At 42.7% G+C, this 144,179-nt stretch overlaps 2 protein-coding genes and 1 pseudogene across 2 annotated transcripts; 2 read left to right on the forward strand and 1 right to left on the reverse strand.

Moving 5' to 3' along the window:
- The first annotated feature begins 37,290 nt into the window (after nucleotides 1-37,290).
- Nucleotides 37,291-87,138, forward strand: LOC147419884 (5'-AMP-activated protein kinase beta-2 subunit protein). Its single transcript, XM_086506396.1, has 3 exons — nucleotides 37,291-37,490; nucleotides 38,067-38,172; nucleotides 86,746-87,138. Exons 1-3 carry the CDS (start codon nucleotides 37,462-37,464, stop codon nucleotides 87,067-87,069), a joined length of 459 nt encoding a protein of 152 aa, XP_086362522.1. The 5' UTR covers nucleotides 37,291-37,461; the 3' UTR covers nucleotides 87,070-87,138.
- Nucleotides 77,703-80,478, forward strand: LOC147419885 (uncharacterized; annotated as a pseudogene).
- A 6,775-nt stretch (nucleotides 87,139-93,913) lies between the features above and the next one.
- On the reverse strand, nucleotides 93,914-96,119 carry LOC147419886 (transmembrane protein 161AB protein). The gene has a single exon (XM_086506113.1). It carries the CDS (start codon nucleotides 95,850-95,852, stop codon nucleotides 94,263-94,265), a length of 1,590 nt encoding a protein of 529 aa, XP_086362239.1. The 5' UTR covers nucleotides 95,853-96,119; the 3' UTR covers nucleotides 93,914-94,262.
- Nucleotides 96,120-144,179: the final 48,060 nt, after the last annotated feature.

Consider the following 144,179-nt stretch of genomic DNA (forward strand, 5'->3'; position numbering starts at 1 on the left):
GGATATTAGAGTGGGAATCAAAGCCATGCTCGTCAAAATGCAGATTGTAAGAAAGGTCTTAAATTAGAAAGTTAAGATGTTTCTGGAAAAGAATGCCAGTAGTAGCAAAGGGCCCAAAACCAGAATGAGCCTAAGGGAGCAAGAGATGGCTCTAAAAAGTTTGTTTCATCTAATTCGGATCTATAGAAAGATTCTACTCCAAGACAACCAGATAGTGATGAATTTCATAGAATTTGTTCTTGATTCTCCAATCTTGTCGTACGAATTACCTATGAAAGATCAGGAATTGCCAAAGTTTTTCTTTGCTATGTATCCAAAGTACAATGAACCAGCTAATCAACAAAGGTATCTAAAGAAAGTGGATCAGGTGAGAGAATGGTATGAGCACAGCAAAGCAAATTTGGTAGCATGGAAGAATGTTTTGAGTGACACTGATGAATAGAAAACTAATGTGTCTGAATTGAAGGAGTATTTGCATCGTTTCATAGGATGATGAATCAGTGGTGATATCAAATCCAAACATTGATTCGATGTACTAACAAGCTTCTTCGACTATCAATCAAAGCTTCCAAAATTTCAAAAAAGGAGATGGTGAACAAAGAAGCATCGGAGCCAATTTAGGGAAATTGCTCGAAGCATGCATCAAGGCAAACTAGCCATTACCAAAGGGTTGGATCCATACTACATCAGTCTGTCACAATCTGGCAAGACCTAGACTGACTAGAGAAAGGTGCACTTTGTATGATGTTGACACCAAAACCTGGAATGCTGTAACACCCTATGAAATGGAGATGACTATTGATTGCAAGGACCAGCTAGAGCATGAAGCTATTTATCGGCTTATTTTGAAAAATATGTTGAAACCAGTGCTCAAGGTGCCGGTCAACCTTTGGAAACTCAGGTTCAGCTCAAGCGATTTCAAAGGCCACAAGAAAGAAGGGTCCGGACAAGACAAAATGATAACACCTATAGAGCATGTACAAAACGCCCAATAACCAGTATTTTTGAGAAGTCTGCCATTTGTTGCAAAAGAGAGACTGGAAGTAAAGTGGGTGGATTCATACTATTTCCCCAAGGATATCAGTCATTTTCAAAAACATATCTAGAATTTTGGAATAGTCAAAAATTCAAAGAAAAGGGGGAAGAAAATGTAGATAGTGGGAACAGACTCTAGTCGAGTTCCAACATAATTGGTAGGAATTGGTAATTACTGGATACAGGTATTGTAGTAATTTTCCACTGCACAAGCAGTCAAAGGCCCAACTGGGTACCTATAAATAGATCCCATTACTCATTTTGTAGGCTTTTCATTCTATAGTTGTTCCCAGAGTCTAGTGTCATTCTTGTGTATTCTTTTGGCATTTTCTTTGACCATTACTTGGCTCTCATGGATATGCCTGATATCAATTGTACTCTCGGCTATATTTGAATATATTCCAATTCCAACCTTTGTCTCTTGTCTTCTATTTTTAGTTCAGTCATTGTCTGATCGTAAATTTGGTCTCTATCCGTCTAATCTGATCTGACTAACTCTAACAACCTAGAATAGTTGTCAAAAATGACCAGCTCATTCAATTTATATTGCATTATAGATTGGTGTTTTGTCCCACAACTAGCTAGAAATGTATTGAACTCATGAGACATGTACTTCCCCCCTTTATTTGAATGGAGGGTGCCTATAGTTCATTTAGAGACATTTTCGGACATAACCAGATATTGTTTTAATATATTCTAGTTCCAATCTCTGTCTCTTGCCTTCTTATTCCAGTTCAGCCATTGTTTGATCGTATATCTGAAGTCTCTATCTGTTTGATCTTATTTGACTAACTCTAACAACCTAGAATATCTGTCAGAAGTGACCACCTCATTCCACGTATATTGCATTGTAGATTGGTGTTTTATTTCACAACTAGCTAGAAACGCATTAAACTCATGAGACATGTAATCCCCCCTTGATTTGACTAGAGGGTGCCTATAGTTCATTTAGAGGCATTTTCCGTCATAACCATATATTGTTTTGATATATTCCAATTCCAATCTCTTTCTCTTGTCTTCTATTTCTAGTTCAGTCATTGTCTGATCGTATATCTAAAGTCTCTCTCTTCCTGATCTCACCAGACTAACTCTAATAACCTAGAATAGGTGACATAAGTGACTAGCTCATTCCACGTATCTTGCATTGTGCATTGGTGTTTTATCCCACAACTAGCCAAAAATGCATTAAACTCATGAGACATATATCCCCCCCCCCCACCATCCATTTGAATGGAGGGTGCCTATAGGTGACATTTTCAGCCATAACCAGATATTGTTTGAATATATTCAAGTTACAATATTCTATGTCTCTTGTCTTCTATTTCCAATTCAATCATTGTCTGATCATATATCTGAAGTCTCTATCTGTTTGATCTGATCTGACTAACTCTAACAACCTGGAATAGCTGTCATTAGTGACCATCTCATTCCACGTATAGTACATTGTACATTGGTGTTTTATCCCACAACTAGCCAGAAATGAATTAAACTCATGAGATATATACTCCCCCCCTTGATTTGAACGGAGGGTGTCTATAGTTCATTTCGAGACATTTTCAGCCATAACCAGATATTGTTTGAATTACATGAACACTTTGGACTTAGATTTAAGCGGACACACCCGCGCATGCCTAGAGTAATCATCAATGAAAGTCACAAAGTACAAGTAATTTGTAACATTAAATGGTCTAAATAGCTTGTAAATAGCGAAAAATAACTTAACATAGTTAGCATTTCATTAAGAGAAAGTTCCTAATGAGCATAGAAGAGTGCTTGGTTGGAGATAGCAACATTAGCATAACACCTAATTAGTTTGGCATAACTATACTTGAAAGAGGGAGAGAAATAGAACAATTGACAACTATTGAGGACCGGATTTACATGTACCAGTTCCCCCTCGATTAGGCATTTGTATTAAAGCTTCTCCCATTAAGAGAGACTTTGTACAATACAATTCTTTGTGTTCCTTGGTAAAAACTCGTTGGTGCAATGAAGATGGAAGCTTTATGCACCAAACTTACACGTGATAACACATAACATCAATTCCCTCCAGTCTCAGACCCAAGACCTCACACACCTTCGAAGATGGTGAGAGCTAGCAAGGTATGAGACTAGATGTAGAGGAAGAAGAAGTATTCTTACGAGAAAGAAGTATTTCCTCACTTAATTACTCTTGTAGCTTAGCTTAGCTTAGTAATTAGATAATAGAGGAGAGAAGCATGGAATTGAAGCTTGGCTCTTGCTTGGATGTGCATTCCATATCCAAGAGTTGTTGGTGTAGGCGTCCATTCTCAAAACTTGGAGAAGAAGATGAGATTTCCATTAAAGCTTGGAGAAGGAGATGACCTTTTTGCTCTACACATGAGTTGTGTGAGTGTGTGTGTAATTGTGGTAGGCAAAAGTGAAGCTTATCTCTCTTCTTGGGCGACCCCTTCTCCTTTACTCTTGTTGGCATCCTATTGGCCCTTGAAAAGCTTAGCCAATAGCATTTGACAAAGCTTTTTACTCATGCTGGCTCCCTATTGGCCCTTGAAAAGCTTAGCCAATAGCATTTGAGATGCCAAGTCAAGAGCCTTGTGACAAGTGTCCACCCTTTTTCCCATTTGTAAAAGCTTAGATAATTAATTTAATTATTTAAATTCTTATTGGACCTTTTAGTCTTCTGGCCAATAGGAATTAAGAAAATTTGTGGGCTGCTTATTTTGCACTGGACCTTTTGACTTTCCAATAGTCTTTTTGGGAGATTAATTCTCATTGGTTCTTTCATCAAGAATTTCTAAAATAAGAAATTGAATTTACACTACCTCAATCCTCATTGGTCCATCTCTTTGTCCATCCAATAGTATTCAGGCAAAATTGGAGGTTTTGTTGCATGCCTGACATGTGTCCTATTTGCTTTTAGGTGTAAAGGTAAGCTTTTGTGTGTGTGTGTGTGTGTGTGTGTGTGTGTGTGTGTGTGTGTGTGTGTGTGTGTGTGTGTGTGTGTGTGTGTGTGTGTGTGTGTGTGTGTGTGTGTGTTCTGTCTCATCCCAGCTCACCCACTCTCTTATCTTCTTGTTGTAGCCACTTTGTTAACTTTAGCATTCAACACTTTAGTCACTAAGAGAAATTCCCATGGCCTAGGACTTTTACAGTAAAAATTTGAAACTTTGCCCTATGGAAGTCTTAATGGAGTTAAACCTAGAGGTCTTTTAAACCCATTGATGTACTTTGCTCTTTAGCAGACCATCCCCATTTGGATCCCCAATTCCCGTCTTTTGGATCCCCTGTTGAGACCGGTCTAGCAGCCTTTCCAATATCCAACCTTTGCTCCCCCTGGTATTTTCCTATATTAAATTATTAGTTTAATATGAGAAAATCATTTGGGGAAAGTAGATATTAGGTTTTTATGACATTACCTCTCTCTTGATATCATAGTCGTCCTCGACTATGAGGTAGAGAAGATAAAGCCGAATCATTAGTCTGTTTGCTAGCGCGTAGAGGATCCTTATTTTACCCTATGACATCGTTCCAAAATGGATGACTAATCCATTTGGTGCTTGAGAGACTTAGTTGCCGCAAGCATGTCTGCTCATTAGTCCATATCAATCTTCAATAGTAGAGTGACAAGCTCTACTTGGTGTTTGGGAGACATCGTCGCCACAAAACATGATCCTAAGCATGCATACTTCTTAACATTAGTGCACAATAAAGAAAAAAGAGCATTATAAGAAAAAAACATTGATCATTTAAAACATATTTACATTTGCTTACTCTAGGGAATCATTGTAAGCATTGACAAGGTTTAGGTTATCCTTTAACTGTATGCCTTGCATCCATCTAGCATCTTCAAAAAGATAATTCTTAAACCTAATAAGATACCGTCGGATAATCTTACCGCCTCTCAATACCTTGTCTTTGTATCAGAGAATGGACTCGGGCTGCAGTACCTCTTCTTGGTCTTCAATCTCCAGTGGGTCTTCTATGGTTGCTTTTTGGGGTGGCTCTCCTTGGTAAGGTTTCAATAAGCACACATGGAAAGCATTGTGTATTAGCCAGTGGTTGGGCAACTCGAGCTGATAAGCCGTCTCATTGATTGGCTTAAGAATATGAAAGGGGCCATAGTACCTTTTTGCTAGTTTAGCATAGTACTTTTGGTGTCCCGTAGGATTCTTGCCCGTCGTGTGCCTTAATCGAGCCTTGCAAAATTTAAGCAAGAAACAATCATTTTCTTTAAAGGTCAGGGCTCTTCTGTGCTTATTAGCAGCAGCCTTTTGCCTTTGTTGTGAGATGGATATAGCATCTTTATTCTTCTGGAAAGATTCTTGTAGGTCGCGGCTATATTCATCTGCAGTGAAGATCTTTCCATGTACCTTAAGTAGCAGGGGACTTTTTTTTATCTTCCCTCGATTACCTTAAAAGGTGCTTTTCTCATGGATGTATGTATTGTGTTATTGTAAGCATACTCCACTAAAGGTAAGTACTTCTCCTATTGGGACCTTTCATCTACTTCAAAGACATAAGCTTTTAGTAGATCAAGAATTGTTAGGTTAGCTATCTCACTTTGGCCATCCATTTGTGGGTGATAGGCCGAAGAGAAATTTAGCCTTGTACCTAAATTCTCAAAGAGACCCTTCCAAAAATTGATGGTCATTCTAGGATCTCTATCTGACACTATTGACATTGGCAAGCCGTGGTACTTAAAGATTTGTGGTATAAAGAGGGTTTCCATTCTATGGGCCTTAATAGTCTTTTTGACAGGTATGGAATGTGCTTGTTTGTTGAACCTGTCTACTACTATTGTCCATATTCTCGTATTCCCATGGATAGACTTAGCCAATCCAAAGATAAAATCCATGGATATGCTCTCCCAGGGTGAATTAGGGATTGGCAAAGGTTGAAGCAAACCAAGTTGCTTCCCTCTATCAAACTTCGTCTTTTGGCAAACCACACATTTTGAAACATACTCTTGTATGTTCACTTTCATGGTAGGCCAATAGAAGTACATTTCTATCCCTCTTAGGGTAGCTTGAATACCTCTATGCCCCACATATGGAGGAGCATGAGATTCATACATTACTTTCTCACGAAGTGAGTTAGTAATGCATAGCCTATTACCATAGAGAAGATAACCATCTTGTAGGGTAAATGGTTCCTCTTTCTTCCCTAGTGCAAGGGGCGACATCACATCTTTAAAATCGGGATCGATAACGTACTCATCTATCATAGAAAACAGATCATTGTGAGTTGCTATGGAAATCGCATTTACTCTCGATCGTCTTGAGAGTCCATTGGCTACTTGATTATGCTTGCCAGCAATGTGAGCAATATGAAAATGAAATTTGCGAAAGGAAATTTGTCCACCTCATTTGTTTGTTGGAGAGCTTGGTCTGCGTCATGAAGTACTTGAGACTTTGGTGATCTGTCCGCGCAGAATGAAAGGAGTCCCCAATAAGTATTGCTTCCACGTGTCTAAGGTATGTAGAACTGCGAGGAGTTCCTTTTCATATATGCCAAGAGATTTCTCAACGGGGTCAAGCCTTCGACTTATTCTCTCACAGAACTTGAAAAATTACCTGGAGGTGCTATTCGTCTTCGTCCAAGGAGTTCCTCTCTATCCTTCACAACATCACTGTGTGCCTTCTCTTCATTTGGAGGGAAGTATCCCTCACCATACTCCAAGAACGAAGGCAAATCTTGGTAGACTCTTCTCCTAAAGTTGCAAGCTATCTGCATTGGGTTAAAACTATGCTCCATTTTTTCAATTTTGAGCATTGTTCTCAAGCTCTTGACCCATTTTATGTTAAACTTGCGCATCTGCAACCATCAAACACAAGCAAGAGCATTGTAAGCAACTAATTTTAATTTTTTGATTCGTTGTAATTGTCTACTTTGCATATCTGCAAAGACACCTTTTTCTTGCATCCACCAATGCAATGCACACCTCAGACTATGTTCCTTTTTTCACAACACCCAGCTCATAAGCAAAGGTCTTGCCCTTATGTATCAACTTAGCGTCCTCAATGAATGACTCCAGGTCCAGGCCAAACATTGATTGCAAATGTATGCTACGAGTACAACTGTATACATTTTCTGCCTCTTTAATAATGGAATACCAAAAAACTTTGATCCTTAACCACTCTCAAAAAACGACAGACTCTCCAGTGACAACAAAATTATTAAATAAATCAAACAATTTGTATGCATGACCAGAGAGCTTAACAACACTGATATAAAATGTACCCACTTGTCTAAGGTATGTCCAAACTCTTAACATCGCTCGGATCACTAGAGGCCATCACACGCACGATGAAGGTTTTTTTGTCAAAGGAAAGACCTGCACATGCCAATCCGTTCAATCTTTCTTTTGTTATCCACTTTGGGTGACTGGTCCACTCGATTGCATGTAGTGTCTTGCACACATTTTCAAAAGGGGTCAATCTCCGGGAGACATGATGTCTGAACATTTAATCTCACCTCAAAAAAGATTTTAGAGCAACCCACCTCCACCAGACATCTCCCAATGTCTTATCATTTTTTTTAGATTGTGCGTATGTCTCAAAGAATGCTTTTTTGTAACGGGCTTGAAACTTGGTCATAAGCATTCTAGTTCTACCTCAATCTTTTTTAGGACAAGCGTATATTTTTCATGTAGACATGGTGCTAATGATTAAACAAATCTTTGATCCCAACAATTTATGACAACTAACAATCAAAAAATCTGATAACACGTATTGGATGGATGTAAGGTCTCCACATTTCTAGCTGCCAAGAATAAACTCAAAGCTTTAAGAGGATTCATTGGTCATATAATCAGGTAAAAACACTATCTCAAATGCACAAAAAAAAAAGGAATCTTAAGCATAGCAAACCCCGGGCTAGGAATTTTTAAATTTAAATTCGGACAAAAACTGACTCCGCTAGTCCTTCCGAAAGATTCAATGTAAATTAAATATTTAAGAAAAATTGAATGGTTGCAATAACCATTTAAGCATAGACTTTACTAAAGGCCTCCCAGAAATTTTACAAATATTTACTAGTAGATATTTACCAATTAAGCAAAAACAATAGGTAAAAAATTAGCAGATTTGATTTTTAAAGCTGGCAGGTGGTGCTGGGAGGGGTCATCATTGACCTGCTAGGGATAGGAAAAGTAGTAGGGGGCACTAGGGGAGTTGTGGGGCTACCTTGGGATGCAAGTTACTACCATTTCCAGCCTGTGAGTGCCCAAAAACCTATAAATAAGACCCCTTGCTTCACAATTTCACACAAACTCGGAGTCCTAATCATTTCTCTCTCACATAGGGAGAAAACTCTACCCAAAAATCACTAGAGAGCAAACCTCTAGTTGATTATCCATGGATAATAAGTTATGGCACCTAAAAGGACTCGAGCAAATCCTCCATCTGATGATGAGGGGAGAGCTCCAAAAACAACTAGAGCGTTGCGTGACGACGAAGCCGGGCCTAGTAGTAGGCATACAGAGGAGAGTCTTCAGGTGCCAGCGCAGCAGCAGATGGCCGATCAGTCCCAGGTGGTTTTTCCATTATTCAATTAAGTCTCTTAGTAATTTAAGTTCTCTTATAAGTTAACATTGCATACGTAAGGAGTGAGTAAGAGTCAGAAAAGGAATAATTGATCGAAAATGGAAGGTAACTTCCAAGAAACCAACGTGCATTTTGTTTATAAAGTAAGAAAGACCTGTATGGTTAAGCCTACTTGAATTAGGAAAGGTATGATTGATCATCCTTAAAAAAACTTGTCTCAAGACACCTCCGACTCCTTGGTATATTTTGATGAATAATAATGGCTTTCCAACCCACGGATAAGTCGGTTACCCCCATGAACGATGAGTTTCTACTCCATGTCATGTCTTGATGTTTCTATATAAGTTAAGATACTGTTTTTATCCTAGGGGAGCCGCTCAGTTATATGGGCAACTGGTTTGGTGTATGGGCACCCCGAACCTTGGGTGGGGGTTTATCCACCCCGGATTGTGAACAAGGAATGGGTACCGTTTTTTTTAACCCTTAGGCGGTCTTGAGACAAGAAGAGTATTAGTCATGGGTATTAAGGACAATGTTTTTGATTGACAATACCCTGTCTTAAGTTTAAAGATGTCTGTTTGCTAAAAGAATGCTTTTCAATGCTGTCTTTAATACTTGATCGAAGGAATTACTGTGATAGAAAGTTAAAACAAACCATTGTTTTAAATGTTGAAATAATGTGATAGTAACTAGAAAACAAAAGAATCATGTGTGAGTGCGGGGTGGTAAGTGGGGATTGACTAAGGTTGTCAATCATGGACGGGTGGACCTGATTAGTCAGGTAACTATCCATCCCTATGCATTAAAAACGTTTAGAAAACTTATTCACTTGGAAGAGAAGTCCACCAGCGGCTATGCCCTCACATATGTTAGGGGGGAAAAAGCGTTGGTTGAGGATACCTTAGCCCAATTTGTGGAAGTTATAGGACCGAAATAGTTTTGGACTTTTAATATGTTGTCCCGTTTCCGATGCAAGAGAGGACTAGGCCTTCTTCTAGGGCTATAGACCCAAGCCATTGTCAATGGTAAAGGTCTATTCCTTGTATTTTTCTTATTTAGAGACTCTCATTTTTATTAGGCCTAGAGACCTGTCAAGGACCCCATCCCAATTCTGGTGTCGGCGAGTTGGGGACCTCACAAGAGGTATCAAAGCATGTGTTAATTAAAGTCTTGGACTTGGGGAAAAGTTTAAGGTGTTAGGTTGAAATAAGTGATCTTTGACAAATTCAATTGAAGAGGTATTTAAATGAAAAGAGGGAGAGAAAGAAAGGGAGAGAAGATTTCCATCATGCCTACCACAAATTCACGGAATCCCGACACTATTCAATGCAAAAAAGTGTGATAAAATGGCTAGATAAGAGATTTTCTCCTTCCACTTGGAGGATCAGCTGGTCAGGATCTAGTGGAATTTTCTTCATTAATGCGAGAGAGTTAGAAGGTTTAGCACTAAATATGAAGAGAATCAAATGGGTTGAAGATCTTCAAGTGATTGAAGTATCCTTTTTCATTGGGACGGAGAATCCAGAGGAAACCCTTGTAATAGATGATGTCTAAGTATCACAAAATCAGTGGGTAGAATTAGGCCCATAGGTGTAGAGCCTAGTTTTAGTGGGCGAAAAGATGTTGTATATTTTGATCCTATATATGATCCACCCAAAGTCCACAAGATTTTAGTATAGGACTGTCGTCACCTTTGTACATAGTAGGATCTTCATAGATTGTATTAACTCTTGTACATACTATGGTTCTCATAAGTATGCTATAAGTAGTTTTGTTTATGGTTTGGCAATTGTCTTCATCTTGTGTGCAAAAGTTGTGAGTATGAGATAATTTAAAATCATAAGTAAGAGAGATTTTCATCTAGTACTAAATTCCACTAATTCAATCCCAGGGTAATACTCAAGTAAATAGCCTTTACACTGTTACTCAAGAGAAAAAAATACTACTAAAGCAAGTCCAACTCCCTACCTTCAAAGGAGAGGGACCGAATTTAGAACGAGATGCCGAAGCATGGATTGATGCTATGGACAACTATTTTAAAGCTGCAGGAACTGCTCTAGAAAACCAAACAATGTTGGGTATGTTCCGTCTCAACGGAGATGCCAAACTTTGGTGGAAGCAGTACTGCAGAGATAATCCCACGAGTAGTCCGTCTTGAGAGAAAATAAAGTAGGCAATCAAAGAATGCTATCTCCTCCTGCACGAATTATTTGGTCTACGCCAGCTAAGACTTTCACCAGAGGAGTACTACACAAAATTTGTGTCCTTACGATGCCATGCTCCCTAGTTGACAATGGAGCAGCAGATTTCTCGCTTCTCTCAAGGCCTCAATAAACCCTTGAGTACACGTCTCAAAGCCATGAGGCCTACATCAATTCAGGACCCCCTTCTCAGGGCCAAGCCTCTTGCAGCTAAAGGAATCAACTCTACAAGGAACTATAATGGATTTAATAACTTTAGGGGAAGAGCCAAGGGAGCTTTCAACCAAGGATATCAACAATGTGGAGTAGCTGCAACAATGAACTTGGAGTAGATCTTCCCAAATGTTAGGTGCTATGGATGCAATCAAATGGGGCACTATAGAAATAACTATCCTGAAGAGCAAAACCCTCAAACTACTGCTAGAGCCATTCCTCAAAATCAAGGAGACAATCCAAGAGAAGGTAGAAATGAAGGACGAGGTAGAGGAAGAGCAAGAGGAGCCAGAGCTTATGCAATCATGGGAGAACCAACCTTAATGAATGAGGAAGATGAAAGAGCCACTCACTTGGCTACAGTTAGTAATCATAGAGCTCAGCAACAATAGGAAATTTTGTAAACCACTATAAATCGATAATGAAAAACTTTGAGTTACTTATATATTATAATGGTATACATTTTTTTTTCTCACATTACTTAAAGAATCTAAAGTTAAGTTAGCATTCAATCAAGAAATTAAGGGTAGATCTAGAAAATGAGAAAGAGGTGTTCGTCAGGAAGGTAGAATTCGAATCTTAGACAAAAGATGGTTATCTAAAAAACCAACTCACATTCCTTGCGCACAAGATAGCGTTCCTTGAAAAGTGACCTAGATATTAAAGTATTAATGTACGAAACTAATAAGAAGCTAAAAGAACTCTTGGTATGATACCTCTTAAAACACTCTACATAATGTTGGTCAACCAGGTTAGAGTACAAAGAGAATACCTCTGGTGCAATGGTGGAAGCTTGTGCCGAACGCAGATTGCTAAGAATGGCAAGAACACGCCGAGCGCATTCAGATTGGCAAAGCTGGAATACACAGTACTTGTCGAACGCTGATTGCTCTATAAGGTCAGTTAGACTGAGTTCATGTTGACAAGGTGGATATATGGATCTTTTATGGAATGGATTTAACCTGGTTTTTGAGATGATACAAAGGGTTTGTAAAGGTTTTTAAGATGGTCTCACTACTCAGAGCTTCTTGGGAAAAAATTTGAGTAGCAAGTAATTAGTAAGAAATTGTGGAAACTCCAACTAGATTGTATCCTTGCAACTAGGAAGAACTTTTAAAGTATCAGTAACACTTGGTAAAGTGGAAAGATTATCCCACTGAAGATGCCACTTGGGAAGATGAAACCTCTTTTCTCAAAGACTTTCCCAATTTCGGTTGAGATGAGGGCATCTCAAATTCTTAAGTTGGGGTGACTGTAAGGTCTCCACCTTTCTAACTGCCGAGAATGAACTCAAAGCTTTAGGAGGAAGCATGGTCATATAATCAGGTAAAAAACTATCTCAAAAGCACACAAAAAATTATTTTTGGAATCTTAAGCACAACAAATCCCGGGCTAGGAATTTTCAGATTTAAATTTGGACAAAAATTGACTCCGCTAGTCCTTCTGGTGTTGAGATGTGGAGGGAGAGAGAGAGAGAGAGAGAGAGAGAGAGAGAGAGAGAGAGAGAGAGAGAGAGAGAGACGAGACAAGAGACACACCATGTACGCTCCCAAAGACTGATTCATATTGAGGACAAGATACAAATATATAGGTGAGACCAAGTTGAGTAGAGTGAGCCATATATAGCTCCAACACTCCCACTCAAACAAAGGTCTCTAGCTTTGGATGAAAAAACCCTTGGGGAGTTCAAGGGAAAAACCCAAGCCCCTATACAATGTGAAAATATGAACCAGTGATGATGATGTGAAAGTGAATTGTGCATCTATGTACAAATATACAAGTGACTCAAAGATCACAATGTGCAGATGTGGAGTGTGCATAGTGCATGGTACCTATAGGATTACAATGTCATATGTACAAAGCTATTACAATAGCAAAGAGGCTAATCTAGAAAGAGTGAGGCCGAAGCAACTCCAAGCTCCGAGAGCAAGAGGATGAAACGTGACTCGTTGAGGCCTTTGGTCAGAATATATGCAATCATCTGGTCACTTGGACAGTGTTCAACCATAATGGTTCCTTTGCGTACTTCATACCTGACATAATGATAATGGACAGCAATGCGCTTTGACTTATTATGTTGAACATAGTCTTTTGCAAGACTAATAGCACTTTGGTTGTCACACTACAAGGGTGTGCTAGAAAGAGGAGAGTAACCAATATCAACCAGCATTTATCGAAGCCATATCAACTCACGAGCTGCAAGTGATGCCGCAACATATTCTGACTCAGTTGTAGAAACTAACACAACGTTGTTTCTTGTTGGTCCAAGAAACAAGACAACCATTTATAAAGAAGAAGTTTCCACTAGTAGATCGCATAGATAAATGTGAGCTTGCCCAGTCTGCATCAGTGTACCCCAAAAGAGAAAGAGATTGTATAGAATCCGATGTGAGTTGTCGTTGATAGTGCCTTTCAAGTATTTCAACACACGCTTTGCTGCTGCAGACCAATGCTTAAGAGAAGGACGTGCAAGATGTTGTCCAAGATAATTAGCAACAAACAGAATATCAGGACAAGTGTTCATGCCAACAAACTGAAGACATCCAATCAAGTTAGCATAAGGCTGATTTGTGACAAGTTGACCGCCATTGTCAGAAGTGTTCTTCGTAGAGCTCGCAAGACAAGGTGTGTTAGCTGAATGTGCACATTCCATACCAATTTTTTGAATAGTATCTGCAATAAACTTTGACTGTCAAAGGAATAAAATACCTTTTGTACGATTCCGTTGGATTTGAATGCCAAGACACGAGTGAATCTCTCCAAGATCCACCATATCAAATGCAGAAGACAATAACTTTTTCACTTGCTGAAGAAATCCTAAATCATTGGAAACAAGGATGGTATCATCCACATAAAGAGCAAGAATCACAAAACTGCTACCTTGGCGTTTTATGTATAAGTTGGGGTCTGAAGAGCAAGAGATGAATCCTTTAGGTGAGAAAAAGATCAAATTTTGTATACCAGGCTCGCGAAGCTTGCTTGAGACCATATAGTGCCTTATGGAGTTGAGCAATAAGGTCTTCTTTACCTGGAATAGCAAACCCTTCTGGTTGTTCCATATAAATTTCCTCTTCCAAGTCACCGTTAAGAAAAGCAGTTCGCACATCCATTTGATGAGCTTCTAGATCAAATTGAACAGCAAATGCCAATAAAACTCGAACACTTGTAATGCGAACAACTGGTGAAAAGGTCTCTTGATAATCAACACTAGCTACTTGGGAGTAACCTTTTGCAACTAAATGTGCCTTGAACTTGTCAAAAGATGCATCTGCTTTTACTTTTGTATTATACACCCACTTACACTTAATAGTTGTACAACCAGAAGGTAATTCAGTTAGTATCCATGTACTTTTAGAGATAAGAGAATCGTAATATGCTTCCATAGCCTCTTTCCATTGATTCTTTTGTGGTGAAGAGATAGCTTCATCATAAGTAACGGGATCTTCAGAAGTAGAAAAAGCCTTATCAACAATATCGTCATCATAAACATGACATGAGCCATGTTCAAAATCAATAGGCAGATCAACAAAAATATCAATATCATCATTGATAGCATTTGGAATGGATGGTTGTGAAGAGGAAATTTTCTCTATAGGAAGAGTTTCATCATCTGAAAGAAATGGAAAAGCTTGAAGCAATGATTTAGTATCATCGGAATCATCCATGGACCATGAGCCTCCCATAAGCTGTTCGTTAAAAGCAGCATCACGATTCACAATTACTTTCTTGGAGGAAGGGTCGTAGAATTTGTAGCCTTTGGAAGTATCAGAATATCCAATAAAAATAACTTTAAGACCAGGAGCATCAAGCTTTGTTCGTGTTTCTTTGCATAGTGCGATTTTTTCGTTCAACAATGCCGTTCTGTTGAAGTGAATATGGAATAGTGTGTTCATGATGAATTCCATTGTTAACACAGTAATTCACAAACTCTAGGGAAACATATTCGCCTCCATTGTCACTACGAAGCTTCTTAAGGTGACGACCAGTTTGAAGTTCCGCAGCCTTGTGGAATTGTTTGAAAACAGATAAGGCCTCATATTTTTGTCTAAGTAAAAATACAGTCGTATACCGTGAGAAATCATCAATGAAAGTAATGAAGTAGCGATATTGTGATCTCGAAGAAGGTAGAGGCCCACATATATTAGTATGAATAAGATCCAATATATCATGAGAATGAGTTGTATTTGAAAGAGGAAAGGGTTTACGATTATATTTCCCAAGAGCACAAAACTCACAAATTCCCATATGGGGATGAGCTTTAAGATCCATACCATGAACAAGATCACTATGCTAAAGATCAAGGAGTTTTGAGAAATCAGCATGAACAAAACAGTGATGCCATACTTTGCAATCATGATCACCTGAAGCAGTAACAACATTTGCTACAACATCATTGAGAGAGAGTTCAAACAAATTACCATTTCGAGGAGCAGTGGCTATAGTCTGTCCATCTTTCTCAATTCAACATTTGGTATGATCAAATCCAACAAAGAGACCAAGATCAACAAGTCTAGCAACTGAAAGAAGATTCCGTTGAAGATCTGGTACATGTAATACTCCTCGCAAAATTCGAGTCGAAGAAGATAAGGTACCAAGATATAAATCTCCAATACCCTTTACTTGACAAGTCGTATCATTAGTTAGATAAACAACACGTTGAACTGGTAGTGGATGATAGTTATGGAGCCACTTAGACTAATATGTCATATTTCCTGTAACACCAGAATCAACAATAAAAATTGAACCATCACGTACATGAAGTATTCTGTCTGGAGCAACTGAACATAGGACATAGCTTGTTTTTGGTACAATGTTGTTTCGATGTTCAGTAGCATATGCTACATTACGATATGTGTCGAATCGACGCTTATAGCACATATGAGTAGGATGATCAGATCGTCCACAATATTCACAAGAAGAAGAAGAAGAGTCTCTAGATAAACGTGGTTGTTTCGTAGTAATATTGTGTTCTTCATCATATTGACGTGCCCAACAATCGTCTTCAATATGGCCATTTATGTTGCAGTAAGAACATTGCTTACTAGGAAATTTGAGACGAGAGAAAATATTACCACGACGACCACCTCTATGGTTTCCTCGTTGAAACGGACGCCTTCGAGCATAAAAAACACGTTCCATCTATTGTGACTCAGTCTCCTCTTGTGAAATTTTAGCTGTATCATGACCAGCATTACGTCATTCTTGACGTTGAGAGTATTCAATTAAAGACATGCAAGCTTGGTCGAAATCACGACCATCTTTACTAGAGAGAATAGTAATAATGTTATCATAAGAGGAGTCCTTCACCGTATCAAGGAGAAGTGTAATCAGTTGCTTTTGTGGAACAGGATCACCGGAAACAGCAAGTTGATTAATAATAGATTTGAAAGGCTCAATATGTCCCGTCATGGCAATACCAACTTCATATTGTAGCTTGTTAAGCAACCCTCTCAAAAAAAGTTTTTCTGTAACATATTTCTTCTGAAAGTTTGCAATAAGGTACTTCCATACGTTGTGGGAAGTAGGCAGTTCATACATATCAAGCAAAAGGGAATCACTAAGAGCAGAAAGAATATATCGACGAGCTGCTTTATCACGTCGTTGCCAATCCGTATACGCAACATTCCAATCTTCAAATATAGGTCCTTCAGTAATAAGCACGTTATCATGATCCGTATCAAACAGGCTGAGGCGAATAAACACGATTTCCAAGGACAACATCAGAGAGTTCATCGCCTTCAAGAATTAACAACATCTTTGCTTTCCATCCTAGAAATCCTTGGCCTTGGAAAGGAGGAACAAAACGTTGGCCAGAAGGAAAGCCGTTGACGAGAATAGTCATAGCCATATCTAGTTGCGAGAAGACGTATAAGATAAGATCGCAGAATTTGCACACCATATATGGTGAAGGCTGCAATTGAGAACGAGAGAAATATGACGACTGTGTTCTGTCAACGATAAATGCAAGAAGGATGCCCAATACACGTCCAAAGATGTGAGAGACGTCACCCAAAAAAGCAGGGAAAAGGAGAAGTCAATAATAAAAGAGTCCTCAAAATAGAGTGACGTGAGACGCAAGATTGACGGCCACAATATGAATAGAAAAAAGCTAAATTTGCTCGAAAAAGTTAACGCCAAAAATAGAAAAACGATCGCGGATGCTTCATGAAGACGCACGACGAAGAAAGCTGCATCAAGCTCAATTGTAGTAAAAACAGTATAACTTTCTGTTGCGAACTCCGATTGACGCAAACCTAGAACTCAAATCGAAGAGCTTGAGGAGACGAACAAGTTTTGGATAAAAAGCGATACTCGCTTTTTTCGTTTCTCCAAATTTTGAGTAGAAGACCCCCAAAATTGAGACGAAGTTCAAGGTGTCAAAAAATAAATCAACGAGGAAACGTAATCAATGATTTATTATATTGATTAGCAATAAACACCACAGAAAACACTAATCGTATTCTTCTTAATACAAAACAACCACAGTTAACAAAAAAAAAAAAAATTTTGTAGCAATTTTGAATCTTACATGCGAATCGCATACACATACTGTTTTGTCACCATGAATTGAATCGGTGCGTGATCGAGAGAGAGAGAGAGAGAGAGAGAGAGAGAGAGAGAGAGAGAGACGAGAGACACACCATTACGCTCCCAAAGACTAATTCATATTGAAAACAAGATACAAATATATAGGTGAGACCAAGTTGAGTAGAGTGAGCCATATATAGCTCCAACATCTGGAAGATTCAATGTAAATTAAATTATTAATAAAAATTGAATGGTTGCAGTAATCATTTAAGCATAGACTTTACTAAAGGCCTCGCAGATATTTTACAGATATTTACCAATTAAGCAAAAAATAAGTAAAAACTTAGGAGATTTGATTTTTAAAGCTGGCAGGTGCTGGGAGGGTCATCACTGACCTGCCAAGGATAGGAAAAGTAGTAGGGGGCACTAGGGGAGTTGTGGGGCTACCTTGGGATGCAAGTTACTACCATTTCCAGCCTGTGAGTGCCCAAAAACCTATAAATAAGACCCCTTGCTTCACAATTTCACACAAACTCGGAGTCCTAATCATTTCTCTCTCACATAGGGAGAAAACTCTACCCAAAAATCACTAGAGAGCAAACCTCTAGTTGATTATCCATGGATAATAAGTTATGGCACCTAAAAGGACTCGAGCAAATCCTCCATCTGATGATGAGGGGAGAGCTCCAAAAACAACTAGAGCGTTGCGTGACGACGAAGCCGGGCCTAGTAGTAGGCATACAGAGGAGAGTCTTCAGGTGCCAGCGCAGCAGCAGATGGCCGATCAGTCCCAGGTGGTTTTTCCATTATTCAATTAAGTCTCTTAGTAATTTAAGTTCTCTTATAAGTTAACATTGCATACGTAAGGAGTGAGTAAGAGTCAGAAAAGGAATAATTGATCGAAAATGGAAGGTAACTTCCAAGAAACCAACGTGCATTTTGTTTATAAAGTAAGAAAGACCTGTATGGTTAAGCCTACTTGAATTAGGAAAGGTATGATTGATCATCCTTAAAAAAACTTGTCTCAAGACACCTCCGACTCCTTGGTATATTTTGATGAATAATAATGGCTTTCCAACCCACGGATAAGTCGGTTACCCCCATGAACGATGAGTTTCTACTCCATGTCATGTCTTGATGTTTCTATATAAGTTAAGATACTGTTTTTATCCTAGGGGAGCCGCTCAGTTATATGGGCAACTGGTTTGGTGTATGGGCACCCCGAACCTTGGGTGGGGGTTTATCCACCCCGGATTGTGAACAAGGAATGGGTACCGTTTTTTTTAACCCTTAGGCGGTCTTGAGACAAGAAGAGTATTAGTCATGGGTATTAAGGACAATGTTTTTGATTGACAATACCCTGTCTTAAGTTTAAAGATGTCTGTTTGCTAAAAGAATGCTTTTCAATGCTGTCTTTAATACTTGATCGAAGGAATTACTGTGATAGAAAGTTAAAACAAACCATTGTTTTAAATGTTGAAATAATGTGATAGTAATTAGAAAACAAAAGAATCATGTGTGAGTGCGGGGTGGTAAGTGGGGATTGACTAAGGTTGTCAATCATGGACGGGTGGACCTGATTAGTCAGGTAACTATCCATCCCTATGCACTAAAAACGTTTAGAAAACTTCTTCACTTGGAAGAGGAGTCCACCAGTGGCTGTGCCCTCACATATGTTAGGGGGGGAAAGTGTTGGTTGAGGATACCTTAGCCCAATTTGTGGAAGTTATAGGACCGAAATAGTTTTGGACTTTTAATATGTTGTGCCGTTTTCGTTGAGAGATAGGACTAGGTCTTCTTCTCGGGCTATAGACCCAAGCCATTGTCAATGGTAAAGGTCTATTCCTTGGATGTTTCTTGTCTTAAGACTCTGATTTTTATTAGGCCAGGAGACCTGTCAAGGACCCCATACCAATTCTGGTGTTGGCGGGTTGGGGACCTCACAATGGAGAAGTTGAGACTTCAGTGCGACTGGGACATTGTACCATGACTTCTTTCCCACCCTTTTGTCAATGTCTATCTGCATCCAGCTGTACACTACACATGTCAATTTCTTTAAGGTTTCTTCCTTTGAAGAAAGACCCATTGCTCATACCATCCATAGCATGTCTGTGTATGAGGTAGACACGTATCCTGTCTCATTCAATCTACATAGGATTAAAGCAATGAAACTGATAAGTCAATCTGATTCTCAATCTAGCCAAGTACACAAGAAAATATATTAGAGAGACCTTACTTGTTTATATGCATTACTATGCTCAACATGTTGGCCTCATTTGACGTATCTACTTCCACTAGCTCCACTCGAACTCGTGGGTGCAGATCAACATTTTTTTTCGTACACAATACCTAACATCGAAAGGAAGGACACACATTCATTTCATTTCAAAATTTGCTAGCAAATTAACATCACTAATGACATAGCTTACTCTCTTTTAGAACTCCCATCCAAGTAGCAAGCCTATGGTTGCCATCTCGGGTGTACAACATTCTTCCACACAGGTTGCTCTAACAAGTGCCTTGGATTTCAGCCTTGAACTCTTCGTTTATTGCAATCCATAATGGATCCCATGTCTTCTTGATGTTGTCTTCCACATCGATGGAAGGATTTCATGGTGTGTTGAGAGCATATGAAGCTTTCCTTAGGCCAATGGTTGCAGCCGCTTGGTGTCCCAACTTACTTGTCTTGCTTTCTCTAGCTTTACCAAATGGCAAAGAGGAACCCAAGGTAGTGGAGATCCATGCTCTACCTACAGTGATTAATTTAGGTCAAAGTCCTTAAACTCAAAAGTTGTCACTTCCCTTCAAATTAGATGCTGTGATAACATGTCTTGTCATACTGTCACGTCTTCATTGATGGGAAATTCTCCAACAACATTTGCCCCTGCAGTCATAAAAGCCCCCATTTCTCTATCATTGATTTCTTTGTCGGAGTTTTCTTTGTCATCCACAAATCCAGACGATGCTCCTTCATGCACTTTTGCTTTTCCTTTTGCTTTTTTATTTTATTTTTTGGATGTCATAGGAGGTAAAGATGGCATTGCACTGGATGATATGCTCTTTGATAGAGTCACATGTAAGGATTGCGGGTTTTGTAACAACTCCCATGTGTAGCCGCTCTCCATATGTCAAACTACATGTGTGTTGTGTTGCCTACTATGTGTCAATTTACATGTATAACCATGTGTTAGCATGTGTGTCAATATTGTGTGACCTATGTAGCTTTATATAAAAGCACTTTTGTACAAACTTTTATGATGAATCAAGCATCTATTTTGCATTTGGATTTGGTTATCTTTCTCGAATTATTTCTAACAATTGATTATCATCTTTTAAATTATGAACGGCTCTTTTTATTATTCCGCCCAAAGTCCCTACAAGTGGTATCATAACAGTTTGTAGAGCTTATTTAGCTTTTATTAGATACATTTTAATTAATAAAACAACCAATTTTCTTTTTAACTATCCTTTTTTTCCCTTTTAGGTGTCTTGTTGCACTCCTGATTATTGGCATAGGGAAGTTAAAAAGTTTAAGCCAAGTGTCAAGTCTCATTTAATAAATGAGCCTTGAATTTGAAAGCCTGAGAAAACTCGCAACCATTTTTCTCTATTTCCTTGATTATCCAACTCACAACTGAGTACTCCTCTTTGGCGGCACCATCTTCAACTTTACACACAACTGCTCTTGCAGCTGCTAGGTGCTCTCGTCTGCCTCTCAAAGTTCAACAAACGAGCCTCTTTTAGGCTTGCCTCGTTCATGAGCCAACGACTACTTCTAAGTACAATCCACTTTGGCTACAATTTATCTTCGAGCTCCAAGTGCTACTACAACTTTACATCACCAGCTCTCCATCAGCATACAACTCATTTTTGGGGTATGTTGTCATCATCAACACACTACAGCAAAGCAGTTAAAAGCCTTACAAGTAGAGCCCAACTTCAACTCTGGCTTCTATCAACACATCAGCAGTATTCCAGTGGCCCAAACCCTGCGTGGTGCTTTTTGTAGATCATCCTACAGCTTCCAATTGCACCAATAGTTCTTGCTTGCCATCAGAGCATGTGCGCGTCTGTCGCATGTGTCAATGCAAGGAACTTGCCGATACACTATATGCGAGCCACAAATGGCTCCAAGCACGCAACTAGCCTAAACTAGTAAGCTCAAAGATGGCGATGGTGTGTCACTCGCTACTCTACGCTTGCTGTCGTGGAAGATTCCTCGCCGCGAAGAAGAAGGAGCCGCCACCGCTGCGCTGCACTCAACCGCTTTGCCGCCGCCGTGCCGTCGTCGCAATGCTCGATCGCTCTCTCTCTCTCTCTCTCTCTCTCTCTCTCTCTCTCTCTCTCTCTCTCTCTCTCTCTCTCTCTCTCTCTCTCTCTCTCTCTCTCGCATACACACATACACAAGGAGATGAAGAAGAAGAAGATGTAGATGGAGCAAGAGCACTCTTCAATTGCACAAATGAGAGAATGAGTGAATTTTAAGTTTAGTTGACTTTTATATGAGCTTGCCCCATTCACACTTGGGCACCCATGCTTAGCCAACTAATCCCTTGAATGTTCCAGTTAGAGTGCGCCTCTCATCGGCAATCACTCTTACCCTTTTCCTATTGGACCGACAAGCCCGGTACCTGACTCTACCAAATAAATAATACAGCGTCCGTCATAGGTGATAGGAATGTGCGTGAGGGTTAACATGCCCCCCTTCCTGATGTGGATTCCGTCCTCGAAAGCTATTGAGTTGAAGCTCGTCCATTGAGGTGGAAGTGCATTTGAGATGAATGTCCTTAGCCTCCTTCAGCCACTGCAAAATCAAACAACATTGGCATAGTAATTGCATTCTCATATACAATTAAAAAGCGTATGCATTTTTAGGCAAACAATTTGATTGGTAACAGAATTTTAAACCATTTGTCAGCAATAAACATTAACTTGCAATATAATCAAATGCATAAACAGTTGTAAAGATAAAAAATTAAACAAGTCTGGGGTCGCTAATTTAAAGATCGAAAGGCACTAAAGATCAACTATTAATACCATGGGCAAGCTTCTCAATTTTCTCTGGTCAATTAAGTGGCTTAATTGCGAGAGCCAAGTATTTCATGTCCGAGGGCTGACTAGAGGCTATACCTAGAAGACCTTGTAGTTAAGCTACGATAAAAGGAATTTCTCATGAAATCATCGCCTGACTGATTACCTTTTCTTTGAACCCCCAAAAGTCTTTCACATTGTTTCAGTTTTGGTGTGTGTGCTTATTTTGTATGCCTTGGGTTTTTTGCTTTTCAAGGAAAAGCGCCCACACTGGGAACCTTTAGGGCTCTAGTACCATAGGCGATACATGTGAGTGAAGTACCAAATCAAGCTGAGATTTCTCTTCCAGCTTAAGATTTTACATTGTGGCACTTTGATTATTTTTTTTTTGGTACGTTTTCAGCATTTTAATTTTGTAACTTTGGGGCATCATATAACAATGTTACCCTCCCCAGGCTCATCACACTAGTAAACTCCCTCTATGATACTTAAGCTAAAGGTCAATAGGGACTAAGCCCACTAGAAATCCCTAGTACATTGCACACAATGCTGCCTAAATCGGATTAAGAACCTAAGTAACCATAGATTATTAGGAAGGCATTCCCAAGAGAAGATCTATAACACCTAGCTTGGTCAAACTAGTGTAGTCGGACTGCTTGATTTTTAAACCTAGACAAGTAATTATGACAAAAAAATTACATTGAATTTAATGTTTAATACTAAGCAAATGTGTTGAATATTATGCTACCAATCACAATTAAAGCGGGCAAACATAGATGCAAAAATAATAAGGGATAATGCTAATGGACAAGAAACACATGTTTGTGTTGATGATCGTGCTTGATTTGAAAAGTGGATAAGAGAAAGATTCCATGAAGGTCCAAATCCTAACCACAGCAATTGTTCCTGTACACACTATGAAACACAAACAATACCTCTAGGAGGCACATCAATGGGAAGAAGAACTTTGCTAATCACTAAACTCTAAAACAGAAACACTGCTATCGTACTAATCTTACCTACCCTCCATCACTTGATTGATGAGGATCAAAGGTGTTTTATGACATAGGTTTCTGTTTCAATGTACCGGATGTGAATGTGTAGGTCTGGGTCAATGTTTTGACTTTTATTGTGCATACTCGTTTGCTAATTGCTCTTGCTCTTTATTATTTTTGTTTTTTGTGAGTATAAGGCTTTATATATACATTCCCTAAGATTGGGAGATTTGAGAGGTCAGGGAGGAAGGTTGAGAGGGAAGCAAGTGAATGATGGATGTCAGCAAACACTCCCCCCTTCCTTGGGTAGATCATACCTTTTGGAATGATGTCGTCACCCCTTGAAACCAGTTGTTCCAAGTTGTTATAGGTGAAGGCTTTAACCAATAGTTTTCGACCGCCCGATGCATTTCATCTAGTTGCAAGGATGGTAAGGTACTCTCCCATGATTTTATTTGCAACATTGTTGTAGGTGGTGAACTTACAATGGGAGGTGCAAACTCTTTCTTGCTTGTATGGATATGTAGAATGGTAGGTGGAGGTTGTGTCGAAGCCTCTATTTCCGTATAAGAACTACACGAAGAGCAAGAAGCTTCATTTGATTTCGTTGTTCCTGAGCTAGGTGGAACAAATCGTTCTTTCTTCGGTACCCAAACTAGCTCTGGAGCAGGTGTGGAACATTCCGTGATTTTTTCCTTTCCGTGATCTTTAATTTGTTTTGGAGCCACAGGATTGAGCTCACAAATAAGAGCACAATTTACGTTTTGGCACCCAGATTTGATCATTTCCTTTATAGTAGCCTTGGGCTTCCAATAGTTTTTTAGGAATCCAATGCAACGTTTCTTTACATTTCTTGGGGCGAATGGGACGTCTCTTACCAGGCTCCTGTCTTTTACCACTGGCTATGGTTGCTAAAGAAGCTTTAGGGACCCACTTGTATGTTTTCTTTGTTATATTGGGATGAGTCTTGTCAGAAGCTATATGCATTGCTTGTAGCATATTTAAGGGTATGAGTGATGGCATTTCATCCCCCTCAGGTGTTACCCAGGTCGTTCCCCTATTTCCCTAAGTATCCACATTTTCCTACTCAGTCATCCCAGGTAGAACATCCATATAAGGAGAATTTTCCCCAACATCAGTGTCCGCTTTACACGTGTAACAATACTGCAATGGGGCCGAGTGAACTGTGTTGTCAGATCTGTTATCAATTATAAACCTGTTTCCTGGAGGATGCACTCGACCAGTTACAAGATCTACTCAAATAACAAAATCTTGGAACTGCAAGTAGACACGGTTTTTAGACCAGTCATGCACCATTTTTGCTTCCCTCATGAAAGGACGTCCTAAGATCATCTCAGATGTCATAGTGTTCTTGGAGAAATCCATAACAATGAAGGTAACTGTCCAAAGACCTTGATCTTGAGATCTTCTAGCATCCCAATAGGTTTAACAATAGACCCATTGGCCATCTTCACTACTATGGTTGTGGTCGCAAGGTGAGGTATTCCCATAGTTTCCCAGCAATTTTTTGTCACAATGCTAACCCCAACGCCACCATCAAGGATTCCCTTCACAGTTAATCCCTTAGTAGTGATTGGTATGGCCGCATTGGATTCATCACCCTCAAAGTATTGTCCCAACTTGCTAAGAGGTATTTCTATAACAAGGTTGTCATCTACGTTGGGTTGTGGATCTAAGTGTTCCTCCTCTATTGGCATCTTCCCAGCTCCATCCATCTGTGCAAATTGTGGTAGCCCAAACTTTAGTTCTCCATTGAGGAAGGCTCGAAGAGCTGAGACTAGCTCAGGGTCTTTATATAGTTTGGACATGATGGTGGTTCTAACTTCTGAAGACGTGAAATTTATCAATTTGGCAATGTTTAACAGTACCTTTTGGGCTTCATTCCCTTGACGTGGGGAAGATGGGATCTCCATTTCTTCAATAGGATCAGGTAGTCCCTCTGTAAACATTCTTTCCATCAAGAAGTGAGTACGCCCACTTTTCCATGACTTTAAGTCACTTTCTTCTTGGATGACACTAGGTATGGCTAAGGGTCTATGGACTTGGTGAGGTTGTTGTTGCGTAGGGAACATGGTGTCTGTAATCTGGATCTGCCTAGGTGCTGGTTCTAGATCCCTTTGGGTATCTTCTACCAAACTCCTTAATTGCTTGACTCGCTCAATCTCCTCTGTAGGGTTTGGATAAGTTCCTATCTTCTTCTTGGATCCTGGCCATTGTGGCTCATGAAGATATTCCTTGTTGGTTTCTATCTTAGTGGTCGTTTTGGTCTCCATGGTTTCACCTGAATCAGAATCCTCTTTAGCGTCGTTCATATATACGGGGTCGTCACCAGCCCCTATGTTGGTCTTTGAACTGGGGTCTGACTTCACTGCTTTTTGCGATCTCTTCCTTCGTGTTTTCTTCTTTTTCTGAGATTGGGTAATTGATGCCGTGTCTCTTTCCTCAAGAATATAATTTTGTTTTTGGAGCATCGATCGTGTGAGTACGTTTACTGGTACCACATGTGTACTTTGTGATAGCTCCTCGGTAACTTCAATCAAGTTTAATGGCGTGATCTTCGGTGCATTTGGATTATTTGGACATTGGAAAATCAAATGATCTATGCCACATCGATTACACATGAGTATTGGCATTGTAGACATGCTCGCTTGATTGGTTTGCATTAGTGTGGCGTTCTTTGTAGCTTAATAGGACACTCGGCTACACGATGTGGACCTCCACACTCATAGCATTGAAGAGGTGGTCTCTTAGCAGTGTAATTGATATTTTGGCCTCTTGCAGCAAGAGCAGCTACTTGATAAACAGGTTTGACTTGTCCCCAATATTCCTCCATGTAGTATTGTGGACTTTCTTCAAGGACATCAATCCCATAGGCAATATTAGGGTCTATATCTTCCTCACAGCCTTCCAAACAAGCAATAGATGACTCACAACCCACTTGATTCACATAAGTGATTCTCGGATGTGGTGGTTGTGGTCCTAGCACTGGAGGTGGTAAGGGTGTTGTTTGAACAACATTTTGGGCCCTAAGGACCATGTGTTGTGATATTTGTTCAAGAGGTGGGGCCGACATCAATGCAAGCACTCGAGGTGTGTCTGTCCATGCTAAGGTTGGTCTATTGGCCATCACACGCTTAAATACTATGCAATCCTTAGCTTGATGACCGTACCTTCCACAGGAATTGTAATTCCCATTGAATTTTACTCTAACCATAGGGCATTCATTGGTACTATGCGGTTCATAGCATACTGAGCACCTTTGTTGCTCCCTTCTTGGATACATATGATTGTTTTGCGGAGCACGATTGTCTCTATGACTCTCTTGAATAGCCTTGGTGAGATCTGCTAAAGTCATTTCAGATATCTTTGGCTCCTTAGCAATAGGCTTTAGGGTCATTGGTTGATGCCCTGATGCTTGCGAGCTAATAGATTTAGGCTCAATAGACACTCTTTCTCCTTGAATCATTAAATTATCCTCCAATTGGATCGCATTGGTGGTGACTGCTTCCCGAGTGGTGATACCTCTAATGACTAGGCCATTGTAGATATCCTCATGTCGTAATCCCCTAATGAATCTATCAAGCAATTGATTATTATTGAAGTGCTCATTTGGATTACAACAAGAATTCAAATGCTTCAAGCGACTAATAAAGTCTCTCATCGACTCTCCTTCCTCTCATTGGGCTTTCTAGAGCTAAGAGGCTACACCCCAAAGCACTCCCTCTCGTATGTATTCTTTCAAGAACAGTCTCCTAAGAGTAGGGTAAATCGTTTTTTCTTCCACCCTTAGGGTTCTATACCAATCCCCTGCCTTCCCACTTAAGGTTAGGCTTAAAGCATTACTCTTATGCAGGTCATTGTGTTCTCCTAGAGAATCGCATATTTGTTCAAGCACTTCGATATGCTTTCTCACATCCCCGTCTCCACTAAATTTTTGTGTGAGCTTGGCTATTTGTACTGCCTTACTTCTACGCTCTCTATCAGGCGTGTTACGCATATTCTCAGCAATAGATCGACCAGTAGCTTGAGCAAATGTTGCCAAGTCACCTAAGTGAGCAGGCACTGTGGGTGAAGGCGCTCCCGAGACTACATGTGGAGTAGGTATTGGCATTGGGCTTGGCGTATCATAGGAAGCCCTTGGGTTCCATGTTGGGTACGATGTTGTGCCATGTGGCGGCCCAAAGTTCATATGTGTGGCTCTAGGCATAGCAGATGTCGGATGTGACATGCTAATGCTAGCCGGTATGGTCCCATGGAAATAAGATCTTGGGTGTTGTGGTTGTGGAGCATAGGTTGTTGAAACAATGGGAGGGGTAGGGACTACATGAGTACGAGGACCCATGGGTGTATATGATTGGTACACACTTGTAGGTACTGTTGCAAGCATTGAGCTACCATCATTGGGGTAGGCATGGTAGATGTGGTGTCATCAAGGGAAAGATAAGCTAGACTTGGAAAGGTAAAACTATCACTTGTGGGCTAAACAACATATGGGGGATCCATCGGACTTACCGAGGGAGTCTCCATTTGTGATAAGGTCGGTTGTTTAGCCTTTCCTGTATCCAAGAATCTCATGAGACCCGTTGAAGGCATGTTGATCCCCTTGTTCTATCTCTCTAACTCAATGACCCTATGGATGACCTCACAAACTCTTTGTTGTTGATCCTCCACACTAGTAGCACCCATTGTGAATTGCACGACATCTAACCAACCCACATGATAGGTGTGACCTATGTATAGGTCAGTTAGAGTTTCCGTTTGTGGTTCGTACTCCCAGTTCTCATTTAAGAACGCTCCATCTAGGATTGAGGTGCTAGGGGTGTCCTTTGAGCTAGATGCAATGTTGCTTTCTAGGGGTTGGCCCTTAGCGGTTGCTAATCAGGAGCACTCAATTGCTCTCTCAGCAAGGATATTGACATAGGGCTTTTGCTTTTAACTCTCTTCGTTGCTCCGCCTTGCGTAAGCTCTCAACTTCCTTTTCCCTAGCCGCAATGATATATCGCTCAACCTCTTGCACTTCGGTAAGGCTTCTACCATCGGGTAATATGACCTCGGAGGGGAATAGCTCTGAAGAGTCAGGAGGTGCAGTGAATGAAGTATTCACATGCACATTCTCTAAGGGCATAGGGTCTACGTTTGTCGTGAATGGAGAATTTTACTTTCCCACCCCCCTCATTTACATCATTAGCTCCATGTTCGGAGCGAGTGGCTCTACTATAAAGGTTTCCTTCAAGCGGCTAAGCACGCTCGGCCCAGACCGCAGGCCCATGGCATGCATGTCTTGGCTTAAGCTATCGGGATTAGGCATTGGGAAACCCTCCATGACGTCGTAGTCAGAGGAAGAGTCACTAGCCGCTATGTTCGGGTCTTGGTTTGTACTACCTTGGGTCCCTGTCGAGGGCCCGGAACCTAAGGTAGGTGGATATTGAGAATTCGCGTAAGTCGAAATTCTCTTAGCTGCTCTGTCTCTAGCACACGACTAGAGCGCAGATGCATGTGCCTTTGGCACCCTACAAGCGTCAGCGAATAACCTCGAAGGTTAACCGCTTACTTTTTTAGGCGTCCGTTTTCACTTGTTTTTTAATGATCGGTTTTTTGATTAAAGTGTGTGATAGCTCAAAACGAGCGTATCACTCAGAGGGTCGCAGTGTGCTTTACAACACAACATTTGGTCACCTGAAGCTCCACTAGTCCTAAAAAAAAGTCAATTTTTAGTGACGTGTAAAGCTAACAAATGTAATTTTAAAGGGCGACTGAGGCTTGAGCCTGAGCGTGAGCTTGGGTTTGGGCTTGGGTCTCGGAGATATTTTCGATCCCGATCCTACCTTTCTTTTTTTTCTTTTTTTTTTGGGATAAGGTCGCCGAGGCCTACGCTCGAGCACACAGACACTCTACCTACCTACTTACAACTAATACACCTACTTTTACATACTAACACACTTCATTAGCTCTCACAGATCTACTTCCTACTTACTGTACTTTACATTACATAGAACTAACAACCTTAATACTAAGACCTTATCACAGAGAAAACACGGTAACCTTTCAAAACTTCATTAACAAAGAAATACACAGTAGCAACATAAAATCCTTCTTCTCAACACACACACCTTCCTTCCCTACCTTTCCTACAATTGAAATTGCACCACAAAAGAAGCACAGAGTGCCATTCAAGCTTAGTGTATGGCATTCCCCAGCAGCTGCGCCAAAAATGTGCGCGTCTGTCACACGTGTCAATGCAAGGAACTTGCCGATACACTGTGTGCGAGCCACAAATGGCTCCAAGCACGCAACTAGCCTAAACTAGTAAGCTCAAAGATGGCGATGGTGTGTCACTCACCGCTCTACGCTTGCTGTCGTGGAGGATTCCTCGCCGCGAAGAAGAAGGAGCCGCCGCTGCGCCGCGCTCAACCGCTTTGCCGCCATCGTGCCGTCATCGCAATGCTTGATTGGACACTCTCTCTCTCTCTCTCACGCATACACACACACACACAAGGAGATAAAGAAGAAGAAGATGGAGATGGAGCAAGAGCACTCTTCAATTGCACAAATGAGAGAATGAGTGAATTTTAGGTTTAGTTGACTTTTATATGAATTTGCCCCATTCACACTTGGGCGCCCATGCTTAGCCAACTAATCCCTTGAATTTCCAGCTAGAGTGCGCCTCTCATCGGCGATCACTCTTACACTTTTCCTATTGGACTGACAAGCCCGGTACCTGACTCTACCAAATAAATAATATAGTGTTTGTCGTAGGTGATAGGAATGTGCGTGACTGTTAACAAAGCAGGACAGGATTATCACTTTTCTCATACTACCTTGTGATTCTTGAGCTGCATCTTTTGCCTTCATCCTCTCGCTTGCTCCTGCTTGCTATAGCATCATCATTCGATTGGCATGCACGCCTTAAACTCCCCAGTAGCCTCGGTGACCTCGTGAGTTGATGATCAATCAATGCTACAAAAGAAGACATATGTTGCCATTGTTGTCCAGCCCACCACTCTACGCACATGATCAAAGCAAACCCAGCTTCTTCGCAAGTCTCCACTCCCGTCTTGTTGCATTTTATTTACCAACTCGACACCAAATCCTGGGCCATTGATCGACATCTTGAACACATGATAGTGTTTATTGAGCAGTCTATGGATTGCCTAGGAAATAGCATATCATGGAAAAACCTGTAGCCGCAACTATTTTTCAATCAAACCAATTGAGATTCTGCACTGACTCCAATCGGTGTAGTAGTCACCTCCCTCATCCAGTGCAAAAACCTCAGATTAATTTTACAAATATGCATGTGAACCAGGCTGGAGAGACGGCACGTTTGGAGACAAGTAAAGAAATTAGCACCTTTGCATATGGATCAATGGTCACGTCTCCACCAATATAGATAGGAGCTCTTTGCTATTTAGATGCTCTCCATTTTCTTGAACAACCGCTCCCATTACCATCTACTTGGCAAGACTCGATTGTAAATGCCTAGGTCTAATCGTTGTTGATTCAAACCTCACACAAGACACAAGTTCTCTCGTATGTTGAATCTTAGACCGGAAAACTCCCTTTGGGATGGGATGATTATGGTTCCTGATGTGGATAAATAGCCGGGTCCAGCTATATTTGACAAGCAGATAATAGACATCACATGAACACTCTTGAAGCAAAACTAGACTCTCACCACAGTGGAAGCATCACAGTGTTCCATTGTTGGAGCTCAACATACCAATTGACGCCATTGAAGTTAGCAACTTCCCTGTCCAAGCAGTCTCATTTGGACTTCCTCTCATGCCATTGATCGAGCATGAGCTATTTTTGCAGATAAGATTTCAAGCACATTTACTTCTCTTGATCATAGTTGGATACCTCATTCTTCAAAGTACAGGCTTAACCCAACAATGGCCATTGTACTTTTGATCCATCCCTAAAATCTTGGGTACATCATCTGTGACAATTTTGATGGTTATAGTTCTTCCACTTGGAAGATGAGTCTATTTCTATTGATGTGCCCCCTACATCTCTCACTCCCCCCCTCTCTCCTTTGCGCTCCAGAGATAACGAGTGCTAGTGTTCACCCGCTCTTGATTGCGAGGTTTAGTTAACATTGTCAATAGAAGTTTGGAAGTCCAGCATTGCAAGGTAATTTTTTCTATTAAACTCCTTTGGTCATCTTGCCTCTCTCCCCCTCTCTCACTCTTCTTCACTCTATCTCCATCCTTCCCTCTCTCTCTTGCAATCAACACAAGGGTGAGTGCTAGCACTCACCCTACATCAAGCGCAAGAGAGAGAGGGAAGGAGGGAGAAAGAGCAAAGAAGAGTGAGAGAGAGGGAGATTTTTTTTAAAAATAGTTTTGAGGTCTATAAAAAGGCAATAGTATTTGAAATTTTTTTCTACACTTAAGCTTGATTTGGTGAAGTTTTGAGGCAGACAAGGTAAACATCCTGTTGAAACTCACCAGTAAATAAATTTTCTTGCATTTTTTAATCGCTCCCTTTCTCTCTCTCACCCTAACTCTCTCCCTCCATCCCTCTCTCTCACTCACTCTCCTTTGTGCTCCAGATAAAGCAAGCACTTGCGCTAAACTACTCGTGGTAGCACTCCGGATAAAGCAAGCACTAGCGCCAAACTACTTATGGGAGAGAGAGAGAGAGAGAGAGAGAGAGAGAGAGAGAGAGAGAGAGAGAGAGAGAGAGAGAGAGAGAGAGAGAGAGAGAGAGAGAGAGAGAGAGAGAGTTAGGGTCAGTGAGAGAGGGAGGGATTAAAACAAATCAAGGAGTAAGAATTGTTATTTGCCTTTTTCAACGCAAGGGAGATAGGGTGGGAGGGAGGTAGTTGAGAGGTGGAAGGTGTGAAGAAGGTTTGCAGAGAGGAGGCCGGTTGCCTATAAATAGGTTTGGGGTGCTAGGTTTTTGGACATGTTAATTGAGTATGTGATTGAAATTCATAAAAATCAAGGTACTTGGTTCCTATTCTCTCTATTCCAACTCAATTTTTTTCATAGCAAGGGAGAGAAGGTGGGAGGGAGATAGGTGAGATGCAAAGAGGTGTGAAGGAGGCTAGCAGAGAAAGACCGGTTGCCTATAAATAGGCTTGGGGTGCTATTTTTTTAGGAAGGTTAATTGAGTATGTGATTGATATTCAAAAAATTCAAGGGATCTTCATCCTTATCTCTCGCTCATCCTATCCAAACTAAAAAAAATTACGATTCTTTTTTTGCAGCTCAAAGCTTTGTGCTCGGATTTTTGTACGGTTTAAAGATGGACAAGAAATATGATGTTGGTGCTCGTGTTGAGTTCATATACAATGGAGTGGCGATTGGTATAGAATTGAGAAGACTTCAAACTTGGCTAAGCTAAATGGTAGTAGATTGCCTTTCGATTGCTATTTCATTGCAGTGTTAGAAGTATATTGATGCAAGGATGCCCCTCTGCCTCATGTTATTTCAACGAACAATGAAATGACGGCTCTTAAGAAGGCAGAGAAAAGCCTTGTTGCATGGGCTAAAATGATCTGGTAATTTCTGAGTTCATCTCTATAGCAACTATGGAGTTTGTGTATTTGAGTATAACCTATCAAAGAGCTGTCAAAATTTTTCTTGGTGTCTGATCAATATTGCATTGTTTCTTTGTTAGCGTGTCACCAAGATTACAAGGAAGGAACTAGAAGAAATGTCTACATATGTTAGTGTGATGTAGGGACTTAGGGCGGATAATGAAAAGATTCGTTCATAATTTAAAAGATGATAATCAACTGTTAGAAATAAGTCAAGAAAGATAACTAAATACAAATGAAAAATAGACATTTGATTCATCGTGTATGTTGTACAAAAGTGCTCTTATATAGAGCTACATAGGTCACACAATATTGACACATGGTTATACATGTAGACTGACATATGGCAGGGCACTTTTATGATGGGAGACTGCCCTTAGCAAGGCCTAGCAGGAAATAGGGAGCCTATTTGGGGCAGTTGCCGACAAGTTTGTGTGGGAACATGGCCCAAAAGCGTCGAGGATTTGAAGGAGGTAGTGATGACAGGCAGACAGTGAGCAATAGGGAGCCTGGCTGAACATTGATTTGTACATGATTCACAAAATGCAAACAATTTCCATCTGCGAGATAAAGGAAGAAGACAAGAGCAAATCATGTTCTAGGAATTGATGAATTTGGTGCTATTGGAAAGCGGACACCATCTACCTGATTTTAGGGGATTCATGGCAGATGAGGTTGGAGCAAACTGGAAAGCTATTCAAACAATATTCAACACAGGACCTGACAATGTTATGGAAGGAAGGGAACGCTCGTACTTGTTTCATTGGAAGGAGAGCTTGCACATTCACACCATGCAATACGTGCATAAAAATTTCCAAGATGGACACAAGCTGTGCACGGAGTGAAGAAGAGGCAACAAGCTTGTACATGACTATATGAACTTGGTGGGCTTGTGGAAAAGTGCCCGACTGTAACTTGTCTCAAATGGGTTGTTGGCTAAGTTGGTGGCATGCGTGCTACCCTCGATGGAGAAAACACTTCATTAGGGAAAATATTGTCAATCAATTTTTAAAGAGGGTCTTCTATTTTAGAGTGTAAGTGCAATCCCTTAATACAAAATTAAATTGCAGGAAGTGGATAACATGTCATTTATTCCAACTACAAACCTTGCAGAAACAAAGCAAGCAAGCTGTATTGCCGGTGCGAAAAACAAATAAATGCTTAGCTTGTATGATGCATGCGTGTCTGATCTATCAAACGCTTTGCTGCAAAGTGTCAAGATGATTGCTTTTGTTGAGGGTAGATATCATGGAGTTGGGCCATCTACAAAAAAACTTGCTTGTCGGGCGCAACAAGGTCGAGCACCAGGACTGACTGCTATTGCTAGAGAGATTGAGGATGGGATCGACGGTATGCCACTCTATTAGCAACCTGCAATGGGGGGAAATAATATTACAGTTACCAGAAAGCAAAAACAGGTTGCAAGAGTAAGCTGTGAGGAGGAGAATGCTTCGCATAGACCCGAGTATCTCACACAGAACATCTTTCAAAATCATAGAGGTCTCTACATAGTTGTTGGAGAGGCCGGTTAGGTGGTCAAGGAACATGAGGGTGGAATGGTGGTTGTGGAGACTGAAATTCATAAGACAATGTGGCCAATCCACCAAATACCAAAGTGAAGCAGGATTCGATGTCAAGGGTGGTTAGGATCTAGAGTTGGTAAATGTAACAAAAATATAAGGAACACGGGAGCAGGTACTGTTGCGCCATCCTTTTGGGGTATTCGGACATGAGAAAGAGGAGATGACAATGGTCACAAAAACGGTTCAAAGGCACAATTCACGTGGTTTTGCAATGATAACATAGTTCACACGTGGCAAATATGTAACACTATCACTCAATGCCCTGCAAGGATCCCAAGTATTTGGCCAATGGAAAAGGGAACAAATATGAATGCTTGTGAGTTGCTATATTTGGAGACACGAGGCTTCACAGTAGACAAGATTGCTAGTCAAGGAAACCAACAATGTGCATTATCGGTAATGAGTATCGATTCAAGACTCCAAGAGATTTGAGTCGGCAGTAAACATGGAAGCTCGTATTGTGCAGCACATTGTCATGAAGGCCGATGTACATGAAACATTCATGGTGGAGATGTCTACTTCACAAGTCAGAGGCGAGAGGTATGAAGTACATATTGCAAGTAGCCCAATTTGTACATGTGGAAACTTTGCAGAACGAGTGGCACAAAGCAAACCATATATGGCATGCAAGCATATTTACTACATATTCCTTCGCTATTTTGGCTTAGATTTAAACTACAATATGCTTATCCATCAGAGTAAGCTAAGGAGTGAGGATCTGCTTCGTGTCTTCAACTGTCAGGCATCATAATACATAATTGTAATTAAATTGTGTCCCTGGTGCCAATATGCAATTGTGGCACAAATTGTAACAACTGATTTTATACTGTAATTCGTTTTGTGGGAATTTATCAATTAAGATAGTGGATTGCATCTTTTTGTTCTTGTGCTATGTGCGACACACAGTTTTTTGGTTACTGCAAGATATATGCCAAATTAATATTGTAATTTTTAATGGAGTTTCATGATCTAGAAAGGTTACTTGTATCTTCTAGCGTCTCCAATAAGTTTGAAGCATTCTATTTTTTGATGAGCATGTTGTTTTGAAGGTTCAATTAGTTTGTGAGATAAAAAAAAGCTCCCTCTAAAAAGCTCACTCCGTCGGAGGTGTCGAAGGCGTTTTCATTGAAAATATTGCTTAAGGCTTTGAAAAAGCTCTCGTTGGGTTAGAAATAGAAAATTATAATCTAAACATGGAGTTTGCACTAGATAGAGTTCTCATAGGCTAAGCTTTTATGAACCATTTTTTGATGTTCATATAAAATATGAAGGTGGTTATTGCCGAAAGTGAATGAGACCTTTTAGTCTATACCTACTCATTTGTCAATAAACATCAATAACACATTAAATCTTTATTTTCTTGCAAAATGTTTTTTGAAATGGATTAAAATAACAAAATTAGTATTTAATTTCTTCTATTTGAGGTACAACCAATTAGTTTTTAGTTCCTATTTTTGTGACACTTCATGGAGGAAGAAAGAAAGCACATGCAAAAGTTGTCAACTCAAACAACCAATCATTTACAAGGTGAGGTCCACAATGCCCTTTGGATGCTAGTGCTTATATACTTCCAAAACCATGAAGGAAAAGATATTCTAGAAGAGAAATTTCAATGAAAGATACAACATATGATTTATAATGTTATGTACTCACAAAGACCAAAACTCTCCTAACTGGCCAGAAGGAAGGACCATAACTCTATTGAGAGCTTAGTGAAAAAACTTGCTTATTTTATCATGAATCTTAAAATGTCATATTGTGCTCAAGTAGTTCCAATTGTCATTCGACTCTTTATTACGTTTCCCCAACCACTTGGTCTCTACATATGTAATTTGAACCTAACTCCTCACTAGTCAATTCCCTACCAAAAACGACTAATGTTTAATGCATCCTCAATTCTAGAGTAAGGGGGCCAATAAAGTGGCGGCCCCAACTTCAAGTAACTTTATATTCAAAGGTTGTAACATTCTAGCACTAGTATTGTGAGCGCTGTAACATTCTAGCACTAGTATTGTGAGCACCATCTCAACGTAGCGATAGACATGTTCTCTTGTCTTTTGTAGGTGAAGAGCTCGCATCGTGACTCTTCATGTCCCCGAGTGTATCAACTTTCTTTTACACTGAGTTTCCATGGCAGCATCATCGTGTGAGCACGACACTGGGTTGTGCTCGATATTGGGCAAGTCTTTTGTTGTGAGGGGAGCCGGAGGTGAAACTTCAAATACACCTCATAGAGAGAGTAGCGCCAAGCCTCAATTATGGTGTCCAAGGATTGGCCCGCGCTTTCTAGATTCTCTTCTTCTTCTCACCTTCACCGTCAAATGTTGAGCACAAGAGCATTTAGGAGAGCTTTTAGAGGGAGCCTTGGACGGATCTATTTGGGTGCCAGTCACATGCTTCCCATGTATTGGCCAGTGAATAAAGATCAAGAAAAAAGAACGAAAAAGCGAGCCCACGAGCCACGTGTCAGGCACTCATTCCCTGCTTGTGATTCTGGTCGTCACGAAATGGGAAGAAAGCCAATCACTGCTGTGGGCATTTCTCCCGTTTTCCCAAAAAAACTGCTTGCTCTCGCGACTCGCGAGTTCCAACCTCCTGTTGGAGCAGAGAACAAACACGCATATCCCCGCTCTCAACAGAAAAAGGAAACCCCCCCCCCCCCCCCCCCGGCTCCTTCTCTCTCTCTCTCTCTCTCTCTCTCCACACAAACACGCACATACACACACGTGTGGCATAGCTTTGGACCTCCCGTCTACCAACAATGGCCCTTCTGACACCCAAATGAGATTGCCCGTTCTTCCATTTGCCAGGTATGCTCCTAATTTTTTCTCGTTTTGAGCTAGGGTCTCAACTTCTCCTTTCCCCCTTGTATTTTCCTCGTCACTGCCTGCGATTTTTTGAGTGGCTGCCACTGAGATCTCGTATCAGGAATGCAGATCATGTGATACATGATGCGGGTGACCTGTGCATGGCTTTCATGAAGCAATTTTGAGTAGTTTTGCGTGGGGTGTGCATTAGCCCTGTCCCTTACACGGACATAATATTTTTCTGTGCAGCTGGTTCGACATTCCACCGGACTGCTAGAGTGTTGAAATTAGGTTTCTTGGACATAATATTGCGCAAGAGCTGTTTTGCTTAGCTATTCCTGTTGCAGATTGACGTTCAGAAGCACTCATGTTGCCTTGAAAAATTTTGTCTCCTTGGCTGTCATGAGCATTATAATTTTTTTTCTGGAAACAAGTAATGTGGTTGGGCCTTCAGTTTTTTGATCGTTTCCTTGCCTCTTAATGTACAATGGAAGAAGTTTTTGAATGTATTTTAGATATGATGATCCCCTCCTTCTGCAATGTATAGAAATTGAAGAAGAGTATCTACTTGAGTTTCAGGTCCTTCCTTTTGATGCTTTTGTTTGGCAACTGTTTTAAATGGGTTCATTTCAAAAAGCGAGGACAATGGATGGTGCACCCTACCTTTCCCCCTCGAAAAAGACAGGTATTACATCACTTAATAGATTGCAGAAAGCAAAGGATCTGTTGAGGTGGTACAGAGACATGTGATAAGCCACCCCCACTCTGGGGTTATCACCTTCTCAGAGAGATGGGAAGCTCTCCATGCGAGCAAGTGACAATCAGCATAAAGCTTTTTGCTCTCAAAATGAAGGGGTAAAAGTAGTGAAACTCCCTTGGAGAGTGGAAGCTCAAAAATCAACTAGGATACTTCGATAAGGAAAGGACTTTCCTTCCAACATGGAGCTGAATCTATCTCCTAAATACATCACTCTGAGGTGCTAGCCACAATGCTGAAAATTTAAGTGCATCTCTTCACGTTGTGCATCCAGCCTGCTTGAGCAAAGATAAGTGTTTTCTCATAGCTCCTAGCCCCTGACAATATCCAATCCATGGTCATCTTGAAACATGTTGCTGTGGTTCTGGAAAGGTGAAACGTTTCTAACCTTGTAATATTCTGCTGATCAGGTGAAACACATGCCATTTTACTAACATCAAGGCACATGGTTTTAGGTTTTAGGGCCTTTTGAAATCCTTATATGCACAATCCGGTCCCACATTTCATTGAGCTCTAGCTCGAGACTGAGATGTTTCCTGGTGAAACGTTTTGGCCTTGAAATGTTTTGTGGTGCTAAGATTCTAGTTCCAATCCTAATTGATGTGATCCAAATTTGGAGATCTTCTTATACTTATGCGTCCAATGTCCATGCACATCACAAACATCCTTGATTTTGGCAACTCATTAACTTAAATATTGCACGTTGATTAATTTGATGTACTTAAAAGGGAAATTACGATTCGCTTGGTGGATCAAACTTTTATTTGATACTTGGGGTTCATTTTTCTAGAAAGATTTGGGTGTTTTTTTCTGGAAACCAATGCACTCTCAAGAATTCTCTCTTGAGAATTGGTAATGGAGGTGAATCTTAATAATTTGTTTCTAAGACAAACCTCTCTTTCTTAAACCCCGCCGCAAAATGGGGTTGTGGAATGGAAGAACTAGACAGTGAAGGAGATGGCACACACTCTCTTGCATTATGCTCTCTTGAATTAGTAGCTACATCGGTTTATCTTCTCAATTACTCTCTTACAAAACCGTCACGCTGAGTTATTTACTCTCCACGCGGTAGATGGCATGACTCTAAGAGGTGGGTCAGCCTCTTCTAGCTCCTTCACCCCTGTTATCACGATTCACCATAGCTCCTCCTACCTCTCTTATTGGTCCCTCTTCATGCCCTCCATCATTGACATCCTCTTCCTCTACATTGGCTATTCCCACACCCTATGTGAGTTGATATTGGTAGCACTTCTACCCGTATCCTCTATTGTGTCACATATGGACGAACTAGATTCTGTAGAGAGGCTATGTCTCACTGTCATTGGAGAGAGGCTATGATAACTAAAATGTCTTCTGTTGATGACAATGATACTTGGGAGCTTATTCCTCGTCCATCTCAAAAGAAAGTAATTGGTGTGAAGTGGGTATCCAAAGTGAAGTTTCATTACGATGGCTCTTAAGACAAGAACCAAGGCTCATCTCTTTACAAAAGGGTATGCTCAAAAGGAAGGTATCAACTTTGACAAGAATTTTACTCCGCTTGCACGATTTACTATTGTATATCGTGTGGTTGCACTGCTGCACATTACGAATGACCTTTTTACTAGATGAGTTGGTACCTAGGTCTTGGCAAAAGACGGAGAGCTTTCTCACTTATTTGGGTTTTGAGTGATCTCATGGTGATATAACCTTAATGTGCTTCTTGAAGATGGTAATGTATCTTGTATGTGGATAATATCATTGTCTTAGGATCAAAGGAGGATCTTGTTGGTTGAGTGAAAACTCAACTCATGTTTACCCTTGCTATGTCTGACCTTGGTTTGTTGCATTATTTTCTTGGTTTAGAAGTAGTGGTCTCTTGATTGCATTTTCATCTCTAAGAAAAAGTATGTTGAAAAATTGTGGTCAATAGTATCATATGGAAGATTGATCTCCCATATCTTGTCCTATGGAGCCAATTTCCAAGTTACCAAGGATGATGATACTCCTTTGGTGGATGCTACGGAGTAGAGGTAGCTTATTGGTTCTCTTTTGTTCTTGGTTAACACTGAGTCCGATATTTGCTACGACGTGATCCTCTCTTCATTCCATCGAAATCTATGGTTCAGTAAAAGGAGAAGTATGCATGCAGAGAGGGCTAAAAAGGCATCCGATGAATAGTGCTGCATAAGTCTACTTGGGAAAATCTACGGCCCAAGCGATGCAATGCCGATGAACCACATCCTTTACGGACTTCCCTAGAAGGAGTATTTGATATCCAAGAACGAATCAAAAGTAGTGTAGTCCTATCGATGAATCTCATCATTTCTCATGTACTCCAAGGGGTAGGAAATCCCGTGTATAGTGCATGTGATATAACCTGAATCCAATCCATATGAACACCACAAAAAACAGGGTAGGCTGGATCCACTATCCACACCAAAAGTAGTGCAGCTACTATTGAGGTCCAAGGGGTAGGAAATCCCTTTTTACTATGCTTGTAATATAATCTGCATCCAATCCATAAGAACTCTTTGCGATACCCCAAAATAGGAAGTCGTTTGCAAGCAAAGCCATAGTGACTGTTGCTGAATTGACTATTTTCTTATTTTTTGAGTAATTTTTATTTAATAAGTTAGGATATTTAAATTTGTGCACTTGAGAATTGTTAAGTTAGGAACTCTAGATCTATAAGGACTGATAAAAGCCATTAGGACATCTTTTGTGTCATATGATAGGTGACATTAAGCATCGCAAAGGAGTTGTTTCGCAAATTCGGTGGGAGAGACTATGTAACGGGTATTCTCGATGCGTTACAGAATGGGTGACGAGAGCATTGGATAAAGATTATCTCATTGGTCAGAGGAGGAAATCCGAACTGAGTAAGAGTTATGTGTAGAGATGCAAGCACATGAATAAAGATGGGTTCAAAGAAGCTTTGAATAGAAGCAGGTTGCTTTTTAGTGCTTTCCGGCAAAGAAGACGCTTTCCCGCGAGGAAGTCTTGGTCTGCATTGCATTCGTGCATGAGGTTGCATCCGAGGACATCTGGGGAGTGTGTATGTAAGCATTGTTTTCAGCTCACAAGTTTTTACAAAGTTTCAAACATGTTCACAGCTTTCAAAAAAACTCCTCGGTTGTCCACTTAATAAGTGGGTATCCCACTTGTGAAAAAAAGCTCAAAAACCAAGGTGCCCTAGGGCCTCTCTGGCCAAAATTGGCAGCAAACTAGCGATCTCTCTCTCTCTGTCCTTGCTTGGCGTGTACCCCAAGGCCCCACTAATTCAACTCTCCCTCTAGAATAGCAAGCCCCTTGCTATAAAAAGACAATTAGGCGCGTAGGTTGTAGCAGATGTGTGCCAGCATGTGACGGGTTTTAGGGTTAGGGTTTTTGCGTTGAGGTCTTACACGCATCTGATCCATGCATTTGTATGGCACACAGACTTACTCTCCCTAGAGAGGTGGTCCATGCCAATTTCTTGGTCAAAGCAAGAATGTTTTGTGCCATGAACAATTCTCTATGTGGTATTTGCATCTGTGATCATCTGCATGGTGCTAGGACAATTAAGTGACCTTTGGGTCTCGAGATAACTTCACTATGTTTTGTAGGTTCTGGCCAAGGGGCCTAAAGTCTAGAGAAATGGAAGAAACAAAAGAGACTCCAACTTAGAAAGCTCTGTCGAGGGGCTCAATAAAGGGCACACACACACATGAAACAATGACACGTGGCAGCAGTACGGAACCCCGCGTTTCACACGGAACATAACACATGACTCCCATACAGAATTTTCACAAATTGTGTTGGTTGGTGATGTGGCAAGCTGTATGGGATTTTGGCAACGCGTCGGTTGTTTTGGACAGATTTTAGCGCTAGCTTTTTGGTGCAGAAGCTTTTAGACTCGATGCTTTTCATGTTAAATGCTTTTGGGGCTATGCTTTTGGCATCCCTTCTACTCTTTATAAGTGCCCACAGGCCACTCTTTTGAGAGCATCTGGACGCAGAATCTCGGAGAGAGTTGGACCCTTGGAAGTTGTACCTTTGCAAGTCAATAATAAAGGAATATCAAAAGAGGCGCCAGTCTTTGGGGCCAACGCTGGCTTACAACTCCGCCGTGCCGTGCCGTCTCTCTCTCTCTCTCTCTCTCTCTCTCTCTCTCTCTTTCAAGTTGTTTTGAAGTACTAAAAGTGAGCCAAATGTGTAGTTTGCAGTTATCTCTATGTTTTCGTTCGACCTTTTGTTGGAAGTTGGATATGTTACAGAAGGCAAAGTTGATCCTCTTGACAAGCTCTACGCATTGACATGAACGAATTTTGATTTGATAATTTTGTGTTCTAGAGACCTCTGAAAATCTCTTCAACAGTTGGAGAATTGGGATATGCTACAGAAGGCAAAGTTGATCCTCTTGACAAGCTTTACGCATTGACGCGAACGAATTTTGAATTAGGGTTTCTGCAGGAAATTTCAGCGTGTGTAGAATTAATGATATTGGAAGCTCTTGCTATTTGTGTACAAATTGCAAGAGTAGGTTATCACATTATGAAGAAAGAAGTGGTGTTCACTGACATTACCGCTCCTTCCAACAATAGAAACCCAAATCTTTGATCCTTCACCCAAGATTTCCCACAACCACGAAGCAACACAATTGCCGACACATCTACTTGACGGCTGACTCGTGAAGAGATGGCACAATACCTTTCAGAAAGAAGGTGTTACAAATGTGGCCTTCACGGTCATATTGCTTGGCTGTACAAATTGCAAGAGTAGGATATCACATTATGAAGAAAGAACTGGTGTTCACTGACATTACCGCTCCTTTCAACAATAGAAACCCAAATCTTTGATCCTTCGCCCAAGATTTCCCAGAACCATGAAGCAACACAATTGCCGACACATCTACTGGACGGCTGACTCGTGAAGAGATGGCACAATACCGTTCAGAAAGAAGGTGTTACAAATGTGGCCTTCACGGTCATATTGCTTGGCACTGCCCAGAAAACCCTAACAAAAGACCTTCCACGTATGAAAGCACAGGAAATAAGAAGTCCCGACCTTCATTTGGATTGATTTCTGACTTGATAGGTGTTTGTATAACCGATGCATCCAATGAACCATGTAAAGCTATGGGAAAATTCAAAGATCAAGATGCCCTTGACCTCTTTGACTCAGGCTCTATGCAAAATTTTATCTCACCACCATTAGCTGCAAGATTAGGTGTTGAAAAATATATCAAGGGGACACAAATTGAAGCACAAATGGCTAATGAAACCTACACATCATTGACAACATTGATTGGATCACTTCGACTACAACTTCAAACATTTACGGATCTAGTTGACTTCTACATTATGGAATTGGGAGGATGTGTTGTTCTACAAGTATCATGCTGTAACAAATACGTCAATACTGACGTGTCAAAGCCCTGAAGAAGGGAGCCGACTTGCATATACCGGCCGAGGGGCCTAAACCCGAAGAAGAACAAGTAACAGAAGAAGTCCTACCAACTTATGGGGACCCCGTCCGATGGGGCCCCAAGTGACATAAAGATTAAAATAAAGCAGGACCCGCACCTGATGACGTGGCAGTTTTCGAAAAATTGCGCTAACATGATGACGTGGCAAGCTGTACGGATTTCTGCGTTTTGCATTGACTGCTGTACGAAAATTTCGTGATTTACGCTGGCAGCTTTGTGGCATTGCTTTTGCACCAGATGCTTTTGAGTTAAAAGGCTTTTCATGAAAAACTGCTTTTCAGGTCAAGGGCCTTTAAGCTAAGTATCTATAAAGAAACCTAGCGCTAGCACTTTCTGGCAGGAGAGGCAGCAGAAGTTCCCACAACTTGCAGTGCACCTTCTCAACAAGACCTGCAGAAGACCCTAGCGTTTTCAGCCAACAAGACCCTCTAGCGTTTTTCATCAGCAGTTTCAACCTAGCATTTTCAGCAGCACCAGATCAGCCCTGGCGTTAGCAGACTCCAGATTCAACCTGGCGTTTTTGCAGATTGTAGATTGCTCTATCGTTTTGTAGATTCCTGGCGTCAGATCAGCCCTAGCATCAGCGTTTTCAGTTTTCAGCACTTAGACACAACAGATCCCACCCCTAGCCTCGCAGATCTCACCTACCTGCAGCAGATCCTCGCCGCACGGTCAGATCAGCCAGCGTTTTCAGATTCAGCCCGCTGTCCGCAAATTTCAGCATCTACGTTTTCAGCGCGTCGTCGTCGCCATCGCCGTCCTCGCTGACACAGTGTTAGAATTCAGCAGTTAGTTTATTTGCAGATTTCAGCCCCTAGCGTTTTCACTTTTCAGCCCGTCTGGTCGTTGTCATCACTGTCGTTGACATCGTCGGCAAGTCCACTGCATCTAGTGTCACGTGACACATCCAACCCTATGTGTCCGTGGACAAGCTACAGCATGATCAGAGTTCAGTCAGTCCAATCAGTAATAGATTAGAAGTGATCTGGCACTTTTGTGAGTCTATTCGTAGACCGTGCATGCCCAGTCACTTAGTGTAGATGCATATCCTCTGGTTGCACACAGCATGATCATTAGTATTCCCTTCAGGATCCATCAGATTCAGTCAGGGGTATTTTCCAGTGCATTTAGCCTATTTTCCCTATTTTTGGTATTTTCACTTATTATTTTTAAGTGACTTCCCAACAAAAGTAGGTAGGGAAATTTTGCTAAGTTTGTATATAAGCAAACTAGAGCTAGCACTATTTGGCAGAAGAGGCAGCAGGAGAACCTTGCTCAACATGCAACTTCTCAGCAGAACCCTGGTGGATTCCCTCCAAGCCAGATCCCAAGCCTTGGTGTTTTCTCCAAGCAGCAGATTCATATCTCTAGCGTTTTCAACAACCTTCATCGCCGGCAAGCCAAGCCCTTGGCGTTTTTGCATAAGATCGTCGCCGGAAAGACCATCACATGCCTGGCGTTTTTTGGTCAACCTCAGCTTGCTAGCGTTTTTGGTTCTCAACACACCTAGCGTTTTTGAAATTCAGCCCTAGCTTTGCAGGGTTTCCATTACCATCAGAAGGCTGCAATTTCATAGCGTTTTCAGCAATAGAAGACTTGCAAATTCTGCCCACAAGAAGTAGCAGATTCAGCCCGGTAAAGACATCAGTTTTCAGCACAACCTCAGTTTTCAGCCCTAATCCTGCAGATTTTCAGCGACAGAGACCCACCGAAAACAACCCCCAAATCAGCGTTTTTGGATCAGTCCCAGATTTTCAGCCATAGCGTTTTTATGGACAGCAGATAGAAGACCGCAAATTTCAGCCCTAAAGTCGTTGTCGTCATCACCGTCGTCGTCATCGGCATAGTCCCAGATTGCATTAGTCCATTGCATTGTCATTGTACCACTTTGTGCAATCAATAAGTAGACCACTCTCGCTGACGAGAGTGGGGCCTTCGGAGGAGGGTTTTACAACGTGTGTGGTGTCGTACTCTCTTCTCTCTCTATCTCTCAGTCTCATACACTTGCACGCACAGTGTCCATTCACTTTGTTTGTGATCATAGCATTCTCTCATTAAGAACAGAAGGCTCTCCCTTCCATAAGGATAAAAGGAACCTTGAGCATTGTTCGGAGCACTCATTTTGAGCAAAGCGCAAACAATCATTCTGCTGCACCTAACATCTAGACCATTGTACCAGATTTGTGCAATCAATAGCATAGACCTCTCTCGCCATAGAGAGGGGGGCCCTTGGAGGAGGGTTTGAGAACCGTCTTGTGTCGTATTTGTCTCTCTCTCTCTCTCTCTCTCTCTCTCTCTCTCTCTCTCTCTCTCTCAGTCTCAACACTTTCATTCATAGTGTCATTCACTTTGTTTGTGATCATTTGCACTCTCTCACTAAAGGAACAAAAGGCTCTCCCTTCCATAAGTAAAGAAACCCTTGAGCACAGTTCGGAGCACTCATCTTGAGTAAAGTTCAACGTTCACTTCCGCTGCACCTTACATTGGTATCAGAGCTTTGGCAGTGTTCTGTATCACTCAAGGAATGAACCACAATAAATTTTTTTGCATGTTGCGGTCGCACGTTACCCAAGTCCACTTGTGTATATCGATTCCTAATCGTGTTTTTGAAGAGTGACAGGTAACTCAAGAAAGAAGGGCTTGTCCGGCCTTCCCTTGTTCCTCTTTTCACTCATTAAGAGCGGACCGTGCACTTAGCAGCCGGCCAATCGACGTGAGGTGGGAAAAAGCAACCTTGGTGTGAGCGCAAGGCCACCAAGGGGTGTGCCCGCAGGGAAGAGTCGAGCTCGGGTAAGAGAAAATCCTTCTCTAACAAAGATTGCAAGCTAAAGAAAGACCTCAAGAATCTCAAGAATTCAAGGACTCAAGAACCTCAAGAACCCAAGAACCCAAGTTCCTTGTGAACTTAACTACCCAAGATCTCAGTGCACGGTCATCACCCGAAGCAGAATGGATTGCGCGGAGGTGATGAGCATGGAGGTGGCGAAGAAGAATTTTCCTCACCAAGAGGTTTTTCCGACCCTTCCCCTTCCCCATCTACGCCAAGGGTTGCACCAAATTCTATGGAGGCTTTGGTCAAGACAATGATTGACATGATGCTACAACAAGAGGTGCAACGCGCCACCTTGGATCGCGAGCGTGATCAAGCGCGCTTGGTGGCCGAGGAAAGAAAGGCAATCTTGGATCGCAAGCGCGAAGAAAGAAAGGCAATCTTGGATCGCAAGCGCGAAGAAAGAAAGGCAGATTTGGATCGCGAGCGCGAAGAACAAGAGTTGGTCCTACAGATACTCACCTCGAAGCCCGAGCCGGTCAAAGATGTTAGTAGTTCATCAAGTATCACAAGCAGAGATTCGAACTCCAACAACCCCGTCATTGAGAAGTTGACGTTCAGTAAGTATCATGGTAAGATGGTTGCATCAATTTAATGCTTACTTTGCGACAACTAATTTGATGGCAGCCATGTACCTTGCCGGTGATGCCATTAATTGGTACCACGCATGGCAAGAGGCACAGTTGACCGCGCACCTAGAGCAATCCGAAGAAGGCGCGTCCCTTTCCTTCAATTGGGCCGACTTCCAAGACAAGCTCAAGGCGCGGTTTATGCCACCTCAGTACCTAGCACGGTTGAAAGACGATTGGCGCGGCCTCAAGCATAATGGTATGCCAGTTATGTCTTTCTCTAATCGTGTTTTGTAGCTCGGCACCCAATTACGCAAATCGGGTGATGAGCGCAAAGAGGCATTTCTTTATGGATTGGACAAGTATATCAAGTATGATGTCGAACTACTCGATCCAATAGATCTCAACAAGGCGGTAGCGATGGCTCTCGCACAGGAGATGAAGCACAACAAAGGAAAACCCAAGGAGAACAAGTCTTCTCACAATATCTCTTAGACTTCTCAGATTCCACAGAACGGTAAGAATGGTAAGAACGGTAACTCTTCTAGCCAATCTTCATCTAGTCTTTCGGAAAAGAACTCTCACAATGACTCTAAGGGTAAAGCTGACACACTTGCTAAATCAAAGCTCACCCCACACGAAAAAGCCGCACAAGGAATTGTAGGAGGATACATAACGGCCGAAGAACAAGTCATTTATTCTAAGGAAGGAAGATGTTATCAATGTCACACTAACGGTCAGATATTGTCCTAAGAACGAACCTAAAGAACCCACAAAGGAACCCACAAAATTCACATCTTCTATTAATGCAATCAGAGAGCACACTAATGTGTCCCAAGTTTCTCACGATCATGCCGGTGCATCTCTCATGCATTGTTATGGTTATGTCAATGGTCAACGCATTTTGGTCTTCTTTGATTCTGGTAGTATGTATGATGTGATTAGCGACTCTCTTGTGAAGAGCGCACGTTTAGAAGCTCGACCCATTGATTCCATTGGGGCCTCTGGTTTTGCTCCTGGCATGCACTCTTTGTTTACGCATGAATGTCCATATGTGACCGTGTTCATTCAAAATGTCCGTTTTCGTCAAAAGTTTGTGATTTCTCCTCTTTCAGGATACGATGTGATTTTTGGCATAGTTTGAAGGTCATAATCCACAAGTTTGTTGGAAAAGCCAGTCTCGTAGTTGAAGGAGCACCTCTCATGTCTCGTATAGGGGCACCTTTCATGGTTTTTCATGTGACACTCAGTCCATCTATGTTAAATTCTCACTGTTTTGTTGTTGTAGTATAAAACACTCGTGTCATGTAGGGCATGATTTGTCGGACAAGAACAAGAAAAGACACATGAAACGGAATACAAAAAAGAACAAGAAAAGGAGCTCAGTCATTCCTTTTCCAAAGCACGACCCACATGTTTTGTATGATAGAGATGTGATTGTTCACAAGGATGATGGCTTAGATGATGATTTGTCTAGTGAAGCTAACCTCATTGCAGATATGATCAATCACGCCAAACTGATCTTGGCTCTCGAGTCGAGGTCCACAGATATCACTCAGGAAGTATTGTGTTCGCATGATTAGTCAACACGCATTGTTCGAGTTTTTCATTTGTGACGGTTTCTTGTATTTCATCACCATCTTTACGTGTTCCCTTTTTATAGGCATGTCGTATTGTACGATGCACATGACTTACTCACAGATGAGCACGGATGTATGCGGACCACTCATGAAAAGAAAAAAAAGTTTGCATTCAAGGAATTCACATTCCATGTCTCTTCCTTGGCATGACACAGTCTCAGAAAGAGCAGAAGAAAAATTGTCCATCAAGCATCGGCATTTCCCTTGTGATTTGCCACAGTTGATAGGTTCAGGTCGAAAAGTCAAGATTCGATCTCACTTTTTGTGTGTGTTTGGTGAATGGTTTGGCACTTTGTCATGTTGTTCATCTGCATTGCATGCACAGTCTTTTAAGAAGAAAAGTATTTTTCTAGTTACTCTACATGGAATGGGTATGTTCATGATTTTGTGGTGAAAGTGGTTTTAGGAATTTTCCTCCTCGGAGATTCTTGCAGAAGATGGACCTACGTCCATAGACGCAGTCGGAGCATTGAAGCCGCCACAGATCACTTTGTCGCTTTCGACGCAGCCCAAAGAAGCAAGCATTGCAGACCGTCATGAAGTTCAAGTATCGCACGACCCAGGTGTAGATCTGCAAGTTCCAGGCAGTGTAGAAGGCTCCTGGGTGTTCCTTGGCCACTCCCGTAGGTGCACAAGATCAGTGTTTTGTAAAAAACGCCCCAAATCACCAAAAAACGCCAGCAAAACACGGAAAAAACACAGCAAGATCTGCAAAACGTAGATCTGTCCAAAAACACTAGGTTTTGGAAAAACGCTAGCAGATTTTTGGTGCCGGTTTGGTGCGATTCTGCTGCAGGAGGGAAACGCTAGGAGAGGGATGCAGATCAAGGCCGCAAGTGCAAAAATGCCAAGCTGATATCCAAAAACGCTACTGATCACTACAGAAAACGCTAGGGCTGAAAATGCTAGGCTGCGTTTTGCAGTTTTCCCGCAATGGAGGGGCTCAAAACTGCTAGCGCTAGCTTCTAGGAGGAGGGATCGATCAAGATTTTCCGTTGTTGGTGGCTGATACCATGTGAGAGTGAGCAGCGGAAAGAGTGTGAGCCACATGTGCTGAAAATGTTGGAGAGAGAGAGAGAGAGAGAGAGAGAGAGAGAGAGAGAGAAGAGAGAGAGAGAGAGAGAGAGAGAGAGAGAGAGAGAGAGTTGATTTGATTTGGTATTAACGTCCGCGGGGGGCCAGAAATGACCCATGGGACCTCAAAGTGATACATAGTCTCCCCTCACGGGGGTGGTGTGTGGTGTGGTGTTGTTTTCTTTTGTGTTCCTATGAGTGTCTTTTGATGCTCAAGTATGCGGGTGAGGTATGTTCCGAGAGTTGTATGGGAGGGGTCTGTCTTGGATAATAGGTCCGCAAAGGTAGAGCAGCCGCTTAGAAGTGGTTGAAAATTAGCCCGGATGTGAGCGTATTCTGGGCATTCCAATGTCACATGTGCTTCATCTTCGGGAGCTTGCATTGTACATGATGTGCATATCTGTTTAGAAGCATCAATTTTCAGCCAGCCTTCTGTTTCTATTTTGAGCATATGTGACCTTGTGCGCATCAAAGAGATGGCTCTTCGTGCCATGTGGGGCATGGGTGTTTGTATGTGGGCCTGGGCTTCCATTGGGTTTGTGCTATAGCCTTCCCAATACTTTGTGTTGACATGCTTGCAATAGTATTCAAATTTCGAGCGGTGTTGCGTTGTCTTCCACTTGGTGTGGAGGCTATTTAGTAATGCAATTTCAAAATTCAGCATGTGTTCTCCCTCCTTGCCCTCCTCAATAAGCATGTCCACATATGTCTCTACATTCCATTTAGCGAACCATTTCTTAATGTCCTGTATGAGGCTCGATGACATAAATTTGCTTTTTTTTGTCTTTTGCGGCGCACATCCTGTTTCCCATGCAATGCGGGGGATTCAAGCAGTAGGCATCGCTTTGACCTTCATGATATACGTGTACATTTTTTGCAATGCTTTCATTTCTAGTGGTCTCTTGCCTGTCTCCGAGAGTAGCACGGAGTATGGTGTCGTCTTTTTGACCCCCATGTGTCGATATAGAAACTTTTTCTGAATTTTTTCAATTTCATTCTATGTGTGGGCTGAAATGCTTGCTCCCCAGATTTCCACTCCGTAGAGGATGGCTTGCACTAGCATGTCTCAAAAATGGTCGCTTTTATCTCCCATCTTTTTATGCTCCTTTGTGTGCACATGTTTTCAAATTGATAGTACTTGGCATGGCCGATGTCAATTCTATTATGTGCGGATTGTCCCCAAGCATAGTTGCACGGGATGTCAATCCCCAAGTACTTGAAACTGTCGACTTTCTCAATTTGTTTCCCTTAATACATGAGGGGGGCGTGGATATCCATCTTACGAGTCTTTACAATCATGAACTTTGTTTTGTCTACATTGATTGATAGACCCACATTGTCACAAAAAGCATGTAACGCATCGACCAATTTCTGTAGAGCTGTAATGTCATGGGCGAAAAGAGCCACATCGTCTGCATAGATGAACATGAGAAGTGTAAGCATCCCGATGGCTGGTTCATCCCCTTCTAGTTGAGGGAGGAAGCTTTCTATTTGATCAATGCACAATCCAAAAAGAGTAGGGGAGAGAGGGCATCTTTGTTTGACCCCCATGTTACTCGAGAAAGCTTTGGACAGCCCTTCGTGCGTTTTTAGTTGACATATGACTCTGTCATAGAGACGTGCTACCGCACTCCTGAGATGCATCGGTACTTTTATGCATTCCATCCTTTTCCATATACCCATTCTCGGGACCGTGTCAAAGGCTTTAGTGAAATCGACAAAGCAACAGTATAATGTTTTTCCCTTTAGCCGACTCTCTTCCATTAATACCCTGAGTGAAACAAGGTGATCAATGGTGCTATGTTTTGGTCGAAAACCTGCTTGTTCTTTTGCTCGTTTTCCATTTGTCTCTGCCATGTGCTTATGCTTTGTTCTAAGATGCTTCCCAAAAGCTTTGCCATGCAAGATCCTACCATAATGGTATGGTAGTTGGTAGGCTGATTTACATCCCCTTTTTTGTAAAGTGCTTTTTTCCAGTTCTTTTGCCAATCCTCGGGTAGCCCTTGAACAATGGCTTGGTTTAGCATTCTATGTATCCACTCTCTGGCTCTCATACCTGACCATTTAAGCATTTCTGAGTTGAAGTGTAGTATGTCCGGAGCTTTCCCATTTGCAAGTTTCTGTATGCCTTTTTTAACCGTTTCGGAATCAAAGTGGTCTTGGGCATGGAGATCGGTTTGCATGTGTGGCATTTCTTCCGCATTATTATGCACATATAGTTGTTCCACATACATGTACATGTCATCTGAGCTTATGTCCCCCATAATGTCATGTCTCCGTCTTTTTATTTTCAGCCATTCCTTTTTGGGATTTTTCTTGAAGTTGGCTATGGCTTGTGTCTCCGTGCGCAGCTCATAGTCTTCTTTTCTGCCTCTTGAGATTTGTGTAGTCTTTTGATAGAGTTTCCCATTCCGTGTTTGTCGTTGACAGTGCCCGCAATTGTTTTTTGACATACTTGCACTCTTCATCAAACCATGGGTTATGCGGTAGCCCTTTAACATGATTTCCTCGCCGATGCGTTTTTCCCATTGTTTGTTCCACGGCATCACATAGAGCTTGTTTGAAAATTGGCCATGTTTGTTCAATGTGTGATGGCATGGGTACATGAGCAAGTGCATTGTCTAGATGTTCTGCATACATTCTTTTCTTGTCCACTTGCATTTTGTATGTCCATGATCGGGCATGGGGCTGTTTTTGTGCTTTTTGAGTGGGAACTTGTAGCCATACATGGATTGGGGTGTGGTCCGAATTGGGTGACCTCTTCCCAATTGTAAAATTACTTACAATATGGGATGCCTCATATGCAATCAATACATAATCAATAACACTCATGCCTTTGTTGGCTGTGTAGCATGTGCATTCTCCCGATTTTTCAAACTTACTTGTTCCATTGACGGCGATTAGTTGTAAGGATGTCATCATACTGAGCAATGCAATACCTTGCGGGTTTGTAATGAGATCTTTCGAACATCTCTCCCATGTGGGATCTAGTATCTCATTATGTCCAAGCATTGGAGGTGTCATGAGATCCACCATTTGCATTTGCGCATGTGCTATGCGAGCATTCATGTCCCCAATAAGCATAATCATCCCTTCTTGTGCATAGGCATGGATATCGGCATACAGATCCTCGAAAGGGTAATTCTTCTCTACATTGAAGGCACCATAGAATGGTGACTCTCTATGGGGGATGTAGCACCCGACAATGAACATAGGTTTAGGTTTTGTGTCAAACTTGATCCATATGTACCGGTTATGTGAGAGAGAGAGAGAGAGAGAGAGAGAGAGAGAGAGAGAGAGAGAGAGAGAACACAAGTGCTTTGCAAATGATGCTCTCAATACACAATCTCAATGACTAAAAGACCCTAAGCATTATATTTATAGAATCTTAAGTTGAGGTAGGGTAAAAATTTGTAACTGGTGCAAAAAACATAAAAGCCCAAAAATGGCTAAAAATGTGTGCACCTAGCCAAGCTCAAAAAATGACCGTCTGGAAACGTGCTAAAAGTGTCCGTCCATGCATCTACATGATGTGCGATGGGTGGCCAACCTGGGACAATCACTAGTCGTACAAAATGGCAAAGCAACGGTGGTGTAACTCTTAACAATGCGTTTCCTTTCCATGGTGGCTTGTTGTGTCTCCTTTTCCCTTTCGACTGTGGCTCCCTGAGCCTCCTGTTGTAGCATCATATATGTCATCGCTTTACGAAAGCCTCCATAGAATTTGGTGCAATCATGGTGTAGATGGGGACGGAGGAGGATCCAAAAATGGTATGGACTTCTTCTCCAATTTTACTTTCATCACCTTCATGCAAAGTATCCATCGTGCTTCTGGTGATGACCATGCACTGAGTATTGGGGTACTTGGGTTCTTGGGTTCTTAGGATACTGGGGTTCTTCGGTACTTGGGCACTTGGGTTCTTGGGGTACTTGGGGTTCTTGGTACTGGTTCTGCTTGAAATCTACGTTGAAGAAGGCTTTTCTCTTACCCAAGCTCAACTCCTTCCTGCGGGTGCATCCCTTGGCGGCCTTGGGCTCGGCCTTGGGCTCACACCAAAGTTGCCTTTTCCCACCTCATGTCGATTGGCTTGTCGCAATGTGCAAGGTCCGCTTTGAACGAGTAGAAAGAGAAACAAGGGGAGGTTGGACAAGCGCTTCTTTCTTGGGTTAATAGTCACTTTTCAAAGACATAGATTAGAGAGATGGACACGCCCAAGTGGTCTTGGGTTACGTGCAATCTCAAGCAAACATTTTTTTTTCTCTGTGGTTCTTTTATGGCTCAGTTGCCCGTAAGACAGAGGATGAAGATGGGAGCGCATTCGATGTGCGATGGACTAATGATGAGAGTGGCTTGTAAGTCCGGGGCTCTTTTCTCGAGTGGTGATATCGAACAGTGCCAAAGAGCTCTGATACCAATGTAATGTGCATCATAAGTGATTGATGGTGAATGCTTAGGATGAGTGCTCAATGCATACTCAAGGTTCCTTTTACTAAATGAGAGAGTTCTTTTACTTCATGAGAGATGTGCAAAGACTAGAGAGAGAGAGAATGATACTGTGAATGAAGGTTCTGTGAGTGAAGAGAGAGAGAAAGGAGACTAATACCAGAAGGGGTCCCAAACCCCCCTCCAAGGGCCCCCCTCTCTATCGCTAGAGATGTGTTTGCTTTAGATTGCGCAAATGTTGAGATGTCGATGGGATCTTGTTGTAGCTGCTTGGGTCTACAAGGCTAAGGGCTGGAAATGCAAAATGCTAGAGATGTTGAATGGGATCTGCAACTGTGATGAGGCTATGGGCTAATCTGCTGTTACATGTCAGCGATGGATTGAAAACTGAAAAATGCTAGCTAATCTGAGGATTGAATCTGAAAAACACTGGCTGATCTGAGGGTAGAATCTGGAAACGCTGGGACTATGGCTGAAATCTACAATCTCTGAAAACGCTAGGGCTGAAAACTGACGGCGATGCAAATCTGCTACTATAGTCTAAAAATGCTGGTGGGCTGAGTATGTTGATGGTAAAACACCATGGATGTTGATGGTGGTATTGCTAGCAAAAACACTAGAGGTGCTGAGGTACTGTGGGTACTTGGTGCTGGTATTAAGGTTATTGACATATGCTTGAGAAGTGACCCCTATGGTCACTTATATATGGGATTAAAGCTGGGTCAGGCAATGCCAATAAAAATCCCACGATTTCTAAAAATGTCACTTATTAATGAGTTAATAAACTCACTAATAAGAGGTGCTCCACATGCAGATAAATACTTAGGTTGGGTACTAATGCAACTGTATGGGAACACTCCCCAGTGCCTACACGTAGCAGACATTGGCTATGCTCATGTGCAATCAAAGGGTATGCAACTAATCTAAAGTGCCTAGATATGCAGGTCCTGCGTATAGGCTCACAAGGGTGCTAGAACACTTCCTAGGTTGTTCTAAACCCTAGAAATAAAGAGTTACCTTGTCCACATGCATATAGGGTTAGATGTGCACGTGAAAGACCATAAGTCCATGGACATTGGAACTAATGAAGGTGATATTGTAAGGTGCATCGGAAGTGAATCTTGAACTTTGCTCAAGATGAGTGCTCCGAATTGTGCTCAAGGTTCCTTTTACTTATGGAAGAGAGAGCCTTCCGTTCCTTTAATGAGAGAGTGCAAGTGATCACAAACAAAGTAGATAAACACTATGAATGAAGGTGCTGAGACTGAGTGATAGAGAGAAAAGAATACGACACCAGACAAGTTGTCAAACCCTCCTCCGAAGGCACTTCTCTCGATGGCGAGAGAAGTCTATGCTATTGATTGCACAAAAACTAGTACAAGATGCTGATGCAAACTCGTGAGGCTATGATGCAATGTGTGTCTAGGTTGGAGACGACGGTGACGACGAGTGCGGCGACAACGACGTATCTACTGAAAACGTTGGATCTGCTGTTGCCTATGCTGCTGAAGAACGCTGAAGTTGCTGTTGTCCTATGCTGCTGAAAAAATGCTGAAGTTGCTGCTGTCTCATGCTGCTGAAAAACGCTGATGTAGACCTCTAAGATTGTTGCTAATCTGGCCTGAAAACGCTGTCCAAAGGGGGTTGAAAAGCGTTGTCCAAAGGGGCTGAAAACGCTAGGTGTTCCGGGCTGAAAACGCTAGGTAATCAAGGCTGAAAACGCTAGGGTTTCTGGGGAGGGGGGGGTTCTTGCTTGAGATGTTCTCCAGAGGGCCTGCTGTAACTTGATGCCTGTGCTCTCCTTCCTCTTCTGCCAGATTGCACTAGCACTAGGTTTTCTTTTATATTTGCTTAGTTCAATTGCCCTACCTAGTTCCCAACAAAAGTCAATTAAAAATAATAAGTGAAAATGGCTAAAATAGGTTCTGTGCAGTGGAAAATGCTCTTGATGGATTTTGATGGTAATGCTGACAATCGTGCTGTGAGAGGATATGCATCTACTCTAAGTGCCTGGGCATGCACGGTCTGCGAACAGACTCACAAAAGTGCTAGAACACTTCCTAAGCTATGCTAACTGAACCCTTGTCCTGAAGTAGCTTGTCCATATGCACGTAGGGTTAGATGTGCATGTGACATCCCCTCCTTTTTAAAGTGAGGTACTAGTACCGAGCTGCATGGCTTCCTTGTAGTCTGCCAACAACTCTGGGTAATCTTTGAAAAACTCTACGTGAACCTACACTGCTTCGTGGGTTCCTTGATCTTTGAACTTCAAAAAGTATTGTCTCACTTGCTTCTTTGAACCATGGCGAAACTGATGCAACAACACTTGCTCCGGCTCCATGACTTCTGCTTCATCGATGATCTCTGGTTCTTCTTTTCGAAATGTCCTTTGGAGGTGTTCCCCGAAACACTGTCAACCAAGAAACATGAAAAATGTTGTGCATTGACCATGAGTTAGACAATTGCAATTTCATTGAAACCTCATTTATCTTTTTAATGACAGGAAATGGACCATATATTCGAAAAGACAACTTGGGACACTTCTTTCCAACTTGCTTAAGACGTTGCTTCATGATTGTTAAATACACCCAATCCCCTTCCTTGATCGAAACATCCTGACGATGCTTATTAGCCTGCCGTGAATAAGATTCCCGAGCCTTGCTTAGCCAAAGCTTTACACTCTCAGAAATCTCATCCAACGACTGACTTTCAGCATTGGCATCAGACATTCGTTTGACCGAGCGAGTCAAAAGTGACTGGAACGGACGGCCAAAAGCTATCTCATACGGAGTTCGACCAATGGCAGGGGAAAAAGAGTCATTCAAAATAGCCTGAACCAATGGAAGATAGAGCTCCCAATGAGACTGTTGATCATGCACATATGACTTTCAAACATCAAAAGGCAACTGATTGTAAATCTCTGTCTGACCATCTGATTGTGGATGAAAAGCCGATGAATAATTAAACTTAGTGCCAAAATTTTCAAAGAGTGCGCGCCAAAAATTGGACGTGAACTTAACATCCCTTTTTTGAAACAATCGATTTTGGCAAACCACAAAGGGGGTACCAATGCTTTATGAACAACCGTGCTATATCTTGTGCTGTGACTGTGGCCTTACAAGGAATTAACATGCAAAACTTGCTGAAACGATTAACAATTGTCAAACATTGAGTGTTTCTTGAATGCAAACTAGGTGGAAGGTTAGTCACAAAATCCATGGAAATATCTTGAAAAGGTCCATTGGGAATAGGCAGCGAAAGCAAGAGGCCTTGCTGCTTACCCCGAGGAGATTTTACCTTTTGACATATAGTGCACTGTGTGACATAACGAAACACATCTTTTTGCATTTTAGGCCAATAAAAGAATCTTTCTATTTTTTCCAAAGTGGTGTTCATTCCCCTGTGCCCACCCGTGAGAGAATCATGTGCATCATGCAATATGGTTGGCTTGAGAGAGGGCAACACACATAGACGTTGACGAAAATACAACAAACCATCACGAATGAGATAGTTGCTTGGCCCTTGGGAAGCAAGAGCTTGCAACCATTGCTTACCAAACGCGGAATCCGCATATTGGTTCTTCATGCTGTCGAAAGAAACACTCTGAATAGAAACTGTGGATCTTGACTCAAGAGCCAAAATCTGTCCTTTGCGACTCAACGCATCTGCAATAGGGTTAGCTTTGCTAGACACATACTCAATCAAACCTCCAAATTGCTCAAAAAATCGTGACCATTGTGCTTGGCGATCACTCCAATGTGCACTAGGCATAGACTGGAACCACTGGAGGGCTTGGCGATCTATGCGAACTGTGAACTCTCTACCATAAAGAAAATGCTTAATGCTTAAGAGAGTGAATGACAAACAAAAGTTCTTTATCATAAACTGAATAGTTCTTTTTTGCACTATTGAGCTTCCGCTAAGGAACGCTACTGGATGACCATGCTGTTGAAGCATAGCGCATCTGGCAACATTGATCGCATCCGTTTATACCTCAAAGGGGCCATCCCAAGAGGCAAGGATAAGACACGTGCTTCTGTCACCGCAACCTTGAGAGCTTCAAAAGCCTCAATGGCTGCCTCGGGCAAGTCTACGCATTGACGACGAGTGTTTACCCCTTTCAAAACATCCGTCATAGGTGCGGCAATGCGTGCAAACTTCTCTATGTGCGAACTATATGCTCGACATAAACGATTTCTTAGCTGCAATGTACAACTGACACTTATCCAAACGGGTTAGTACCCTTTCGACATCCTTTCCATGTTGTTCCACGATGTAGAAAAAATGAGAATATCATCAAGAAAGATGAACACACATACACCAACCATATCGCCGAAACGGCCTACCATGAGACGATTAAATGTACCCACCGCACCTGTCAATCCAAAAGGCATAACAACGTACTCCCATTGTCCTCGCTCTGTGCAAAAAGCGGTCTTGAAGATGTCACCTTTGAATACCCGTACCTGATGGTATCCACACTTGAGATCGACCTTATTGAAAACCTTTGCCCCATTGAGCCTATCAAGGATATACTCAATGCGAAGCTTCGGAAACTTGTTCTTGACAGTCATCTTGTTCAATGCCCTGTAATTAACACACAAACGAGACGAACCATCCTTCTTGCGGACAAACAAAATAGGAGCAACAAAAGGACTTACACTCGAACGTATAAATCCTCGAGCCACCAACTCCGTGAGTTGCCGCTCTAACTCTTCCTCTTGTGTCTTGTTCAAACGGTAAGGAGCCTTACTGACAAGTTGTGCCCCCTCCATAAGCTCGATACGATGGTCCTCCGGCCGCTCGGGTGGGAGACGGGGTGGAAGATCATCCTACAAAAAGAGATGCTTAAACTTGGTAAACAAAGCTGATACCTGTCTGGAGCTTGAATGCTCTGGGAAACTGGAGCAGCATAGATGAATGCCGCTTGTGCTCCTCATTGTAATTCACGCTTTACCTGCACAAGAGAAATGAGAGGCAAAGAATGCAGACCCTCCTCAGCACGAATGATCATGGGAGAGTCACTCTTGGCATTTAATGTGAGAGTGTTGGCCTCCCAATCAATGAGAGGGTTATGTTTCCGAAACAATCTAATGCCCAAAAGCATATCACATCCTGAGGGAGGAGACACGAGAAATTTCCTCCGGAAAGCAGGTTGTTGAACTGTAAACAACACATCAAGGCACTCTTTTGTGATGAGAGAGTCTATACCGGGAGTGACACCAAACACCTCGAGAGGAGATTTCTAACTAACCTCTAGGCGGGCTCTCTCAACAAGAGAGGACTAATCACATCATGCATACTGCCTGGATCAAACAATATGATAAAATGCTGACCCTTTACATGACCATAACACTTCATGAGAGACTCATCAATGTGTGTGTTAGAGACATGAGAAGATTTAGCTAGGTTCATTAAAGTGCTTGTGGTTGGGTTCCTATCACTCTTCAAAAACACGATTAGGAATTGACACGTCCAAGAGGTCTTTGGTTACATGCGACTGCAACAAGCAAAAAAATCCTGGTGGTTCTTTCCTTCAGTGATACAGAACACTGCCAAAGCTCTGATACCAATGTAAGGTGCAGCGGAAGTGAATGTTGAACTTTGCTCAAGATGAGTGCTCCGAACTGTGCTCAAGGTTCCTTTTACTTATGGAAGGGAGAGCCTTTCGTTCCTTTAATGAGAGAGTGCAAGTGTCACGTGACACATCCAACCCTATGTGTCCATGGACAAGCTACTACATGACCATGGTTCTTCAGTTCAGTCAAGTCCGTCTAGGATAGGAAGTGATCCGACACTTTTGTGAGTGTTCGCAGACCGTGCATGTCCAGACACTTAGATTAGATGCATATCCTCTGGTTGCACATAGCATGATCATCAGATTATAGTCAGAACCCATCAGTAGCATTTTTACAGTGCATAGACCTATTTTCCCTATTTTTGACATTTTTTATTAAGTGACTTTTGTTGGAAAGTAGGTAGAGTAATTTTGCTAAGTTTGTATATAAGCAAACCAGATCTAGCACTTTTTGGCAGAAGAGGCTGCAGGAGCATTGCTCAACGGACACCTTCTTAGCAGGACCCCCAACTGCATGACCTAGCGTTTTTGCATGTCACGTGACACATCCAACCCTATGTGTCCGTGGACAAGCTACAGCATGACTAGGGTTCAGTCAGTCCAGTCAGTCTAGATTAGAAGTGACCTGACACTTTTGTGAGTCTATTCGTAGACCGTGCATGCCCAGTCACTTAGTGTAGATGCATATCCTCTGGTTGCACACATGATGATTATAAGCATTCCCATCAAAATCCATCAGAATCCTTCAGGGGAATTTTCCAGTGCATTTAGCCTATTTTACCTATTTTTGACATTTTTCACTTATTATTTTTAAGTGACTTTTGTTGGAAAGTAGGTAGGGCATTTTTGCTAAGTTTGTATATAAGCAAACTAGAGCTAGCACTATTTGGCAGAAGAGGCAACAGGAGCCAAGCTCAGCAGGCAACTTCTCAACAAGACCAAGCCTTGGTGGTTTTCCCTCCAAGCAAAGATCCCCATCTCTGGCGTTTTTCAACAGCACCATTGCCTAGCGTTTTCAGCATCTGCACCATTGCCAGCAATCCTCAGCATTGGCGTTTCTGTATCAGATCCTCCCGCAAGCAGATCACAGTACGAGCGTTTTTGCAAGGACCAACATACCTAGCGTTTTGGTTACCATCAGCCTAGTGTCTTTAACAGAAGTTTTCCCTAGCGTATTTGGATCCCAGCATATGCAGCAATGCAGCGATTTTCACCATCAGAAGACCTGCAAGATTAGCCATAAAGAAGTAGTAGATTCAGCCCGAAAGGACCATCAGTTTTCAGCCTTAAGAACCTCTGTTTTCAGCCCTGAACCTGCAGAATTTCAGCGACAAAGACCCACAGAAACATCCCCAAAAATCAGCGTTTTTGGACTCGCAGCAGATTTCAGCCCATAGCGTTTTTGGACAGCAGTAAGAAGATTGCAGATTTCAGCCCTTAGGTCGATTTCGTCATCACCGTCGTCATTGTCGACATAGCCTAAACTCTCATCAATCCCATGCATCACCATTGTACCAGATTGTGCAATCATAAGTAGACCACTCTCACCGACGAGAGTGGGGCCTTCGGAGGAGGGTTTTACAATGTCTCTGGTTTCGTATCTCTCTTCTCTCTCTATCTCTCAGTCTCATACACTTGCACGCACAGTGTCCATTCACTTTGTTTGTGATCATCGCATTCTCTCATTAAGAACGGAAGGCTCTACCGTCCATAAGAACAAAAGGAACTTTGTGCACAGTTCGGAGCACTCATCTTGAGCAAAGCGCAAACATTCATTCCGCTGCACCTTACATTGCGACTCAGCATCAAGCTAGCGTTTTTGCAAGGACAGATCAGCCTTTGCGATTTTGCATTGCAGAGGAGCTTCGGCATTGGTAGACACAACAGAACCACTTCACGACAGCAGATCAGCCCTAGCGTTAGCGGATTTTCCCTAGCAGCACAACTCAGTCCCTAGCGTTTTTGCATCAGCATCACACTTCAGCGTTTTGCAGATTCACCGCGACGGAACATCAAGGAGCACCAGCGTTTTCAGTTTTCAGCATTCAGTACCCGCAGTAGAACCCCCAAACCTCGCAGATCTCACCTTCCCGCATCACTTCCTCGCCACATGGTGGGATCCATCCAAGTTTATAGATTCAGCCCGGAAAACGCAGATTTCAGCATCTGCGTTTTCAGCGCGTCGTCGTCGCATCGTCGCCATCGACATCGTCACCGACATAGTCAGAATTCAGCAGATAAAGATTGCAGATTTCAGCCCTTAGTATTTTCAGATTTCAGCCCGTCTCGTCGTCTTCGACATCGTCGGCAAGTCCAAGCATTGTAGAGATTTCTGCAATCATAAGTAAACCGCTCTCGCCATAGAGAGTGGGGCTTTTGGAGAAGGGTTTTACAACGTCTCTGGTGTCGTATTCTTCTCTCTCTATCTCTTAGTCTCAGCTCCTTCATTCAGAGTGCCATTCACTTGTTTGTGTCCATTGCACTCTCTCACTAAAGGAACGGAAGGCTCTCCCTTCCTAAGTAAAAGGAACCCTTGAGCACAGATCGGAGCACTCATCTTGAGCAAAGTTCAACATTCATTCCGCTGCACCTAACAGCAAGTGATCACAAACAAAGTGGATAAACACTATGTATGAAGGTGCTGAGACTGAGAGATAGAGAGAGAAGAATACGACACCAGACAAGTTGTCAAACCCTCCTCCGAAGGCCCTTCTCTCGATGGCGAGAGAAGTCTATGCTATTGATTGCACAAAAACTGGTACAAGATGCTGATGCAAACTCGTGAGGCTATGATGCAATGTGTGTCTAGGTTGGAGATGACAGTGACGACGAGTGCGGCGACGACGTATTTGTTGAAAACGTTGGATCTGCTGCTTCCTATGCTGCTGAAAAACGCTGAAGTTGCTGTTGTCCTATGCAGCTGAAAAAACGCTGAAGTTGCTGCTGTGAAAAACGCTGATGTAGACCTCTGGGACTGCTGCTAATATGGGCTGAAAACGCTGTCCAAAGGGGGCTGAAAAGCGCTGTCCAAAGGGGCTGAAAACACTAGGTGTTCCAGGCTGAAAATGCTAGGTAATCAAGGCTGAAAACACTAGGGTTTCTGGGGAGGATTCTTGCTTGAGAAGTTCTCCAGAGGGCTTGCTGTAACTTGATGCCTATGCTCTCCTTCCTCTTTTGCCAGATTGCACTAGCGCTAGGTTTTCTTTTATATTTGCTTAGTTCAATTGCTCTACCGAGTTCCCAACAAAAGTCACTTAAAAATAATAAGTGAGAAATGGCTAAAATAGGTTCTGTGCACTGGAAAATGCTCTTTATGGATTCTGATGGTAATGTTGATGATCATGCTGTGTGTAACTAGAGGATATGCATCTACTCTAAGTGCCTGGGCATGCACGGTTTGCGAACAGACTCACAAAAGTGCTAGAACACTCTCTAAGCCATGCTAAGTGAACCCTTGTCCTGAAGTAGCTTGTCCACATGCTCATAGGGTTAGATGTGCATGTGACAGATATCGAACAATTTGGGGAAACATACTTCAGGGAGTCTAAACATGCAGCTCCTTGAAATGGAGGACAAGCATAAAATAGAATCTGTGGCTGGATACTTGGTTGAAATTTTTGAAGCCTTATGGGAGGCACCAATTTCAATCAAAGTGGTTCAGTTATTGACACTTGTTCCTGATTTCAACCAACAATTTTTCAAAAGACTTGCCAATCATTCCAAGACTGTAGGAGAGAAAGAATCATTAAAAGAGAGTCAAGTTGATTTGGCACAAATTAAATGTGGGGAGGTAGCTGCAATAGATGTGGATTACAATTGGAAAAGTATACCTTTGAGGTGTATTAGTGGATGGAGGTTTAGGAGTAAACATCCTTCCTCAATCTGCGTATAGAAAACTGAATTTGATGGCAATCAACACCTTTTCAAGTCAAAATGATTGACCAAGGGAGGGTACAACCTTTGGAGATTCTCAGGAAACTGAAGAAGAGAGGTATCAGAGGGAACACAGAAGGAAATTTAATCAAGACCCTAAAGCAAGCAAAGCATTTAGTCAAGGAACATTTTCAGAAATTGAGGAAAAGGAAGATTACTAGAAATAGACTTTGATGAAGATATGGGGAATCTTTTAAACACTTCAAGGGATGTAGCCAAGGACATACCAAAGAGTATTTTTTCAATAAAACCTTCTTCAAAGTTGAAGAGAAAAAAATCAGTCAATGAGGGTTGGGTGATACATGTAAAGCTTTTGATCTGGTGATAGGATAGGAGCAGCTAGACAAAAATGTCCAACTGCAGGCACAAGTTTCAGAAATGACGAAGGCAAAGGAAAGATTAGAACAGGACACTAAGCTGATTGAGAGTATGGAAGAGAAAATTTCTGATACGGAGGAAGAGTTGAAGAAAAGCAAGGAATTACTGATTTTTTACAAAGGCCATTTGCATAGGAGAGAGTAATGCAAACAAATTTCAGGAATGGAGAGATAATTGGTACTGAAGGTTCCTTGTCCAATGTTGTCTATCATCTTTGTTTCTTAGTATTCGGTTTCAGTTTCGATTCAGATTCTGAACAGTAATGTAGTCGTTTGAATGTTTCTTGATACCTATTGTTTATCTAAATACATGGTGAAGAATTTTGTGGATTAAATGAAATTAGTTGTTTTTATTCATTCTTATCCTCATATTATGGTCCCCCATAACAATTTGTGTATCGGTTTCTTCTGTTCCGTGGCTAGGATTCAGGTTTTTTTCATCTCCTCACAGACGAGTAGTCGAAGGGGTGTCGTCTTTGTCGGATTCACTGTGAGAATCCATGTGTGTTGCAGAATGGATTGGATCCTTTATAGAAGAAGAACGTATGAGCTCTGACTGTAATAGACTTGGACACCCCAAGCCAAAGATCAAGAGCAACACACGAACAGAAACTGCAAATACTGAATTGAGCTTGAATAGAGAGCAAAGAGGAGAGTTGACACGAAATGAGGGAGTTCCATCCCCATAGATTGGTGCCCCTTCCAGTATCTCTTTATTATTGCTTCACAACAGTACATTTCCTCGAGGGTCCAACTCTTTGAGACTCTGTGTCCAGATAAGACTGGCCCCAAGGGCTCTTATAAACGGTACAAGGGATACCCAAGAGCAGAGCCCCAAAAGCATCACTCCCAAAAGCACTTGGTCCCAAAAGCATGCTTGAAGTGTCAACTTTTCAGCCAGCGCAAAACGTGAAAATCCGGACAACAGTGCCATGTGGCAGCTCAACGCAAATCACTAAAATTTCTAGCCAGTATTTACGTATTGGAAGGCCCCTTGGCCGGTGCTCCATAAGTTGTCCGGTTAAAAACTCTTGACCTTATGGTCTTGGCGGCTACGATCTCTTCTATAGTCATGGTCTCTTCCTCTTTCATACTTTCTTGCGCGGCGATGGCATCTCCATCATCATGACGATCGACTCTACCGCGATCTCGATCATCAGCTCTTCTACTACTTCTGCCATCTGTTGACTGTTGCTTGGGTTATTCTATTGCTATTTGCTGCTCCTTGCTCCAGTCCTTGTACTGCCGTGATCTCCATCGTCACATCGATCATGTCTACTGCGACTTCCATCATCAACTCTTTTGTGACTTCTGCCAAAGTTTTGTCACATGCGTACGGATGCCCAGCCGTACTTTCGTATGGGTCCAAGTACGGATGCATACGGAAACTGATGCCGTACGGCCAGCCAATGGGCATTAATTTTTGGGCAAAAATTAATGAAGCCTGAAGGTAAGCAAGAGAGGGCGTCATGCTCAGCTGCCGAGGATGAGGATGAGGACGAGGACGAGGATGATGGTGATGGTGATGATGTTGGTGGTGATGATGGCGCCGCTTATGACGATGAGGATGTGAGCTATGGTGAGAGTTGGAGCTCACTGCGCTTGGCCGCCTGCTTATGGTGTTGGATCTCTACTTATGGTCTTTGACTCTACAGTTTAGATTCTACTATCTAGCCTCTAATCTCTAATTATGTTTTGGATTCAGGAGACTACACTCTTGAATGTTTTTTGGCTTGCTTCTACAATCCTGACTCCTTTTTGTTTGGAGGCTACTTCATTACTTTGTGTTACTATATACATGTGGTAGTGATGTGAGTGAACACACTAGGACCGTTAGGGCATTTTTTCCCTCTTTAGGAGGTTTTTCCCCCGTGCATTGTATATACGTCCATCACTCTAGGGCTATCTATCTTTTCATTGCACATCAAGTAATACACTCTCAGTTGTGTACCTTGAGCTTCCTTCGTCTTCTCCAAGTTGTGTACGTTTATCTGCAACCCTAATTTCAACAATTAGTATCAGAGCAGGTTGCGTCCTCCCGGGCTTAGTTGCCAGCAGCTCCAGTACATGCCTGCTCACTTTCTCCGATTTCTGTGAGCTTTGACGAGCGTTCGCAGGTCGACAAAATTTTTGGGACAGCTCGTAAGAGTTTAGACTGCCCAGATTTCTGATTCTGCCTCATTTCGGCCTCCGTTTCCACTATAGCCAGGTTTGCGCAGGCAATTTCGTCATTTTGTGCAGAATTTTTGTCAGGGCCGTTTTTTGCATAACAGGTGCCTTATAGTCTTCTACGGTTTGTGCTATATAGCATGTGTTGTTCCCGCTTCGTTTCTCCTCTTTTTGGGTAGTTTTCACATAGGTGCAACATTTACCATGGCTGACAACAACACATATGTGTTCAAGATGTTTGCTGCTGAGGACAGATTGGATGAGGATAATTATCCTATGTGGGCTTACATGATGCAACATGTTCGTGTGTCAAAGGGCGTCTGGAATATTGTGCAGCGCATTGATGTACATCCTGGTTCTGAGGATGCAGGCGATGTTGAGGATGTTGCAGGTCTTGTTGTAAGAATTGCTGCTATTAGAGTTGTTTTGCCTACGACAGAACAATCTCGTTGGGATGTAAAGGATGCGTAGGCTCATGCATTGATTGCATTGTCTGTGAAGCGCACCATTGTTCCTCACATTCGTTCAGCAAAATTTGTAAAAGAGGCTTGGGATATTTTGGCTGGTCTTTATGCAAGTCGCAATGAGGCTAAAATTGCTTTGCTGCGTAAAGAGCTGGAATCGAAGATTATGCATGAGAAAGATGATATGGACACATTCCTTGCTGGTGTCAAGGATATCAATGAGCAACCTATTTCTGCAGGTGAAGGCATTTCAGATAGTTCCCTTGTGTAGACTGTTCTTGATGCCTTACCAGATTCTTACCAGACTTTTGCTAGTACTTGGAGACTTATGTCTCAAGGAAATCCTGAAGTTGTCAAGTTTGATGCAGTATGCACATTGCTGTTGCAAGAGTCACTTTCCAAAAAAACAGGACCAGACAGCGTGTAATTGAACATGCTTTTATTGCTTCTCAAAGAAAGGGTGGTAACAGCAATGCAACCACTTCTTATGGTTCTGCTGCGAGTGGCAAAACTTCTGTTCCCAATGCTTCTGCTAGCAGCACTTCGTCTAGCAATTCTGGTGATAAGGGCAAAAAGAAGATGCGTTGCTATTATTATAAAGCTAATGATCACTTGATCAAGCAGTGTCCTAAGTTGAAGGCCAAAGAGGCTAAGAAGGAGAGGGTGGTTCCATTGCAAATGCTGGTTCCACTACCAATGCAGCCATTGTTGAGTCTTCTGTGAAAGGAGACTGTGATGCTGATGTTGATGCAGAATGGGCTTTTAGTACAGAGTGCACTCACAATCCTGCTGTCCATAATGCATGCATGTCAGTTGCTGCAGATTCACATGTGTGGTATTTCGACAGTGGTGCTACAAAGCACATTACCTCACATCGTGAATTGTTCACCTCTCTCGAGTCTGTCCCTCATGGGAATTCAGTCACTTGTGCCAACAATGCCTCTTATCCAGTTGAGAAAGTTGGAAAGATTGTGCTTACTGCTGCAAATGGTAGTTCTTTCACACTTGTTGATGCACTTTATGTACCTGGGATCAAGAAGAATCTTTTGTCTGTATCTGCACTTGCTAGACTTGGACTTGTAGTCAAATTTTGTGGATGACAGATGTACAGTTCATGATCTCAATTTTGGTGATGAAATTGTTGCATCTGGGCTTTTGTGCCATGGGTTGTATAAGCTCACTTTGTATGACAAGCGTGGAGAAAATTTTGCAAATGCTGTTGCAGATTCAAGGGCTATTTCAAATGCAAAACTTTGGCATACACGTTTTTGTCATCTGAATTTTTCCAATTTGCTGCGCTTGCAGAAATCTGGTATGGTTGCTTCTTTGCCACCTCTTGAAGCACCTGTCAAACATGTTTGTGAAGGCTGTATTTTGGGTAAGATGCAGCGTTTGAAGTTTCCAAAGGATGGTTCAATTAGGGCCACATACAGGTTGCAGCTTGTGCATAGTGATGTTTGTGGGCCCATGCAAACTCCGTCCTTGGGCAATTACCTTTACTTCGTGACTTTCATTGATGATTACTCTAGGCATGCATGGGTATTTCCGCTTAAAGCGAAGTCCGAAGTTTTTATGTGCTTCAAACAATTTCTGGCTATGGCTGAAAATGTCTCAAAATGTACTATGGGCACCCTCCGTTTCCGATCGAGGGGGGGAGTATATGTCTCATGTTTAATGCATTTTTGGCTAGTCGTGGAATAAAACACCAATGTACAATGCCTTATACACCTCAGCAAAATGGTGTTGCTGAGAGAAAAAACAGGTCACTTATTGAAATGGCACGATGTATGGTCAAAACTCAAGCTTTGCCGCATTCTTTTTGGCTTGAGGCCATCATGTGTGCCACTTATGTACTTAACAGGTGTCCTACGAAAGCTTTGCAGTCTATTACTCCATATGAAGTATGGCATGATAGAAGTATCTCGCCATGTATCTTATGCATCAGATTGTTATGCTTTGGCTGTGTCTAGCTTACATGATGTTGAGGAGCCTCTGTCTTTTGATGAAGCACAAAATTCAGAAAATTGGATGGCTGTCATGCAATCAGAATATGATGCACTTATAGAAAATGACACATGGACTTTATGTGATTTGCCTCTTGGCAAAAAGGCCATTGGTACGAAGTGGGTTTACAAGTTAAAACGCAAGCCGGACGGTGAGATCGATCGCCATAAGGCTCGACTTGTTGCAAAGGGGTTATGCATAGCAAAAAGGCATAGATTATGAAGAGACTTTTGCTCCCACTTGTCATATGACTACTGTGCGTTTTCTATGTGCATTGGCAGCTCATTTTGGTTGAGATGTACATCAATCAGACATTGTTACTGCTTTTTTTTTTTCCGAGAAAAAGATCCTTCTATTAGTTACTGAAAACTGCCCATAGGGCTACATCCACCTCTGCAAGAGAGGGCTACAATAAGCATGATGGGGAGACTCTCCCAATGAAAAAACAGCATATATACAATGAGGCTAAATCAAGAGGTGGGAGGAGGGAAGACCACACAGGTGGACAATAGTGCCATCTGAGCACCCCCTGGACTATGGTGTAGAGAGGCCCAGGGCGCCAGAGTCGAAGGAAAGCCTCGCGGCGCTCCCGCATGCGGTCGGAGTTGCCCTGTAGTCCCTCAAGCTGTCCTCTGAGAGTATGGATCAGCTCCAGCCAAAAGTCACGAACAATCTCTGCCGGTGGCACAGGGCGAGCCTCAAAGATGCGGAAACAGCGGGCCCGCCAGATGAACCAGAGAGCTAGGCCATTGATGAGCTCCCAACACTCCTCTCTCTCACTGCACCACTCCTGTGGAGTAAGCTCTGTAGCAGGCTGGAGTGTAGGTCGCCCCCCCTGCATCACTATCATCCGGCTGGTGGAAGATAGCTCAAACTGTAGTGCCGGGCCCGTGAGGGTAGACCAAGCCGCTGCCCCCCAAGTGTACTGTCGAGCCGTGGAGAGGGCAGGCATCAGCTGAAGAACTCGTAGCCACACCTGCTGGGCCGAGGGACAGTCCCAAAGACCGTGACGCTGACTCTCCACCAACTGGTCACAGGCTGCACATGCGGCCGGGAGACCACTATGCACAAGCCAGCTCCCTACTGCTGTGGCTCTGTGTGCAACCAGCTACTGGAACAAAGTGATGCGCCGCGGCTGTCTGGAGTCCCACAGCCTCTGCCAAAAAGCTGCCAAGAACTCGACTGTGAGGCCCTCCTCCTGCCAATGACGTGTTGTAGCGGGGCGGGCCTCTCTTTGTGCTGCAAGTATGTGACGTCCAAGCCGAACAGTGTACTGAAAGAAGGGGACTCCTGGGCGGTCTGCAGAAAAGAAAGGGTCCCTCCATAGCCACTCACCAGGATCCCACTATACTCGTGCCAGTGGAAAACACTCCCAAGCCCATAGCCTCTAGTGTCCAGTCTCAAGAGCTGCTGGGTCAGGGTCTATGACGCAAGTCCTCCCACAGATGCCCACAACTCGGATCCTCTGGAAACAACACTTTGCTACCTGCAGGGCCTCTACTGCAACTCGTTGTAAACGTCCTCCACCCTGAAGCTCGAAGAACAGGGCTGGGACAGTCTCTGAGCAGGCCCTGACTGAAATGAGAACCTCCAATCGTGTGAAGGCTCCCATCCACCGGGGTGCTACTGGCTCGAGAGGCGTGAGCCACTCAACTGGAACTGACTCTGAGATGTCCTGACACATGCTCTGCACCCCTCTCATGCCTTGTAGCTGGGCACCCTGCACCTCCTTTGACAAACCTGTGAACTCTAGCCAGTCACCTAGAGAGCGTTCTGGACCTGCTGCCATGGGACCCCAAGAAACATGAGGTCGACTCCCCACCAAGTGGCCTCTCTGAGTGCTAACCATGGGGTTCCAGACGAGGGGCTGCCGTAGGCGCACCTCCGTGCACGTCGGCTGTCTCTGCTCTAGGCCACGCCGTAGGAGCTCCCAAGATCGAAGCAGACTCACAACGAATTGGTCCTCCAGTCTCCTGCTCAAACCAACTCGGCGCAACTCTGTAAAGATCCATCTGGTCGAAGGTTGCCAAGGGCCTCCTGACTGAGGCACCCTGGCACGAAGCCTCTGCAGCAAGAACTCCTTCCAGGGCTCCTCGCCTGGAAGAAGTCCTCTGACGACGAACTTCCCAAGAAGGGCTCTGCTCTGCTGTGCTGGATCAATGATCCCAAGCCCTCCCTGAGAACAAGGAAGTGTGATGACCGACCAAGCCACCTTGGCTCGGGCAATCTGAGTGTCACGACCTGACCAAAGGTAGTTCCTGATCAGCCTCTCTACCTGGCTGATACAAGAACTCGAGAAAATCCAGCAAGAAGTGATGTACCACATAGTCGCCAACAACACCTGGTTGGCAACCACTACTCTACAAGCCAGCGAAAGTCGTGCTAAGCTCCAATGTAACAGCTTTCTCCTGATGGACAGGAGAAGAGGAGCAATCTGCTGCTCGGGGGACAAATCCAAACCAACCTGACAACCCAAGTACTGAACTGCAGTCCCTGGAGGAATCCACCTGAAACCCTCACCTGGCATCCAATCTGGCACAAGAGCACTGCCAACCGAGAAAGCCACTGTCTTTCTCCAGTTGATCAATGCGCCCGATGCACAGCAGAAGGTCGCCAAAGCCTGCTCACATCTGTGTAGATTGGCCTCCTGGCCCTCTAAGTACAAGGTTGAGTCGTCGGCAAACTCAGTGTCCAGAAGCTCATCTCCTCGTCTAGGGAGTGCAAGGCCCCTTAGACCAACCTGCTGTGACACCAAAAATCTGCGCATCGCCTCCGCATAGAACAGAAAGAGAAAGGGGGCAAGAGGACAACCCTGTCTGACCGAACGTGTGAGCATGAAGCGCTCCCCTCTACCTCCTGCCAAAAGCACCTGACTGTGAGCCTGTCTGTACAAAGCTGACACCCCTCTGATCCAAGCATCTGAGAAAGCCCATCCTGCGTAGAGTGCCCTCTAGAAAGTCCCACTCAACTCTGTTGTATGCCTTCTCAAAATCGAGAAGAAGAATCACAAGGTCCTCCCCACGGAGCCGTGCCAGGGCAGAAGCCTCCCAGAAAGTGAAGATGTTGTCAAGGATACTGCGTTCCTTGACAAAACCTGTCTGAGTCCCATGTATAAGGCTCTCCAAAAGTGGATGAATCCTCAAACTCAGAGCCTTGGCAAGAATTTTGTAGGCTGAGTTGAGGATGGTGATGGGGCGCCACTGTCGAATCTCATCCAAAGAGCCACCCTCCTTTGGAATGAGGTAAATCAGGCCCTCACTCATGCTATCCAGCATCACTCCTGTGTGCAGAATGTACTGAAAGGCACTACAAAGATCTGGGCCAAGCAGGTCCCAGTACTCCAAGAAGAAACTGGGAGTCAGCCCATCCTCACCTGGACAGCTACCACGAGGTAGGGCCCTAAGAGCCGTGCGTAGCTCCTCAAGCTGAAGAGGCATCTCCAGCCTCTGGCGCATCTTGTCAGTCACTTGACAAGGCATCTGTGCCCAAACCTGCTCTGTGCATGCATCCTGCCGCTCTGACTGAGGCTCAACCGACAGTAACTCACGGTAAAAGTCAGTAGCAACTGCACGCATATCCTCGGGCTCACAAACAACTGACCCATCGGGTCTCCTCAACTGATTGACCTTGGCATGCGAGTGCCGAGGTCCCACTGTCTCAAAAAAAACACCTGTCACTCTGTCACCCACCTGAGTCCACTGAGATGCCTGTCAGTGATAGGCAAACTCATGACGCCTCTCCTCTGTGCAAGCAAGCTCCTGTCGAGCCTGCCGTAACTGCTCCTCCAACCATGGACTGTCTGGATGCTGCTCCTGCATCCTCTGGAGTGAAGCAATGCCTCGTCTGAGACGCTGCTCCTCCTCTCTCGCTGCAGCCCGTCGAGCCAGAGACTCCTGGAGAAAAAAGTGGCTAAGCTGAGCTAGGCCTAACTCTGTTTGCAGGTAGAGCCTGGCTGTCCATGCCCTCTGTCCAAAGAGCCTCTATCCTCTCTCTGAGTGCTGAGTCCAACAGGACCCGCTCTGGGATACGAAGCATCGTGCTCCCACTCAGCTGCCTGTCTGCCACTGTGAGGGTCACTGGTGCATGATCCGAGAAGGAGGTCCCTGCCAGAATGCCCACTGATCCCCCCAAGTCACTGAAGTGGTCACTAGTGTAGAAGCGATCTATCCGCGATAGATTCCCTCCTCCCACTCTGCGGTCTGACCTAGAGAAGGCAAGACTCTCTGGAGGCCTCACAAAGCCAGAGTGCTGCCAAGTATCCGAGACCCTCAAAGTCGTACACAACCTCTCCCAAGCTGCTAACTCGACTCCATGCACAGTAGCATGGCCGCCTCCAATCCTATCAGAAGGGTCCTCCAACATGTTGAAGTCCCCCCCTACACACCAGTGGTCAGCCTGTGGCAAAGACTCAACAATCTGCGACCAAAACTCTGCACGAGGACTCGCCACATTGGGCGCATAGATGTTCAGGAAGCCCACAAGGCCACCCTGAACCTGCATAGTAATCCATTGAGCCCTGCCTGGCACAATAATCCCTCTGCCCACAATGGCCTCTTGCAATGAGTCCGCAATAGTCATACATACCCCACCCTGGATGCCTCGAGGTCCAAAAGCAGCTGACCAAAAGGTATCATATCGTCCACGCAAAATGTGACCACATCGCCGAATGCGGCTCTCAGACAGATGGTGCTCCTGTAGCATAAGGAGATCAATCTCTCCTCCCACAAGGCAACGCTGAAGCTCCTGTCGCAACCGTCCCCGCTGTCGCTGAAACTGGGGCCCACCTAGTCCCTTCACGTTCCACGAGACGATCCTCATGGGAAGCGAGAGAGAACAGATGCTGCCGCAGCAGCAAGACGGGCTATCTTCGAGGCTGGCTTGGATGGGGAGTAATCCGCATCCGAGCGTCCTCTAGATAGGCGAGACTGTAGTGAGTTCCTAGTCCAATCCCAAGCAGAGCGAGCCGTGCGTAAAGCAACCTCCTCTGTCCAAGAGTCCTCATGAATGTATACATAGCAAGGCAAACACTGCGTATCAGCAAAAAAGTACACCACAATGTGCCTACATCCTGCTGAGTCTGGGGGTGTCAACGCAAACTTGGCCAATGGCCACAATGTCTGTAGTAAATTTGTAACTCCAAGTTCTCCCATGTGGTGAGAGAACTCGAGAACCTGTGTATGCAACCATCCCACCACTGAGTCGAGGGACCACTCTGTCTCGGTCCTACCACAGAGGGGGAAGGAGAAACCAACTGCTGAGTCCAAGGCCTCTGTCCCCCTAGCGGCGAGGAACAAAGCATGGACCCTGAAGCAGGCTGCCTCGTGGTCTGCTGCGGAATCGCCGAGAAAGCGAGTGAACCCGTAGTCGAAGAAATCCCAGCGGCGTCGGAGGTCGATGCTCGTCAGACCCCGAGGGATAGCTGCAAGGGAAGATGTCTGAATCTGCAGAGGGGGCCGCAAGAAGGGCTGACCCTCTCTCGCTAGGCGACTCGTGGCAAAGGCGCTGCCAAGAGATCTCCTAGCCGCCGGCGAGGGACCAGTCTCCCGAGTCGGTTGTGGAACTGGAGCAGGAGGGGGGGGGGGGGGGGGGGGGGGAGGGAGCTGGAGGGGGCGGGGGGGAGGAAAAGCGGGGTGGGGCGAAAGAGGTAGAGGGGCGAGGTGGGGAGTGGACGGGAGCAGAGGGCGGGGGGGGGGGGGATGAGGAGGAGGAGGGGAACTCTGAAGGGGAGGCGACTAGCGAGGGTGAAGCGGAGGTGGAGGCTGGCGCAGGGGGCTCCTCCTACTCAAGAGGACCAAAGCGGTTCCCCGTGGGAACCCGCTGCTGCTGAGTGGGCACTTAAGGGCCACTCTGAGTGTCAGGCTGTCGTTGTGGCCCCTGGCGTCGACGGCCATGGGCCTGCTGCCACCCCTCCTCCGCTGGAGCCCAAGGCTCGGAGGGTGACTCTGAATCTGTATGCTGTGCCGCTGGCTGCGGCTGCGGCCCAGCCTTGGCAAGCTGAGGCTGAGGTTGGGGTGCAGGTCGTGGCCTCCTCCGTGGGCAGGCCTTCGCAAGGTGGACCATCTGTCTGCAAATGAAGCACTGGTTCGGAAGACCCGAGTACTCCACACTCTGTCTAAACCAACCCCCACTCACTCGAGGCGGAAGGATGACCTTCGGGAGCGTGTGGGTATCTCTGACCAAAACTCGAATTGAAGGGATGCCAGCCGCCTTGGCAGCTACTGATGCTGCCGTACGAGGTGTCTCCAGGACAGTCCCGATGGCGGAGCCAATCCTGGAGAGAAGTGGTAGGTACTCCCTCCGTAAACCCGGAAAGCAGACTGAGATGGGGATGTCTGCCTCCTCTACTAGCACATCCGAAGTTGGGTCAAAACCATGACGCCACTGTCGAAAGTGGGCGCGTGATGCTCGGATGGCCAGTGGACTCATAGCTATGACCTTGGCAGCCATCTCGGAGGTCTCGAACTCAATCTGGTAGTACCCCCGTCCGAGAATCTGGACATCCAAGATCTTGCCCACCTCTGCGAGAAGGCGGGCCTGGAGACGGTCACGCAGCTCTCCTTTGCTGGGTCGGGTGCCGAGAATCTTGCAAATGACCGAGGTCGCCTGCAGACGCTCTACCTCTGCGGCTAGGCTCGCTTGCTCTGTCGGCGAAAGAGCAAGTCGAATGGTGGGCTCAGCGGAGTCGGGCGAGGGGGCTTCGGGGGAGTCCCTCTGGGGCGGAGCATGAGCCTCCATTAGTGTCTGCTGCTCTGAAGGAGAAGGGCGGATGTGAAGGCTATCGCTTGAGAGCTCGGCAAGGAGAGAACCAATTGAAAATCCTCTGCCAATCAATTTAAACGAGGCCTTCGGGGGGGGGGGGGGGGCGTGAGGATATGGGGCTGGAGCAGCGAGGACAGCAGGCAGCGAAAAAGCGGGGTGGCAGCGGACGGGGCTGCTCTGGCTGGACTGCGCACAGGCTGGGTACAGGCAGGCAGGCAGCGCGAGGGCGAAGGCGGGGGGGAAGGGGGGCTATGGCGCGGGGGAGCTGGAGCAGGGGGGGGGGGGGGAGGGGAACGCGCAGGAGCAACAACGAGCGTCCATCTTTGTTACTGCTTTCTTGAATGGTGATATATTTGAGGAAGTTTATGTAACGCAGCCTCGCGGTTTGGTCAAGAAAGGATAAGAGAACAAAGTGTGCAGATGTAAGAAGGCTTTGTATGGGTTGAAGCAATCTCCTCGTGCTTGGTATGAGAAAGCTGACACTCATTTGGTCAAACAAGGCTTTCGTAACAGTCCAACAGAAAGCACATTGTATGTAAAGCGTGAGGGTGATATACTTCTCATCGTGGTTCTTTATGTCGATGATTTGCTAATCACTGGACCAAATGAGAGACATATTGCTGAATTTAAGGCTGATTTGAATGCTACTTTCAAGATGAAAGATTTGGGGCTGTTGCATCATTACTTGGGTATACAATTTAATCAGTGTGATGGTGGTATTTCCTTGTGTCAGAAAAGTTACATAGGGACATTGCTATGTAAGTTTGGACTTGAGGATTTCAAACCTATTGCCACTCTTATGGAAACAGGTTTGAAGTTGAGTCTACATGATGCTGGCGATCCTGCTGATGTCACTCTTTACCAAACTGCTGTTGGCTGCCTCATTTATGTATGCAACACGAGGCCAGATATCCAGTTTGCAGTCTCACAGGTCAACAGACTTATGCATAGCCCAGGGTCTAAGCATTGGCAGGCTGTCAAGAGGATTTTCCGCTACCTCAGTGGCACTTTACATCTTGGTTTGTTTTATCCCAAGGGGGGATCATTGCCGCTAGACTTACATGCTTTTTTGGACTCAGATTGGGCAGGTTGTTTTGACACGCGAGTGTCCACAAGTGGTTTTTGTTTCATGCTTGGCAGTTCATGTTTATCATGGTTGAACAAGAAGCAACCTACTGTGGCCACTTCGAGTTGTGAGGCTGAGTACAGGGTAGTCTTCACAGCTACGGTTGAGTGTGTATGGCTCAGACGCCTTAAGGTTGATTTGGGTGTTGGACATGACACTTCCAACACTATCTACACTGACAGTCAGAGTGCATTGGCAGTTGCGAGGAACCCAGTTTTTCATGCTCGCACAAAGCACATTGAAGTGCATTACCACATGTCATGGAGAGGCTCTCAGCAAGAGAGATCAGCTTGGCTTATATGCCAACACAGGAACACCTTGCAGATCTTTTCACAAAGGCATTGTCTCGTGAGAAGCTCGAAGCTTTCCGCAAAGCTTTGGGCTTACTCCCCTTTGTGGACTGATCATGTCCTCAGGGCATGGCACTTCCCTCTACTCATGTGCTAGCTCTCGTTCACCGCATCACTCTGTGGGGATTTGTTACTATATACATGTGGTAGTGATGTGTCTGACACTGGCAACGTTGAAACATGGAGTAACCTTTGGTGAATTCGGTTTAGTATGTGTTTGGGGAGCGGACAATCATAGGTGTCCGCAGCTTTTGGAGGCAGCTTGATGTTGCGAGAGTGGGAGCTAGTGTGATCAAAGTTAGCAAAGTTACCAGTATGAGCCATAGGAATATACGCTTTGATCTCTATACCCACTCTCTTAGCGCAGCTGAAGCGCTCGTAGGTAGGCTAGATGCAGAGCAGCGCTTCAGCAGATAGCGGTGCAGGATGTCGAGACCTTACCGAGACCGGGCCCGTAGACCAAGTTTCTCCTCCGCCGCCGGGGAGTAGTCTGTCAACCACGTTAAGGTAACCACCTTGAACGTTAACGGGCTCAGAAACAAAAGGAGCGAACTTGGATCGTTGATGGGAACCGGTAAATAAACATTGTCGAGGTGCAAGAGACCCGAATGGTCCAAGGATGTTGGCCTCTTAGACTCCCCGGTCACACAGTCTTCAATGCCCTAGGCACTGTAAAACCAGGAGAACGTGGAATGGCGTCTCTGGTCGCGGTTGAGCTCAGGCCCTTTGAGCTCAACTTCTCTTCCCCGAATCAAATTTTCATACAATTTTTTCTCAAAGGTTCAGGGGCTTGGATTCATGGCAATGTGTACATTCCGCAGCGCCAGTTGGGCGAAGCTAGGACAATCGCTTTGAAGACCCTCGCCCGAACGTTGGGAGTCATCTCGAACAAAAAATTGTTGTAGGTGACTTCAACATGAAGATGGGGGCGCTGAAGAAGTGGCTACTGAGATGCGGAAGAGGATTCGAGAGCTTAAAGGTTCGAGGCTCAAACCTCACGTACCATTCCAGATGGGGGAAGGGAAAGTTGGATATTGATCACTTCATCGTGAACCAATCCGCCGCGAGACAACTTCTCAACAATACAGTACAGAGGGGGATAGATTTGTCAGACCACTAGCCACTAGTGTGCCACTTACACTCTGTGGATTCGGGAGTAGCAGCCAAAGCTACTTTGCCGTCCGTACCCAAATTGGATGCATGTAAGATGTGAATTGCAGGCTATTTCCCGATGACAATCGGTGGAATACTCTGCTGCACCTCGAGCATGAGGACGGACGTGCACCCCAACAGTGTTATGACAAGTTTGTCTCCGTTGCTACATCAATTGCCAAAGAGGTAGGAGCTCTTTCCACGAAGCCCCCGCCGAGGCCAAGGTCAGGTTGTCGACTCGAACCTCGGGCTCGGAGACTCATTAATGCGCGCCGGAAAGCCTGGAATAGGGTGAGAACCAAAACTGCGAACACTAGGGCTGACCGGCAAGCGATTAGGGAGTACAAGGCAATAGCACGTTGTGCGAAGGCCGCTGTCCGTGACAGTAACCGAAGATCCTTCGAGCGCTTCGTGGAAAAAGGGAATGAACTCCTAAGGGAGGGTCAAATGAAGAAATTCTTTACCCACCTCAAGAAAATTGTTGGGAAGGGGCAAGGAACTATTGCCAATCAACCTTTGAACGCAAATGGGGAGCTAGTAATGGAACCAGAGAGGCAATTACAAGTATGGGAGGGCCACTACTCCAGGATCTTCACCGATACGGACGGTACCAACAAGGATCCTCTTGCTTGGGATGACAAACATGTGCGCATTTGGCCTGGTATGCCTGAAGTATGTGACCCGTTGAACTGGTACGAAGTGCGGGAGGCCTGTCGGTGGTTGAAGAGACACAAGGAAGCTGGAGGTGATGGGTTACCACCCGAATTCTTTAAGCTGCTTGTGAAAGATAAGGGGCTTAGGTCGGATCCGTGTAAGCCACGATCGGAGATGGGCAAGGCTTACTTGCACATGATTGAGGGCATTTACGATACCGGAGACATCCCAGCCGGCGCTAGCGATGCAATGATTGTGTCAATTCCCAAGAAGGGCGATTTGACCAACACTGATAACTATCACGGGATCGCGTTAATCTCCGTTGCGATAAAAGTCCTCACTACGGTCGTGATTAGGCGGATCACTAAGTTACTTGAAAAGAGGAATTTCTTCAATTCCGGCCAAGCAGGCTTCCGTACTAATGAGGAATGCATAGGGCAGGTCGCTTGTCTGAAAGAGATCGTGAAACTCCGTCACAAGGATGGGAAACCAACTTATGCGGCCTACATTGATTTCAAGAAGGCGTACGACACAGTACCGCATGAGGCGTTGTTCCTAAAGCTTGTTGCGGCTGGCCTGTAAGGTCGAGCACTTAGATTCTTCCAAGCGCTCTACAGGTCCACCTCTGTTAAAGTCCGACATATGGAACAACTGTCGGATTCGATTCTGGTGCAGCGGGGAGTCCGCCAAGGATGCCTGGGATCGCCTTGTCTATTCAATATATACATCAATGATATTTTAGACGCAGATGGGGAAACATGGGGCCTGGAAGTACCTAACCTCCTCAAGAGAATAAAAGGACTCCTTTTTGCCGACGACCTGGTTCTACTTGCTGACTCTCCTGAAAGCCTACAAACGAGCCTTGACAAGGTAAGTGAATGGGCAAAGACCTGGGGCATGACTTTTGGAATTGACAAATGCATGGTCACGGTGTTCCACGGCGACCTGCAAGATCTCTCTATGAGGATCTTTATTTTGGGTGGTGAGATGGTTGAGGTGGGTGAAACGTACAAGTACCTTGGCATCGACGTAGACTCGACCTTTTCCATTGAACTCATCCTTAAAGAGCGAGCGGACAAGGGGAGGAAAAGTCTCTTCGCATGTCAGCACCTACTGGCGAACCGAGCCATCCCTATTTGGTCTCGACTAATTGTTTTTAAGGCGTGCGTGTATCCAGTGATTTGTTATGGCGCGGAAATTATGGGGGCCCACGATCAGCGTGTCCTTCACTCTCTGCAGCGCCTCGTCGCCACCGGGATGCGAATGTTACTCGAAAAGGGAGCAAGGTCAACCTCTGTAGGGACGGCAACTCTCCATCACGAGTTCAACATACCACCCGTATCTGCCTTCTGTGGGGGACAACGAGCAAGGGCTTTCAACAAGTATCGCTCGGTTTCATCTACTTGGATAGGCTCCTTGGTAAACAAGAAGCCTAAGAACCAACCGTTCAAGAAGTGGACTTTGACGACAAGAACCGAGAATTGGATGAATAAGTATATCCCAGCGGCTGACTTTAGCTCAGTCCACTACCACGCATGGGACAAGTGGGACGAGAGGCATTCGTGCTTGGCGTTGGAGCCCTATAAGGAGGCCGGCTATGAACAAACACGTGGATACCTGCTGCAGCTCAATAGGAGCACTATAGTGAATAGAAAGGAGTAGAGAATGCTGGCTCTCGCGAGAGTAGGGGGGCTTAAACTGGCTGATAGTTACACGCGTGGACACAACATTTGCACGCTGTGCTCCCAGTTAGAGGGTCGTTCGCTTTCGCATTTGCTGATGAGTTGTCCGGCGGTAGTAGATGAATCTAGGGGGAGATGGCTAAACCGATTCAACTCCACCTTCAACGCACTCGACCCTTCGTTGGACCCTGAAGAAAGGACCGTTATCCTCCTTGGTGGGGAGGCTCGCGGGAAGCGGCTGCCCTTCTGGGTACGCCGTGATCCGCACTCGAGGGACGGAACCGCAGGGCACGTGCCTGTGGCGAAGTTCCTCGGTGAAGTTGTACCCCGGTATTTGGGTGCTCTGCATAGGCGGATGGGCTCGCTCCCCTTTCAATGCTGTTATTTTGAATCGGATCCCTTACGGGGGAAATGACATAATTCTCCCCAAGCGAAACTAGATGAGCTACAAGAGCACCCAAGTGCCATTCCTCCCGGGGGGGGGGGGTCAACTTCACCTAAAAGGGGTTGGGAGATGCAAAAGGGAGTCATCACCAGCCTCAGCCGACGCCACCTGTGAGCCGACGCCCTTCCAAGCGGGTATGGCATTTCCTAGGGGAAAACCATTGGGTTTCAAAGGCAGTTTAGTGAGGTGAGCGATAAGTTACCTAGAGGAGGCAACTCCAAAGGGAAGACCGAAGCAAGTCCCGCAGTACTTGGGCCTCTGAACGGAGGTACTTGGTCGCTGTCACACCCAAATCCAAGTGGCGAGTGGGTCTCTCAAGGGATTAGTCATGGCCCTAAGAGTGTAGATAATTCTTAACTCTCGTAGTCTAGAGGAAACTAGTGACAAAAGCGTTTGCCTTCGGTTTCTGGGTGCATAGTCTTGGTCGTTCTTCTTGTATACTTGTTTGGTGTATGAGGGGAGCGGCCGGGCGTGCCCTACCCGACTCCGAAAACAAATCAAAAAATCACACTAGGACCGTCGGGGCATTTTTTCCCTCTTTAGGAGGTTTTTCCCCCCGTGCATTGTATATATGCCCATCACTTTAGGGCTATCTATCTTTCCATTGCACACTAAATAATACACTCTTAGTTGTGTGCCTTGAGCTTCCTTCGTCTTCTCCAAGCTGGGTGCGTTTCTCTGCAACCCTAATTCCAACACTTTGAGGCTCCATCTCTCCACTGTTTGTTCTTTGTCTACATGCCTTCGGGCTTTTAGCCAGTCAAATTTGTCCAGTTATGAATCATGATGGTCATTGACTGATTGGAGTACCTTGTGCAGATTGAGCAACAAGCTAGTCTCTAAATTCTAATTTCTAAAGTTTCTATGGTTTTGCGTTTGTGTATAAAGTTTTAAACATGGTGTAGTAGTATGTAGGCTTTTAAGCATCCTACGTAGTAGGCTATCTGACGTGTGCAATATCCGGGTAGTCTGATTTGTACTTATTCCTTACTTCCGTACCCGTGTGTGTCTGACGTATAAAAAACTATGACTTCTGCCATTGTGTTGACTGTAGCGTTTGGCAGCCATGCTCTGTGAGTCCTTTGATCCCTTTGGCTACAATCTCTTCTATATTCATCCTCTCTGTCAAGGTCTCTTCGTCTTTCATACGATCTTGCATGGCGACCGTATCTCTTTGTGAGTCCTTCGATCACTATTCCAATGGTCCTAAAGTTCGATCACTGTCCCAATGGCGACGGCATCAGCTCTTTTGCGATTTCTGCCATTGTTGCTGTCCAAATAAGAGCTGATGATGGAGATAAGAGCAACTCCAAGTCTGTAGTGGACAGCAGCACAAGAATGTGGTCGCAGCCTAGAACTGCTTTGGCAGGGCTGTAGCTCAGTAGCAATCTAGAAGCTTTGCAAGAGGAACGGTGGTAGCTCAGAATTCGTGTAGATGAGTGGCGAGAGAGCGGGAAGATTCTTGCCATAACTCCCATCTCCTCTCATAGTCATGGTCTTGGTTATGCTCTATTCGCTCGGGGTTTTTTTCACCTACGTGTTGCTTTTCAGCAGCAGCTGCAGCATCATTCATAACTGTGGTTTTTTAACGCTCACGAACGCTCTCCACGTTAATAACTGTGGTCGCAACATTCACAAAGTCACTGTTACAGAATCATGGTAAAAACATAGCTGTACAGTGGCTGCAAATAAAAAAACACATATTTGATGCGATTTTCCAGGACAAAACTTCACAAAATACAACGCTGATAACAAGGGCTGCAGGTAGAGGTTAGATCAAGTGAAGATGGGTGCAAAAAACAAGGCTTTTTGCAACAAAATCGCTTAAAACTGAGGACTCATGCAAAAATGCAGCAAATTGGAACAAGTACTACAATGAAAGCTCTCATAGAAGCCTCCCTGGAGAAGTTGATAAGTTTTTTGACCATTAGTTGTATCTTCTGATGTGGCCAATGCTATATCTGCAATCTGGCAGAGTCTTGCCTCTTTGTAATATGAACACAGTACAATCCCTATTTTTCTTAGAGAGAGAGAGAGAGAGAGAGAGAGAGAGAGAGAGAGAGAGAGAGAAATGAAATGAAATGAAATGTTATATTAACGTCTTCAAAAGGCCAAAATGACCTATGAGACCAATCAGTTACAAAATAGTGAATCTAATACCATGTCTGGGTACAAAAGAACTAGAAAAGAACTAGAAGTGGAACAAAATACTACTACTACTACTACAATCTAAAACTACGTGGGTGTAGCAGCTGATACAATAGGTGCCCGGTAAACTGGATGTAACAGTGTGTGAAACAAAGATGGAAGAAATGGTGAGGATCCATCCTCATCTGCACTCTGGATGTCGAGAGAGTATGGCTCGAATCTTCTGTTGTAGTCTCCGTCGATGCTGTGTAGCTCCTCTCCTCAGTCGCGGTCGTTTGTATCTCTGTAGCTCCAATGCTCGGTCGATGAGAGTGCCAGTAGTGGTCGAATGAGTGTGGGACGAGCTCTGCAGTGGTGGCTGCTCCTCTGGCTGTCCCATATCTAGTGAAAAGAAATCTGTAATGTGTCTCTGGGACTGCCTCTCTCTAGCTCTCCCCAGTAAAGTGTCTCTATACCTGTGTAACTCAAGTAGATATAGTCCAAGACATCTCTGATCCTCATAACTCATGACCCTAGATAGAGGACCAAAACCCTCTCTGAATAAGCAGTGGAAACGCCCCCGTATCTCATAGAACACTGTGCAATGACATATGTAGTGCAACTCTGTCTCTGGCTCTCTCTGGCATAATCGGCATATCCTGCTGTCTGCTGGTATCCCTCTGAATCTACCGGTCTCAGTCTCGAGCTGATGTGAGGATGTGCGTATCTGACCAATGGCACAACGCAAACCATGAGACATATGTGTGTCCATGTAGCTGGGTCGAATCACAAACCCATCTCCTGTGAGGTGGAGAAGATGCTCTCTATAGAAAGCCATCTTTGTGCTCAACTCCTGAGGCGGCTCTATCCATGTCCTCCTGGTGTCGAGCTGGATCAGGTCCTGACGAATGAGTCTAGTGATCTCCACCCGTGTAAGAGACAGCGAGGGTGCCTGAAGAGAATACTGGAAAGGGGGCAACCTGTCCATGGTGAAGCCATGCGTCTGAAACCATGAAGTCATCTGTGCATACCAGCATGAAGTGTCCCCCTGTAGAGCTAACTGTCTGGAAGACTCAAGGGCCAATCTAGCATATCTGTCTCTAGTAGTATCCCATTCTCTAGAGAGAGAGAGAGAGAGAGAGAGAGAAATGAAATGAAGTGAATTGAAATGTTATATTAACGTCTTCAAAAGGCCAAAATGACCTATGAGACCAGAACGTTACAATGTGGTGGATCTGATACAAAGTCAGAGTAACAAAATGAAATGACAAAATGATAAAATATAAATACTATGAAATCCTAAGTTGGTAGGTGTGAACTAAGCAGCTAGTCGGGATAGCTAAATCACAAGTCACAAGAGATCCAGCATTGGTCGCTGGCGGATCTCATCAATCTCCTCCATGGTCAACAGTCTGACCGGGCGTCGCGCATGTCGGGCCAAAGTGATCCGAATCCTCTGATGTAGCCTCCGTCGATGCTGTGTAGTCCTCCGCAGTCGTGGGTGTCTTGATCTCCCCAACTCAGTTGCTCGGTTGATCAGTGTGCCTCTGGTGTGAGGCGACAAGATCTGTTGTGGTAGTAGCTTCTTCAGGTGTCCAGTGTCTGCTCTAAAAAAGTCTGTGATGCGTCTCTGAGACTGACTGGCCTCTCCTCTCATCACGCTCTGTCACAAAACGGGCACCACGTGCCAATAGAAAAGAACAGACTGAGCAGACTTTTAGAGCTTCAATAACAATTGAATTGAAAGAGCGAGACGACACGCGACACGGAGTGGCGGAATTCCACCCCAGAGAGTATTGGCCCCAAACCTTGGCGCCCCTTTCGGTATTTCTTATATTGCATCAACACAGTACAAGCCGGTACTCCAGACTCTGCACCTTCTCCAGGAAGCATGCTAGAGAATGAGCCCTAACCTCATATTTAAAGGCCCTAGGCCCCAAAAGCAGTTTATAGTAAAAAGCCTTCAAACTCAAAAGCATCTGGTCCAAAAGCAAAGCCAAAAAGCTGCCAGCGTAAATCACGGAAACCCGTATAGCCTGCCACACCATCAGCCAAGGCAAAACGCGGAAATCCGTACAGCTTGCCACGTCATTAATCAACGTAATTCTCGGAAAAACCTGCCACATCATCAGTTCCACGCAATTTCCTTTACTGTGTGTGTGTGTGGGTCCTGCTTTATTTTAATCCTTTATGTCACTGGGGCCCCATCGGACGGGGTCCCCATAAGTTGGTAGGACTTCTTCTTTTGTTACTTGTTCGCTTAGGGTTTAGGCCCCTCGGCTGGCATCTGCAAGTTGACTCCATTCTTCAGGGCTTTGACACGTCAACAATTTGTTATACGCTTTCTCTGTGTCTACGCAGCTCGAGCAGAAACAAACCCAGGCATCTCTGATCCTCGTCCCTCATGACTTTGGAGAGTGGTCCAAAGCTCTCTCTGAACAAGTAGTGGAAGCGGTCTCGTATCTCGTAGTAGACGGGGCAGTGGCATGTGTAGTGTAACTCTATCTTAGGCTCCATGTCACACAGGGGGCATGTCCTGGCCTCTGCTGGTACTCCGCTGTATCTCCCAGTCTCGATCCGCAGCTGGTGTGAAGATGTGCGTATCTGGCCAATAGCATGAGACAAGTGGGTGTCCATGTATCTGGGCCTCGTTACAGAACTGTCCGCCGTAAGCTGGAGAAGATGCTCTCTGTAGAAAGCCATCTTTACGCCCAGCTCCTGTGCTGGTTGTATCCATGTCCTCCCGGTGTCTAGCTGAGTCAGGTCCTGGTGGATGAGCCTGGTGATCTCGGACTGTGTAAGAGTCAGGGAGGGTGCATCCAGTGAGTACTGGAAGGGGGGCAATCTGTCTATTCTGAACCCATGCGCCTGGAACCATGATGTCATCTCCCCATACCAACATGCTGTATCTCCCTGCATGGCTAACTGTTGAGAGGATTCGAGTGCAAGGCGGGCGTATCTGTCTCTGGGAAGTTCCCACATGTGGTGTATGAAGGAGATTTATGAGCACCTCAACCACTAGTGGGGTGGCAGCTAGCTCTGCTCGGATAATGGCACGTGGTACTGAAGCCTTGGCTCTAATGAGCCGGGAGATCATAGAGACCAGGGGCTTCTTCATGTCCCCCCATCCATCAGTGCGACCTGTCCTCCCGTGATGATCCAATGAAGGCCCCGATATCTCAGCTCCATAGAGCAATGCAGAAGCCACCAAAGTGTCAAAGAGCCAGAGCTTCGTCCGAGGCTCCTGAAACTGAACCTGTGAACACATCCTCTCCAATCTACCCAATGCCGAGTGGGCTCTGGTCAATCTAGTGTCTGCTGCTCTCCTCAATGAAAATGCTGGTCCACTAAAAACCACTCCAAGGTAAGTGTAAGCATCTGTATACTCCACTGTCTCTTGGCCATATGTGAATGCGGGCGCTGACCTCCTGATCCACTGTGGGGTGGTATTAAATACCATGACCTTGGTTTTACCAAGGTTGATAGACGAACCACTTTCATGGGCAAACCTATGCAAAGCATCCAAGTGACGTTGCATCCCCTCCGGAGAGTCGGAGATCAACACAATATCCTTTGATAGATATAGATATAGATCTATATATATATGAGAGAGAGAGAGAGAGAGAGAGAGAGAGAGAGAGAGAGAGAGAGTTTCACCATCTATTGTTTTGCCAGGAGTTATTGATGGAAAATACAGAGATTCCTGGAGGACGCGAAAATCCTAGGTCTCCGGGGGAATCGTATGACAATCCTTTTCATGCATTTGATGATGAGTCCAAGGAACCTCCAGCAGTACCTCCACAGCTACTGCAGAGAACTTTACTTAATGCACATCAGATTGATTATGGAAGTTGCAGCTCAAATCCACCCCATGTCTTGCTGAATCATCTCTATATTGAAAATGGAGAGATTGCTAAGTCGGTTCTAGCCCTTGGCTTGACACATCGGTATAGAGCGAAGTATGTGACTGTTGTATTATACAAGCCTATTTCAAAATGACTACCCATTTATGGATCACTGTGCATATATTATCCAATGAAGGAAGCGACGCATGACTGGTTTTAAGTATGTGGTGCATTTCTGATTTATCATCAAACAAATTTAAGGTCTTAGTGCTCACAATGGAGTACTGTTCGTTTGTGTTTTCCTAACAGAACAACTGGACTTAGGGCATTGATTGTTCAGTTTGAGGTGCTATTTTAGGCTTCCTTGATTGTATGTCTATACATTTTACTGTCCTTTTCCTTATTAGCAACCGAGCAATGTACATTGTGTGCTTGGACGTGAGAAAATGCATCTACTTTTTTGGTTGTGCTTTTATCGATCATGGCAGAGAAAAGGAGCAAGGAGAGTTTGCGGAGCTGGAGAGTTATCCGAGGAAGAATCGGTGTCATGTTTTGTCATCAATTGTCGATAATTTTAGAGGTCTTTTATCGGCAATGAGCTTAGAATTTGTGGTCTGTAATAGATATTTTGAGGCTATGGCTGACAACATCAGGATCTTTGTCCCCAAAGACTTGGTCTACTGGTAAGGCTTTGGCTTCTCAACCTATGGGTGTTGATCTCAAATCCCCCGTTGGGTCCCCTCTAGAGGGACACCTTGTGCTCACCTGGTGTTCACGTTGGTAGGGCTCCTGAACACGCAAGTGCATCCTCCTCCTTGGGTGGGTCACCTGAAGAGGAGGTTCCTAGCTGGTTGCTACGAATCCTCTCCGCCGTTCTAGCACATGGTGCATCAATTAGGTGGCCATGGTGATGCCTACGTGTGGCTCTTGCTTGATGGTACATAGCCCTTGCCCGACCATGTTTCATGGCTAAAATTTGTAAGGGATAAGCACCTACCCCTGTGGGCCCTCTGTCGTGTTGCAAAAATAAATAAATCAATATCTTTGAATGTTGCCAATGTTGTAGATTACTTTTGCGCAATGTGATGTCTTGCAAATGTAGTTTCTTGAAATATGGAGTATTGACATACACGTGCCCACAACCTCCTCCCCTCTCTCTCTCTCTCTCTCTCTCTCTCTCTCTCTCTCTCACAACCCCATATCCCTTTTTTTAAAAATTAAACTGAAATTGCACTAATTGGAAGAATGTACAAGACATAGCCACCTAAAATGTATTGAGCCATGCAAAAAGGCTAGAAATAGTGATATTCCCAAAACGAAATGTCTCTCAAAATAATTACAAGCACGGAGAGATTAAATCATGGGTAGGGTAAAGTTGAAGAATTGTGCCATGGCAAAAAGCTTGCTCAAGGTAATTGAATGAGAAATTGGCAATTGTCCCAAGGATTGAAATCTCCACCCAAGGAAGAACCCAATCTTCTTTTGTTTATGGTGGATGTACGTGACCAAGATCCACAAGTTTTTCGAAATAATTGCAAGGGATAGGAATTGGAAGGCATCGTGTAGCCTTGCGAAGAAAATCTATAGCAATGCCATAGCAGGAGGTATTGATCCTGGCGTGCTAGTTGTTATAGCAACATAAAGGAGCAATGTGGTGGTGTGCTAGAAAGGGCCCAACCGGGATTACATTTTTTAGACAAGGCCCAAAGGAAAAACCTTTGTTAAGAGGCAACTTGCACTCCCAAATGTTATATTGAACACGTTTCACCAAACGAATAGGCGTCAAATGACACATGTCGTTACCATGCTCGGAAATTGAGGGTAGAGGAATGAGCAAGTGATATGCATTGGAAGCAATAAGTGCATGACAAAAAAGGAGTAGCAGGTCGGATGAACAAAACACCAATCTTGCAAGCTCTTCTCAATCTTGGGCCCAAGCTAAAAAGGTGTAAGAAGCTAAATAGTAGCTCTCCATATTGGTCTATGATGCATCCACAAGTGCCATTTACAAAAACTGTAGGAATAAAAAAACTATATCATCTGCAACAACTGCATCATCACCACGACATATACCAATTGTAGATAGATTTTATGCTTTCCATGGATAGGTCAAGATCCATAGATGTAGAAAGGTTATAACCCAATGTATGCTCTGACAATGCAAGGAATCACTCATGTATGGCTAGCGACAATACAATACTTGCTCCCAATTCCAAAGGGGGTTGTCAAATAATTTGCGTACGTCGTAATATGAGAATAAAACCTCATAAAGTCCATGGATAACATAATGTACACCTTCTATACCACATTTCATGGCAAGCCAGTAGACTACGACATCAGAGTTGTCCCACGTTTTACATTTGCCAAATTCTACTCAGCCTACACCGTGCAATCTTGATGAGGTAAGTTTCTAAAAGAAATGCTATCATGCCAAGGGTCGGATTAGGAGGGCACGGCCCTGGCAAAGTGCCAGATACACTTACAGTATAGGGGTCTATATATAGCTAGGAGCCAGAGGACATGGACCTATATATAGGATGGTTGGGTGGTTATTCGCAGTCTGTCTTCTCTCTGTCTTACATTGGTATCGGAGCTCAAGGGAAAGGGAAGCTATGTGTTGGAATTAGGGTTGCAGGAAAACACACACAGCTTGGAGAAGACGAAGGAAGCTCAAGGCACACAATAGAGAGTCTATTACTTAGTGTGCAATGAAAAGATAAGTTAGCCCTAGAGTGATGGGCATATATACCATGCACAGGGGAAAAAACCTCCTAGTGAGGGAAAAATACCCCGGCGGTCATAAGGAGGGCTAGAAAAATACTTTTTTCCTAGCCGATCAAAATAAGGGGAAACTTGAAATTCTCTCGGTTTTCACGTCAAAATTTGAAGCTTTTGCCGGTAATTACACTAAAACTCGTGTAAATTTACCGTTTTTCTTAAAGGAAAGCTCAAAATCTATCTGAGATTTTATAATTTCAACTGGTTAAAATACACTAGACCTTGGGGGTTTTTTTTAACACTGGTCCGACTCCGACTCCTAAGTGTGTTCACACACATAACTACCACATGTATATGGTAACAAATCCCCCCCCCCGGATGATGCGGTGAACGAGAGCTGGCACATAGAGTAAAGGGAAGTGCCATGCCCTAAGGACATGATTAGTCCACAAAGGGGAGTAAGCCCAAAGCTTTGCGGAAAGCTTCAAACTTCTCACGAGACAATACCTTTGTGAAAAGATCTGCAAGGTTGTCCTGTGTTGGCACATAAGCCAAGGTGATCTCTCTTGATGAGAATCTCTCCCTGACATAGTGGTAATGCACCTCAATGTGCTCTGTACGAGAATGAAAAAGTGGGTTCCTCGCAACTGCCAATGCGCTCTGACTGTTAGTGTAGATAGTGTTGGCAGTGTCTTATCCAACACCCAAATACAATAAGGCGTCTGAGTCATACACACTCAACCGTAGCTGTGAAGATTGCCCTATACTCGGCTTCACAAATGGAAGTGGCCACAATAGGTTTCTTCTTGCTCAATCATGATATGCATGAGTTATCAAGCATGAAACAAAAACCTCTAGTCTGTCAAAACAACCAGCCCAATCTGAGTCCAAAAAAGCATGCAAATCTGGTGGCAATGATCCTAGTGAAGAAAAAAATGTCCCGACCGTCCTAAATGTGTTCACACACGTCACTACAACATGTGTATGGTAACAGTATGGAGGAGGGGAAAAGCCTTGCATGAGATTTTCATGAAGCATGCATGGTCTCTCTCTCTCTCTCTCTCTCTCTCTCTCTCTCTCTCTCTCTCTCAGAATTTCAGGAGACAACTGACCACAACAAGGTGACAAAGGCAGATAATATAAAGTTTTTCTTGTTTGCATATGTTTAAACTTTTAATTTGGAAAGGGTTGCGTGTTATTCAGAGCAACGTACAAGGCTTTTAACCCAGGCCTAAGTACTGCCTATTGACTTGGAATCAAGGGCATTGGCACACAAGTTTGGGATTTTGGCACTATAGGGATATAAGCTCACATATTATGTTTGACAACGTTGAATTGTGATATATTTATGCCAATCAAGATTGTGTACGACACTTATGGTGTCGGCTCACTCTATCCAGACCGTCACTCTAGCCAAGGCTTATCATTTTCTTTTCTGCTTTGCATGCATGGCGTGTGAGTACGATGGACTTCATTCCACCTCATCATTGTTTACGCTTTCGCTATAACACCAACGACTCTGTCAAGGACACATTCAAATTTTGAATGTTGGATTTAGACTCCTTGAAATAATGGGTGTCTAAATGCTTCTTCTTTGGATGATGAGTAGACATAAGGATGAGAGTAACCTATCACATCCTTTGTCACTACTTGCCTTGTAGAGCATAGTTAGTCCAGTGAGAATTATGCCCTTGAAAGATGCAACTACTTATAATAGTCAAGAGCTTATTGACCTTGTCTTTTTTAAGTATAACTTATTAATCAACGTATTCCAAGAGACGATGTCATGACTAGGAATCTCATTTTGAGCCACATAAAGAACACCATTCTTGGCATATATATCCACAAGAGCACCACCTAGTATAGAATCATGTTTAGGCAACCCTTGTCTCAAAACCTCATCATGAGTTTGCTTTTCCTTGTCCGTACCTCTGATCGCAACCCAAGATTTGAGGATTTGCAATAAAATCACTTTGTTTGGAATGATATGACCTCTTTATGGATGGTTGTTCTTTCATGGATAGAGAACTTTCGCTTGCATAGTATGCTCATTTTGAATGAATTCAAAATGAAGGGTATGCTTGTGAAAACCAACCATAAGGAGAAGTCTTGCATTGTGTACAACAACAACAACGAGATAATTGAAGTGGTTAAGCGCTTTAAATAACTTAACCTTGAGATTCCGGCCGGCCAATCACAAATGGCATGAATGTGTCATGCATCATTTGGAAGGTGGGAAGAGAGAATACTATGCATTTGAGAACATGTGTAATGTGGGGAATGTCAAATGCTTGGTTCTCAAGGAGTACTTTTCTTGCACATTGGTGACACAAGTTCTTCTTTATGGAGTTCAATTGTGGGGCGAGAGCATCTCAAAGTCTACTTTGAAAGAGTTTGAGAATGTCCAAAAGTGCTTTCTTACAAACTTTCTCCAAGTTAAGATAAACACCATATATACTCCTACTCCTTGAGTCGATACCTCTTCCAATGGAGGTTATGGGCAAGGAGAGGGTTGTGGAGTACATGATAAAGATGAAAACCCCTCGCATCGGCATTTGTATGGGAAGCAAGCAAAAAAGTTCAAAAGACGTACAAAAGCAAGATCTTGAGCACAAGATGGATGCAAGAGAAAAAGAAGTGGTTTGGGTGATGGGATGCATTACAATTTCTACATGACGCCAGTTTACTACATTTGCTACATAAATGAAGCTTTTTGACAACGCTAATGTATTATAGCTTGGGAGAGGGATGCAATGGGTTACACTTCATACATTACACTACCCATTTTGCCCCCAACTACAAAACCATTTCCTTTGCTGAAAGAAGAAACCATACTCACCCTTATATACTTGAGCCTCTACCCTTGTCAATGATATGCACTATCGCAGCCATTCAACTTAGCTCCTACTTTCTTCAATGCAAGACGAGGCGTTAGGGCAGTGGAGAAGAGTATCAACTCTATTATGCACAATTCGAGTACCACATACTACTAGCATGCTCAACTTTTGCTCACATCCAAACTTACTTCCCTCACATTTCTAGCCATGACCTAGACCTATACACTTCCAACCGTAGCATAGAGAGGCACTTATCAATCCCACACATTGTACTCACATACATTTTTGGTCCCATTATGTCATATTTGACAAAATCTCTCTCTCTCTCTCTCTCTCTCTCTCTATATATATATATATATATATATATATATATATATATAATCCCACACACACACACACACACACATAATCTTTTTGTGCAGGGGTGTTCATGGCCACAAATTCATAGTGCAATCTTGCTGTCCAAACATCTACACATATATATGTGTGTACGCATGTATGTATGTGTATGTCTCCACATAGACACACACATCTACACAATACGAAGATGATGCTGATAAATTTACATCGCTAATGATGGAAGCACACTCTCCGACAGTCTTGATATAAAGAATCTTTGGACACTTTAGTATCCATAAACGTCTTGAGCAGCTGCAGAAGAATACAATCTTCCCAAGCAATAAAGTTTTTTGCTTGAAGTCAATTTGCATCCTACAATCCCATCACATGAATGATATACAGCAAGTGTGGCCAATACATAAAAAGGACTCAAAAAGGATTTAGAGTCAAACCCTTGCTAGTTTCCCGACAGAGACCAAAGTAATCTCTTAGAAACAAGGCGCTAGATTGTAGCCGCTAATTTACAAGTTTTAAAGTTATTCGTGCATAGAAACACCAAGTCCAATGACTCAATAACCATTAAAACAGTGGTTAGATAGCATCCAACAAGGTGAACGGTGATTTTGGCATTCTAAGCAAAAAATGAGGACACATATGCAGCTCTCAAGTGAAAGGACCCATTTACTAACTAGAAAACCAAAGAAGGCTTCAATGCTTCACATGCAAAAGTCAAATGTATGCCTTCCTTCTTCACTAAGGCTTGTTTTAGAAAGCCAACAAGAAAAATAAGACTTCAATGCTTTCATATATATATATATATATTAATATTATATGCCTATCTCCTTTCTTCACTGAGGCTTGTTCTAGAAAGCCTTTCTAAAAAGCAAGGTAATTAATCTTAAAAGATTGCCTGGAATAAGGCTCAAATCATAGAACTAAAAATAAATTTTCAGTGCAACACAAATGTCATCATGGACAAGCTACTATTTGCAAGTAGCCTAGACAAAACCATCCTTTGGAAACTTAGAGCGCTACATTTTGCGCAAGATATAGCCACACATACATGCTTCAATGATGCCGCAAGAGGAGACAACAACCCATAGCTTACAACTAGAAATGGCGTAATGTTATCATGAATGTAAAGAACAGAGTCTAGCATTGATCAATTATGTCCCACTTGAAGATGTACAACCCAATAGACAATGGTAAACTAGAGATGCAGAACCCCCAAAAAATGCATTCTTCTTCTTAAGTGTTTGCTCTTAAAGTACCGAAGCAGGAGAAGCTCTACTTTGTGATGCACCTGCAGTAGTACTTCTTTTCTTAAGGCCTTGACCCTCCTGCTTTTAAGGCATCTGTCTTGTAAGCGATGGAATCTGCCAGGATTTGTTCATGAGAAAATCCACAAAATCAAGGGGAGTAATCAAAGCACAAGCCTGTAAGGATGCACTTTTCATGATGCCAATAGAAAACCAGCCCTGTACAGAGCAAGGGTCACACAAGTCAATAAGCCCCAACTAAATGTGGTCCACCACGCCATAAACAGCACCACAACTCTTAAGAAGAACAGATTTGGGCTCATTTCTGCCAGATCGAAAAGAGGAACACTACCCCATATCCTAGACATTCCGAGCAAAAGTGCAACTAAGACACCCGGGACAAAGAATTGCATGGCCGCTCGGCACAGAAAATAGCTATTCAGCAGCAACTTTGCTCTCACGAGCTCCAAATTCATTACCTTGCTGCGATGGAGACCTTCATACCACACAATAAGAGCTTCATTGAGATATGTCTGTACATGTACCCTGAACAGAGAGAGATGGAGCAACCCTGCTAGCAATAGACTCCAAAACTGGACCTTCCCAAAGACATTCCTCGGTACACCAAAATCTTGTGCCCAATCGGCCGACGGAGCCGGGAAAAGAAACTTTCCCCAGAATTGTACCACCTTTTCTTCAGCATTCCTACCTTGCCTTTCAAGCCCTGACTGCTTTGAGGCTTCTGAAGTAACAAACAAGGAAGCCATAGGCTTGATCCAGATGATCGACGCGAGGAGGGGGAAGGCAACATTAACATGCAGTAGAAAACGCGCAATGACACCCCAATTTGCCATAGGTATGTTCCACTGGAGCTGATCTGTTCCTAACCAGAAAGAGCGTGCGACCCTGTGAGCGGGCATTACCAAAATTCCCGCAATAAGCCCTGCAACTACCGCAATTATAACCCTTGATAGGGTAGGTGATATCATGAAAATCCCAAAATTCTGCCTTGAATCACCTCCATCAGGAGTAGTGACGGAGAAAAGAATCTCAATCCCATAATTCAAGAGTAGAGCCGATGCAAAGAATAGTAGGCACAAGGCTATTACAAATCCCACAATGCCTACGACAATGCTCAACATTAACTCAGACACCCTTGAGGTGCTGCTTTGCCAGCCTACCTGAGCTAGAAGGCGCACAGTCTTGTATACTGCCAAGCTGCCCATTAGGAAGGGAATAAGCTCGAATTTTCTTGCTCGCTCATCCATCTCAATGTTCAGATGGTAAGAGACATATGACAAACTCTCATGTGCAAAAAGGTTTATAAGTCCAACCATAGTGTAGACAACTGCTTCATCAAACTCTGCAAAATAAAGACGCCCCATCAAATGCGTACGCGACAAAGTCAGCCGGTAAATTTGGGACGAGCCTTCCTCCCACCTGAATTTGTCCTTCAATTTCTCTTTTCTTTTCTGCTCTGTCCTCCTTAAGACAGCATAAGGTTTCTCCCCAGCCTTGTGAGCACTAAATTTTGCTTCTACACCTGAAGGAACTTCTTGTGTGCCCTCGCCGACTTTCTCACCATTCTTGGAGCTCTGTACCTCCTTTATCTTTGTGGCCTTTAACCCACGTCCACCTTGCACTTCCTGCCCCGGAGGGGCATCTGGATAGAGGTAGGAGTGTAGGCCCCCCAAAAGCCATGCTGATACACGGAGGGACGAGGTGTAGAATCCGGCAACAAAGGAGAGGCACACATATACAACCAGATTGAGAAAGAGGATCATAAATGCAAATTTGGGTGCACCTCGTCAGTCCGTCGACAGCTGCAACCTGCGAGCTTTGATGGAGATCTCAGCTTCCTAGAGAACAAGAGACGACGAAACTTACAGAAATCTGCTGCATTGTAGCACCGCAACATCGAAAGCTTAAAAATTAGGCGTCTCTGTGTGTGCGCACGCGCGCCATGTGAGAGAAGCTTGCCGATCCAAGATAGGTTGCTGTGTGCGCGCGCGCGGGTGTGTGAGAGGAGGAGAATCTGAGCAATGAGTCTTGAACTCCAGACATATTACATATGTCATTTAAAAAGCCATTTGATTGATGGCCTCTACGGCATGGAGGTGGAGTGTGAATCACGAGTGTCCATGTGATGGGGGGTCGGGGATCAGGGATTATGCCAAACGTAAACCTGGGCAAAAAAATGGGGGGAGAGAGGGACGTTGATGTGGGGGCGTCATTGTGGTAGAGGACGAATAGCCTCTGTCAACGGGGCATGATGTTAGGTAATGATGGTTGGGAAGGGGTCTCGATTTGGGTGGTGGCTGGTAAGAATCGAGTAAAACCGTAGTACGCTTGGATGCAAGGTTGGGAACGGGTACTATAGGAGGACAACAGAGCAGGGATGCATTCACACTCCCTTTTTGCGGTGGGGAGTGGAGCAAGGCATTCTTGAGACGTGCAGTAGGGCATTCTTTCTGCACTCAATGAAGGTGAGGAGGTGGAGCACAACGGAGCGAGGATGACAGGCACTCTATCCCTCCACCAAAAGTGAAACCCGTTGTTGCAAGGCCAGCTATTGGGGGGGGGGGGCAAGGCACCCAATGCGACTTCAGGCAACCTTTGCCATGGAAATGGTGGGTGCACATAAGAAGAGGGGAGGATGGTGGCCCTCGAAAAAGGGGCCCCGTGAAAAGTGAGTCGCAATGCAATGAGGACCCTGTTGAAGAGGATGACATAGCTCCATTGATGGAGGCTATGCGTGGTAGGTCGGAGTAGCACATAGAGAGAAGGCTAAGGCAAGACATGCCTCTTTCAATGTGGCTGCATGCGAGGAAATTGTGTCCGTGCCCAAGGACACAAAGGTTTGGCTCGTTGACCCTCCAAGCTTTTATTGGTTGGGTGTTTGGATTTACATTTGTCTGCATGAATGTCCGGGTTTATATTAGTCTACACGTTACTTGAGGTGCTAGTATGGGCCTTTGTTTGTTTGTACAGGGAAAGGAGCTCGTTGATGAAGTGTGAAATGGAGAAGATACTATCCCAGCAATGAAGGTAGGGAAGTCCCTTAAGGAATGGGAAAGCAAGCCGGTAAGTACATTTATGGAGTTGGAAGCCACGTTTGAATGCATGCCGGACTAAATTTTCTTGTGAATTACATGCAGACTAAACTCGAAGAGGAGGAGAAGGATGAGGGTCCACCAACAAACATGATGGAAGTGAAAACCCAAGGTCCAACTTCAATGGGGCAGGGGGACACCAAGGCCATGTTGTGGTATATGTGTGCCCAGTTTTGTAGAGTCAGGGTTTACATGTATGCCCACCTCTTTTTGGTTCCCTTGTTCTCTTCTTTCATAAGGGGTTGATTGCAATGTCCCATCAATGGAGGTTTCAATTGGGTTGTGGTGCCAACCTCAATCCAAGATTCCCCGAAGGTCATTACGAAAGGGAAGGCCCTTAAGAAAGGGGAAAACGAGCCAGTAAGTACATCTAAGGGTGTTGATGATTTTGTAGAAGCCTAGTTTATATGTGTGCCCAATGTTGTAGAATCCTAATTTCCATGTGCACCCACCTCTCTTTGGTTGCTTTGTCCTCTCCCATATGTAGTGGTCTCGAGCTTGGCAAAGGCTCAACCTTAGGAGATCAAAGGGAAGAAGCATATTTGAAAACCATCTTTGGAGATTTTTACAGGCAACACGTATCTACAACTGAAAGCCTTGGAGAGTTTATGCTCTCTGGAAACGCTTAATAAAACCACAATTGGGCATCGTTTTTGGTTTTCTGCAGAAGTAGAGTAGGCAGATCTTGGAGGCTTTGAAGCACAAAGATGGGAGAAGCAAGGGCAGTATTTTGCCTTGGAAATCTAGCAGCGTTGAATTTCAAGCATAGAAGGGGCTTGACTGTGTCTATCACACCGACTCTCTCTCTCTCTCTCTCTCTCTCTCTCTCTCTCTCTCTCTCTCTCTCCCCCCCCCCCCCCCCCCCCAAGAGAGAAGGTATGGAAGATTGTGTTATCACGCACACAGACACACAGGTAAAGGAAGGGGGTGTGTTAGCATCTCGGTTTGGCATCGATCCCACACACAACTTTGTGGGAGTACGGTATATGGGTCCAACATCAACGCTCCATAGCTATGCATAGAGCGAGAGAGAGAGGATCAAATTCTAAATGGCATCTTGACAACTCTGATACACTTCTCGGCATCGGCGAGCCCGACATATCAGCATGGACTTGGATATTCGGCACTTTCGTCCAACGATGAAGATGGATTTAGACTCTCTTGGGCATCACATTGACCTCGACGGCATCCTCAACATCGGTCGACTATCTCGGGCATCACATCAACCTTGGCGTCATCCTCGACATCGGCTGCCTCACCCGGCCTATTATCACTAATTATTATTTTTGGACATTTTATCAATTTTGCTCATGTTTTATTCTCAAAAACCATTCAAAAGAAGCAATATATATATATATAGCTCTTCTTTACCTACTGTTCTTAGAGTTTAAGTGAAAAGAAACCCCTTCTATTTTTTAGAGCATGCATGAAGAAAGAAAGAGAATTTCAAAATCGCATCTTCGAGTGCACCGCACTTTTTCAAGAGGATTCAACTTCTTTACTCTTCATGAACAAGACGAGGGCTTCAAAAGCATCCTAACTAGGTAACTTGGTGTTTTAACCCCCTTGCGAAGCCAACGGAGCCATCAAAATCTCCATCAGAGCAAAGCTACAGAAGATACACTTTTGTCCTCTTTTATGGTAATTTTCTCTCTTAATCATGGCATACACTCTCTTGATTACAAAGCTCATGCTCTCTTATCTTTCATATATTTATCTTATTGTAATTCATGTTGAATAATGAGGCATAAGGCAAATATTCAATCATATTGATCGAGGGGGATGGTTGGTACCCAGTAGGTGTCTTGTGTTTTGATTCTTGTATATATTGTTCTCTTTGTATGCTACGATTATTCAATCAATTGTTTTGCTAAATTTATTTTTATTTAATGAATCAAAGCTTTGTTGAAAGTGTTGGAAAGATTTTAGGAAACCAACAATGGTATTAGACCTTTGAGAGCCCTCCACACAGTGTGTAGAAGCAAAAAAGAGTGCTTCTTGTGGGAAAATCAAATAAATTTAGTCAAATGAAGACTCTCGAGAAGATCGCTTCTAGAAGGCTCTCTCTTTGCTAAAGATGAGAAAATTACAAGCTTCCTCATCTCAATAGGTTCAATCACAACTACAAGAAAAATACTTCGAAGAAAAACGATGTAAACAATTGAAGGAAAGCAACAAAGTCAATTCATGCATCGCTTATACCCTCAAGCGACAATCAAAAAGTGTTGAAAATCAATCTTACAATCAATTGAATTGTCCACAATCATCAACGAAACTCAACTACTTCTATCCACCGTTTTGGATTGTTCAAAAGTGTTATCAGGTCACCACGATCGGACGTCTACAACATAGCTGTCTCGCACTAATATATTATCAATACTCAGAGAAACTCGGATGGGGCACAAAGACTCTTTGAGGGTGTTAGCCTCAAGAAGTGAACCTACGGAACAATGATATCCTTAGCACTAGCAAATCTATCACTCTCTACTCAGGCAATCTGCTTGTATCCTGTTTCACCGCTCTAGGTCATCACGCCATTTCGGCACTCAAATGAGCTTGAAGTGCAATAAAACTTTAGGAGGAAGTCTAATAGGCCTAGGGACACTATCCTACCAAGTCTGGTCATAATCCATCAAGGTACCAAAATCACGATCCATCATGATCAAGGTCCTGAAAATTGCAACAGGACTATCCAGAAAGGTCACCCTATGGTCTAGTAACACTCTCTTATGGTCGAAACATATTTTTTTTAAATTTTTTGCAGTCAAAACAACAGATTTATCTCACAGACATGCAGTTGCAAACCACTGCAAAATTGAGAATGATTACACTTAAAGAGCAAGAGACAAGGAACACAATGCACTTGTCAAAATCAAATTCTGATTACTAAAGCTACTCTCAAGAACTCTCTATCCATTCAAGCAGACATCGTGGCTAGAGCTGGAAAAATTCAGGATGGTTACCAAGACACTGGAAAAGCGAGCTACTCTCAAGAACTGAGAGCAGCTTTTCCAGTGTCTTGGTAACCATCCTAAATTTTTCCAGCTCTAGCCACGACGTCTGCTTGAATGGATAGATCCTTGAAAGGGTTGTTGAGTATTGCACTTTGATACGCAATATGGCACACATGTAGGTCCTTTGTAACTGGGTTGAAGATGGTAGAGTCCATCTCAAAAAACCCAGCCATGAACGCCCTTCAAAGGTCTACATGTAGTGTGAGGGTAGAAACATGATCCAAACAAAAATCCCCATAAGTATGTTTCTGTTAAGGACCTTTATCTCCAGGTTCTATGTTATGCCCTGAGTGCCTTTGGGAAAAAACTTGCCATGGGTGTTCGGAGGCCTCTATGTATTCAAATGCTTGTATGCATGTTATGATCATCTTGGGTATATTCTTTGTGAGCATGTGGCAAGTAAGTTTGAGGATATCCCGCATTTGAGTAGTCACCGCCTGCATGGAGTGCACCGTGTATGATTCTGTCGGCTTGTAATTGTTGATTGGCTTCAAAAATACTACCAAATAGTTTAGCACTGAAGGTCGGCGGCTTCTCCATGTGTAGTAGTTATCCCAAGATCGCCGTCTAGGAATTGGACAGAAAGTAGGGTCTCTCATGAGGTACTGAGGTGCATTGCGATACATTGTTTCATCTTGTTGCCTCTTCTCAAACCACTTCTTGCGCCATAGTGGTTGATTCTCTAGTATGGTGTGCACTTGATCTACGGAGATGAAAAATTTTCATAATCTTCTCTTAGATTAGGCTTGAGGGCTGGAAAAAGCTTCTTCTTTCATAATATAGCCTCTTGCTTCATCAATGGGAGAGAGATCATCTCGTGGCCAAAGTTTTTGACCACATCATTTGGCTCTATCATCAGTAAGGTTGCATATTCCAAGAGCTTGAGCTCATATAACATGAATTCCTTGTGTGAAGGGTTTGGAATCTCTACAATCCACTTCTTTAATTCTTCTCTTGCATTTATCAGATCCTCGATTCCTTCAAAGTTGTGTAGCCCACCCTGAAAAGACGTACTTGTAGATTCAATGGGGGAAAGTCTACTCTTGCAGTTTCTGTAATAGGTGCTGGTGTCTATAGAAAAGGTACCACTGATTTTTCTTGTAGGGCACTAAATGCCAGCTCTTTACCTTACAGCTGGTGTGCATGCTTTTCAGCTTGGGCTGCTAGATCTGCTTGAGCCTCTCTGCCAACTGTTTCGTTAGCTCTTTGATTTCCTAATCTTTTTGACTCTGAATGGCCATGTGGCCAGCTATCATAGCCTGGCAGTCATACCTTTCCTATGCTAGCTCTTCCTTTACTCCCTTGAGCTCCTTCAGAGTAGTTGTTGGTGCTTGAGAAGTGGAAGCTGGAGTAGACGTATCTTGCATTTTCAGGAGCTGGGAAAGTGTATGCTTCACAAAATCATACAAGTCGCTCAGCTTGGCATTTCTTTTTTCCTCTCATGCTAGCTGCTCCTCTAGCCATTGTTGCTCGACCTGCATCTCATTATTGAATGCAATGTGAACTTGTAGATCACGGAAGTATCCTTCCTCTTCTCTCTTTGCTCATTCCAGTACCCCTTGCATGTTTCTTTGGTCCTATTGTAGACTCTCTATCTGCCTTTCTAGCCTTACATTTTCCATTTTTGCTGCTTGTATTTCCTCTTTGGCATCCGAGCATCTAACTCTCTCAGCTAGGACACTACCAGCTAGCACTTGAACTGAAGCTTGATTGCTTCCAGATGATCATCTAAGCCGGATCAATCTATTTGCATCTCCAATGATGGCTTTGGAGTGAGGTGACACTGGGCCTCCATCTTGAGTAGTTTGTTATTATGAAGTCCCAAGAACTAACTCGTTGCTTTTTTGCTGGTTCTGTGCATGGTCTTGCCCTCCTTATGTTTGGTGTTGATCATCTTTCAGAAAGTCTTTTTGCTCAGTTTGAGCGTGCTCTTGATTCTCTTGATTCTTGATGGTCTCTTTTTTCCTTTCATCCGTAGGAGGTGGTGTCGGGGCAATTACTTTTTACTTCATGACTCTCATTATGATTACTCCAATCACACTTCCACAATTGACTTGTATTCCCAATTTTGGAAAATTTGCTATTAGGGTACATGGATCACGATCCAAGTTTGGTGACCAATTTTGACCAAACTTCAAGGGATGTATGTGGTCATGTTCCCTAACCTATGGTCATATTTTTATTGATATTGGATCACTTTTTCACCTCATGGGTCAAAATGACCATTTGGAGACTGAATTTCTGTTTTCCCTTGGTTTTTTAGTGATCCAAGGTCCATTTTTTCCAAAACTTGTAGGGCACAAGGCTATATATCCAACCGTGTGTACACTTTTTACCCTTATGTGGCATATTGAGGGGCATGGATCACGATCCATGTTCGTGAACAATTTTTCACTATGATTGCAGCAGTGTTTAAATGCTATTAAGGGAATGATTTTGCACAAAAAATATTTAGTTTTGGGGGGGGGTGGGGGACATGGATCGCGATCCATGTTTCACCACCTTTTGCATATGTGATCATATAGCTAGATTTTTCCTTGTGAGAGGAGTCTACTAGCGAAAATATTTATGAATTTGGACTCTAGTTGATGATCCAAATGACCTTTTACAATTTGAATTTTTTTTGTATTTGATTTGATTGGTGCAGGTATTGTGATGGTGTTTATGCTAGTTTGATCACACACAACTGTTCTTGCACTGATAAGGATCATACCTATGAAATCTGGTAGAGTAAGAGTGTCCTGAATATCCATAGTAGGAAGAAATTCCACAAGTGGCTCTAGGTCACACAAGCTTTCTTTCTCTCTCTCTCTCTCTCTCTCTCTGATTGTGACTGAATGTAAATGAGGTCTACGTTGCCCACTTTTGCATATATGTGCCCGACCTACCCCGAGTGCCAAGTGCCGCTTGCTATCTAACATAACATGTGGCCATCACAATACACCTGGTCTTCCTTGGGGTGACCTTCTTGAATGGACCCATAAAGGCTAGACCCTACTTTATAAAAACCCCCAATGGTTGTATGGTGGTTAAGAGCATCATATATACTACAATTGGCCTTCTCATTCTTTGGAAACTATCATAGGTTTTGCAAGAAACTCTAATATCTATTAGGAAATAGGACGTAGCTAAATAGATAGTAGAGTAGCTGACTTAATGGAGAGAGACAAATTCTCACACACAAGAGATTATAGAGTATAGAGTAGAGAGAGAGAGAGAGCACACATAATATACTTGGTTCACCCAATGTGAGCTACATCCACGGGAAAGAAACCACTCAATGGCTTTAGTACTTCAAACAAGGAGTAGGTTACAAAGTGATTATACCCTTAATAGAGCACAATCCAAAATGTGTGTAGAAAAGGCCTCCTTTTATAGGTCAAAAGAGCTGCCCTCTCTCATGAGAGGCAACCATGTGTAGCCACCCTTGTGTAGACAAGTCCAAGTTGGACTCTCCAATGCGCCCATGTGTGGCCGCCCTTGAGAAGACAGTCCGTCTTGAATATGGCCACCAGCCACCACTGGCCACTGGTCAATCGACTGATCGTTTTTCGACCACTTTTTGGCCATCGTCCAGCCATAGTATTTTGATGAAAAGGAATATTCTAATGGCCGTGGAAATTTTGGTTTTTTGACGAATGATTTTTCTTCACACACGATGGCTTCTCATATCATGGGCCTTACATATGTGCGTTTTTAATACTAAAAATTACAAGGGGTAAATCAGGCTTCATACTTAACAATCTCCCACTTGGAGACTGATCTCCACACCAAACCTGTGACTGCTTTCCATCCTGGCTTCTTATCCTTGAATGCCGATTGAAGATGAGAAAAAGCTCAACTTCTCTTTGTTGATTACTTTTGTAAACATGTGTGCACCTTTCCTAGCTTTAGCTGTCCCTCTTCCAAAAGAGTATGTATGAAGTGATATCTCACCTCAATGTGCTTCGTCCTTGAGTGAAAGACTAAATTTTTCGCAAGATGAATGGCGCTTTCACTGTCATTGTACAAGGTACAATTGTCTTACTTGTATCCAAGCTCCTTCAAGAATCTGTGAAGCCACAGAATCTCTTTGCTTGCTTCCATCATTGCTACATATTCTGCTTCTGTGGTAGAAAGTGAGACCACTTTTTGCAGCTTTGAAGCCCAACTTATTGCTGTGCCTCCAATAGTGAAGACATATCCAGTAGTGCTCCTTCGAATATCTTTGTCACCTACTTGCATCAGCATACTTGCAAGAAAATGTTAGTGCCTTCAAAATACCAAGCATTCGTGGTTGTCCCCTTTAGATACCTAAGTATCCACTTCACAGCTTGCCAATGCTCTTTACCTGGATTTCCATGAACCTACTCACAACTCCCACTGCATGTGCAATAACTGGCCTTGTCCAGACCATAGCATACATTAGAGAACCTACCGCTGCAACACATGGAACTGTAGACATATAGGCTATCTCTTGTTGTGTCTTTGGACACATATCATTGGTTAGTTTAAAGTGACTCGTCAAAGGTGTAGAAATATATTTTTCATCTTGCATTGCAAACCTTTCTAGTACCTTCTTGATGTAATCCTCTTGAGATAGCTTTAGTGTCTTCTTTGTCCTATTCCTTGATATCTTCATACCAAGTATCCTCTTTGCAGCACCTAAATCTTTTATTGAAAAATATTTAGACAGCTTTTCTTTTAGGTCTTTGATGTCCTACATGTTAGCACTTGCAACCAGCATGTCATCAACATAAAACATTAGAATGATGACTTCCCATCTCCCAAATTCTTTGTGTAAATGCAATGATATGAGTTGCATCTTCTGAATTTGTGATCCAATATCCATTGATCGAACTTCAAGTACCACTGTCTTGATGCTTGCTTTAAACCATACAAGCTCTTCTTTAATGTGCAAATCATTTTCTCCTTAACTTTTACTTTGTATCCCTTTGGTTGAAGCATGTAAATTTCCTCCTCTAAGTCACCATGAGGGAATGCCGTATTTACATCCATTTGCTTAAGATTTAAATCATGAGTAGCTACAAGTCTTAAGACAAGCCTAATTGAGTTCATTTTTACAACATGAGAAAATATTTCATTGAATCAATACCTTTCTTTTGAGAAAATCCTTTTACCATAAGCATGGACTTGTACCTTTTCTTCCCACCTTCTTCTTCCTTTGGCTTATACACCCATTTGTTCTGTAATGCCCGCTTACCTTTAGGAAACTCAACCAACTCCCATGTTTGGTTACGATGTAAAGAGTCCATCTCCACTTGCATGTCTTCATCCATTCTTCTTTGGATTCATGCTGCATTGCTTCTTTGTATGATTTTGACTCTCGAGAGTTTGAGACCAAGAGATGGTTGAAGGAAGGAACAAACCTTTTTTTGCTCTTGTGGATCTTTGGGCAATAGGTTGAGGCTCCTCATTTGGTTTACTTTGTTGCACATTGTCACCGTTGCACTCCTTGAGTCTTCACCGTCCTCAAGCTCCATGTCATCATCCCCTGTTTCTTTTGTTTGTTTTCTTTCCAAGTAATCTTTGTAAACATCTTGTCATTGAAAATTACATTCCTACTTCTAAAGATTTCACCATCTTCAGGATTCCATAGGTGATACCCAAAGTCAGCTTTTCCATAGGCAATGAAGAAACACTTTTTGGACTTTGAATCTAGCTTTGACCTTAGGCTTCTATCTATGTGCATGAAAGTCTCACACCCAAACACTTTGAAAAATGCATAATTCACTGATTTACCTATCCATGCCTCTTCTAGAACTCCCCCATCCAATGCTCTTGAGGGTGACTGGCTGATTAAGTAAAGAGACGTACTTACTACTTCTGTCCAAAGCTCAAGCGGTAGGCTTGCATGTAGCCGCATGCTTTGAGCTCGCTCCACAATTGTCCTGCTCATCCTTTCTAAAATTCTATTTTGTTGAGGTGTCCTTGGGGTTGTCCTTTGCCTCCAAATTCCATTGCTAGCACAAAATCTTTCAAAAGATTGGCTGCAATATTTGCCTCCATTGTTGGATATGAGGCATTTAACCTTGGGACCTGCTTCATTCTCCACAAAGGATTTCCATATTTGAAATATGGAAAAATCATCGGATTTATTCTTCATTACATAAACCTATGTTTTCCTAGTTGCATTGTCTATGAATGTTACATAGTACAACGAGCCACCAAGGATGGTGTACTTGCAAGACCCCAAACATCAGAATAATCCAATTCAAGTTTTTTATTTTTCCTTTCACTTCCTGTCTTTTAAAAATTTACCCTCTTTTGTTTTCCATAACACAATCTTCACAGAACTCTAAGTCCACTTCTTTCAAACCTGGTAGAAGCTTCTTTGATTGGAGGATCTGCAATCCTTTGGCACTCATATGCCCAAGCCGATAGTGCCACACCACACTGTTGACTTTTGTAGCTATTGAACAAGTTAAAAATTGCACGCTGACAGTACACAAGTAAAGTGTACTAACCTTTTTACCTTTGGCAACCACCAAAGATCCCTCTGAGATCTTCCATCGTTTGTTTCTAAATGCAATGTTGTGACCTTCATCGTCCAATTGTCTTGTAGAGATAAAAATTTTGTGAAGAGAAGGAACATGCCTAACATCTTTAAGCTTCCATTCGTTTCCATTAGCTGTTTTGACACAAGCTATACCTTTGCCAACAATTTCACAAGCTTCATCATCTCCCAAGTATACATACCCTAAATTACCTTTGGTGTAATCATGGAAATACTGCTTGTGCGGTGTCGCATACATCCAGGAATTAAACACATTTTCAAATGAGAGAATTAGAGCATTTTGCTCTACTTTACCTGCTACATTGGCCTCCGATGTTGGCTTGTTGTCTTGAGACTCTGACTCCTTCTTCTTCTTAGACCAACAATTATTCTTGACGTGGCCCTTCTTGCCGCAGTTCCAACATTCAAGAACTGACTTTGTGTGTGACTTGCTCCTCCTTGAGTGATCACAACCCTTTGGATTTTTGAACCTCTCCTTAGGTCTTCCTCTTGTTTCCAGTGACAGTGCAGCACTTGATGATTCACCTCTTCTTCTCCTTCGCATTTCCTTGCTTAGGAGAACATCCACAACATCATCAAACTTAGGAGTATTTGTGCGAGAGATAGAGTTACTTACAACCATCACAAGGCTGTCCCAACTATTCGATAGAGACGATAGTATAAGGAGAGCTTGCACTTTGTCATCAAAATTGATTTTCACCGATCAAAGTTGACTTATGTTGGTGTTGAAGTCATTTAGGTTTTTTGCAACTGAACCATTCTCTGCCATCTTTAGATTGAACAAGTGCTTCATGAGAAATACTTTATTGGATGCTGATGGTTTCTTGTAGAGGCCGTCAAGTGACTTCATCAAGTCCTTCGTGGTCTTAATCTCCAAAACGTTGAAGGCCACCATTGACACCAAGCTTATTCGGATTGTTCCTAATGCCTTTTGGTCTCAAGGACAATCCATGCTTCATCTGCCATTGTTGCGGGCTTCTTTACAAGACCGCCTAGTGGCAAATAAAGGTCCTTCTGGTAGAGATAGTTTTCAATCTGCATCTTCCAATGTTGGTAGTTTTTTCCGTTGAACTTCTCGACCTTGAGCTTCCCTTCCTCCACCATTACTCCTACTCAATTTAAAGGATCCTTTCCTTGAGATACTTTAGCTACGAGCAAACCTTGCTCTGATACCAGTTGTTAGGAAATAGGACGTAGCTAAATAGATAGTAGAGTAGCTTACTAAGTGAAGAGAGACAAATTTTCACACACGAGAGATTATAGAGGAGAGAGAGAGAGAGAGAGAGAGAGAGAGAGAGAGAGAGAGAGAGAGAGAGAGAACGATATACATGGTTCACCCAATGTGGGCTACATCCATGGGAAAGAATCCACTCAATGGCTTTAGTACTTCAAAGAAGAAGTAGAAAAAAAGGGATTATACCCTTAATAGAGCTCCCCCCTTGCTTCACTCTCACCACCTCACACCCACCTGGTTGCATCAACTTCACAATCCAAAATGTGTGTAGGAAAGGCCTCCTTTTATAGGCCAAGAGAGTTTCCCTCTCTCATGAGAGGCAATTGTTTGTAGCCGCCCTTGTGTAGACAAGTCCAACTTGGACTCTCCAATGTGCCCATGTGTGGCCGCCCTTGAGAAGACAAGTCCTTCTTGAATTCGGCCACCAACCATTGAATTTGGTCACTAGCCACCGACCATTGACTAATGGCCAACCAGCCAATCAACTGACCATTTTTTGACCACTTTTCGGCCGCCGTTCGGCCACAATATTCCGACAAAAGGAATATTTCGATGGCTTTAGAAATTTTGGTTTTTTGGTGAGTGATTTTGCTTCATGCACGATGGCTTCTCCTCATAATGGGGGCCTTACATATGTGCGTTTTTTTAATATTGAAAATTACAAGGGGGTAAAGCAGGATCCGTACTTAACAATATCAACCATCATGCCTTGTCACCATAACCCTGCCTACAAAATTTTCTTGTAAGTGATGTCAATAAAAAAATGTCCTCATGCACTCCCACTATGAGCTTTTATGATGATCTGCATCCTTCCTTGCATAGGCACACATCGTCAAAGCATCCCATCAATTCTCACTCTATATAGTGATCCTCCTATGATGGTGAACTCCAAACTCTTTATATTCAATGCCTTCTTACTGGATGGGACCATTCTTCTAGAAATCCCTCAAACTGTAGTAAGTCATATAAATCTTGACACTCTAGATATGGCATGTTCATTGCCATATTCTAGAATATTTCAGCATATATTAGCTCATTTCTCATGGATGTTTTTGATATTCCCTCTGTAATTTTGGACAAGAAATCTTCATCACAATGAATCTTTCCTAGCTTGTGGAATATTTTGAACCTAAAATACATCAAGAACATCATCCATCTGATTAATTGGCCCTAAATTATCATCTTATTAATAAGAAAGAGGGGTGCTTGATGTTCAAAATAAAAGTGAAATAGCTTACCCAAAAGATAGTGTTTGAACTCAGTTGCACTGAATACAATTCCTAATGTTTGTTTTTTTTTTGTTATCCATGTTCAACTAAACTGAACTTGTGATTGGCAAAGTAGATTGTTTAATCTGTCTTCCTATCACACTGGGCCAATATCGCTCACATTGCCATTTTAGATGCATCCACATGAACATGAAATATTAATTCCCATTATGGTCGATAAAAGATTGGGCTCTTGTTGGCTGCTTACTTTAAGCACTAGAAACTAGCCTCACATCACGAGGTCCATATGAACGTCACTCCCTTTTGGGTTAGTTCATATGATGGGAATACCTTAGCTGCAAACATATGAATGAATCTACGATAAAAGTTGATGTATCCTAGGAATGAGCTTAATTTAGACACATGAATTGGTGCTCTAGCATGTTGTACACACATCGGAGTTTGTCTTCTTCCATCTCAATGCCATTTTTGGATACAATATGAGCTACAAGTTGCCCTTTCCATACCATAAAAAACCAATTTAAAGGGATTCACACTACTCTATTTATCCCTAGATCTTTGGAACAACATTTCAAGAACAAGGATGCATATCATCCATTGAAAATAATGTGAAATCATTCACAAATATAGCTTGGATTTTATGTAGGAGCTCAATAAATATCTCTATCAGGCATTGTTGAATGTAGCTGGAGCATTACGTAATACAAATGGCATGACTAAGTACATAAATGCTCCCCATTCAATGATGAACATCATTTTTTCTTTGTCTTCTAGTGCTATTCTCAATTGATTGTAGCCACTATGTGCATCCATGAAATAATACATCTCGTCGCTCCTACAATTTCATCTAGCATCATGTTAACGAATGGAAGCAGAACTGAGTCTTTGATTATCTGAGCATTCAAATTTTGATAATCTACACATACCCTTAGCTTCCCATTCTTCTTCAACACAACCAATATTGGAAATAACCAATCACTGCTTGCCACTTAAGTGATGAATCCTACTTCCAATAATTTGTCAATTTCCTCTTTCACCTTCTCGGAATAATTAGGATTCATCCAATATTTCTCAAGCCTTATTGGTCCTACGTTTGGTTTCAATGGTATTTCGTGTTGTTAGACCTTTGGATCTACCCCTTCCAGGTCTGTATGTTCCCAAGCAAACACATCCTTATACTTCTAAGACAATTTCTTGGCCTTCTCTTTTATCTCTAGTTTTAGATACTTATTGATTTTCACCATTTTGGGATTCTCCTTTAAATCAAGATTCCATTCTTCAATTTCTTGATCATCTGGAAATAACTAATTTGGCCCACCTCCTTTCCATTTTGCCAGTGATTCTGCCTCCTTATCTATCTGTCTTTGTATTGCATATTCATTAGATGTATTTTCTACCTGCTTTCCTATCCATCTATTTAGTGCTTTGATTAGAACTATCTGCATTGATCTGCCTTTGATCCTCCTCTAATCTAAAGTCTTTAATTGCCTATGTTGATTTTGTTGGTGTCCTTCTGTCCAAAGTCATTGGTCTCTCTCTTGGGTTATACTTAGTGATGTTTTCAACATATTATTCCTTTGTCTTTGTGCTCTCTCCCTATTTATTAGCATCACACTCATATCAAATTTTTTTATAGTTAATATGCTCATGATGTGAGCATCTGCATAATCTTCTTCGTCCCATACTTCCTACACGGCTCTTTTGGTCACATGGCTTTTATGGTGTTATTGATCTTCACGTGATCGTGCCTATTTTGTCCATGAATGGTCAATGTTTGACTTGCTTAGTTATGAATGGCTCTCGCACTACTAATTCATGGCCAACCCAATAGCATACTATATGCTCCTTGAATCTCCAACACCAAAAAGTTTGTATTTTGAACTTATCTTTTTTGACTCTAATCTATAGGTTTTCCACCAATCCAATGGCCTTAATTTTTTTTTTGGTTAGCCATCCTTATTTTAAATGGCATTGGCTTCATTTTTTGAATGCTTAGTTTTTGTCTGACATGTTCTACAATATATTTACTCACGCCTTGCCGTCCATTACAAAACCTGATAATGGTTCCCGTATCTTGTAGTCTATCTGGATGACTAGCACTTCATCATCATTAATGTTAGACAAGTCCGCAACCATTGATTTTGTCACTTTCTTTCTTTGTTTTTTGATAAACTTTGCAGCCTCTGGTAGGGTCCGTCCAACTTCATCTAACTCTATGGTTAGCTTCTGAATCCTTTCGTATACCTTAGCATAAATTCCATCTTGTTCATTGCTAGAGCTACTTTTTGAACTGGAGAACCTTCCCCCCAACTAACTATCTTCACAGTGCCATGCCTCTATTGGACTTATGCACCTAGTGGATGATTGAGCCCTTGGTGGGAAATTGGATTGCCTCTGACCATTTTTCTTAGGCTCGACCAAGTCTGACTTATCATACCTTCTCTTATAAGGACTCTATTGCGGCTTTGAGTGACTCTTCAGTTCCCTTCTCAGCTTCCTCCTTACCAAATACGCTTTTTGTGGGCTTTCTCCCTTGAGCCACTGAAAGTTGTGGCAATAGCCTTTGGATGGTTCTGGCATCTGAGCACTTTGGTTGCTCCAGCACTTCTTAACTAGATCCTCTATTATCTTGGTTGCCATAGTTCCTAGTTCTTGCCACTCATCAACCTCCTTAGCCTTGCCCTTAGATTTCTAGGTAGCCCGCTACTTTTCCCATCTCCAAGCCTGTAAGATCCTTGATATTTGGGTCTCTTTTAAAAGTAAGAAAAACGGTTTTCAATCTCTACTCGTTATCAAATCATGGCTAAAACCTCGAAATAGCTCTCATCATCACTCTCTTGTGGAAAATCAAGAAGCCTTGTGACCACTGATAATCACTTCTCAATCACGGTAAGAAGCTCTAAACTCCATATCCATCATCTCTTTCTCTCTCTACTTTGTTTCAAACTAACTACTCTCTCGGCAGTTGATTTTTCATATACATAGGCATGTATAGGCCTTCCAGATGTATACAAGGATGCTTCATGATTTTTTCACTCATGTTTAGCACATTGATTTATGCATAAAATGTGTTTATGGTCAAAGCGTTTTTTGTTTCATGTCATGTAGGAAATAGGGATACTGTTTTGATTTGATCTCCCTAACCACTATGAATTAGGTCAAACACTTTGATTCATAAAATAAAACACATCATTTAGAACATTTTCTCTCCTTGTGTCACGTGAAAATTCTGCACAAGTAAAGAGTTATGGTCAAAATACCGCTTGCTACCCACTACACAATCGATATTTTGGACTCCAAGCTCCTCTGAGAACCACTATATAGATTCACAAGATGAAAAAATCTACTTAAAAAAATAAAGTCCTTGATTAAATTTTTTGATAGATGTATTTAGATTAACTAGTATCACTTTGTGAGTGCAAGTTATTAACCATTCCTTGTATGAAGTTACCTACACGCGTAGAGGTGCTACCGAGGTGAAGTACCATATGAAGTCATAAATTGGATGAGTGGTTCATATATCTTTTATGGAATTTTTTTTTTGAGTTGAGCTCAACTATTTGATGTCCATAAACTTATAGAGGGGATATGGTTAGTTAACCTGTACCGTACGAGCAAATATGGATAAGGTGGCTTTCTTTTTGTATTATGGTTGTTTGCATAAGTCTCATATGGGCAAAATGATGTGATAAGGTGTTAGTCTGTATTATGGGGTTGAGATTGATACATATTTTGGAGGTCAAATACTATCTTTTGCATGGCATGCGTGCACCCAAAATTAGAAAAAAGTTGTTTTTTCGTGTATCAATGAAGTTATGGCATATGCTTGATCAAAGTGTTGGAGCTATTTTGCATCATGATTTATAATATGATGTATGAAACCTCATGAATGGATGTGGATATTTCATGTGCATGTATATACTGCTTTCCATCCTTCTAGGTCAAAACTAGCTCTATGTACTAGGGGGTGAGGTGCAATTATAGTGTGTCACTTATGCATGGTTAAACATGATCAAAATGAGATTTTAAAGGTGTATTTAGTCACTAGTCAGACTTCTTTTATGCATAAAAAGTTCATTCTTTAAGGTGCCATGTATTTTGGCTCGGTTTAGTTGCAGTGTGTGTATGGTCCAACTCCAAGTGTGGGAGTTGGTTCAGTAAGGAATATGGTTGATTGTAAAGCGACTGAGATCCCTCATGGATTATGGTTTTGATTTTGATTGTGAAAGCCGTTGTGGCTCTTGGATTTTTTTTTTGTTATGGTTGTGATGTCAAAATGGTGCCAAAATTTTTGCAGCCATGTTATGTGCTGAAGTGGTTTTGCAGGTTGGATGTGCATCACCTTGAGTTGGTGGAATGCTCACCCATGTGATGGGATTGGATTATGGTTTACTATCTTGGATTGGATTATGAAGTGGTTTTGATGGTTTCATGGCGGACGTGTAAGGGTAGAGACCCTGTATAGTCTGACTGCTTGGAAAGGATTGTTTGTGCATATACAAGATGCTATTTTGATTGGACTCGTGTGTTATGTTTCTCATGGTAGCATTGTGACAAGATTATGATCACGTACATTGCTTAGCCTTGGATGAAATGGTTAATGACCTAGGCTTTGCTGGATCGGGGGGTGTTGCCTAGATCTTCTTCTTTTTATTTGGCTCATCTACATGGTTAGTGCATCATGGATTGAACAACATACATGGCTAATGCATTGGGGATCTTGCCTTGGTGTTGCTTAAACACTAGATGCTGGGCATGGAAGAGGCGTGGCACCTAAACTGGTATGGTTGGTGTTGATTTCCTACCAATTGTTGGTATTTGGAGTCCTTTTAGAACTCAAATTCATGGAGGGAGACAAAGTGGCCTCAGCTTATGTCTGGCTCTAGTAAGTTGGAGGCATTCTAGCTCATTCCCTATGAAGTGAAATTATGTATGTCCATAGTAGGAGAAAAAGTGGATAGGTGGACTGATCGATCCCTACACAGGGTCCATTGCTTCTACTAGTCATTTATAGTTGAAGCTATGATATACCAAGATGTTGTACTTGCATTAATTCATGCTTTCTTGTTTCATTTACATGGGGCATTTAAAGATTCTCTTTTACCATTTTCCTCAATCTTTGTACACTCTATTTCACCCCCTACTCTCCTCTCTCTCTCTCTCTCTCTTCTCGCTTCCCGCAATGTGATGTACACATATATACACTCTCCTCTCTCTCTCTCTCTCTCTCTCTCTCTCTTCTCGCTTCCCGCAATGTGATGTACACATATATACACCCTCCACTTGATCATTTTTTTGAGTACACTTTCATTCATACCACACATTTAGGGGTAGCACTAGTATCTAGGTACCTCTAGATGTAGTTCAATTCATGGCTTAAACTCCATGCTAGGTTGGGTGTTGAGATCCTCCCCTATGCAAACACTTTTGCAATTCTGATGTATGTTAAAATTTTATAAAAGGATAAATTGTATAATATTTCTATAGACCCTGGAGAGGGGTATCTCTTACCTGGTATGAAAGCCAAAGGTTATGGGGATAGCCTGAGGTCTGATACTAGTCTGGTTAGATATGCATCATGCATGCATGTTGTTTGATAAAGAATATTGTATTCATGAGCATTTACGAGTGACGTTAATTGGTGATACCTGAATTGTCTTCTTGTGTAGATTTGCATGGTATTGGGTTACAATGGAGTGTCAGACAAAGGAGTGTCAGACAAGTATATTAAGGATTTTTGAATGTTTGTTTTGTAGCAATGGCTTCTAAGGTGACTTTTGATTACTTTACTAAAAGGGTAGAAGGTTTTGATGATAGTATAACCAACTTATGATGCCTCATAGCTAGATCTTGTCTTTCAAATAGGTATGAATGACTATCTATTTCTTAGGAAATTATGGTTTTGAATTTTTTCCCTTTCGTCCACTCTTTTTGAGCTATAGTGGAGGATATTAATGTAATATATTGTCAACCATTTACTTTTTTACTAAATACAGGGTTTTTTGAAATTTTAAATGTTTGTTTTGTAGTTATTAGCAATGGCTCCTAAGGTGACTTTTGATAACCTTAGCAAAAGGGTAGGAGGTTTTGATGATAGCATAACTAACTTCTGATGCCCATAACTAGATCTTGTCTGTTGAATAGGTATAATGACTATCCATTCCTTAGGGAATTACGGTTTGGAAATTTTCCCTCCCTCCCACCCTTTTTGAAATATATGCAGGAATATCAATGTAATATATTGTCAATCATTTACTTTTTATAATAAATTACTGAATATAGGGATTTTAAATTTGACATGATGTAGTAATCAATCTTGCCTCCTAGAGAAAATAACGTGGCTGCTAATGTCAGTTTTCCAATCGCACCTCAACCAACCATCATTGATCATGACATCGATACTATGCTTCGAAAGTCACAACTTGGGAACTTTACCGGAGAAGGCATTGAGCTCATTCAAACACCGAGAACAAGGCTACCATTCCCAAGTTCAAGCTAGAAAAGATAGCCAAGCATTGGCCGAAGGACCTTTGGGAGGAGAATAAAGTCAACCCTAACACAACAACTTGGGATTATCTTAAAACGCAACTAAAGAAGAGCTATCAAAACAAGGTGTATCATTCCCATTGCATGCATGAGTTTCTTGATTGAACTGAGGGGACCAAAGGTCTGGAATCATGCTATCAACATTTGTTGTCCTTTATCAAGTATGCTTCAATGGGAATGACTCAGGAAGTCAACGTGGTATGATTTGTGTCAGGTTTATACAATCCTATGATGACTAGACTTCACAGTCTTTGATTGAAAAATTTTGCAGATGTTCTTGATGTGGGTAAGTCCATTGATCTTGAAATATCAAATGGTAGTAAAAGACCTTGACTCTAGAGGATAAGTCTAGATCTTCACATTCTCAGACTCAAGAAGCCATGTTATGTAGGAGGGCAATAAGAGATCACCTTTTCTTCAAATTTTTTGAGCTTGACCATGTGTCTTGGGATTGTCCATTTAATGATCCAAACAATTATGAACTTGCAAGACAAAATGATGTTGGAAGTAGTACGGACACTAGTAGAAACTTCAAAAATTCATAGTCTAGACTTAATATGACACAATAGAACTTGTATCAGCACGAGAGACCGCCACAAAACCAAGGGAATTTCAGACTTGAGAATCCAATATTTACAAGAAATGGACCATCCAATAGCAACATACCACCTCGTTCAAAAGGAATCAAAAACTTCAAGGAAGATCTCAAACCAACAAAACTTAGAATGCTAGGAAACTAGAGGAAATGTCAATATAGAGTACTAAAATAGCCAAGACAAGACCTTTAGTTAAGAGATACAGATTTGGTGCTCAAAGTGTAGGTCAAGAGATCATAAATTTGATGAGTGTTCACAATGTACCTACTACTGTAAAGCCCATGGTCATGTCTGGAACAATTGTGGCATCAAAATTCATCACTTTAAGAAAGAAAAGGACCTGTCAATGATTACACAGGCTAACCCTAAGGTAGCAAAATCATATGGGACCAGTGAATCTAAGGACAATGAGACCAACACAGGTATTGAAATTGGTAGGGGCAGGTACTAACACATGCGAGAAGTATGGTCGCTTTGCAGCCCAATGCCCAAATGCTATGAAACCAGAAGTACCTGATCAGAAGGCACCATGACTAGTGCCAGTTAAGGTGGTGACCAGAAGCAAGGGTGTTATCATTGAAGAGATTCCATATGAAAATGAGGAAAACAAAACTTTTGAAACTAGGAAGTGGGAACAACAAAGTGCAGTACGGAAGGTAAAGGGCAAGGAGAAGGTAATGGATGAGTGGTAGAAACAACATGAGCTTGTAGTAAAGATCACTAAAAATCTAGCCGAGAAACTATTAGAAAAGATAGAATGTTTTAAGGCGTGCACGATTTAGAAGCTACCACCCTAGTCTTTAGAGGCGTAGGATCACCAGAGTGATTAGGCAAAATCAAGACCAAATGAGTCCATGATCGCTGCCGTACAAAGTCTGGTGAATGAGGTTTAGCAAATCAGAACAGACTTGGAGCCACTGCATTGATGTAGGACCAATTAGGGGATCCATCTCAAATTCAATCAACAACCAAACAAGGGAAGACAATTGAGTGGAACTGTGATGATAGCCAAGAAGAGAAATCTTCGAGTTCAGACTGCAGCTTTGGGAAAGATCAAGATGAAATTTGTGTGAAGGTCTATGAATGCATTCAAAAGTTGATGATGGAGCTGATCAAACACACATTACCAGAGGCTGCAAAGTTTATCGGATAGAAGAGAAAAGCCAAGGTTGAAGCAAGAGTAGTAGACCTAACGGCCATTATAGATGATGAGGTTCCAATAATTTAGGTTGACTACAAACTAAGAAAGTAGTGGGAACCACTATTAGGCATGATGCTAGATGGGGGAGCTGGTGTCAATATACTTGGAGAACATGTAAGACAAAAACTAAGAATTAATGACTTAAAACCAAAACCATTCAGGGTCAGAATGGCTGACCATAGGGTGATTCAGGCTACTGGCTTAGTAAAAAATATGCAAATTAGAGTGGGCAAAGAAAATTTTAAAACCAGTGTCTTAGTCTTAGATGTACAAGGACTGTACGGGATGCTTTTAGGAAGACCATGGCTTTGAATTGTTGATACAATACATGACTGTGCCAACTAAACATTGACTATTCAATGGGCCAGTAGGAGGATTCAGACAAAGACTGACAACACTATAAGTTAGAAGAAACATTTGAGACATAAAGAGTTGTGTAAAAAATATGGAACAAAGAAGATTGAAAAGATTCTTGCTTCAATGAACATCTTTCCACTGACAAAAATAGACCTGAGTGCTGTGCTGATGGACAAGGAGTAGGCTGAGAGACAAAGGAAACAATACCCAAACCAATTTACTGAACTAAACTCTGGGGAGAGATCAGTCTCATTAGATGGTCGACCACCAAAACAGCCCGCACCAGACAAATTTGACTTTAGACCATCAGATAAACTTAGTCAAGCAAATTTTGATGAGAGGAAACCCAACAATTGAGGAAACACAGATTCAAAATGGATTACTAAAGTTATGCAATCCCTTTAATGACTACATTACTAGTATTAGAACTGAGAAACAAGCTGCATCATTGGCTAAAATAAAGGGAGGATGCCCAAACTAGTTGCTCCCAGATGATCAGGAAGTCAAAGAGTGGAATCTTGGCTCAAAATGAAGCCCTTGAATGATCAAAATCAATAGCATATGAAGCCAAAGATCAAGGAGAAAGCAAAGGCATTGTTCTAGAAATATAAAGATGTATTTTCATGAGAACATGTTGATTTAAAAGGACTAGATCCAGAAGTGTGCCATCATAGGATACCACTAAGGCCTGATGCTAGACCAGTCAGATTATAAAGGTACATGATGAACCCAATTATGCCAGGAAAGTCAAGGAGAAAATAGACAATATTCTCAAGGTAGGGTTCATAATAGAAGTAGCAATCAGTGAGACTGGTTGTTTCTAATAGTGGTAGTCCCAAAAAAGAATGGAAAATTGAGGGTATGTATGGACTACAAAAGTTAAATGCTTAAACTATTAAGGACCCTTTTCCACTGCCCTTTATAGACATGTTACTGGAAGAGAATGTAGGCCACAAAATGTACAACTTCATGGATGAATATAGTGGCTACAATCAACTCAAGATAACACCTAAAGATCGGGCCAAAACTACATTCATCATTGAATGGGGAGCATTTATGTATCTAGTAATTCCATTTGGGACTATGCAATGCTCCAACAACCTTTCAGAGATGAATGATGGAGATATTTAGTGAGTTTTTGCACAAGTTTTTGGCCATACTTGTTGATGACTTCACCATCTTATCCACAAAGTAAATGCATTTTTTTTTTTTGGAGATGGTCTTTGAGAGGTGCAGAGAGAAAAGAATATGCGTGAATCGCTTCAAGTCGGTATTCATGGCCTGGAAGGGACTACTTCTAGGACCTTTTGTCTCTAGAAATGGAATTGAAATGGCCAGTGACAAGCCAAAGCCCCAACAATAGTATCTGAATTGAGTTCCTTTCTCGGATATATCAACTTTTATAGAAGGTTTATTCACATGTTTGTAGCTAAAGCATTGCCTTTATATGACCAAGAAGGGAAATAAATTCATCTAGATTGAAGAATGTGAGCAAAGTTTCCAGTGCCTAAAGGATGTGATTAGCAGGGAGCCAGTCCTTCGGCAACCAAACTGGGATGTGATTTTCCATATGCATGTTGATGCATCTGGAATGGAGATGGGAGCTATACTGACCCAGCCTAATGGGAAGACAGACTACCCCATCTACTTTTTCACCTGCTGTCTGCAGGTTTAGCCTAGCTGAATAGGGCTATTCTATCACTGAAGGAGAAGCACTGGGAATGGTGTTCATTGCCACAAAATTCAAACATTATCTGCTAGAAAAGATTTTCACTTTTACGTGGATCATCAAGCTTTGCTATTTATGATCAACAAGGTTATAATTCAGGGTAGACTGATCAGATGCATGATTTTCTTAATGGAATTTGAATTTAAAATCATTCTTAAGCCAAGCAAGACACAATGTGGTGCAAACTTTGTTTACATAACTACTAAATGATACTCAGAGATACACCTTAGAGATGAACCAGTGGATGTTGAGTTATTCCAAAATTCAGCCATAGAGGAAACTGATCCAGAATAACAGGAAGTGATGAATTTTTTTAGAATGGAAGATTTCCAAAAGGTTTAACTTATGCAAACAAAAAAGTAGTGATCATAAAGAGTATAAATTTCACCATCATTGCAGGAGCCCTATACAGATTGAGCATTGATGGAGTGCTTAGACGATGTGTATCTATGGGAGGAAGAATGCAAGTCATAATAGAGGCCATAGTGGAGATGCTAGAGGACATTTCCTTACTGACATTACTTATAAGAAGAATCTACAAGTAGGCAAATGGTGGAAGACTATGATGGTTGATGTCAAAACTTTCTATAAGACTTGTGACATCTGTCAAAGAATAGAAAGGCTTACAATAGTAGACATGACACCCTTGACTCTAGTACAACCACTGGAAGTATCTATAAAATAAGGATTAGATTTCATGGGTCCATTCAAGAAAGTGACTCCCGAAAAGAACAGATACATCATTATGGCTACTTTGTTATGTGTGTAAGTGGGTAGAGTCAAAGGCACTTCTAGAAAATAATGCCAAGTCAACTGCTGTATTCATATATGAGAACATCATCTGCAGATATGGTTGCCCCATAGAGATAGTTTTAGACCAGGGCACTCATTTCATCAATGATACTATGGAGATACTAATGGAGCTATTCTCTGTTAAGTATAGGAAATCAATGCCTTATTACCCAAGGCGCAACGGTCAAGCAAAAAGCAGTAATAAGACAATTAAGACCATCCTCAAAAAGATATTCTAGAAAGAAGCACACCAATAGGATACAAAGCTCCAGATAGCGGTATGGGCCTATCGAACTGCCTACAAAGTCACTACTAGAATGACACCCTTTAAGATGGCATATGGCACAAAGGCAGTAGTCCCCATGGAGTTTGTTATTCCTAGCCTTAGATTGGCAATAGAACATGGAATGGATTTCAATCAGAATTTGAAATAGAGGTTGAATGAGTGGTAGCTTGATGAAATCAAACAAAGGGCCACGTTGGAACAAAATGTTGTTCAATAGAGGAGGAAACATTGGCACGACAATAAGATTAAGATGAGAGAATTTAAGAAGGGTGATATGGTACGACTATATCACTCAAAACTGGGACCAAAGAAGCCTAGATTGAAAATAGCAGGGCAACGTTTGTACATAGTAGTCTCATATAGTAAACTGCCAAAGTCAAAACTCAGAACCAACATGTAATCAAAGTCTGGTTCACCAAACACTAAACAACATACCACTAAAACACAGCCGGTCCCACCAATGGACGTAAGGGAGAAAGATGCATCTCAGTCCCAGTTAACTCTATCGGCACCCCCAATTGAGCAAAGACCTAGATGTATGACTTAGAGGAGAAGTCTAAGAAGTATATAGGAGCACTAATCAACCAGGTCCTAGTTGAGTATATCAAGAATCAAGACACTGAGATGAAGAAGAAGAACAAGGGAAGGACCAGGACTAAGGGGAGAATATATGAGTTGATCATGATGATGAGGATGATGATCTTCCACCTTTCGATTCAACAACTGGGGGAAACCGGTCTACTCAGGGTACTGGTTCCACAACCATATCCACCAGCCTGATCACCAGACTCAACAACATGATCAGAGTGAGTTTGGCCAAGGTTAGCATCAGCAAAAATCCTAGACACAAGATAAATTCCGATTCCCAAAAGTTGGTGACAGAACAAGCCATTGTTATACATGGATCAAGGAATTAGAATAGAGATAAGAGTTTCCAAGTGGAGTTAAGCTTTGACTCGGATTCTGAACAATGTTGCTCCACTGAATTGTTAGCATGGAGCAAGACGATGAGAAGATAGAAATCACTTCAGTTTCAATAGTTTCTTCATGATGAAATAGCCTATTCTGATGTGGAGCTCTTTCAGATGTTGTTTGTGGGAGCCACACATATGGTCAAGAAATCACTCAGATACCATAATCAATAATTGTATTAGTTTCCACTGCATCCTAGGTACATTCAAGTGTTGGAAACAATTCCTTTATGTTTCATTACAAAAGAAGATCTTATGGTTAATCCTCATCTCTGCAAATCCCTCTACAGTAAACTTGAAAAGCCTTGGCTTAGAATTGGAGATGCTATTAGGAGACAAGCTAATTGTTAGCAAATGTACCTAACATGCATCCTCCTAGTCGATCACATCAGCTCAGGGCCATTATTTTTTGTAATCTTTTTTTTTGAGAAAGCCTTGTAAAAAATAATAGCTATGATTATTTAGCCAGATGATTTTTGAGCCACATCATTGTAAAATCTGAGTTGTAGTCTCTTTGTCTTGAGATTTTAGCCTTGTAAGCTGACCACTAGCCAAATGAGCCCTAGGTATAAAGGTCAAATTTTCAACTTTGAATAGACCTTTTGTATCTTATCTATAGTTTTGAAGAGCTCTAAGCATACGACTGAAAGAGGCTACTCTTAAGCACATTGTAATCCATTTTTCTCAAGCTTTGGTAAACAATATTCAATTTCGTAAAGTGCATTGTGCTCGTTGTCTTGTGCTCTTTAAGTTAAGTGTTATCATTCTCATTTTTTGTGTGGTTCATGACTGTGTGTCTATGAGATAATCTATTGTTTTGAATGTAAAAATTATTGTTTTTTGACGTTTTGACCACATGATAGTGTTCTTAGACTATAGCGCGACCATTTTGGATAGTTTTGTTGCAAATTTAAGGACCTTGATCATGATGGATTGTGATTTTGGCACCATGCCGGATTGCAACCAGTCTTGGTAGGATAGTGCTGCGAGGCCTATTAGACCTCCTCCAAAAGTCTCTTCATATTTCAAGTTTGCTCGAGTGCCAAAATGACGTGATGACCTAGAGCAAGGAGATAGGACATACACAGATTTTTTGGAGTAGAGAGTGATAGATTTGTTAGTACTAATGATAGCTTGGTTCCGTAGGTTCACTTCTTAAGGTTGAAACCCTCAAAGAGTCTCTGTGCCCCATCCGAGTTGCTTCCTTGAGTATTGACAATATGTTAGTACGAGAGAGCTATGTTGCAAATGTCCACTAAGATGTAAATGGAATGGATATTAAAACCTAAAGACAAGAAGGCTACAAATACGACAAGGCCACTCACCACCTAAGGATCACTATCCCCAACAATGGCACCAGTGTTAGCGGGTCGCTGTGATCAGTCAAGTGGTTATACACGGGGTTTAGTGCTTGGTAGAGGGTGAATTCTGAGAGTTTCTAGATCTACTCTTGATAGGCATAGAGAGTTGTGAGTGAGATACAAAAAACATTCCATTCTGTATTTTTCTTGATGCTTTGAAATTACCATTCCATTATCCATTTCACCTTCAATTTATGATTGTGTGTCAGATTTTGTTTCTAGATTCATTTCAACACTTAGGAGTATGTTAAGTAGCAACCCTTACCATCAAATTGAGCTAAAAGTTTGGGTAAAAATTGCAAAAAAACATATTTGGGTAAGTGAGACCATAACTCCGAAAATTGGAGAATTTGATGGTCAGAACTTGAAAGTTGATCAAAACCCAAAAAATTATGTAAAAAGGGGATAATAAACCCATAAGAAGCAATCTAGACATTTTCATCATGTTTGGTGGCAGAACATGATTGTGATACATGTATCTGTGTGACATTTTGACTAGAGACTGACACCAGTGGATCAAGGGTGGTTCCTAGCAACCGAATACACCACTTTTGAGTGAAATTGACATTAACAACACACTCAAAATCAAGCGCTTCTAGACAAAACCTGCAAAAGTTTGGGAAATAGACCTAAAATTTGGGGTTTTCCAAGGTTTGAAAATCCAAATTAAAAAGGGGTGAGAATTGAACTCAACAGGGTAGAAGCAATCTACTGACCAAGTTTCATGTAAAAGGCTACCTAACATGGATTGCGATCCATGTGCCTTTTGAGCATCTGAGGCTAAGATTTGAGTAGTAGATAGCTACTATCATTTAGAACAACTTTCTCAAAAGGCACCATCGAAAAAATTGGTCAAATCATCAAAAGACCAGTACCTAGTCAAAAACCACAAGGCAGGCAAAAAAAATTAATTTGATTGGACAAAAAGTTGTTCAAATCCAAAACAAAGTTGTGGAGTAGACTACTGACATTGCAAATAACCAACATGCCAAATTTGGGGTCCACATCTGATTGAACATGGATCATGACCCATGTATCCCCCATGTATCTTTTTTTATTTTTTGGACAAAGACCATACTATCTTGTAGCAGAGGACATTACAAACGAAACTTCCAAAAGCAAGGAATCCAAAAAGTTCAAGAAGTGGGTCAAAAGCGGACAAAAGCACTTCAAAGGCCGCAAAATTGTCAAAACAGACCTAAGCTTTTACTTTTGGGTGAAGAAATCTGATCCAAATCACATAAAAATCATATAACTAGGATGAGTAGACCAAGGACAAGTTGTGTATCAAGTATTAGCAAGTTTGACACAAAGGTACATGGATTGCGATCCATGTTCCTTTGTCACAGATTGAGCTCAGACTTGTACCATAGCTAGAACTAGTCCCTAGGAGCATAGTGGTCTTTTCAAAATTGAAATTGGAGTTGATTTGTGGAGTTTACAAGAAAAATAAGAATTTCTACCAAAAGTGCAATCGAATGTTGCTGGTTTCAAAGTTTGACTAACAAAGCGACTGTAAACTCATAGCCACCAAGTGTTTTTTGTACAAATTCCAAGAGCTAGAGTGTGCAGCTCAAATTGCTTTCAATCGGAGGATTTGGATGCATCACATAAAGTAACAAGTCAAGGTTTTTGCAAGAGTGTTTTCTTGATGTATTTGAGATCAGGTAGACCAGAGTAGAAACCCTACTATGAGTGACTAGGTTAGTCACATCTTGACTGAGGAGAGTGTCAATCAAGAAGGAGCTTTGTCGACCTTAGAGCCCATCATAGAGGAAAGTCTTTTTGATACTTTGTCAGAGAGATCTTACACTTACATAGCTGATGGATTCAAGTGCGTGAGTTTCAAAGAGGGAATAACTATGAGAGCGGGACCATCCCAACAAGCATCAACCATGAAACTTTTGCCAAAAAATTTCAATTAAAGAATGAACAAGGTGCAAAGATTTACAAAGATGGTATGGATTGCTATTGTGTGAAACTAGAAGAGAGATCGAGTGAGTTCAAGGACATAGTTCGTGTGGACTATAGTGGTGATCAATACTTCAATGACAAGGGAACAATGCATTTAGTTGTGCAAAATCCGTATATTGTGGATAAGTGGGGATTAATAGGCACCAAGGATAAGATTGATGTCAAGCTTGATCTTAGAAGTGGCTAACGCATATGCACCAAGCATAGGAGGGCATGCTACAATTTTTCCTATTAGCCTTAGCAATGGCTAACACATATGCACCAAGCATAGGAGGACATGCTACAAGTTTTCCTATTAGCATTAGCAGTGGCTAACACATATGCACCAAGCATAGGAGGACATGCTACAATTTTTCCTACTATCCTCGTATAGTTTTAGGCTTACATTTGTATATCATATGGAGGTGAGCCTAATTTAATTGTAATAGATAAAGGCTTCAAGTCCACGACTTTATAAGAAGCTCTTTTATGAAAAGAGGATTCATTCTTGAGAACCCATTCTTGAGTATCACTTTGTTGAATCCCTTTGTAGCATAGCTTCAACAGATTTAAAAAATCATCAATCCGAGGATGGTAGCGACCCAACTAGGGAATAGAAGCATCACACGTGGGTGACTGTGTGAGAGTAATAAGAAAGAAAAGAGTGGGAGAATCTTGAGAGTCCATCTAGATTAGAGAGAAGAGATAACTAATGAAAGGGATTGGTGTTGCACCTTATGCTAATCACACATTGCTCTTCATTGCATTCCCTATCAATGCTTGTAATAACATCCTAATCACAAGCTCACCCACGCTCATGGGGTTACAATCAGGGCAATGCATGCACAAATCCTAATCTACACACTAATCTAATGGTACACACACTAGGCGGTCAAGAAATTAGAGGGCAATTAGTTATTAACACACACAAATCAAGACACTAATACACAACTTGAAGGAAAAGCAAAGAAAGAAGTAATAGGACTCTACTTCATTGCATTCTTAACCAGTTTGTGAAGAGAGTACATACAGTTCCAAGTATCCACCTCCAGAGCTTCCTTCTTCGTCCTCTCTACTCTAAGTTTTCTCTCAAAATGATATCTCCCCTTTCACATGATCTACAATTCACTTATATGCCTAGGTTTTTTAAAAAAAGGGGCCGGCCACCCAAGGCACATAAAGTAAAATAATAGATATAGTCTATCCCATGAACCTATACATCATAAATGGAAAAATATGCTCATGAAGAAGAGGTAAATGACTGTTGGTGTTGCACACTGCCAACATTCCCCGCTTCCTAAGCTTTTTCATCCCTGACAAAGCGCCACGCCATGGTAGATGCTCAAGGAAGGATGTGCCCAAAAAAAAAGAAAAACGTTGGATATGGGGAAGGGGAACACACCCGGAACACAAACATGATGCCTCTCTATAGCCCATGATACTCACAACACCCTAATCCACTAGAGTTCACCTTCAAAACTCAATACTTTTGTATATAGATCACAGTCTAAATGCATACCAATACATGCATGCTTCCACCAACAAGTGACATCACACCACACCAATCTTGCTAGTTTATAAGCCTTCACAAAGTACACACTGTCTCTCTTTCTCTCTCAAATAGATAGAGGCTCATGGAGGCACACACATCTCACACACAGGCACCAGACAATTGGAGCAGAGCAAAGACAAGAAGGGGGAAAAAGGGAAAGAAGTGGCACAAAATTTTGGTATGATTTTCTCCAATTATGATCAAAACATCTTCTACAGACACCATGAACCTCGACTACATCGGCTCCGTCGGCACGACCATGACAAACTATGGTATTCTTTGGATTCACCTCCATGTAGCTCTTCGCTCTAAGAGCGGCAAGAAAACCCTTCGTGTTGGTGCCCTTCATGGCACCAAAACATCCCACGGCTTCTCCTCCTTTGAAAGGCCCTCCAGGCTTGCCAAAAACTGTCTATTAAGAGCTCCTCATTGAGCTCCTTTGTTTGGACAAAAACGAGCTTCCCTTTATAGAAAAACGACGGCCCCTTTAGGGTGTGGGAAATCCCCCTCTATTTTTTTTATACTTGCTATTTTTGGATCAACTTTGCATGTGAAGGAAATTTATTTGTGGCTCTGCATTGATTCTCAAGCCTCCATATGAGCCATCCCTTAGGTGGGGCACCGACGGCGCCGTCGATACTACCTCATGTTGCCCTCAAAAAACATAGCACTTAGAGGGTAGTGAGGGAACCCTGCCTGCAAAATGCCACATCATCACTTCATTGCCACCCATGTCCATTTAGCCAGAATTGTTTGCTGCCTTTGGTCATCATTGTTCATTAAAACCGCCACCAAGCTCGGCTATGCCACCACAATAGTTCTCATGCCCGTCCGCCATGGTCATGGAGCTTCCAGCTCTCTCTCCACGCTTCATTACCCCAAATGGCTCCACGATCCACATAAAATACCCTTATTCCTCTGGGTGTGAATGCTCATGTGGGCTCATTGTCCAGTGCCATGTGGCGATGGCTCATTGATCGGCCTCCCAAAGCCTTCAAAGTCCACTAAAAATATTGTAAAACCTGAAAAGACCTTTGGTTTTTGCCCCATTTTTAAATCCTTGCCATTCACTGCATGGTGACCCAACGACCAAGTCGTAAAACCCACCTGCAGATCGGGTCCCGTACTTTGGTCATGCAAGCACCACCCTATTTTGATCTCACCGGTCCCATCAACTGATGCACTAAAAAATAATAAAATTCATTTGACACTCCCCGATTGGCACCTACCATTGACTTTGACCTTCAGTGTCTTGCATGTGACTATTCTTGACACATCGTCACTTCCTGTGGCCTTCATAGACCATATACTCCACATACAATTGGCAATAACTTGGCAACCGTAACTCCAAATGGCACGGACATGCTCCATATAACAATCAATTCAATTCCATGCATTTACATCAACTTTGACCGTATGTCTCCATCTTCCCTCTTCGTCTCAGATCTGCAATGCACTCCAACTTCAAACTGACATATCTTTCACTTTGTAGATCCATTTGATGAGCCATCTAGACCTCCTCACTCAACACTTTAAGCTCTACATCCCAAGCAAAAAACTATCACTTTGAATCTCCTTTACTTTCCATCCCATCAAGCCCTTTTGGCCTTAAAAACCACATAAATATACATCTATGCTGCCACTTTCTTGCCAAGGTCTTCCATACTTTCTTTAGCAGCTAGCCATGCACTTGTTAGCATATACATGACTACTTGTGCCCTATGCTAGGGTCAACACACTTTGGATGCACCAACATGGATGAGGTAGCAAGCTGAATCATATGGAAATAAAGCATAAGGTAAATGAAAAGCACATGTAGAAATGAGTAAATGCAAATAGTTATGAAGTGTTACACTGCCATTACATATACTTGGCTCTCACCCGAATGACCTGGGTTTGATCCCCAAAAACGGCATCAAATGTTGACTCCCTTTGTAGCATAGCTTCAGTGGATCAACAAAATCATCAATCCAAGGATGGTAGCCACCCGGCTAGGGTGTAGAAGCATCACACATGGGTGAGTGTGTGAAGAGTAATGAGAAGGAAAGGAGTGGGAAAATCATGAGAGTCCATCTAGATTAGATATAAGAGAGAACTAATGAAAGGGATTAGTGTTGCACCTTATGCTAATCACATATTTCTCTTCATTTCATTCCCTACCAATGCTTGTAATCACATCCTAATCACAAGCTCACCCAAGATCATGGGGTTACAATTAGGGCAATGCATGCACAAATCCTAATCTACACACTAATCTAATCATGCACACAACACCATAATCAAACACACAATAGGTAGTCAAGCAATTAGAGGGCAATTGGTTCTTACACACACAAATCAAGACACTAATACAAACTTGAAGGAAAAGAAAAGAGAGAACCAATAGAACTCAACTTCATTGCATGCTTAACCGGTTGTGAAGAGATTACATGACGCTCTAAGCCTCCGCCTCCATAGCCTTCTTCATTGGTATTAAAGCATTTGGTTTCTCTTTTCTTGCTTAAGAAGAGAGGTCCTTAAGTACGCTATAAATGGTGTATTTTATTAATCATATTAGGGTAAGTGGAACTGGGATCTATTATAGTTTTGTTGAGCCCACTATGTGGTATATGGTGCACACCTTCGGAGCTTTGGACTTAATAATGGAGTGTTTTTAGACTTGCCTATGGCTTTACCATTTTTGAGCCATAAGAAGTCGGAAAGGAGCTAGCCCTCGGCAACTCTGCTATGTTAGACCTACTCCACTACTCTCTATAATTAACCACTTGGAGCCGTGGGTGTAGATACTTAAGAGACGATTTTCAAAGGATAAGAGGAGTAGAAACTAAGGTTTTGAATTGCCAACGCATACACTAAGTACATACGCAGATTTTGTTAACATGGCTGACAAATTACAATAACCAAGAGAGTAGAATGAACATTGATAGCTTTGATTTTCACATAAAGGTGCTAATGATGATGCCCCCATGTTTGTCAATTATCTTGTTTTACTAGGTTGCAACAAGCTATGGGCAACCCTGCTTTGCAAGCCAAAGTTACACAGCAACTTCGCGCTTATGGGATATCCTTCCTCTCCAAGAGAAGAGAGAGCTTAGGAGGCATCTTGAAGAGACCCCCAAAAGAAGACTCTCTCCCATACAAGAGGAGGAATCCAAAGAGCAAGAAAGCAATGAAACTTTAAGTTCCTTTGAAGATGTGATGCCACGAAGATGGCAGTCTAGACAATCGCCCACTCCTCCCAAGAGGAAAAGATCAACACATAGTCCTTCTCCTTGTCATTCCAAAAGAGAAGAGAGGAAACAAAGGAAGAAAAGGTCTAGAAAGAGGTCACACTCTTCTCCTTCTTCTTCACCTTCCTCCTCTTTCGACGAAAGCTATGTCTATTCTCCTAGAGATTACAAGAGGGGAGGACATCATAAATGCTACCCTGCATGGAGAAGGTCACAAAAGCTAAAGAAGCTCAAAGAGGGAGGAAAGAGCATCTCTTTTCTCACCTATGATGGCACCTTTGGTGCTACCGACAAAGTGTTGGCCTTCATCTAGCAATTTGATGCGGCCTTTGGAGACGAGGGCTTCACAGAGTCCTCCAAGCTACACCATGCAGCTATGCACTTCCAAAAATTAACTTGTCAATGGTGGGCTAGCCTTCGTGGCAATGGCAAAGCCCCAAAGACAAGGAAAACTCTACGAGTTTCCATCATGAAGTAATTCCTTGCAAGCGATGCAAAGGACAAAGTGCTTACCAAATGGCGCAGCTTGAAGCTTCTCTCTCATGAGTCTATCCACAAGTATGTCGACACGTTTTGGGATTTCCATCTCAAGGCTATTGTCTTTCAAAAGATAGACTTTGTCGAGCAAAAGCAACAGTTTTGTGAGGGATTACGTGAAGAGATGGCCGAGTATGTCAACTTTCAACGGCCTGGTTCTATCATTGAAGTAACCCATCACACCATGGTTGCTTCACGCATCAATTTCCAACATGGGACTAGACAGAATGTCAAACCCATGGAAAACAAAGACAAAAATGATGCAAAGGAAAAAACCAATGCTCAAAATTCTTCCCAAGGCACTTTCAACAACAACAATCGGTCCAAAGAGAAGGGAGTTTACAAAGGCAAAAAAAAACTCTCTCCTAAAGAGCTTGAAGCTTTTTGCAAGGACCATAAGTATTTCAAGTGTGGGGAGCAAGGACATGGCTATCGTTCTTGCCCCAAGAAGAATTCTTGCAATGAGATTCCTACGGCTTCCACCATTGAAGCTCGAAAAGAGGATGCTCATTGCAAAGGATCATCACTTTCCTATGCTTGGGGAAAGGTAAGAGAGCATGGTGCCTTCATCTTGTTTGACCCTGGCTCTACTCACAACTTGCATATCAATGGATTTGGCCACCAAGTTGTTGGGAATTCAAGCTTTTGAGATGGAAAATATTGTAATGGCTGACACAACTTTGAAGGGACAGCAAGCCTCCATTACTCCTTGATTGGGAAGTTGTAACGGCTGACACAATTTTGAAGGGACAACAAGCCTCCATTACTCCTTGATTGGGAAGTTGAAGATTATGTTCAAAGCTATGTCAACAAAGAAGAATTTTTCATATCTCCTCTCCAACATGAGGATGCTATCCTAGGGGTTCCATGGTTTGATCGCATGGCTGCCAATATGAAGTTCCCTGAAAGGAGAATCTACTTCACCTACATAGGAAAGAACACATATATAGATGCTAGTGAGCATGGTTGCACTATTCTACTTGTAAATCCTCCTGCTTTTGAAAAATTAATGAAGAGCTCAGTTTCAGCGTACATGATTTTTTTTAAAGAGTCTCTAAAAGATCCTAATGCTTCATCAAATGTAAAACATAGGAATCAAGAAGAGTTAGACTTGTCTAATTTTTTAAAGGATTCCAAGATGAATTCATTGATGATATCCCTATGGACTTACCTCCAAAATGAGGGGATGATTACCATCGCATTGAGCTCCTTCCAGGAAGCTCATCGCCTAACAAGCCTCCCTATGGAGTCTCACAAGATCAACAAGAGGAGATCATGAGGCAAGTACAGGAATTGGTAGACAAAGGGATGGTTAGGCCTACTTCCTCTCCCTTTTATTCTATAGTCCTTTTAGTTCAAAAGAAACATGGTATATAGAGTATGTGTGTGGACTATCAAGCACTAAACCATATCACTATCAAAAACAAATTTTTCATGTCCCAGGTAGAAGATCTATTTGAGAAGCTACAAGGATCTACCTACATCAATAGGATGACCTTAAAAGTGGCTATCATCAAATAAGGATAGTGAATGAAGATATCCTAAAGACCATGTTTTGCACAATGTTTGGTCTTTATGAATATCTAGTCATGCCTTTTGGCTTGACTAATGCACCAGCTACGTTCAATCGTCTAATGGAGAAAATTTTTAGACCTTACTGCACATTCACTGGAGTGTTCTTTGATGATATCATCATCTACTCCAAGTCTTTGGAGGAACACAAGCAACATCTCCAAGTGATTTTTCAAGCATTGAGGGAGAACACACTTTTTCTCAACCAAAAGAACAACGAATTTTTCTTTTAAGCGATTTAATACCTAGGTCATATTATCTCTCAAGATGGTATCCATATAGATCCATCAAAGTTAAAGGTAATAAAAGCATGGCCTAATCCAAGGAATCTACATGAGCCGAGAAGCTTTATTCGTATGTGCGCATACTATACACGCTTCATAGCAAAACTCTCTCAAATAGCAGGACCACTACATGACTTAACTAAGAAGAAAGTTAAGTAGGTATGGACTGCTAAGGAGCAAAATGCTTTTGATAAGCTCAAAGAAAATCTTACCTCCCAACTAGTCCTCATGCTTTCGGATCTCTCAAAGCCATTTGAGGTCCAATGTGATACTTGTGGTGATTGCCTTGGAGCAGTTTTTCTTCAAGAAGGACATGCCATAGCATATGAGAGCCGAAGGCTCAATATCAATGAATGAGTGTTGGGCATTTATGAGAAAGAGCTTTTAGCTACTCTACATGTCCTAGACACATGGAAGCACTATTTATTGGGGACTCCATTTATTTTACGAATTGACCACCAAAGTCTCAAGTATTTCAAGATGCAAACCAAGCTTTCCAACAAACAAATGAGGTGGGTAAATTTTCTTTTGCAATTTAATTTTTATAATGCTCACATTGTTGGTAAGCACAATCAAGTGGCCGATGTACTTTCACGATGACCAAAAGTTAATGTGGTGTCTATAGCTACTCACAATGATCTATCCTCTATGATAGATGAGTATGCTACTGACCCTGACTTTAGAGACATAATGTCAGCCCTTGCTTTGGGGAAGAAAGAGGAACTATTCACCTTGAAGGATGCGTTTCCTAGAGGGTTACACACACACACACACACACACACACATGTGGGCACACACTGTCCTTCCTCCTCAACGATTGATATTATTGCAGGCTCGTCTCAGGCATACGAGCATCTTTATGCATGATTCCATCTCCACACACACACACACACACACACACACACACACACACACACACACACACACACACACACACACACACACACACACACACAAGAGGATGGGATTGGACGTTCTGCTATGGTTTATCTTCTATATGGTGGGTTAAATTGAAACTCCTATATGTACATGCAGTCCTCAGTCGATATTATATGATGGAAACATATCTGGTCAATAGCATGAGATTGCAACCCTTGCGATGAATAGAATCCAATTGCTACTGATCCAATTTCACCAAGAATCCGTTATGACTACTGATGCTTGTTCGGTAGAGTCCCCATACTTGATTTGATAGCACTCATGGATGACAACTCTGAATCAAAGATGGGGAATGCATTCTTCTACACTTTCAGCTTCAGCTCATCTGCATCGAATCATTCAAAAAGGGAACATTGTCACATGACAGGTAGGTGCTTCTACACCTACTCAGTACTTGCCTTTTCATTTTGTTTCTTTGGTGAAAAGCTGGTTAGTTTCAAATGCTGGGTTAACAATATGGTTTCTCTGCTGCTTAGAACAAGTGTTGGTTACATGATCGTACAAAGGTACTGTTTGGTAAAATCGGATATTTGACATCTCTGAAGATGACTTAAACTTAAAAAGGTTTTTTTAATCTCACAGACTAGTGATTAATGACTTTTCAACCCAAGTTGAATTTTACGACCTAAAAACATGGTTGCTTAGTTTTTGATTTACTATAATTGCTACAGAGGTTGCTTAGCTTTTGATTTAGTCTGGTTTTTTTAGCATAATGTACCCTTGTACATAGACATACACGTTGGCATCTTGGTACCAGCATCTGAATACCAGCTTCTGGTTACCATTATGCTCCTCACATACATGCATACATAAATCTTCACAAGCCCTGTACATACACCCTCCTTCTTGAGTTACAAGTGAAAATTATCAGGAGTATGTGCACGTAACATTAACTTTCAGTGGAGGATAAGCATACATGATCATGGGAACGTTAATTGTCGACAAAAATCCAGTTCTTGAAACTAGGAAAATGGGGGTTGATTCTCTACCATCCATAATATACTTTGGACTTTCCCATATTGATGGGATTTGCTGATACTTTGCTTTGACTGTTGATGAATATTCCTAACTTTGATATTTTACTCCCTCTAAGTGGTACTCTCTCTAAGATGGTAATGGTACCTAGGTATTATAGTTGAAATTTTCTTAGTTTTTAAGCTCAACACTCATCTCTTCTTTGACATAGAAGTTTACATTCTTGCAGATCAAGATTTTTATGGGTTTTGAGCTGAAAATAGCACTTTCTTTTGCGAATCAAAATTTAAAAATCTTGTTGAGGAGAAAATTTCTTTATAGTGATATATCTATATATGCAGGAACCAAGTCTTGATGAAGGTAAGTATATAGTGGTAAATTGACATCTGTAAAGTACTTTTTGATGCTATCCTTTCTTGACGGATAAAGAATTTTGTTTGGAATTTATTTGCAAATTATCCATTGATGGTAAAAAGAGCCTTAATCCTTATGTGGGGGTCTCGGATGAGATGGCATTAGATTGGAAATTTTGAGAATTGATCCAATTTACAAAGGAGGTGCTGTCCGATTTTTTTTTTGGAAATTAAATGATGTAAATATTATCATAAACATATGGCTCAGTCTCTAACCATAATATTTAATGTGTGTTATGTTGTTAGTGTTTATTTTAATTTTTGACACCAATAACAAGGGCAGGCAATCGTTGACACCTGTCTTCCCAAGTAATGCCAGTTCTGACAGGCTTGTGTTTCTTGGATGGTGGTAGGTAAGAGATTCTTTCCTTGGAATTGCAACGAAAACTGCAGCGGTAACAGAAGATCGTCCAATGTACCAGCTGGATCCTTCTCCATGTCGATGTAGTGGAAGCTCATCCCAAAGGGTGGGCACATAGAGATACAACACTAAGATTTTATAAAGTGATCAAAGATCAAATTTTTGATCTAAATGACTGTATTATCCATTAGATACAGAATGTTGTATTGGTGTATATAAAATGATAATTGAGGTTGATGACATCTTGTTTTAAAATATTGTTATTTAATACAATTGTCTAAGTATGGTTCAATTATGAGGGGATTTTCATACTTAAATATACACTCCTTTTTCCTACTAGTCTTTGGTCGGCTATTAGTGCCATACTTAACAATTGGAGTTAGATAATCTATTTGATAATAATATAGCTACTCCAATTTATCCTGACTTCAATCAAACGGTTTTTGTCAGGATATGGGTATTTGTACCCTAAGAAATGGATTGCCTACTCTCTAAGAAAAGTTCCATTGTTACCAGCGTGATCCACCCAATCCAAAGGGATGGGTCGGGGCTCTCAGCTCCTAAATTGATCAAGCATCTACATGTTTACCTATAATCCATATATTGTAATCAATGACCACCCTCAAACAGGTGTGGAATTTCAAGTGATCTTTATCTTGCAGGATCGAGTATTGTATAGTAACCAACATTAACCAACATGATGACATAATCCACAAATTTGGAGTGATATCAACCAAAATCATGAGATATCAGGTATGTGTTTTTCATAGTACCATACTCTCCTCCCTAGAGGACCCATTGAACAAACAACAATTGGGTATTCTTACACCTAAATTCGGTTCAACACATTACAGATGAGTAATCTTGCATCTAAACTGTTTTAACACAGTACAAGTGATGGAGCTATAAACATTGAAATTTTTAGGTAGCATTTACTATAATTGGTGGGGGATTGGTCCACTTGGTGGACCATTCTCCACCAAGTGGATCCTCTCCTCAGGGATGGGGGAGGGCCACACACACACACACCCACACACACATATTTAAACGTAACAATTTGTTTATATGGGGGTTGATTCTCTATCATCCATAATATACTTTGGACTTTTCCATATTGATGGGATTTGCTGATACTTTGCTTTGACTGCTGGTGCGTATTCCTAACTTTGATATTGTACTCCCGCTAAGTGGTACTCTCTCTAAGATGGTAATGGTGCCTTGGTATTATAGTTGAAATTTTCTTAGTTTTTTAAGCTAAACACTCATCTCTTACTTTGACATAGAAGTTTACATTCTTGCAGACAAGATTTTTATGGGTTTTGAGCTGAAAATAGCACTTTCTTTTCCGATGAAATTTAAAAAGATTTTTGAGGAGAAAATTTCTTTATAGTGATATATATGTATATGCAGGAACTAAATCTTGATGAAGGTAAGTATATAGTGGTAAATTTACATCTGTAAAGTACTTTTTGATGCTATCCTTTCTTGACAGATAAAGAATTTTGTTTGCAATTTATTTGCAAATTGTGCAATGATGGTAAAAAGAGCCTTAATCCTCATGTGGGGGTCTCAAATGAGATGGCATTAGACTGGAAATTTTGAGAGTTGATCCAATTTACAAAGGAGGTGTTGTTCGATTTTTCATGGAAATTAAATTATGTAAATATTATCATAAACATATGGCTCAGTCTCTAAACATAATATTTGATCTATGTTATGTTGTTAGCGTTTGTTGTAATTTTTGACACCAATAACAAGGGGAAGGAGTCATTGACACTTGTCTTCCCAAGTAATGCCAGTTCTGACAGGCTTGTGTTTCTTGGATGGTGGCAGGTAAGAGATTCTTTCCTTGGGATTACAATGAAAATTGTAGCAGTAATAGAAGATCGTCCAATGTACCCCAGCTGGATCCTTCTCCATGTCGATGTAGTGGAAGCTCATCCCAAAGGGTGGGCACATATAGATACAACACTAAGATATTATATTGTAGTGATCGAAGATCAAATTTTTGATCTAAATGACTGTATTATCCATTAGATACAGAATGTTGTATTGGTGTATATAAAATGATAATTGAGGTTGACGACATCTTGTTTTAAAATATTGTTATTTAATATATTATTTAATACAATTGTTTAAGTATGGTTCAATTATGAGGGGATTTTCATACTTAAACACACACACACACTCATTGCGTGAAGTGCAAAGTGCAAGAGCTCCCTCTCCTTCTCCAAGCAAGTAGAGAGGTTAAGAGCCTACACCAACACTCTTGGCTATGGAATGCAAATCCAACCAAGAGCCATGCTTCAATGCTTAAGCTTGCCATCTTCTCCATCTTCATTACTTGCTATTATGTATGCTAGCAAGAAGAGTGATGATAAGTGAGGAACTAATTTTTTATTCTATGAAATGTTGCTTCTTCCTCTTCCCTAACCTCACTCCCTGCTAGCTCTCTCCACCTTCGAAGGTGTTTGAGGTCTTGGGACTGAGGCCTGGGATAGTTAAAGCCTTCCACAAAGTTTATGATATGCTCGTGATGCATGAAGCTTTCCATCTTCATTGCATCACCTAGGTCACAAGTAACACAAAGATTGTATTTAACAAGTCTCTCTTGATGGGAGAAATCATAATACAAATGCCTATTGGAGGGGGGATCGGCTCCACATAAATCTGGTCTTCAACTATTGTCATGTTCTCTAAATTCTCTCTCTTGCAAAAGTATTGTTCATGCCAAGTTAACTAAATGCTATGTTAATGTTGCTACCATCAATTATGTTCCCCACTCTGCTCACAAAGTAATTTCACAAAAGAAATCTTTCTAATTTCCACTACTCTCAAGTTAATAGGTCAATTCCACTACATCTTTGATGTGTATATGGCACTTTACAAGGTGTTTTATCCCCCATGACTAGCCAATAAAACATTAAATTCATGAGACATATACTCTCCTCTCAATTTGAACAGAGGGTGCCCATTGTACATTTTTGAGACATTTTTAGCCATAACCAGAAATTGTTTGAAGTACATGAATACTTCAGATGTAGCTTTAAGTGGATACACCCATGCATCTTGGGAGTAATCATCAATGAAAGTCACGAAGTTTAGGTAATTATCCAAGGATGGATTTTTCATGTGTCCACAAAGGGTATGTTATTTTCACAAGCTAAAACACCAAACTAGGAATGACGAGCTTCAAATAGATCATCTTTGACAAGATACATATTTCCCTTAGAAATATGAATAGTTGAGAATAATGTGTAAGTACATAAGCTATTGTATAGCTACATAACCACTCTATACTATAAATAGAACATATAGAATCTTTTTTATCAAGTTAAAAGAAGAATATTTTTTACTATATTTTGCCAAATAAATTATATATATTTCACAACTCACAATTGTTTTCTTTGGAGAAATTATCTTGCAAGACATACCACAACCATATTTTTCCAACGAAATTTTTTCTAAGGTGAGTATCTAAACACCACCTTTCCCCCGTTGTAAATCACTATTTCATTGCCTAGCTGGTTGGTTTAGGAGTCTCTCTCTCTCTCTCTCTCTCTCTCTCTCTCCCCCCCCCCCCCCCCCCCCCCCCCCTCGTACCCCCCCCATTGCTCTATGATTTCTCATCGTCGACTTTGATAGGGGTTGAAAGCAACATTTTGAAATGTAAGGGGGGTTGGTTGCCACCCACACCACCATTGCGGTTGCCTAGCTACTTTCATTTGGCACTTGCAAATCCTGGCATTTTGAAACACTATTGCCAACATGTGCAACATTTACAATTTTTGGTAGGGGAGCAACTACAGCGGGGAGGATACAAAAACACCACAAACATAGCGTATTAAAATGCCACCACAAGAGGGGAGAGACAACGCCACCAACAATAGGGGGAGAGGAGCACCTTCTCTTCTCAATGCTATCTTATCTCCTCCAAGGCTTTGATATCATGTCAAGGTTGATGATGTTGAAGTGATGAACCAAGGAGAGAATCACAAGAGCAAGAGAGAGAGAGAGAGAGAGAGAGAGAGAGAGAGAGAGAGAGAGAGAGAGAGAGAGAGAGAGACTTCTAAACCAACCAACCTTGGCAATAAATTAGAATACTTTAAAATGGGGGCTATGCATGTTTATATACTCACCTTAGCAAATTTCCCTACCCAAGATTTAAAAAAGATGTAAATTATATACCTAAAGCCAAAATAAATATTGGGATTGCATTGGGCTATTCACTTGATATGGTATAAAATCTAGCAAAAGAAGAAACCATATCAAATTTTTGCAAACATAGCAAACTAGTAAAATTCAGATGCCCAAAACGTGCATGCCAAAGTTGGGCATCTAAAGTAACCTTTGAATCTACACCTACATTTGCAAAATTCTGCCCACATTTTTCATACAAAGTGAGCTTATACATCCCATGACACAAAATGCCAAATGCACTTTCATTACCAAAACTAAGACCATGAATTGTAAATTTGTTACACTTATCTTTTTCATTCTTGACAAAACCTAAAACTATTGCTGTGGTTCACAAAAACATATAGTGAGATTGTAGGTGAAAGTTACAATCTATGCTCAAGCACTACATGTAGTTGTGTTATCACTGCCTTGATAGTTGCCTTACTATTTGAACATTTCACTTCTCTAGCTGTATGCTCGTCATCACTTGCAATGAAGGTTGCAAAAAAAAATTTGAGTAGTCAATCTGCTTTCCAATGTAGCTTCCAAATGCATCATATTATATCTTGAACCCCTTCATGTAGTGTGGTGAATATTTTTCAACTACACCTTATAAAAGCCACATGCTCTAATAGCACAATGAAAAGAGATACAATGGATGAGACCCATTTCCAGTTTCCCAAGCATCAACTCCTAAGTATTAGCACACAAATAGTAGGATACATTTTCTTATTTCCACGGCATTCGATTTGCTGCAAGAGTATTAGTACACAAATAGGATACCTTTTCTTCTTTCTGTGGTATTCGATTTTGACTACTCTTCTGATAGTCAAGAGTAGTCAATAAAATTTGATGGACTCAAGAATTTTAAGCCTACTAACAAAGCTAGAAAGCTCTTACCCACCTTGCATCATCCAACCCACCAACTTTTTTTTTCCGAGAAAAAGATCCTTCTATTAGTTAATGAAAGCTGCCCGTAGGGCTACAACCACCTCTGCAAGAGAGGGCTATAACAAACATGATGGGGAGACTCTCCCAATGAAAGAACAACATATTCGTGCACATCGACTATCGCTGCTCCAGGCCACGCCGTAAGAGCTCCCAAGAACGAAGCAAACTCACCGTGAAGCGGTCCTCCAGTCTCCTGCTCAAACCAACTCGGTGCATCTCTGTAAAGATCCATCTGGTCGAAGGTTTCTAAGGGCCTCCTGACTGAGGCACCCTAGCACAAAGCCTTTGCAACAAGGACTCCTTCCAGGGCTCCTCACCTGGAAGAAGTCCTCTGACTATGAACTTCCCAAGAAGGGCTCTGCTGTGCTCGCTGAGAACAAGGAAGCGTGATGACCAACCAAGCCACCTTGGCTCGGGCCCATCTGAGTGTCACATCCTGACCAAAGGAAGTTCTTGATCAGCCTCTCTACCTAGTTGATACAAGAACTCAAGAAGATCCAGCAGGAAGTGATGTACCACATAGTCGCCAACAGCACCTGGTTGGCAACAACTACTCTACCAGCCAACAAAAGTTGTGCTGAGCTCCAATGTAACAGCTTTCTCCTGATGGACAGGAGAAGAGGAGAAATCTGCTACCTTGGAGACAAGTCCAAACCAACCTGACAACCCAAGTACCGAACTGCAATCCCTGGAGGAATCCACCTGAAACCCTCTCCTGGCATCCAATCTGGCACAGAAGCACTACCAACCGAGAAAGCCACTGTCTTTCTCTAGTTGATCAGTGCGTCCGATGCACAACAGAAGGTCTCCAAAGCCTGATCACATCTGTGAAGATTGGCCTCCTGGCCATCTAAGTACAAGGCTGAGTCATCGGCAAACTCAGCATCCCCAGTAGCTCATCTCCCCGAATAGGGAGTGCTAAGCCCCGAAGATCAACCTGTTGTGACACCAAAAATCTGCTCATCGCCTCCGCAAAGAACAGAAAGAGAAAGGGGGCAAGAGGACAACCCTGTCTGACCGAGCGTGTGAGCATGAAGCTCTCACCTCTCCCTCCTACCAAAAGCACCTGATCCAAGCATCTGAGAAGCCCATCCTGCGAAGAGTGCCCTCTAGAAATTCCCACTCAACTCGGTCGTAAGCCTTCTCAAAATCGAGAAGAAGAATCACAAGGTCCTCACCACGGATCCGTGCCAGGGCAGAAGCCTCCCAAAAAGTAAAGATGTTGTCAAGGATAATGCGTTCCTTGACAAAACCTGTCTGAGTCCCATGTATAAGGCTCTCTAAAAGTGGCTGAATCCTCAAACTCAAAGCCTTGGCAAGAATTTTGTAGGCTGAGTTGAGGATGGTGATGGGGCACCACTATCGAATCTCATCCAAGGAGACACCCTCCTTGGGAATGAGGTAGATCAGGCCCTCACTCATGCTATCAGGCATCACTCCTATGTGCCAAATGTACTGAAAAGAACCACAAAGATCTGGGCCAAGCAGGTCCCAGTACTCCAAGAAAAGCTGGGAGTCAACCCATCCTCACCTGGACAGCTACCACGAGGGAGGGCCCTAAGAGCCGTGTGCAGCTCCTCAACCTGAAGTGGCATCTCTAGCCTCTGGTGCATCTCCTCTGTCACAAGACATGGCATCTAAGCCCAAAACTGCTCCCTGTATGCATCCTGCCGCTCTGACTGAGGCTCAGCCACGACAGTAACTCACGGTAAAAGTCAGTAGCAACTGCACTCGGGCTCACAAGCAACTGACCCATCGGGCCTCCTCAACTGAATGACCTTGGCATGCGAGTGACGAGGTCCCACTGTCTCAAAAAAAGCACTAGTCACTCTGTCACCCACCTGAGTCCACTGAGATGCCTGTCGGTGAAAGGAAAACTCATGATGCCTCTCCTCTGTGCTAGCAAGCTCCTGTCGAGCCTGCTGTAACTGCTCCTCCAACCATGGACTGTCTGGATGCTGCTCATGCATCCTGTGTAGTGAAGCAATGCCTTGTCTGAGACGCTGCTCCGCCTCTCTCACTGCAACCCGACGAGCCAGAGACTCCTGAAGAAAAAAGTGGCTAAGTTGAGCTAGGCCTGAGGCCACTCTGTCTTCAGGTGAAACCTGGCTGTCCATGCCGTCTGTCCAGAGAGCCTCTACCCTCTCTCTGAGTGTTGAGTCCAACAAGACCCTCTCTGGGATGCGAAGCATTGTGCTCCCACTTCTCTGCCTGTCTACCATCGTGAGGATCACTGGTGCATGCTCTGAGAAGGATGTCCCTACCAGGATGCCCACTGATCCCCCCAAGTCACTGAAGTGGTCACTAGTGTAGAAGCGATCTATCCGCGATAGATTCACTCCTCCCACTCTACGGTCCGATCTAGAGAAGGCAAGACTGTCTGGGGGCCTCACAAAACCAGAGTGTTGCCATGTATCCGAGACCCTCAAAGTCATACACAACCTCTCCCAAGCTGCCAACTCGACCCCATGCACAGTAGCATGGCTGCCACCAATTCTGTCAGAAGGGTCCTCCAACATGTTGAAGTCCCCTCCTATACACCAATGATCGGCCTGCAGAAAAGACTCAACAATCTGTGACCAAAACTCTGCACGAGCACTCGCCACATTGGGCGCATAGATGTTTAGGAAGCCCACAAGGCCACCCTAAACCTGCATAGTAATCCACTGAGCCCTGCCTGGCACAATAATCCCTCTGTCCACAATGGCCTGCTGCAATGAGTCGCAATAGTCATACATACCCCACCCTGGATGCCTCCAGGTCCAAAAGCAGCTGACCAAAAGGTATCATATCATCCACGCAAAATCTAACCACATCGTCGAATGCGGCTCTCACACAGATAGTGCTCCTGAAGCATAAGGAGATCAATCTCCTCTCGCAAGGCAACGTTGAACCTCCTGACACAATCGGCCCCGCTGTCGTCGCTGAAACTGGGGCCCACCTAGTCCCTGCATGTTCCATGAGACAATCCTCATGGGGAGTGAGAGAGAACAAATGCTACCGCAGCAACAAGACGGGCTATCTTTAAGGCAGGCTTGGATGGGGAGTAGTCCGCATCCGAGCGTCCTCTAGATAGGCGTGACTGCAGTGAGTGCCTAGCCCAAGCCCAAGCACAGCGAGCCATGCGTAAAGCAACCTCCTCTGTCGAGGAGTCCTCATGAATGTATACATAGCAAGGCAAACACTTCATATCAGCAAAGAAGTACACCACAACGTGCCTACATCCTGCTGAGTTTGGGGGTGTCACCGCAAACTTGGCCAATGGCCACAAAGTCTGCAGCATATCTGTAACTCCAAGTTCTCCCATGTGGTGAGAGAACTCTAAGACCTGTGTATGCAACCATCCCACCACTGAGTCGAGGGACCACTCTGTCTTGGCCCTACCACAGAGGGGACGGAGAAACCAACTGCTGAGTCCAAGGCCTCTGTCCCCCTAGCGGCGAGGAACAAAACATGGACCCTGAAGCAGGCTGCCTCATGGTCTGCTGTGGAATCGTCGAGAAAACAAGTGAACCCGTAGTCAAAGAAGTCCCAGTGGCGTCGAATGTCAATGCTCGTCAGCCCACGAGGGATAGCTGCAAGGGAGGATGTTTAAATCTGCAAAGGGGGCCGCAAGAAGGGCTGACCCTCTCTCGCTAGGCGACTCGTGGCAAAGGCGCTGCCAAGAGATCTCCTAGACGCCAGAGAGGGACCAGTCTCCTGAGCCGACTGTGAAACTGGAGCAGGAGGGGGGGGGGAGAAGGAGCTGGGGGGAGCGGAGGAGAAGAGGGGGGGGGGATGCGGCGACAGAGGTAGAGGGGCGAGGTGGAGAGGCGACGGGAGCAGAAGGCGAGGAGAATGAGGAAGAGGGGGGAACTCTAGGGGGCAGAGCGGCTATCGAGGGTGAAGCGGAGGTGGGGGCTGGAACAAGGATCTCCTCCTGCTCAAGAGGACCAAAGCGGTTCCCCGTGGGAACCCACTGTTGCTGAGTAGGCACCTGAGGGCCACTCTGAGTGCCAAGCTGACGCTGTGGCCCCTGGCGTCGTCGGCCACGGGCCTGCTGTCACCCCTCCTCCGCTGGAGCCCCAGACTCAGAGGGTGGCTCTGCATCTGTGCGCTGTGCTGCTGGCTGTGGCTACGGGCCAGCCCTGGCAGGCTGGGGTTGAGGCTATGGTGCAGGTCGTGGCCTCCTCTGTGGACATGCCTTCGCTAGATGGCCCATCTGTTGGCAAATGAAGCA

Source organism: Adiantum capillus-veneris, chromosome 29, assembly GCF_014529385.1.
Source record: "Adiantum capillus-veneris isolate H3 chromosome 29, ASM1452938v2, whole genome shotgun sequence".
NCBI classification, from domain to species: domain Eukaryota; kingdom Viridiplantae; phylum Streptophyta; class Polypodiopsida; order Polypodiales; family Pteridaceae; genus Adiantum; species Adiantum capillus-veneris.

Bases quoted from the DNA above. Each gene is read 5' to 3' on its own strand.
- LOC147419884 (XM_086506396.1), top strand. From the start codon at position 37,462: ATGAGATTGCCCGTTCTTCCATTTGCCAG. The intron at 37,491-38,066 runs GTATGCTCCTAA...CTTGAGTTTCAG, and splicing joins CCCGTTCTTCCATTTGCCAG to GTCCTTCCTTTTGATGCTTT. The intron at 38,173-86,745 runs GTATTACATCAC...TTGTTTTGCCAG, and splicing joins TTCCCCCTCGAAAAAGACAG to GAGTTATTGATGGAAAATAC.
- LOC147419886 (XM_086506113.1), bottom strand. From the start codon at position 95,852: ATGATCCTCTTTCTCAATCTGGTTGTATATGTGTGCCTCTCCTTTGTT.